Source organism: Mesoplodon densirostris, chromosome 8 (assembly GCF_025265405.1).
Source record: "Mesoplodon densirostris isolate mMesDen1 chromosome 8, mMesDen1 primary haplotype, whole genome shotgun sequence".
Taxonomy (NCBI): Eukaryota; Metazoa; Chordata; class Mammalia; order Artiodactyla; family Ziphiidae; genus Mesoplodon; species Mesoplodon densirostris.
In genome coordinates this window covers 11622461-11744813 of record NC_082668.1, presented here as the reverse complement: position 1 = coordinate 11744813, position 122353 = coordinate 11622461, and the positions used below count along the sequence as shown (strand labels likewise).

Genomic DNA, 122353 nt, shown 5'->3' with positions numbered 1-122353 from the left:
AGGGAAAATATTCACAAACCATATATCTGACAAAGGACTGGTATATAGAATATGTAAAGAGCTCTCAAAACTCAAAAGTAAAACAAACACACAAGCAAAAAGCAATCCAATTAAAGAATAGGCAAAAGACAGGAGGAGACATTTCACAGAAGAGGATATACAGATGGCAAATAAGCATATGAAAAGATGTTCAACATCATTATTCATTAGTGAAATGCAAATCAAAACCACAATGAGAATTAGGAGTTTGGAATTAACATATACCTGCTACTATATATAAAACAGGTAAACAACAAGAACCTACTGTTATAGCAAAGGGAACTGTACTCAGTATCTTGTAATAACTTATAATGGATAAGAATCTGAAAAAGAATATATATACATGTATAACTGTATCACTTTGCCGTACACTTGAAACTAACACATTGTAAATTAACTATACTTCAATGAAAAAAGACACAATGAGATATCACTAAACACCTATTAGAATGGCTAAACTACAAAATAGTGACAACTCAAGGTGCTGGTATGAATGCAAAAAAACTTGATTACTCATCCACTACAGGTGGATATCTAGCATGGTACAGCCTCTCTAGAAAACAATTTGGCAGTTTCTTAAAAAATTAAACATGCAAGTACTATGACCTAGTAATTGCAGTCCTGGGCATTTTTCCCCAAAGAAATGAAGGCATGTTTACACAAAAACCTGTACATGAATATTTGTAGCAATAATAATAAAGTTTATTAGTAATAACCCAAAACTGGGAACAATCCAGATGTCCTTCAGTGGATGAATGGTTAAGCAAACTGTGGCACATCTGTACCATGGAATATGACTCAGCAATGAAAAGAAATAAACTACTAACACCCACAATAGCTTGGATGAATCTCCAGGGAATTATGCTGAGTGAAAATGCAAATCCCAAAGGTTGCATACTGTATGATTCCATCCATATAACATTTACGAAATGATAAAATTGTAGAAATGGAGAACAGACTAGTGGTTTCCAGGATTTAAGGAGAGGGTCCTAATAGGAGAGATATTAGTGTGGCTATAATAGGACACCAGGAGGGATCCTTGGGGGGATGGAAATGTTCTATATCTTGACTGTATCAATGTCAATGTCTTGGTTGTGGTAATGTATTACCTACATCTACAAGATGTTACCTAGACATTTCTCCAAAAAAGACATACAGATGGCCAAGAGGCACATGAAAAGATGCTCAATATCACTAATTATTAGAGAAATACAGATCAAAACTACAATGAGGTATCACCTCATACTGGTCAGAATGGCCATCATCAAAAAATCTGCAAACAATAAATGCTGGAGAGGGTGTGGAGATAAAGGGACCCTCTTGCCATGGGAATGTAAATTGATACAGCCACTACAGAAAACAGTATGGAGGCTCCTTAAAAAACTAAAAATAGAACCACTATATGACACAGCAATCCCACTACTGACGCAGATGTAGAGAATGGACACGTGGACATGGCGGGGTGGGGGTGGGGGTGGGATGAACTGGGTGATTGGGATTGACATACACACACTACCATGTGTAAAATAGATAGCTAGTGGGAACTTGCTGTAAAGCACAGGGAGCTCAGCTCAGTGCTCTGTGACCACCTAGATGGGTGGGATGGGGGGTGGGTGGGAGGGAGACCTAAGAGGGAGGGGATATATGTATACTTATAGCTGATTCACTTCATTGTGCAGCAGAAACTAACACAACATTGTAAAGCAACTATACCTCCCCCCGCCAAAAAAAAGATGTTACCATTGGGGGAGCTGAGGAAAGACTACAGGGGATCTCTTGGTATTATTATTATTTTTTAATTTGAATTTGTTTTATTTCTTATTAAAGGTATCACATAACTTTTAAAACAAGGCATCTTATAATTTCCAACAGTTTCCCTTTACATAGAGACAACCAACTGGGGAATTGGTATTCTTCGCCAATCTCCCTGGTCGTTAATAAAGCTTAACATGTAACTAACCCCATCAATCTCTGTATTATTTCTTACAACTGCATATGAATCTACAATTATCTCAAAATTTAAAAATTAATTTAAAAAACGAATCTAAAGCCAGAACAGCAATGTTAGTATTTATTTAAAAAAAAAATTATTGAGGACACAAGTGCTTAGTACGTAGTTCTCTTTATTTTTTATGTTTGAATTTCTTCTATGTGAAAAAAAAGCTTTAAGGCTCAGGTCAAATGTCACCTCTGCTCAAGGCTATTGTCAGTTAGAATTACATTAACTGCTCTTTCTCCATGATTCTTTGGGGATAGGACTAAAATGAGAACATCTTAAGTCTAGCACAACGTTATTTATCTTTCTTTATACCTCTTTCCATAACCCCTATATTTAGTCCAGTGCTTTAAATGCAATTATTATTCTTACTGATATTAATATATATATACATTTAGCTGTGTCCTATGGTTCTAAATTAGAAAGAAAGAAAGAAAAAAAAATCCACACAATTTGGGTCTTCATTTCATAAAGAAAACAAAACAAAACACAGCAGGCCAAAACAAATACATGTTATAGAAATTCAAAGAAACCATAAGGGTATTAAAAAGTACCCACAGTGTGCTTTTTTCCAAAGCAGTTACTTTGCCCAAGAGGACAAAATATGGTTTGTGGGGTAGAAATTCTGTTTTTTTTCCTTTGATGCTGGCTTCCCTATTTTTGTATCATTTAGAACACTTTTGGTGTCCGGTAACACATACTGAACTAACTGGCTTATACAATGAGAAACTGCCTTGGCTCCCACAACTGGAGCGTTGATAGGACATGGTCAGGGTTGACTGAATCCACAGGCTCTAGTTCCATTCCCTCGGGCTCTGCATTCCCCTGTGGGCTGAACTCATCTGTAGGCGAATATTGAGACGTTCCAGAGGAAGAGAAAGACCAGAACAGCAATGTTAGTATTAGTTTAGTTAGTATTTAGTTCCTCTCCCTTTCTCCTTAGAGCGAGAAGACTTTGCAGGATGCTGCAGGAAACCTCTCCTCTCACAAGCCCATCACTGAACCGACTGCTGGCGGAGGGGATGGGATTCCTGACAGACCAGCCAGGCCCTTCTCCCATCCTGGAGCCTCAGCTGCTCCCAAGGACCTGAGGGTTGTCCTGAGCAAAACTGGGGTTGTTCAGGAGGGGTGATGGGGGCTAATAATAAAATCCATCCTGATCTTCCTGTCAGTCCTCCCTCATGCTATGGCTTTTACTTATGCCTCTCTCTTTCTGCAAATTTATTGTTTGTTTGTTTGTTTTTTCTATTAATGGGCTGGTACCCGGGGTTTAAAATTCTGTGCTGGGACTTCCCTGGTGGCGAAGTGGTTAAGAATCTGCCTGCCAATGCAGGGGACATGTGTTCGATCCCTGGTCTGGGAAGATCCCACATGCTGTGGAGCAACTAAGCCTGTGCGCCACAACTACTGAGCCTGCCTGTGCTCTAGAGCCTGCGAGCCGCAGCTACTGAGCCCGCTGCGTGCTGCAACTACCGAAACCTGCGTGCCTAGAGCCCGTGCTCCTCAACGAAGAGTAGCCCCTGCTCGTTGCAACTAGAGAAAGCCCGTACACAGCAACGACGACCCAATGCAGCCAAAAATAAATAAATAAAATAAATAAATTTATTAAAAAAATATTCTGGGCTGACTTGGATTTAAGAAAAGCAAAGAGAAAAACTTTCTTGCACGTGTCTTCTGTCCACAACTAAAAGTACAGATGAGCCAGATGGGATATGTTACTGACTGAAATGTCACCAGGAGGAATGCGCAGGCCCGTGGGGAGATGACCCAGGGGCAGCTCCAATTCCAAGTGGATGGAAAGCCAGAGAGTGCCTCACAGGTAATAGGAAGACAGGGGCCTATCACCTAGTGGCAGCCCCTTAGTGGCTTGGGGGAAGTTGATGAGTTTCCCTAAAAGTAGTCTGGAGGCCAGAATGACCCCACAAAAAGGCTGGGGTCAAACCTAGATACAGTAGTGGTATGTGTTTTAAAAACATAAAAGTTTCAAGATATGTCCAGGGAGAACAGGAAATCGGCCAGGAAGACAGACCAGGGGCGTGATGCATTCCTGTTTCAGGATTTAATAAAAATAGTGAGAGTACAGCATCTTGAAGCAACAAGATATTCAAGGCTATCAGAGCACCACATTCAGGTCTGTGGGCCTGCTAATGAATACCCTATTTCCACACTGTCTCCATGGGTTTGCAGGATCAAACTAACCCATGTTAGTTTGTCTCCACTTAATTTCACTAAATGAAGCCCTTGGAGTAATGAAAGAAAACAGCTACAAAATTCAAAATGAACTTGGGGACTTGAATTAAAAAGCAGATAGGGGGCTTCCCTGGTGGCACAGTGGTTGAGAGTCTGCCTGCCAATGCAGGGGACATGGGTTCGTGCCCCAGTCCGGGAAGATCCCACATGCCGTGGAGCAGCTGGGCCCGTAAGCCATGGCCGCTGGGCCTGCGCGTCCGGAGCCTGTGCTCCGCGGCAGGAGAGGCCACAGCAGTGAGAGGCCCGTGTACCACAAAAAAAAAAAAAAAAAAAAAAGCAGATAAACAGAGAGAGAAACCATTGAAGGCTGGGGAAAATGTTATTTAATGTCTGCCACTAATATTAAGAAATTATTTTCTTTAATTAGCTCTCTAATTTATTTAGAATTGCCTGAGATATTTATGGGACTGACCTGGTAAAGATTTAGTGGTGATGTAAAGTATTGTGAGCTCTGAAAAAAAAAAAAGTTTAAAAATTAAAAAAAAGGAATTGGGGCACAGAAAAAGTTTTTTTTTCTCTATTCTTGTCTCTGAAAACTTCTAGGAGAACACATGAGGAACTATTAATAGTGCTTACTTCTGAGCAATGGGGCTGGAGGTTGGGCAGGTAGAGAAAGGAAATTTTGTTTTCACTACCATTCTGTATGGTAGACATTTTTTCATTTATCATGAGCTTATATGACTATTGTAATTTGTACAAGTTCAGTAAGATAAAAGGAAAGGAAAAGAGTTTATTAAATGTATTCCTGGTTTATAGAGAAAGTTAGGACTGGATTTATCAGTTCTGCTACGATCAGTGCTATCCCTGTGAAGAATTCGTGTTTGAGTTATCCTGGGCATGACTCATTCAGTAGGAGAGGAGTGTGGGTGACTGATTTTAATAACAAGAAAGAATGAAGATTCTACACTGTATGCTTTGTAAAGATGCTTCACATACTAAAGAGCACCATGAAGTCTCTGCTAAGCCTTAGTTGCACCATTCTCATAAATTCCCTAGGAAATGCAGGAAGATCAGACACGGTTCATTAGGAAATATAACAGAATTGTAACTGAACACAAGTGACAGATTTTAATTCAAGTTATCCTAATAGTGCAGAAAGGTTCAACCTTGATTCTGTTTGGGGAAGGGGAGGAGGATGAATGTCATAGTCAAGGCGCAGTTTCAAAAAAGGAATGACTCCATAATAGGCAAAGAGTAAATGGCTTTCATGTTTCAAATGCACAGGTGTCATTTTGCTATTGAAATCAATGAGCTAAACAAAGCCCATGTATTTAAAAAGGATTTTCAGTGGATCTGGCTTGCTTCTCACACTTTCAAAGCCTCTGAGCTAATCTGGAATTTGTAACAACTCCTTCGGTCTTTGAAAGTATGAACTCAAATTAGATTCTCAAAACTAGAAACTCAAAGCAAGCAAAAATATTACGACATGGGATAACCTTAAGCTGATATATTTGTAATACTGCTTACTTTTTCGATGCTAGCATTTCATTAACAATTCATAACTGTTTTAAATGTTTTATCCATTTCTTCCCTTTACAAACTTCCCTGATGTGCAATATTGAAATCCTCATTACAGGTAAGGCCAAGGCCAGTGCTACATCGCACAGAAAGTTGGGTGTTGATCAAGCCACCAGGAAGTTTCTGTCAGCCAAGGTCCATTTGAACCTGCAGAAACAAAACTTCGGTTTACCTCTCTCCTTTCCTTTCCTTACCTTGCCCTTATTCTATCCCTCCATTCTATCTTATATTCTCTTTCCCTTTCTTTACTTCCTAAAAAAGAATGAATAATGGATATGATTTAGGATAAGGGCAGGAGGGTATCTGTTGAGTACTCTGAGCTGTTTGTTTGTTATCAAAAGTTTTTCATCTAAGGTTTTGAGTTTAAAGATCTACTCTGCCTCTAAACATTTGAAGAATATGTAGAAACAAAAATATAAGCTTCTGATGAACAATAAGGCTCTAATGATTTAGGAAAGTATGATGGTTTCTTTTTCCTAAAGCGTGTAATGGTTCCTTTTCCTCAGCTCTCTAGAATGTTATTTACTGGATCTGGAGCCGTCTGAAATTCAACACAGTCTAACTCTTGAAATAACTAGAAAAGGTGCTTTTATTTTCTCCGTATGATTCTTGATACTTGCTTGCATTCTGAAGAAGAAGGAAGTAGTAGGGATGTTATTTGAAATAGTTTCAGAATAGTGTGTGCTCTTTGGTGCCACATAGTCAAGCAATCTGACTTGCTTGGAGCTGAGTGAATAGTTAAACTTCAGGAAAAAAGAGTTAGAAAAGGACCTAAACCAGGGTTTCTCAACCTGGGTACTATTGACAGTTGAGGCCGGATAATTCTTCATCATAGGGGGGCTGTCTTGTGCAATGTAGGAAGTTTAGCAGCAATCCTGGCCTCAACCCACTGGGTGCCGGTAGCAACCCCCTACCTGAGCTGTGACAACGGAAAAGGTCTCCAAATATCTCCTGCGGGCCACAGTTACCCCCACTTGAGAACCACTGACCTAAATTCAGCTTGAGCTGTTGTTTCAGTCTCTGGGAGTTATTTCAGAAACTTTCAAAAATTAAAAACTGTAGCAGGTAAAATTTTACATGCCTCTACATTCTCCTTGGTCATCTGCCTAAGATGTTATGTCACAGTCTCTCCCAGGAAACCTAGGCCCACTCCAGGAATGGACTTTGATGATCTAATAGATCTCTTTTCTGTCTCAGTATTCTGGCTAATGACAGCACAATGTGCTGATGCTGAGAAAACAGTGGGAACAGGGTCACATTCTCCTGAAGAAAGATTTTGGTTTTTTTAGTAGACTGAGCCAAACACAACATTTCAGTGTACATGTTTCATAAGGTAGAAAATGTTAGAGATTCAGGATGAAATTAAAAGTCATCCTTTTTATTGTAGTGAAGTCCAATACACATTTGTGTATAGATGGAGCTAAGATACAGTCACAAAAGGAGAATTCTTGAAATATGTTACCACGTGGCTTAAAATTCACAGCAAAATCTATATATTCAATTTGGCAGGAAAATACCTTCTTTCTTTTCTGGGAAAGACATCACACTAGGCTTCCTAGATTCAACTGAATTATGAAATGCAGAAATTGAGACTTGGAGATAAAAAGGAAACCAATTTTCTTTTCTCCTCTCTCCCTCTTTATTTCCTTCTTTCCTTCCTTCCCTTTTTTTTCTTATTACAGTGTTCACGCATATCAGAAAAGTTGATTCAACACATCTGGATTATGAAATCAAGCATGAGGCATGGATGTGTCAGTACAAGTATTGCACAGTGTTAATGTTCAATTGAACACTTAAAATTGAACAGCTGCCTTAGCAAGTTCTATAAAGAAGTGTGGATTTTACACGCTTCCTTGTACCTTGCAGGACTTTTCATATTGTACGAACCAAGGACAGGTACTTGGTTGTTAACTCTAAATATTATTCATGAAATGCTTCCTAGTGGGTGCCTGGCCCACTGGCTACTCCATCCATGTAGCTTTAAATGTGTGAAAAAATCTTCTTCTACTAGGATTGCTAAGAGAGGGTCAGACAAGTGACTGGGTAATTGAGAAGACTTTCACTTTATTGAAAGACAGCCTCATAATGCCTTCTAAGCCTTATTAACATTAATTACTGTTAAAAGAAGTTTGACTTTCAAGCATCCTACATCATGGACGAAGTAAATTCTCTGTTCTGGCTCTGCCTCTTATATTTCTTACTTTCAGCCTTAGCCCCAGTTGTTTCCTCTGCCTGGGATGTTTTTTCTTCCCAGGGCCACATGCCCTCCAAATCCTGCCCACCTCAACTGCCAACCCCTCCGTGAAGTCTCCTTTCCCTTCTCCCAGACTGAGGGAATCACACCTTCCTTTGAACTGTGTTACCACAGTAACTCACCGCTCTTGTGACACTTCACTTTCTGTCTTGCTTTGAGGTCATTTATGCTCCCTTCCTATTAACCAGAAAACCCTTTGAGAGGGAGGATCTGCCTCTAGTTCCTTGTTGTATTTCCTGTACCATGTGACTTAGGACTTTGTACACTGCATTCAGATCACACGTTAAGTAAATGACTTTTTAGATACAGAGTCCACGTCTGATATTTGTTCTACCCTGAGGAAGTCTTTCTGGACAGCAAGATAATGCAATCAAGCTCCTCTCCAGCTCCATCAAGTTGAAGAAAGACAAAGTCCAGTGATAGTTCAATTTCCTGGACTAATGTTGCAATCATTCCCTTTGCAAATGTGTGTCAGCATTTTTGCTTCCATTCTTTCTTTCTATGGTGAACAAACTCCCTAATAGATCCTGACTGCTTCTTTTTTATATATATATAAATTTATTTATCTTATTTATTTATTTTTGGCTGCATTGGGTCTTTGTTGCTGCACGTGGGCTTTCTCTAGTTGTGGCAAGTTGGGGCTACTCTTCATTGCGGTGAGCGGGCTTCTCCTTGCGGTGGCTTCTCTTGTTGCGGAGCACGGGCTCTTGGCGCGTGGGCTTCAGTAGTTGTGGCACGCGGGCTCAGTAGTTGTGGCGCACGGGCTTAGTTGCTCCGCGGCATGTGGGATCTTCCCGGACCAGGGCTTGAACCCGTGCCCCCTGCATTGACAGGCGGATTCCTAACCACTTCGCCACCAGGGAAGCCCCCTGGCTGCTTCTTGAAATGGGACACGTTACTAAAGACACAGCCGTTCTTTTTCTTTCACTGTTGTATAACACACCAACCTGTGCTTTCATATTTAGAAATATAAAAACAGTTACATCACCTAGCCCAACCTCTTTGTAAGGCTACCACTGCCAGGGACATGTTGAAATGACATGCCTGACCTTCCTGAAAGAAAAGGAAGAATGCTCCAGAACTGAATTCTTACAAATGAGAATGCTCAACATTCAGAGTTCCTAAAAACCTGCTGTCTTGTTACTTTATATAAATCCATAGTTAGATTAAAGGAGTTATTTGAGCTGACTATTTCTTCCCACAGAATGAGAATTAGATTTCTTGCATTTGGCCTGCCTCTGGGTTTATCTGCCTTCTTCCTTCTAAAGAACTGAACTTTGGCAAAACAGTTTCAGGTTTTCTGCTAATTTATGGTCATTGCCTCTTTTGCAGTATTTGAGATTCATATAAAGGTTCTTTTGCCTCCACGATATTGTGCCATTGGTTGGATTTTAGATGGGACTAGGGGGAAGGTAACGTTGCTCTAGTGGATGGCATATGGACAGACACCTGAATTGGAGTCCTTGCTCTGCCACAGCTGGCAGTTTGGTTTGAGGAAAGCCAATTAGCTTCCCAGTCTTCCACTTGAGAAATGGAGACGATACATAGCTTACAGAATTGTTGAGAGCCCTTAATGAGATAACGTATGTGAAAATGCACTGGAAAGCGTACAATGCTACGTTTGCTGTGTCTTTTTACTACATCACTAGACGCTGGTATCCAAACCATACATTCACTTCAAATCAACAATGCTTGGTGTTTATGAACCCCTTCTCCAAGTGAGGCACAGGATGTGGAAAGTTGAGTAAGAGATGCTGACTTTGCCTTCAGAGAGCATTTAATCTAGAAGTGAAGTTAAGGAGACACATCACGTTTAGTCACATTTGCTTTGTGCATCTGGAAAAGTAGCTTATCTTCTGTGAGGGTGGGTTTCCTCATCTGTAAAATGCAAGTAGTAATACATACTCTTCAAAAGCAAATAAGACAATACACATGAAGTGTTGAGCTCAGTACCTGACATATCTAGTTACCTAATAAGTGGTACCTTTCCAAGGGGATAAGAAAAGTGCCAACCTAGTATTACAAGGGTTCAAATAACTAAACAAGAACCATTACATCTGGTTGAAAAAATCTGGCAATGCTTCACAGAAGATTAAAATCGGGTCTGAGGCTTGAAGGATAAATCGATTTCTGCCTTTGAAGAAAATGGTAGCAAGTGGCTAGTATTGAAACCGAGCAGCATCCTGTGGGGCTCCTGGGCATGGAAGCCTTTCAACAGTTGCTAATCAGGGAAGGGAAGGGATACAGAGAAAAGGGAGGAGCAGTCAAGAAACAACAGTGCAGCCTTGGGGCAGAGTCCTGGTTCTGCCTCAAGGGACACACATAACAATATCTTTAAGCTCTGCTTCGGAACTAAAACCCCCGCCAAATGGAAGATGTTCCAGAGAGAAGGAATAGTTTGATAATTTTTTTTAAAATTTATTTTATTTTATTTTATTTATTTTTGGCTGCATTGGGTCTTCATTGCTGTGCGCGGGCTTTCTCTCGTTGTGGCGAGCGGGGGTACTCTTCGTTGCGGTGTACGGGCTTCTCATTGCAGTGGCTTCTCTTGTTGCGGAGCACGGGCTCTAGGCATGCGGGCTTCAGTAGTTGTGGCTCGAGGGCTCTAGAGCACAGGCTCAGTATTTGTGGCACACGGGCTTAAGTTGCTCCAAGGCATGTGGGATCTTCCCGGACCAGGGCTCGAAACCCTGTCCCCTGCATTGGCAGGCGGATTCTTAACCACTGCGCCACCACGATAATCTTGAGAAGCTCATTAGGAGACCACCTGAGGCCAGATTAAAGGAGTGCAGGCCCTGCACACACCCCGATCCTTATCAGCAGCCCCGAGCTTGAACCAGAGCTAGAAAACTCCTCACCAAATCCTCCCAGGTTGGGACATAGTTTTTCAGGGAATTAGCCCGCTGTGTCCCCCTTTGCTTGGCAAAGCAAAAAAACTCTTCTTTTCTACTTCACCTGTCTCTGAGAATCTGTCTGCGAGAATTGATTCGTCATTGGTCCACAGAGGCTGAGTTTTCGGCATTAGGTTTTCTTAGGAAGTTCTCTTGTCTAAGAAACCAAGGTTAATCCCTTCTCTGCCCACGAAATGCTGGTGACTTTTGACTTCAACCAGAGATTCATCTGAAAATCTTTCATTGGTGTGGCCTCTCATTAGGTGTTAGCGGTTAGGTGTACTTTTTTAAAAGGTTAGCCTTGCAATTTTTCTAAGCTCACACAGTAGAATGTCATTGTGTGCATGTTTAATTAATCATGTCGGCATCTAGATTGTGAAAAGCACTTCTGCAAAGTACATTGAAGGAAACAATAAACACCCTTTAGTCTTTAAAACCCAAATTGCCATAAAAATGCACATTTTCCTTCAGAAGCATACAGACTCAGGGTACATTTACTTTGTCATCTTATTTTGCATGATATTTCCTCTCCTCTCTCAAATTCAGAGTTTTATGGACACGGTTTCATTGGGCCTCAAGTGTCAACTTTCTTTTCAATAGAATCATGCTGTCTTTATCCAGCCCAGTATTGTTAGCATTTAGATTCAAGGTTGCTTCCTCTGTAAAAGTTAATTGGATGGGATGATGGTTATTTGATAATGATGCATTGCATTGCCTTGGTGTTACCCTTCGGCCTGTCATTTCATTAACAGTCCAGAAAGCATGTCTTACTAAGGCTTTTTGGTTCCTAGTGACATGAGCTCACCTCCACATGCAAAAATAGAGTCGCTAAAAGGTAGTTAGCATAAATTATTCCATCATTCAACCACAAAAGCATCTTTCTTTTGGCAAAATATTCATGCCTTTTAAGTAACTTCCTTGCACATGCATTTCTGCTTTCTGTGCAATGAAGGAAAACCTGAAGTGCTATTAGAGTAGTCCAGGCTACCATTTTTTTTTTTTTTTTTTTTTGCCAGAAAGAAAAACCTGAAGTGCTATTAGAGTAGTCCAGGCTACCATTTTTTTTTTTTTTTTTTTTTTTTTTTTTGCCAGAAAGACCCAGAGAACTGCTGCAGCCTTCTTTTATAAAATAAAATCAAATATTAAAATTACCGCTCTATAAAATAATTACTGTTAAAACTACCTGCTGGAAGTTGTGACAGTTTTGCTTCTATAAAAATAGGTCACCACCACCAGTGAGTATGTATTACGCAGAGAAATAAATGCTATCGATCATCAGTGTTCAGACTTTTCTACAATGTTGATTTCACCCCCACCCCTTCCTTACTCTAGAAACGCTGTTAGAGGTGATGTTTCTAGATGCTACTAATCGGCAGTCATCCCAGAACAAAGGCTTTATTCATTCATTTCTTTATTCTTTCAACCATTTATTTATCAACTATTAATTGAGCACCTAAGCTACCTAGCACAATTCAAGGCACCTAGAATACATTAGTGAAAAAGATAATTAGCGTAAAATATTCCTGCCCCCCTGCCCCCCTCCAGCTTACATTCTCATGGGAGATAGTTGATAATAAACAATAAATATGGTAAGTAAGAACAATATAGTATTTAGGAAGTTCATAAGTGCTCTGGAAAAAAATAAAATAAAATAAAATAAAAATAAAGGCGAGCAAGTTTAAGGAGATGGAGAACTGGGGTGTGTATGTGTGAGGCTGGTTGCCATATTAAATAGGGTCATCGAAACACACCCTGATGAGAAAGTGAGATAGAGAGAGATGAGGAGTTAGCCAAACAAACATCTGGCTTAAAGGAGAGGCAACAGCTAGAGGAAACGCCCCAGGCAGGAGCCTGCTGCCTTCCCCATGTGGCAAGGTCAGAACGGCTGGGCAGAGAGAGGAACAAGAGGAGCCTTGTAGAAGGGGAAGCCAGGCGTGGAGGCGGGCATTACAGGATTTTGAGTAGCAACATGACGTGGTAGAACTTATGGTTTTAAAAGGACACACCCCCCCGCCCCCACCACGTACTGGGTGGAGGATGGACAGTAGAGGAACATGAATGTGGAAGCAGGGGGATGAAAGGATTTCTCAAAGTCAACTCAGAAAATATTAAAAGCTTCTTGGTTTACATTAGACTTACAACTAGAAAACCAAACACAACACAACACGACCTCCTGTTCAGTCCCTCTCTTGCACAGAGAACTTGACCACCCTGCCATCACAGGTTGCAACATTCCTGGCACATGGCTTCTTCCAGTTTGGAGATATACGTTAACTTGGTTGTTCCCTTTGGGGGCAGTACTGCTGTGTTGCAGAAGACATCAAGTCAAGGGGCACTGAGGAAAACACAAGGTTGGAAAGTTCCGGAAGTAGTTCTGGAATGCTTGGTGATGCAAGCAAAGCAAAGAGGCAAGAAAGGGGCCCAGCACTGGGCTCTACCCTCTATGTATCTAATCAATGTCATGTATGCAGAGAGCTCCCTTTTAAAGTTCAGGGTGACAAGATGTCAAATCCTACACTGTACCTCACCCTGTCGTCTTTGAACTTCATGAGGCAGCTTAGATTTGTGTCAGTCTACTTGTCTCTTTTTCAAAATCTAACATAAGGGATGTAGTCGAGAGAGAGCAAGAGAGAGAGAGAGAGGGAGGGAGCACTGATACAAAAGAGGGTTCTGCAATCAAGACACAAGCTCTATGGGCAATAATAATATTGAACTTGAAACTTTTTTTTTTTTTTTTTTTTTTGCGGTACGCGGGCCCCTCACTGTTGCGGCCTCTCCCGTTGCGGAGCACAGGCTCCGGATGCGCAGGCTCAGCAGCCATGGCTCACGGGCCCAGCCGCTCCACGGCATGTGGGATCTTCCCAGACCGGGGCACAAACCCATGTCCCCTGCATCGGCAGGCGGACTCTCAACCACTGTGCCACCAGGGAAGCCCGAACTTAAAACTTTTAAAGAGCTGCCTTTGTAGTCTATGTAAACATAAGTTATAAGCAAGGATTCTTAGGGCTCTCTTAATTATTTCACATGACTGAGAATGTAGGAGTACAGCTATTAGAAGAAATCCTAGGGGAGATTACTGCCCTAGAAAGGGAGGTCCCTAGGCCTCTGCTGGACTGAGTAAAGCCATCAGAAAGTTTAAATGGAAATCCCTACAGGGAAATCCCTAACACAAGAGACTAGAAAGGACACTGGAAGGTCATTTAGCTACAGGATGGCATATAGGTTGCAGACCTTATTGCCAACTAGGAGGAAGTGAGTTGTGAAGGATTTCGAGGCCACACCTGGAGTTGGTTTAGAAATAGTACAATGAGGGTGAGTGATGTCTGCTCGGGGCTAAGGAGGTAGGAATGGTGTGCCCAGACAATGTATTTAACATTCCTGACCAGCCTCGTCTCCATACCTATCTACAGTCAAATCATCTTAGATACACGAGATGCTATTCTATTTTTGAGGCCTGCAGAGGACATCATATACATTTCTTTTAGAAATGGAAAGAGTCACTTAAAATAAAATGTCCTTGTGTGAGCTAAGGCCTTGCTGCTTTAATGTAAAGTTCTTTTCTTTTGTCTTGGCCTTGGTGGAAACTGGAAGAATGCCATGTCTGAGGAACCCATCTGTGTGCAGACCTTGAACTCTCTCTCCTGCTTCTGACCATTGGCTCCTTCAGTCAGGGTCTTCCTTCCCACAGTACCCTCTTCCCCACCTTTGTCCTATCTGCTGGCAAATGGGTCTTCTGACTGAAACATAGAGTCACAGGGAGATGGTAGGTCATGCAGAATCTGGGTTCTTATCCTGGTTCTGCCACCAGATCCCTCTGAGACCTTTTTTGCTTTATTTTTTCGGAGTCTGATTTTTCTCAACAGTAAATGAGGGGGACTTTTAACCTGGGCGCAAGGACTGGCCTGAGATTCTAGTTTATATGTTTGGTGCATAGTTCAGGGGAGGGGGTTGGCATCTTTATCAGATTTTTTTTTCTTTTTAAAAGATTTATTTATTTATTTATTTATTTATTTTATGCTTGTTTCGGGTCTTAGTTGCAGCATGCGGGATCTTCGTTGAGGCATGCAGGCTTCTCTCCAGTTGGGGCGCACAGGCTCCAGGGCACGTGGGCTCTGTAGTTTGCGGCCCTCGGGCTCTAGTTGAGACGCGCGAGCTCAGTAGTTGTGGCACGCAGGCTTAGTTGCCCAGCGGCATGTGGGATATTTGTTCCCTGACCAGGGATCCAACCCACGTCCCCTGCACTGGAAGGTGGATTCTTTACCACTGGACCACAGGGAAATCCCTATAGGATTCTTAAGCGTTAGGAGACTTTGAATATTCTTTTAACTTGAAACTTTGTACGTGAAGATCCCTTTTCATGTAATTGATAACTCTGTATCATGCTCACAGCTGAAGATATGGCAAAGCACTCTTCAAACGGCAACTTCCAGTTCTTACAGAGCACGGTCCCATATTAATATTAATGGACCCATATTAATCAGATCTGTAGAAGATGACTAAGGTAGACAAAAATGTAACCTGCATGAGAGGAAGTAGCGTTGTTAAAAATTTCCCTGAGAGCTCATGAGTTATGAAAGAGGAGACATTGTTCTAGAGAATTCCCTTGTCTTTTAATGATTATCAGCAGAGGCAATGCTCAGGGGAGACACAGGAGATGGTCCCTGTGGCCCCCTGGGAGAGGCAGCACGGCAGCAGTCCTCATCCTGAATGTGGTCCAGCCGCTCGGCTGCAATCAATGCTGCAGAATGTACTGAAAACGGTTAGCCACAGTTGCCAAATGTTGTTGCCAATTAGACAAAATATGTTGGCTATGTGTGTAAGGGCATGGGAAAAGGCCTGGAAAGGTAACAAAATGACACTGTGCTGGGAGAAGGGACGTGGATGGGGGCCATGTGCCGTGGACAGGAGAACGCTTGCTGTGCCGGCTGTATTCATTTCCTAGGGCTGCTGTAACAGATGTTCACAAGCTAGGTGGCTGAAAACACCAGGAACTTATTCTCTCACAGCTCTGGAGGCTAAAAGTCCGAAATGGTGGTGTCAGCAGGGCTAAGCTGCCTCCGAAGTCTCTACGGAAGGATCCTTCCTTGCTTCCTGGTGGTCCCAGGTATTCCTTGGCTTGTGCAGCATCACTTCAACCTCTGCCTCTGTTGTTACGTGGCTTTCTTCCCTGTGTGTCTGTGTGTGTCTCCTTGTCTTACAAGGACACCAGTCATTGGATTTAGGGCCCACTCTATTAAACTAGGATGATCCCATCTCGAGATCCTAAACTAATTACATCTTCAAAGACCTTATTTCTAAATAAGGTCACATCCTGAAGTTCTGGGTGAATGGGGGGACATTATTCAACCACTGTACCAGCAATGTTTGAAGTTCCTTTTTTTTAAAAAAAGAGGTTGTATCCATGTATTACTTAGGATATTCAAAATCAAAAGAAGGGTCTTCCCTGGTGGTCCAGTGGGTAAGACTCCGTGCTCCCAATGCAGGGGGCCCGGGTTCAATTCCTGGTCAGGGAACTAGATCCCGCATGCATGCCGCAACTGAGTTCACATTCCGCAAATAAGGAGTTGGCATGCCACAACTAAAAATCCCGCGTGCCGCAATGAAGGTGCCACGATGAAGATCCCGCGTGCTGCAATGAAGACCCAGCGCAGCCAAGATAAATAAACAAATACATAAATAAATAAAATTTAAAAAACAAAAGTAAACAACAACAGCAAAGTGTATTATAAGAAGCCACACACACACACACACACACACACACACACATTTGCTTGCTTACTCTGGCTGGATTGTAGCGGAGGTGTTTGATGGGAAGAGAGGGGAATATTATGATAACAGCTAACACTTATAGAGTGCTTACTATCTGCCAGACACTATTTTAGGTGCTTTTTATATACTAAATCACCTGATCTCATAGCAACCTTATGAAGTAGGTGATACAATCATTTCCATTTTACAGATGAGGAAACTGAGGCACAGAAGACTTAAGTTACTTGCCTAAACTCCCAGGGGAGATCCAGGATTGGAATCAAACAGTCTGACTCAGAAGCTGTGCTTATAACAGCCCTTGCTGTACTGTCTCTTCACTTGCAGACAGACACAGGAGACAGGGGTCTGATGAAAGAAACTTGTCACCTAAACACACACAGACCCACATCCTCCCCTCCTCCCTCCAAATACAAAAATAATAAAGGAACCTGTTTCTTCTATGGTTAGATGTGTTTGGAGCATTGCATCTGCAGAATCCATTGAACTAGACATTGTCAGATATTCACTTAGAACAAATAAAGACTAGTATGAACTGAATGAAACATAGTTGTTCATGAGCATCACTGACTGCCTTGCAGACCACTCGGACCACAGTGATTTCAACCAGTCAGAGTGCAATGTCACTCTGGTCAAAGTAGCCATGTACCCAAGAGGGGTTCACTTAAGGTTTTACAGTAGCTTCTAGCAAACTGCAGCTAAACTGCATTGCTTGTACATCACAAGCAATACTCACTGAGTGAAGGAAAGGGAATTAATAGGCATCTTTAAAATAAGAATGACTGTAGTACTTACATTAAAATGTCAGGTGCTGGGCTGACTATTTTTTCTCATTCAATCCTTACCAAAACCTTCTGAATCATCACTGGCCCCAGGTCTGGGAGGGTGACTGGTAATAAAGCTGTAGGTTTTCTTTATGGTAAAAATGACTATAGCCTTGTTCCTGTAAACCTGCTCCAGGGGCTCTCCCACCTCTGAAGTGGACTTTGCTCTGTGGCTGTCTGCACATTCTGTGAGGACGAATCTGCACTGCAACAACTACCTAAATGAGTATTTGGGACATTTTCACTGGGGGAAGCTTGGTGTGTATAACTTTCAGGTAATTTCCCTCATCTGAATAACTCCTTGAATGAAAATAGGTCCTTCAAGTGCACAGCCTGAAGCTCTGGGGGTGGGGTGGCATCCTCCCAAAGCAGAAACCTTGGGCTAAACCAGCCCGGTTGTATTCCAGGGAGTTTGAACCCCCGGAGGCCAGATCAAGACCAGGAAAGCACACACTCCTGCCTTTTCCTGCTCTCATGTAGGGCCAGGTTTGATTGACAAGAGCATCTAACAGATAGTGAAGTGCTGACTGTAGACATTAAATCCTGGGCTCTGAAGTCACCCCACTGACCTTCAAATCCCAGCTCCATCACTTCCCAGTGGTAGGACCTTGGCAAGGTCCTCCACTCGGCAGCCTTAGTTTCTTCATCTGTAAAATGGGCATAACTAATACAGCCTACTGCTGAAGGCTGGTGTGAGGATAAATGGAGTCACGCTACAGAGCGTACTTCGTATGGTGCCTGGTGCTTAGTCCCAGGAAATGTTCGTCATCGTTACTGGGCATCAACAGGGAATTCTGTGCGATCGCTTCCCTTCTCAGGGGCTGGGGTGTGACGGCAATGCCAGTCAGCTGGGCTCAAGAGAACCGCTCTGCGCTCAGATCACCCCTTGTCATAGGAGCCATCACCTGTCTGCTGGCATTTGGTGGAAAAGGAAAAGGAAAAAGATGAGTGCTTTTAGAGACCCACTTTTACAACATCTCCGTCTGACCCCTTCAAAATGGACGGCCGCTGCTAGGGTCCATTCTCCTCTTGGGAAGCCCTGCAAGCCCTGCTGGCGTTTCTTTTCTGAAGCCAGAGCAGGTTTCTCTCCCCACAGGAGCCCCATTCTTTACCCTGGGCCAGAAGGGAAGGTCCCCTTTCTCTTTTCAGTAATGGGCAAGAACAACGTTCCATTGACGCCGTGAATGGAACGTTTCTTACCCCAGACTCTCTTGCTGCTGCAGACGCAGGGACCTTTTTTCTCTCCCTTGGTTTCCGAAGACTCATATTCTCTATAGGTGACCCCCGGGAGGCCAGGATTCCTGATTCTGGCACAAACTGACAAAGGGAAGGGGGCTGCTCGGTTGCAGGGTCTCCACACCAGGCCCTTTGACTTGTGGTTTCCTTTTTTTTAAAAAATTAATTTTTATTGGAGTATAGTTGATTTACAATGTTGTGTTAGTTTCTGGTGTACAGCAGTGAATCAGGTATACATATACATACAGCTATTCTTTTATAGATTCTTTTCCCATATAGATCATTACAGAGTATTGAGTAGAGTTCCCTGTGCCACAGTAGGTTTTTATTAGTTATCTATTTTATATATAATAGTGTGTATATGTCAATCCCAATCTCCCACTTTATCCCTTCCCCCTCAATCCCCCTTGGTAATCATAAGTTTGTTTTCTATATCTGTGACTCTATTTGTTTTGTAAATAAGCTCATTTGTACCATTTTTTGGATTCCATATATAAGCGATATCATATGATATTTGTCCTGTGATTTCTGACAGGTGCACATCCTAGAATTTTCCCTGATTCACCAACCTTTGGGCCTGCCTGACCACCCGGCAGCATCCTCTCCTTTCACACCCTATTCCTTTCCCTTGCTTCACTTTGGGTTAGAGCACTTAACGTCACCTGGCCCATTTCTATTAACATGGATACTGTCTGGTCTCCGTCTCACAGGCAACACAAGCTCCAGAAGAGTAGCGACTCTGTCTTATTCATTGCTGAGTCCCCAGTGCCTGGCACACAGTAGGTGCTCAAGAAATATTAATTGAATGAATGAATGAATAAGTGAATGATGTCTGAAAACTGCCTCTGGTTTCTCTCTAACATCCAGAAAGTGCCTTTCTGATACATGGATAACTGAAGTCTAGTTGCAATTGTTCTGGGTTTCCAGAATGGCCTGAGATTAGAGCAGTCAACCAACTGGCACAGTCCTTCTGTGGCCCGGCAAACTAGGAACACAGAGCTTAGGACCTGCTGTATGGGCAGATGCCATTCAACTGGTGAGACAAAGCTTACAAAGGACAGAGTAAAATGAACTCAGGCAGAGGAACAGGGCTTTGATGGTGGTGGGGACAGCTGGGGGGCAGATCTGCCGGGAGGAGGAGGCCAGGTGACTGACTGCCTGTCAGCTCCACAGCATCGCCCTTCAGGTGCGTGGTTTCCCGGGGCTCTGTGCAGAGTGTACCCAGAAACCACGCCGATGTTTCCAGGAAGTATGCACCAGCTGCTTGTTCTCTGTAGGTTCTTTCCCTCTTCCCTTTCTATGTTGCTGTTTCTTGCAAGTTAAAAAGCAAGTCAGGAAGCAATGTAAAAATAATCAAACCACAGCTAAGGGAAGGCGGTATCAAAAGAAGAAAAGGGGGAAAAATTGAGTTGAGTATTATTCCACAGTGCTTTATACCCAGGCCCTGTGATTATTCACTCTGTGAAACCTGCTGCGGTCTGGGGGAGTTAATGGGCCGATGTGACTCTCCTTTGCCATTACTTAAATAGGCCATAAAACTTAGCATTGGCTCCTTGGTCACAAGCTGGAAAAAGTCACGCTCTGGAGAGGGAAGAATGTTAATAAAAGGGGAAGACCCAGAGCTCCAGTTTCCTACCTTGGATACGATCACAGCTGTCAGGTAACTCCTCTCCATAAAGAAAATCAGCTTCAGGCATCAAGGGATCCCGAGGGGAAGGAAGATCAGAAGACCCCAGGCATCAGGAAATGGGCCGCCTTGAGGGAGGACTGGGGAGCTTCTGAGGTTTGAGGCTGGGCAGAGCCGACTGAGGGTTTGGGGGCTTTGGAGAGAGAGGGGGCTCGCTTCAGGGAGGGTTCATGTCCGCTTCAAGTTTTTCAAAATTCCCAGTATATCAAAACATGGAAAGCTGTCAAAACAGGACCACAGGGCTTCCCTGGTGGCGCAGTGGTTGAGAGTCTGCCTGGCGATGCAGGGGACATGGGTTCATGCCCCGGTCCGGGAAGATCCCACGTGCCGCGGAGCGGCTGGGCCCGTGAGCCATGGCCGCTGAGCCTGCGCGTCCGGAGCCTGTGCTCCGCAACGGGAGAGGCCACAACAGTGAGAGGCCCGCGTACTGCAAAACAAACAAACAAACAAACAAAAAAAACAGGACCACAAAAACTGCGGCGTATTTTTAAATAATTACACACAACAGATTAGCACTTTTAGTATACAAGCAAACAAAGCAATTGTGTTATTCACAAGGTAAATCCAGGACTTATTAAAAGTATGAATTCAGAGTGCACTGCAGGTTGTAAAGAGGCACACAGGCCATGCGTGTGTCTCTGGCTACAGTTTCTTTCTATTCTGTCAGTGGATCTCCTCGACACTGTGTGTAACTCAGTTAGGTATATTGTCAGTAGTCTACACTTGAGTCCTTCACATAAAAATGGGGGGACTCTTCTCTCCTCACTCAAATACCCAGAGCGACCAAGCCACCGCTGTTCTGATACTTGTTATTGCTTGTCCTGCTTTGCTCCCAAGAAGACACAGAGGGGCCTCCTCTCTGGGCCTCGCCTACAGGCCCTGAGGGTGGGGCGGCCAAGGATGAGTTGGCAGCTCTATCGCTGGCTCCATGGGGCCTCTCCAAACACCAGGGTTTGTTCAGGACATTTTCTCTGAGTCACCCCTGGTGATAAGATAGGCGGGAGCCTCTAAGCAAGTCAGGGTTTAGATTCTTACCCTCAGAGGTTTGATTTCAGAATTTGCAAGTTCCTTAACAAAACTATTGTAGCTTTGGCAGAACTGCAGTCGTTCTGGGAGCCAAAGCAGCGAAGACGGCAATAAACAGAACGTGGAACCCACTGCATAAGACTGAGGGAAGCTTTAGCCTCTGACTCCCATTGCTGCATTTATTTGTTCGTTCAACCAATACGGACTTGAGCCCCTTCTAAGTGCCAGGCCCCATGCTAAGAGCTGGAGAAATAGTGGTGAGCAAACACAGACCGGGTCCGCATCCTGATGAAGCCCACAGTGTACTGGGGAGGGAGGGGGGCTAGGAACCCTACCTGAAAATCCCAAAGCAGTCACAGCAGCAAGCACTTTAAAGGAGAGGTACATGGTACTGAAACCGCACAACTCAGATGGGACTTGAACCCAGCTGAAACTCAGATTGGGACTTGAACCCACTGTCATTTTTTTTTTTTAATAAATTTATTTATTTATTTTTATTTATTTATTTTTGGCTGCACTGGGTCTTCGTTGCTGTGCGCAGGCTTTCTCTAGTTGTGGTGAGTGGGGGCTACTCTTTGTTGCGGTGCACAGGCTTCTCATTGCGGCGGCTTCTCTTGCTGCAGAGCAAGGGCTCTAGGCACATGGGCTTCAGTAGTTGTGGCATGCAGGCTCAGTAGTTGTGGAGCACGGGCTTAGTTGCTCCGTGGCATGTGGGATCTTCCTGGACCAGGGCTCAAACCTGTGTCCCCTGCATTGGCAGGCGGATTCTTAACCACTTCGCCACCAGGGAAGCCCAAACCAACCGTCTTTTAATTAAAATCGCACACCTAGCCTCAGGACTAAATGAAGCTCAGGTTCTTTATGTCTCAGCACAGAAAGAGTTCAGTGAGAGGCATAATGGTAGGTAAGAAGTGGATTTATTTAGAGAGATACACATTCCATAGAGAGAATGTAGTCTGTCTAAAAACGCAAGAGCGGTCCTGGGAGAAACACACTCCACAGACAGAGTGTGGGCCACTCAGAAGGCAAGAGGCCCCGAAATATGGGATGGTTAGTTTTTCTGGGCTGGGTAATTTCATAGGCTAACAAGAGGGAGGATTATTCCAACTGTTTTGGGGAAGGGCCGGAGATTTCCAGGAATTGGGCTACTGCCCACTTTTTGATCTTTTATGGTTAGCCTAGGAACTGTTATGGCACCTGTAGGCATGTAATTTAGATGCTAATGTATAGCAGTGAGCGCATAATGAGGCTCAAGGTCCACTGGAAGTGGAATCTTCTGCCATCTTGGACCTAGTGGGTTCTAAGCAGTTTATGTCGAATCCTCAAGGGCTATGTCATTCTTTTAGATGTTGTGCCCTGCCCCCTTCCCTCCTGTTTCAGTACCATGAGCACATATTATGGGGTCTGACTTGATTAGGCAGGACAGGGAAGGATCTCTGAAAAACAAATATTGAGCTGGATCTGAGAAATGAGAAGGGAAATAGGAGAGGGAAGGCTGTTTGGGGACTCATCAATGGCATTTGCAAAGGCCCTGCAGTGGGAGAGAAGAGAATATAAAAAACTCAGAAGGCAGAGGGGTTGTAGCAGACTGGTGGAGACTTAGGATGGAGCTGGGGCAGGGTCGGGGAGACCAGCATGGGTAGCAGGAAGGAGGCTGCCTGTGCAGGGCTGAAACCGAGCAAGACCTTGTGGGGCCCTACTGGGCACAAAAGCCTTTGCTTGTCCCCTATTCCTTGTTTGTAGGAAAAAGGTTTCAGCCTCCTAGACCTTTCCTGAGTTCCAAAGGGCAATTTCATGCTGTTACTAATTAGAGGCCTGAGGGAATGCAGAAACAAGGGAAAGGCAATCAAGAAAAAATACTGCAATGATAGGGCAGAGTCCTAGCTCCTCCTTAAGGGATATACACAACAATCTGATAGGAATCTCCGAGTTCTTCTACAGGAACTAAGGCTACCACCCACGTGGAGGATGATGGTAACTTCAGGCTGAACACAAGCACATGGACCCCAGACTGGTAGGAACCAGAAGGCTGACCATTGAGAGTTCTGGAACACCAGTGCATTACCTCTCCACCAACCAATCAGAGGTGGAACACCACTGCGTTACCTCTCCACCAACCAATCAGAGGAAGATCATGCACACTGCAGACCTCCCCCCAAATTTTGCCTATGAAAATTTTCCCTGTAAACAATTAGAGTTCAGGTCTTTGGGGCATGACCCACCCATTCTCCTTGCGTGGCCCTTGCAATAAACTTCTCTCTGCTCCAGACTTCAACGTTTCAGTTTGTTTGGCTTCACTGTGCATCGGGCACAGGAACTTGGGTTGGACCACAGGGCCTCTGGGTCTCCTAGGGTCTCTATCTTCCTATCAGCAATGGGAAGTCTCTGAAAGGCAGGGGGAGGAGACTGAGGATGCCTGAATCATATTTGCATTTGGAAAGATCACTCTGGCTACAGAGCTAACATCTCTGAAGGTAACTTCTGCTTTGCAAATACAATATGCAGGATCGGTATTCAGTTACTGGAAGAAGAAGTTGGCGCCTTGCAGCTGGATCTGGGTTTGAATTCCAGCTTCATGCTTCACTTATGGCGAGGCCTTGGGCAAGCCAGCATTTCAGAGCCTCAGCTTCCTCGTATATAAAATGGGGATAATAATACCTTCTTCTGCATTGTTGTGAGGGTTAAGAAAATTAAAGAAAATAAAAAGTTTTGCTTGACACGCTGCAAACTCTCCTTGGGATCTGAGAAAGTAGAAGCCTACTTTGATATTATATGGGGTATAAGAAAGCTAAAATTCAGCAGGTCATAACCACTTTCGGCTTTATTTGGAGAAAACATTTTGGACTTCACCTTCCTATAGAACGACAGTCTGGAAGTACCTTCTCCTGACTCTAAACAACAACACAATAATACAACAACCATGTATTAAACTGTTTGTACCCGGGCTACGGTCACGCCTTCTGATTTTGGCATTTATGACGATAGACCATGCACAGATGAACAAACAGAAAACATACAAATGACAAGTGAGCATTATAAACATAGAAACAAGTAAGCCATTGGCTGCGGGTTGAGTGCATTTGTTGGTGATGAATAACAGGCTGCTGGGTGTCACGTTTAGTCAGAGGGGGACTGAGTAAGCCTTGTTTTGATCAGTCCAGGATTGAACATTTCAGTACTCTCCTCTCCTAAACAGCCAGGGATCCTGCGGCAATGACACTCCAGTTGAACTTAACTCAAGGGTTTTGTCAAAAAGACTCGGGGAGTCAACTTTAAGAGGCTCCCCCTATCCGATGTTGAGACAATGCCAAGGATGTGAAATATATCAAATATGTTTTCAAATTCTTGAGTTTGTAACGACACTGTAAAAATATTGATCACCATTGCAAGGTGTTAGGAAACCAATATATTATTTTGAAAATTTGTGAATAAATGAAAGGAATCAAATATTCACCCTGCCTTTCTGATGTGAACTGTGCCAAAGAGCAGCTGAGGGAGCGTTTTTCTTTATAGGAAAACTTTTCTTTCAGCTGATAAATGAAGAAGGAACAACAGAGTTAGAATATCACCATTTTTGAACCCTTAATGAATTAATGAATCTAGACATTAATCATCAATGGCTGCCAATGTCATAAAAAGATAGAAAGATACCCCCCGCCCCCCGACCCCGTTATGCGACTCCTGATGGAAGAACACAAAGATAAAATTTGGCCAAAAAACAACAGCAAAAAAATCGAACTGGATACAAGTGGACTGGATCCAAGAACATATTCTTAGGAAACAGAAAGGACAGAGAAAAATGTTAAATGACATAGACTGTGGGAAATGACATGATGAAGGGTCCAGTTCCTAAAAAGAAGAATGAATTGCAAGGAAAAAGGAGACGGAGGGGCAACCATAGACTAAAAGAGATTTTAAGAGACATATTACCCATTTGCAAGGTGGGGATTCAAACAAACAGTAAAAACCTTTTTTAGACATTGATAATTGGAAACTTCAACTCTGATGGGATATTTGATGGTTTTAAGGAATTATTGTTCAGTTTTTAGGTGTGTTAATGGTATTGTGGTTAAGTTAAAAATCCACTGGCCAGGGCTTCCCTGGTGGCGCAGTGGTTAAGAATCTGCCTGCCAATGCAGCGAACACGGGTTCGAGCCCTGGTCTGGGAAGAGACCACATGCCGTGGAGCAACGAAGTCCATGTGCCACAACTACTGAGCCTGCATTCTAGAGCCCGTGAGCCACAACTACTGAAGCCCACGCGCCTAGAGCCCATGCTCTGCAACAAGAGAAGCCACCCCAATGAGAAGCCTGCACACCGCAACCAAGAGTAGCCCCCGCTAGCCGCAACTAGAGAAAGCCCGTGCACATCAATGAAGACCCAGTGCAGCCAAAAAAATAAATACATAAAATAATAAGTACAAAAAATAAATAAATGAAAATAAATTTAAAAAAATCCATTGGCCAATCCAAAATCTGTTGATCCCTTTCTTTTAATATTAAAAAGATTACTATTGTGCTTCCCTGGTGGTGCAGTGGTTGGGAGTCCGCCTGCCGATGCAGGGGACGCAGGTTCGTGCCCCGGTCCAGGAAGATCCCACGTGCCGTGGAACGGCTGGGCCCGTGAGCCATGGCCGCTGGGCCTGCGTGTCCGGAGCCTGTGCTCTGCAACGGGAGAGCCCACAACAGTGAGAGGTCCACATATCGCAAAAAAAAAAAAAAAAAAAAAAAAGATTATTATTAATAGTATTGTTGCCTCAAAAAAAAATTCACAACCTAAAAATTGAGAGTTATGTTTTATTCAGCGGGAATTTTTAGGACTTCAAGCCCCGGAGGCAGCATCTCAAGTAACCCTGAGAGAACTGCAAGGAGGTGAGGGGGGAAGCCAGGTTATATAGGAGTTTTGCAACAAAGGGCAGGTAGTCAGAACATCAAAAGATTATTGTTAAAGAAAACCAGGCATCTCAAGTTAAGGAATTTAGCTCTTTTCTATGTATGAGAAGATGCAAGAGTCTGGGCTCACTGAAATCATTCCTTTGACAGGCACCTCAGCTATCTGGGGCCAATATCCCATGTTGTCACATCCTGAGCTTCCTCAGGGCTCACCTTAGGGAGTGGCTGCCCTCTGATGGCTGTTGATGGCAGGTATTCTTTCCTTCTTGAGTTTCCTCAGGGGTCACCAGCCCACCATCGGCTGTCGCTGCAATCACTGATGACAGTGACATCCTTTGTTTACAAGATATGGCAGGGAATATTCCATTTCTCAGTATTATATTAATATGAAGTCTCATTTGGTTGATTTATACAGTCACTTTCATGGGAGATCTGGAGGCTGGCCTTGGCAATTAGGAAACCTGGATTCTAATCTTACTTTCAGTCATTCACCGGCTGAATGACTTTGGACTCACTGGGTCTCCCTGTATTCTTTTGGGAAATGAGCAGCAGGGATGATTTTTAACGTCCTGCTGGTTGTGGATTCTTGGAGTGATTAAGAGATTTGAGTCCGGCAGTCTGACTGTCTGGGCCAACCCACATGTATCCTAGGGTAAATTTACTTAATCCTCCGAGCTTTGGCTTCCAGATTTGTAAAAATGGAAAGAACAATAATGCTTACCTCGAAGAGATCTTGTTAAGATTAAATGAGATACTTAATGCATTCATTCCATAAATACTGAGCACCTAGCCTCCAGCCCTGGGAGGGGCAGAGGGTGGAGTAGTGAAGAAAACACTGGGGTGCAGGCTGTTTTTGGAGCCTAAAGGGAGATCCCAGATAAAACATAGTAAACACTAAAGAAGGAGTAGGATTTTAAACAGCTAGAACTATGAAGACAATACAACACAGCCATTTCATAGAGAGTGACTTTCCAGGAACATGGGAATATTCACATGGAAATATTGCACTTTCCAGGCTGCATGGATGCATGGATGCCGTGGCCTTCCACGTGTAGCAATGGTCCTCAGTCCCGTTGATTTCACTTCCCTCTATCATCGCTCCACATACAGCAATGTCAGGGGATATTTGGTTGCCACAGCTGTGGGAGGGGTGGGGAGGTCGTTCTGGCATCTAGTGGATAAAGGCCAGGGATGATGCTCAATATCCTAACACCGCACAGGATAGCCTCCACACCAAAAAATTAACTAGTCCAAAACGTCAACAGTGGCATGGTTGAGAAACCCCGCTACAGAGAGAACAGCAAGGGCAAGGGTCCTGAGTCAGGAGGGAGCTTGCTGTGTTCGGATACAAATGGAAATCGTGGCTGAATAAACCACGATGAAGTGAGAGAGGCATCCTGGGCTAGATGATGGAGCGCTGTTTAGGGCACACGGTGAGGAACTTGGAATTATCCCCAAAGCAGTGGGCAGCCCTTGGAGAGCTTTAGGCAGAGGGGAAAGGTAACCCAAGTAATGCGCTTAGCCCTGTAAGCGTGGCCGCAGTAACTCCTCCTGGCCAGCAGAGGGCGCCGGCCGACACTTGGCCTCCGGCCGCCCGGGGCGGGCTTCCTCTTGCCGTCCTCCTTCCTCGTCTTTTCCCCTCAGGAGAAGTCGGGAAGGTGGCGGAGGCGGAGGCGGAGGCGGCGGCGGCGGCGGCGGCCGGGGCGGTTGTCCCAGCTGGGTCGGTTGGTGTGGCCCGTCAGCCCGAGCTCTGCAGCGTCCGCGCCGCGCCCAGCCCAGTCGAGTCCCGCCGCGGCGGCCGGGTCCGGCGCGGGCGGCGCGCGCTGACGGAGGGCGGCGGCCGCGGCCAGGGCGGCCGGTGGGACCGCGGGTCCCCGGCGCAGCGCCGCCCGGCTCCCGGCCCTGCCGGCCTCCTCTCTCGGCGCCGCAGCCATGGCGGCCAGCGCGAAGCGGAAGCAGGAGGAGAAGCACCTGAAGATGCTGCGGGACATGACCGGCCTCCCGCACAACCGAAAGTGCTTCGACTGCGACCAGCGTGGCCCCACCTACGTGAACATGACGGTCGGCTCCTTCGTCTGTACCTCCTGTTCCGGCAGCCTGTGAGTGCGGGGCCGCCGGGCGGGCGGGGGGCCCTTCCCCGGGCGTGGGGAGCGGGCGGCTGGGTGGGGGTCCTGCGGCGGTCCGGCCGGCGGCGGCGGTAGGGGGGCGGGCTCGCGGGGCGGGGCGGTCGAGGCCAGGGGCCGGGATGCGCTGGGCCCTTGCCGCCGGGCTGGGGATGCGCTTTCGATTTCGCCGGGCGAGGGTCCAGGCCCGGGGCAGCCTTTATGGGTGGGGCGTGGGCGGGGTTGGGGTCCGGAGGGGGCGTCCGGCGTGAGCATCTCTGGTCCCCGCGGAGCCGGCGCCGCTTCCCTCGGGCCTCGGCTGTCCCGGGCGCTGACCCGACGGGACTGCAGGGGAAAGACGGGAGGAGGCTGGGGAGGGCCGTGCGGGTCCTTTGTGTGCCCCGCCTCTCCGCCGGGGCGCGGCGGTCCCGAGCAATACACCTGCCGGGCGCCGTTAGGGGGTGGGGGAGAACCTGGGGTGGGAGAGAGCAGGGACGCTTAGCTTGGGCTTTTTTTCCTCGGGTCGAGAGTACCTAGGTCTGTGCGAGCAAGCCGGCACTTAGGAATAGTAGCGGGATTAAAATGTCTTGATGGTAGAGATGTGATTCCCAAGGGAAAAGTTAGAGAAGATTAATTGCGGGAGAGGGAGGCAGAGAAAGACGTGAGGTTGCGGGGCTTTAGCTTTATGGTGCAGAGTCTTGAGGAGTTTGGGGGAAGTTTTAGAGGAAATAAGGTATTGACTCGGGGCTGTGTCATTGTAAATATGGTGGTGGTATCTGTAAGATTTCTCTGTTAATAGCTAAGTGTCCTGGCTGTGTACAGAAATGAGGAGAGATGGAAAGACAGCGTTGTTTCAGAAAAAGGGAGACCACCGTCTTGAATTACTGGGATGGTTTGTATTTCTTCCTCTTTGCTCCATTAAGCTGCGTTTTCATAAAACTTTCGTTACTGTGATTGAAGGTTTCTTTTGGAGAGTTTGCAGATGATTTTGGAACTGAATAAGTTGCTTTTATATGCTAAATTAATTTGTATTCAGTAAATTATTGACGAAGTGGTGGTTACTAAATGTTCGTATAACCTTTGGTCTACCAGACATCTACTTAAGTTCTTTCACTTGTACCATTCTTTGAAATAAAGTAATTTGGTACCCCACTTCTCCCCCAAAAAACTTTGTAAGAGTAATACTGAGGCAATGGATATATGAGAAAACTCATTCTTGGAAAATGCAAGGTATGCCCTGGTAGAGTAGGATTTGTTTATGTTTTGTTTCCTTCTTAAGTTGGGCAAAGAAGCATTATTACTCTTCCATGACTATTATTTCTTCAACAAACATTTATTGGGTGCCTATAGGTTCTTTGTAAAGCCTTGGGCTGTGCTGATGATTAGAGCAAAATCCTTGTTCTCTTGGTGCTTACATTCTAGTGGAGGAGATGGGAACACATAAGTAATCAAATGAGAAAAATGTCGGGCAAGTATGCACTAAAATACTATGATAGGAGAGACCTTCTCTGAGAGGTCACTTTTATATATATATTTTAAAAATTTATTTCATTTTATTTTTGACTGCGTTGGGTCTTCGTGGCTGCGCGCGGGCTTTCTTTAGTTGCGGCGAGCGGGGTCTACTCTTGGTTGCAGCTCCTGGGCTTCTCATTGCGGTGGCTTCTCTTGTTGCGGAGCACGGGCTCTAGGCGTGCGGGCTTCAGTAGTTGTGGCTCGAGGGCTCAGTATCTTCCTAGACCAGGGCTTGAACCTGTGTCTCCTGCATTGGCAGGCGGATTCTTAACCACTGCGCCACCAGGGAAGCCGGAGAGGTTACTTTTAGATTGTAGAGTCAAGAAAGCACTCTGAGAAGTTGATAATTAGTGTTGTTACTGAAGTACAACACAATCCCAGAGCTAGGTGGTATTTAGGAGATAGTCTGGTTCATTCTTTTCATTTACAAATAAAGACTTAGTTTGTGGGCAACTTTTGGTTTTAAAATGAAGCCAGTAGTCCAATTTGTTTTGAGTATACTTTTATTATGTGCATAATAAGTATGCCAGTGTTTTTACTAAACACAAGGTCTTTTGATACATGTAAAGTATTTAGTTTGAAAAGTATGTATATATTTACTCTTCTGGATTTCTGACATTTCTGTGTAGCCATTTGCAAGTATAAATTTACTTTATTGCAGGAAATGTGTAATATGAAAAATATTTACAAATTTCTTCCTAGAGGTTACATTTCCGAACAATTATATATGAAAGGATATCTCATTATACATGACAATTGTTTATTTTATTGGAATGTAACCTGTAACAGATAGGACTCCATATCTCTGTTTAGTGGTGATTCTACAAATATTTATTGCTCACTTGGCCTGTGTCATGTACTGTGGGAGGCACTGGTCCTCCTTGGATCCCACTATCCTTAAGGAGCTTGCATTCTAAGTATGTAAACATAGTTATGATACACTGTGATATTTCATATCTTTGAGCTGTCCCTGAAATATGTAAATGAATAGGGAAAGCTTCACAGAAGATTTGATGCCTGAGCAAAGACCTTTAAAGACAAGATCACATGGCAGGTGGCTTCATGTAGTTGAAAGAACAAATACTTATGAGCTAGATAAACCTGGTTTTGCATCCTGGCTCCACTTATTAACTGTGTGGTACTGAGAATGTCAGTCTCTTTGAGTTTGAAGTTTCTCATCTATGAAAAGGTGAGGATAAGGTTTACCTTATACATTTGGGATGTAGATTAGTTTTCAATATTAGAGATATTTTATGTATGACATCTCACATGATGCCTGAGATATGTAATATCAATAGCTCCCCAATATATGAGGGGCATTATTAACAAGGGGGATAGGATATTCCATGAGTAGGGAACAATATGTGAAAGATGCTGAAATGAGAAGCAGCTTTATAAAAAAATCTATCAGTTTGGATTCTTTAGATGTAACTCAAAACCTGACTCAAGTTGGTTTAAAAATATGAGCGGAGGGACTTCCCTGGTGGTCCAGTGGTTAAGACTTCGCCTTTCGGTGTAGGGGGTGCAGGTTCGATCGCTGCTCAGGGAGCTAAGATCCCACATGCCTCCAGGCCAAAAAACCAAAACATAAAGCGGAAGCAATATTGTAACAATTTCAATAAAGACTTTAAAAAGTGGTCCACATCAAAAAATCTTTGAAAATATGAGGGGAATTTATTGTGTGTTTTTAAATAAGACTTTATCCAGTGGTTAATGATGTTACCTCTATTTCCCTCATCCAAAGATGGCTGCTCCCAGCTCCTGGGGCTACATACTGCCTTAATTTATATCATTGTTAACAACTTTTCCAGAAGTTGTGATTCAGTCTGGGTTAGCTTAGGTCATATGGCTAAGTAGAACCAGTGCCCTCATTGGATGCGTTCTATGATGACGTTATTGGAACAACAAGGATCTCCAAAATAGAGTTCCCAAATCAGAAATCTGGGATCCTTGTGAAGGAAAGAATGGATCCTGAATCAAAGGTCTGCTGCAGAAATATTGAAAGGACAGTAATTCCTGAGGATTTATTTCTTTGGAAAGCAATAATATTGGAAAATACTTTAAGAATAATATAACTATTGAGTTTAATAATAATGTCTTTGCTATTTAGATGCCATGGTATAATTGAAAGAATATGAATTTTTTTTTTTTTTTTTTTTTTTGCGGTATGCGGGCCTCTCACTGTTGTGGCCTCCCCCGTTGCGGAGCACAGGCTCCGGACGCGCAGGCTCCGGACGCGCAGGCTCAGCGGCCATGGCTCACGGGCCCAGCCGCTCCGCGGCATATGGGATCCTCCCAGACCGGGGCACGAACCCGTATCCCCTGCATCGGCAGGCGGACTCTCAACCACTTGCGCCACCAGGGAGGCCCAGAATATGAATTTTGAAGTCAGATTTTGACACTGCCACTAGCCTTGTGACTTAGGGCAAAGTATTAAGGCCACTATGTGTAGGTTGGCCTGGACCCATCCCCTCAGCCTCAGTTTCTTTATTTGTGATAAAAGATGATAATATATAGCTTAAGGCTGTTCTGAGGATTAAATGGTACAATTCATTGAATATTTATGAACATATATTATTTTTGAGTATAGGGCCAAGCAGTGGATGTACATATATGAACTGAGTCATGTTAGCTGCTGGTCAGAAACCTTGATGTGCCTAAAAAATGCAGATACACAGTAAAGGGTATCTACTATCATGAATTTAAAAATTTAGGATAGTCACATGCCTTTTATCATATATTTAGCAGTATCTTTGTTTAGATAAATCGAACAAGTATCTTATTGTTAATATTACTAGACTCAGAGCTGATCTTTTATTTCCTGTTTTTTTTCCAGATGACTGCACTCTGTGCTTGTATGATGCTTATTTAGAATATGTAACTGAATTCCGATTGTGAAACTTTCAAATAGACTTGAGATAGATGTATTAAACTGTCACTGAGGTAGAATGGGGTTGTTCTAACAGATTGATTTGTCACTCTTTCTGCTTCTGTCTACAGAAATATGTAGAATTATGAATGGCATTCTATTACAGCCAACATAAAATATTACCTTCATGTTAAAGAACTTAGTTAATTTAAAGACTAGGTTTAGACCAAATTATTTATTTTGTGGAGAGTTTTAGCATTTGTGTAATCAGTAAATAATATGAGAATTGTTCTATCCTTTAAAAATGATTCATAAACTTTTCAGAGAGAATTTAGATAAAAATAAAAAATAACATTTGAGAAACACCGTGCCCCACTTAATACCAGCCCTTTTATGTGAACAGTGCCTTTAAACTCGGAATTTCACAGGAGGATAAATGTAGACAGATAGTAACTTATACTCTATTAATTTTGTGTGCATTTTGAGTCTTTTGGTGAATCTTATAAGAATTTTGACTTTAAAGTTGGACAGATGAAAAGAGGCATTTGTTTTTATACACTCATTAGCATTTGAGTGGCTTGCAATCAAATACCCTTTTGGAACTCTGTTTATAATATTCAGTACCACATGAGCTCACAGTTGGCGGTGATTTATATCCTTAATTCCCTTTTCACTTTTTTAGTACTCTAACATGGCTACATTCAGTGAGATATTTTGACAGTGTAGTACAACTTCAATTTAGTGTGAGTGGGAAAACTGATACTTTTTCAATTGTGAAGTGCAGAGGTTATTTTTCCTTTTTAAACAAATATTCATTAAGTCCAGGCACCAGTACATGTGTTGGGGATACAAAAATTAAAGAAATGAAAAATAAGATAATAATAACTACTAGTTAGAATTACTGAGTGCTCACTCTGTGTCAGGCACTATTCTGGTAACAATCATATAAGGAAAGTACTGTTACTCTCCACAACTTTAAATTGTAAAATGTGGCTTACACTCTTAATGCTTGCTGTAAATTGTTGTGAATTCTGTATCTGAGGGATTTAAATGGTGGATTTTACTTCATTGGATTTTAAAAGGCAGGACAGATAGTTTATGGATGTATCATCCATTTTTGTTTTATAGTTATGTCATGCTTTTCGTTAGACAATTTTAGTTAGCTTCAAATGTCTGTTCATTGACTTATTTAGAAACTGTTGTTGTGTATTGTGAGTGTAATGGGATATGGTGCTGACTGGTTCTGATACTGATTTTTTTGAGTTTGGCACATAGGTACCAAGGCATTTTTAACTTGCTACCAAGGCATTTTTATATCAAGTTCATATCTGTTCTTCTCTCATTTGTCTGTGAATTTGGGTCAGTGTGATTGTAAACACTTTGATCTTTAGTCAGTTTCAAAGTAGTGGTTGTACAATTTATCTAGATTAAATCTATATTAAAATTTTGTGAGTTGGATTACAAATAAGAAGAATTAAAACATTCTTTTAAGGAACTTGCTGATCTCTGGGCCTTAATTTAAAATTTATTGCCTCTTTAGAAACCTCTGTATCTAACTTCAGTACACTCTTTGGAAAATAAGCAAATCCCCAGACTGATAATTTTCAGTCTTCTCTTTGCAACATGCATAATACTTACATTCTTGAGAAGCTTCTGTGGAGATATTCAGGACTAGGTGCCATTACCCTTCCTGTTTTTTCCTCCACTCAGTAATGCGTTTCCCAATCCACATGATCAAATCGATGATTATCTAGGAATATAAACCTTGGGTTCTTCTAATGTATATTAAAAAAGTAAATCATTCATAACTTTGGGTACTTTGTTAATAGGTTCCTTGTGACATCCTTTACAGCCTCACACATTAGAGCTGTTGCCCTAAAGACACCTGATTGGACATGATTAGAATGAAATTTATTAACTTATAGGAGGGATGGGAACCTTATTTGAATTGTTCTATGTATGGGGAATGAGTTTTTGTTTGTTTTTAAGTTAGAACATATATTTCCACAGATTCCTGAGTAAGACATGGTCTCTTTTTGATTGGTACCATAACTGCTTTTTAGAGGGAGGGAAGTCATAGTTACACTTTGCTTTTATTCTAGTTGCTTACTTTAAGAGATGAATTAACAAACTGGAGCATGGTGTAAGGAAGTTGATTAGGATAAGGAGATTTGAAATTCTGTATGAGAGGAATATTTGCAGGGACAGAAGTGTTATTAGCTTAAAGAAGAAAAAACTAGAGAGTGAGGGTGGGGAGCTGTTCATGTAGTCACTGTCTTTGGGTAAATTAAGGCCTTTATGTGGAAGAGGTAATAGGTTTATTCTGTAGGGGGAGATAACAAGACCAGGTATGGAAGTTACAGAGAAACATACATGTTTAGAAAAGGAAGAGGAATTTTCCTTGTAGTGTCAGATTCTAAAAATTCTTTTCTTCCCGCACTTTTTGGTTAAATTTTGCAAGATCTTTGATGGGGGAAGTATGAAAATCAGCAGAACTAATAATGTGGGAAGATGTGAAAACTTCCTCATTTCTCTCTTCTAACCTTTATCTTACTCTGTGAATCTTGGTGGCTCTAACTTGCAACAGTTGTGTTCAGTAGGTGATTCTATAAAAAGATTGCTAGTGTCTAGTAAAGAGACTTGGTATTTTTGAAATAGGAGGGATTTAAAATTTAAAAAATTCCTCATGTTTTCTAGGAATGTTTTTTCATCAAAGAAACCAGCTTACGTATATGTCAGTTAAATTTGATTTTGAAGGGAAAGAACCATTTATTTTCCATTCTTTTTTATGTTTAGTTTTTAATTGAATTTTAATTTTTATCAGAAGAATATATGCACATAGTTTAAAAAGGCCAAGACTTAATAGCGAGCAGCAGCCGTCGTCTCTTCCCTTTCTCTGTTTCTGATTACCATAGACGGTTGGTTCTTTTCCTCTTTGCTTATCTTAGTATTTCTAGCTGGCATGCTTACAGCTATGTTTTTGATTCTTCAATTTTTGCTTTTATCTATTGACTTCTCTCCTGTACAAGAGGGAAGATGAGGCTTTGGCCTCTTAACACTCCTCTCACTCTCCACCTGTACTCTGCAGCTGCTCCTTCAATAGAACATCACAAGTTTTGCTTACATCACTATTTAGTATTTACCTTATTGCATTATGTACCTACTGTTCTCAGCTAAGTCATACAGTATATTACTACTACATTTCCTTTCTTGTACAACCTTTTCCCCCTGAAGTTTGTAATTGTCTAGGTTTCTTCACTTGCATTGTTTTCCATGTGTGTATCGTTAATATATCCCCAGATAAATTATCTCTGGCTGAGGTATATAACTGTTTTCAATATGACCAGGTATGTCAGGTACTTTTTCTTTTTTTCCTGGGTACTTCTGTCATCCTCTGATCTGGAAATGCTGCTCTCTAGGCCTGCTCCGCAGCTGTCATCCTGGGACTTTCTCCTGCCTTCCTTGTGGAAATTCCCTTCGTGCCTAACCTGTGTTGCAACCTCTTTTTCCAGGACCCCCGCATTTCCATTAGCCTCCTGATTCAAGGTTAATGGGAGAGCATTTTTGAGAGCTACATGGCTGAAAGTGTCTTATTCTGCCCTCACATTCACAAAGGTGAAAATACTTTACCCTTGGAATTTTTAAGGCATCGCTTAATTGTCTTTAATTAATTAATTAATTAATGTTTGGCTGCGTTGGGTCTTTGTTGCGGTGCGCAGGCTTCTCACTGCAGTGGCTTCTCTTGTTGTGGAGCACAGGCTGTAGAGCGCAGGCTCAGTAGTTGTGGCTCACGGGCTTAGTTGCTCCGCGGCATGTGGGATCTTCCCGGACCAGGGCTCGAACCTGTGTCCCCTGCACTGGCAGGCGGATTCTTAACCACTGCTCTTACCAGGGAAGTCCTGCTTAATTGTCTTTAATCCTTCAGTACTGCTATTGAGAAGTTTGATTCTATTCTTACTACTCATTCTTAGTGCCCTATTTTCCACTCCCTCTTTGGGAGTATATATGATCTTTTTATCCCTACTATTCTGAACCTATATTGAAGTATTTTGGTATAGGTCTTTTTGTTCAATGTTTTAGGCTTTATTTTGGACTTGTTGGATTGGAAACTTACGCTTGGCTAGTTTATAGATATTTTTTCTCCAGTCTTCTTACTGGGGAATAAAAAAAAACCTGGCTGTCATTCTTCTAGGCACAAGTTGAGGGAGGGAACTGGGGGCATAGAGCTCATTATCATTCAGTGTGTGGAGTCTCAGATAAGCCTCCATTTCTTAGCATAGTACCCAGTAGCGATCCTCAGCTGTGCCTGAGTCCAGAGTCTATTTGGTATAGCCTCTCCAGATCAGATTTTCCTTCAGACTTCTGCCTAGGACTTCTTAGGGGTAGTCTTATGGAAGTAGGGAAACTGGGAATCTATTTTTGACCCTATGTAAATCCCCCAACTTGTGGCTTGATTCCTTTCACGAATCTTCCAGGGGTTCTGTGGTGGGAATCATCTTTAGTTGGCTTCTCCCACCTCTACAGGAGCATCTGTTTTGGCTTTCTTTAGTCTACACAGTCAGTTACTGCTGGTAATTTTCTAGATTTTGGTATGCCTTTGGGTTCCTTCTTTGTTCTCTGTTCTTCTCTTTGTGGGTTAATGCTTTTTTATTCCTTTGCTATCATTTCAGTAGAGTTTAGAGAGGTAGTAAAGACATTCCTGGGTTTTGTCCACTTTTAGCAAGAATACCTTAATTAGGTTTAAATTGTTACTTGGATGTTATTTTTTAGTGCTTGCCCTAAATGTTACAAGGACCTTACAGTGTAGTGTTTCTGGCTTTCAAAAACAAAAACCCAAAATAACAATTATAGTTTGCACCATGAGTGTGTGTGTGTGTGTGTGTGTGTGTGTGTGTGTATGTATTTTCAGTGTTTTAAAGTTGTGTTCTGGATAAACTAATATTCTGGACTATATAATACATACATATCTTGGCATCAAAAGTCTGTAGATTTTTGATAACCTGTTAAAGGCATTTTCCATTTGTTGTAGATTTTAAATGTATAATTTTTATAATATGAAACATTGTATATAATATTTTTACTAAATAACTAAGATTGGAATAGATTTAAATGCCAGATTAGCTTTATTACTTTATGCCAGCATTAACAACCACTTAAATTTCCACAGCCTAGTAAAATATTTTAACCAGCTTTTCCCCCAGCAGGAGGAAAACAATTAATGAAACTAGCTAAATAAGCTTTCTTACTTATTTATCTAGCACACATTGTAATTTGAGTTGACAAATGGCTATTTGGAAGATTGTTTGAGGCGTAGTTAAGAGTAGCATACTGGTGGACATATGGAATGAGTCACACCATCTGGTTGCAGTCATACCTGGGTGGTGGTCGTTAAAACTAAAACTCCTGGGAATCTGCATATGACTTAATTATACTGCAGAAGCATGTTGGGCTCCACCAGTAGATGACTTTGGAACTTCTTGAAACCAATTAAGTGACAAACATGCTTTCAAAATATCAATACTGCTGTTATTAAATGAGTCATTAAAAAAATTTCTTTTGCACTGAAGTGGAGACTTAAAACGTGTATTTTAGGATCCAGAGTGGATGGAACTTCAACAATATTGGCACTGTGAAAATGATGTGGGTTACTTGCCTAATAACACTTTCATCCAATAGTTATGACTAATGTCATTACAGTAAAGTGTTTTATAAACACTGGATTCACATGATAGCTAAACTTGGCTTAGCAAAAAAGGGGAAGTGGCACCAGCTTCCAGGAATATATCTTGAAAATAACTAGATAAATGAATAATTCAGATTTGATTGAGGATTTCATTCATTTAAGTGATCAAATTTGGTAGATGGAGAAGGTAGTCTGCCAATGAAAAAATTTTAGTTTGTGTAAAAATTGTGGTTTCTATAAGATAGTAACATGGACTCTTAAGTTGACATACATTAAAATCAACTTTTTTGTTGTGTAATTTTAGGAGTCTTAACATCTGTATAGATTCATGTAACTACCACCACAATCAGAACATGGAATGGACCTGTTCAGTTACCCCTCAAGACTCTCTAACCCTTGTCTTTCCTTAACGCCTGGCCTCTACTGATCCATTCTCCAACAACTATAGTTTTTCTTTCTGAGAATGTCATTTATACAGTATATAACCTTTTTAGATTACCTTCTTCACTCAGCATAATACCTTTAAGATTAATTCAGGTTAGTTGTTATTGGATGGGCCAAAAGGTTTGTTCTGTTTTTTCCGTAAGATGGCTCTAGTAGAACTTAGTTGTCTTTAACTTCATTTGAAACAATTTTGTTAGATTGTATGTGGCAGCTATCATATCAGCATGCAGTTAAAAAGACTTATCAAAATTGGCCATTTTAATATTGAAAATGGAAGAAAAAAGTCAACATTTTCGGTATATTATGCTTTATTATTTCAAGAATGGTAAAAATGCAACTGAAACACACAAAAAGATTTGTTCAGTGTTGGAGAAGGTGCTGTGACTGATTGAACGTGTCAAAAGTGGTTTGCAAAGTTTTGTGCTGGAGAGTTCTCCATTGGACAATGCTCCATGGCCAGGTAGACCAGTTGAAGTTGATAGTGATCAAATCAAAACAATAATTGAGAACAGTCAACATACCACACAGGAGATGGCTGACATACTCAAAATATCCACATCAAGCGTTGAAAATCATATGCACCAGCTTGGTTACATGAATCACTTTGATGTTTTGGTTGCACATAAGTTAAGTGAAAAAAACCTTCTTGACCATATTTCCACATGCGATTCTCTACTGAAACGTAACGAAAACATTCCGTTTTTAAAACACATTGTGACTGGTGATGAAAATTGGATACTGTACAACAATGTGGAATGGAAGAGATCGTGGGGCAAGCGAAATGAACCACCACCAACCACACCAAAGGCCAGTCTTCATTCCAGAGAAGGTGACGTTGTGTATATGGTGGGATTGGAAAGGAGTCCTCTATTATGAGCTCCTTCTGGAAAACCAAACGGTTAATTCCAACAAGTACTGATCCCAGTTAGACCAACTGAAAGCGGCACTCGACAAAAAGCGTCCAGAATTAGTCAACAGAAAACGCCTAATCTTTCATCAGGATAATACAAGACTGCATGTTTCTTTGATGACCAGGCAAAAACTGTTACAGCTTGGCTGGGAAGTTCTGATTCATCCATCGTATTCAGCAGACATTGCACCTTCGGATTTCCATTTATTTCGGTCTTTACAGAATTCTCTTAATGGAAAAAAATTCAATTCCCTGGAAGACTGTAAAAGGCACTTGGAACAGTTCTTTGCTCAAAAAGATAAAAAGTTTTGGGCAGATGGAATTACAAACTTGCCTGAAAAATGACAGAAGGTAGTGGAACAAAAGGGTGAATACGTTGTTCAATAAAGTTCTTGGTGAAAATGAAAAATGTGTCTTTTATTTTTACTTAAAAAACCGAAGGCACTTTTTGGCACACCCAATACATATTCTAGTAGTCCATTTCTCCTTATTGCTGAGTAGTATTTCATTGCTTGGGAGTATACCCATTCCTCATTTGAGGGACACTTGGATTGTTTCCAGTTTTTGATACATATGAAACAATCCAGTTGTTTCATACAGTTATTTATATACAGATTTTTTGGTGAACACAAGTTTTCATTTCACCTGGGTAAATACCTAGGATTGGAATTGTTAGGTCTTATGGTAAGTGTATGTTTAATTTTTTTTAAAAAAGACAGTGTTTTTGGTTGTTTTGATTTGATTTCCCCCTTATACTGGTTAGGAAGCTGTAAATTCTGTTATTTTATGGTCACTGTTGAAATTTTATTATCCATCGTAACATTCTAGAGTTAATCAGTATTTTAACCTTCCCCTAATAATACAAAGTCTTTAAAAATACAAAGTACTCTCACTTAAGTGCTATTTTTGGTAAAATGTTAAATTTGCCCCCTCCCCTCCACCATACGTAGGATATTTTGAAATCAGATGCTATTTGTTTAGATTTGCCAATGTGTTTCCCAGTTTTTTTGCTCACCCCTTTGCATCGCATGACCTTCTTGGGGTTATTTTTCTTCTTAAAGTGTATACAGTCATCCCTTAGTATCCATGGGGGATTGGTTCCAGGATGCCCCACAGATACCAAAATCTGATGATGCTCAAGTCCCTTATATAAGATGCATATGACCTATACACATGCTCCTGTTTAGTTTAAATCATCTCTAATTACTTACAATACCTAATAAAATGTAAATGCTATGTAAATGATCATAAGTACAATGTAAATGCTATGTAAATAGGTGTGAATACAATGTGAATACTGTGTAAATAGTTGCTGGGCACATGGCAAATTCCAATTTTGCTTTTTGGAACTTTCTGGAATTTTTTTCCCCCAGTGTTTCTGACCGGCAGTTGGTTGAATTCCTGGATGTAGAGCCCAGGGACACAGAGAGCCAACTGGGGAAGATCTCCTGGGGGGTAAACTCTGTTTTTTGTTTATCTGGAAATGTCATTTTGATCTTAGACTTCAAAGATATTTTTGCGGAGTTCGCAACTTTTTTTTTTAACTACTTAAAGATAATATTCCACTATTTTCTGGTTTCCATTGAAAAGTCTTTCAGTCAGATTTTGTTTCCTTTGTCTTTTCTTTCTGAGTGCTTTTAAGATATTCTGTTTATCTTTGAAGTTTCACCCAAATGTTTCTAAGTGTGAATTTTATTTGTCCTGATTCTGATAAGCTGTGCTTCCTATATCTGTAGACGCATGACTTTCATTGGATTTCAAAAAATCTCAGGCGTTAGCTCTTCAAATATTGCCTCTCCTTCATTCTTTCAATTCTGTCTCTCAAAAGCAAGAAGAGCCCCCCACCCCCGTGTTTTTTCCTTTTCTGAAAACACTTGCTTTTTTCTGTCTCCTGAAGTATCTGTGCTGCCTTCTGGGTTATTTCTTATTTCTAATTCACCAAATCTCTCTTTTGGTGTGTCTCATCTGCTCTTTAACTAATTTGTTGAATTTTTAATTTCCACATTTATAATTTTTCATTTCTGAAAGTTCTGACTTTTAAATTTAACTGTTATTCTGATAATTACACATTTCCTGTTCATTTTTATTCCATCTTTTGTTTGTTTTAACATTTCCTACATGCTGTATTTACTTTGTATTTGATAAATCCAATGGCTAAAGTCTTGGGAAGAGGTGGCATAAAGCTTTTGTTTCTGCTGACTCAAGCTCAGTGGTTTGTTTTGTTGTTGTGTGATGATTTTTATTATAATCTCATCTTTTATTGAAATTAATATTTCCAAATGCTGATAGCATAATTTATAAATTAGAAATGATTTCTCTTTTTTTTTTTTCGTGGTATGTGGGCCTCTCACTGTTGTGGCCTCTCCCGTTGTGGAGCACAGGCTCTGGATGCGCAGGCTCAGTGGCCATGGCTCACGGGCCGCGCCGCTCCGCGGCATGTGGGATCTTCCCGGACCGGGGCATGAACCCATGTCCCCTGCATTGGCAGGAGGACTCTCAACCACTGTGCCACCAGGGGAGCCCAGAAATGCATTTCTCTTGAGAGGATTTGTATATTCTTCTCCTGCGATCTAGGGATACTACCATCCTGAAGCTACTTAATTCTCCATCCAGGGTCTTGGGTTTAACAGGGATATTTCAGGTTTACCTCTCATCTTGTCTTAGTTATTGTTGGTATTTGCCTTCTGAGCAACACTGAATTTTTTTGTATGACATGGGCCACTCTTCTGGTTTAGCTCACTCTTTTTTTTGGTCTTTTTTCTTCTTTGGGGAAGGGGGAATTCTTTGAGAGCCCCCTTACTTTCTAGAAATGTTAACAATTAGGGTTTTTTTCTTTTTTTAAATAATTTATGGGGTATCATATTTTAGCAGAGGAACCTTTCAAAATATCTAGTCTGCTATACTATTGTAAGTAGAAATTATTGAGATTAGATATGCAAAGTGCCAATCTAGGTTACTTTAAAAATATTAATTTTCTTCTTATTAAATTATATTTTACCTACCAATTTGTGTAAGTGTGCTTGACATCGTATGGTTACTTTTTGTGGACACTTTCCTTAATCTCTTCTAAGGGTTTCTATTTTCTGTTATTCTGGAAATAGTAAATTTATGGGAAAATTTAAGTTTTTTGTTGTATATGAGGTAAATGTGTATAATGTTCTGTAGAAGATTGAACCTAGGTAGAATTTATATCTCAGTAGTGATCCAAAGGAATTCTGCTTCTTTCTTCACTTGGTAGTTAACATATTTGGTATATTTAGAGCAGTGGTTCTCAAGTAGAAGGACTCTGCTGTCCCATCCCACACCTCTGAGGGACATTTATCAGTATCTTGAAACGTTTTTCATTATTCCTACTGGCTTGGGCATGCTTCTGGCATTTAGTGGGTAGAGGCCAGGGATGCTGCCCTACCTCCTACAGTGCACAGGACAGCCCCCTCACGGTAAAGAATTCTCTTGCCCAATATGTCGGTAGTGCCTGATTTAGAGAAATGAGGTAAAGATAAATTGTTGATGCTGGTGGCTATATTTGGGAGGAAAGTTTTCCAGGTTTTTTAGAAAAACTGAAAGAAAGCCTTAAGAACTGTTCTTTCATTTTCTCTCTGTAATTCTTCAGCACAGACATTCACATCCATAAAGCCAGGACTAAAAGTCCAAATTTTTTGACTACTACTAGTTAATTGAATTGTTTATTATTTCTTGCAATTTTTTTTCCTGTTACAGAATAAGTAACAAGTTTTCATTGTGGAAAACATGGAGAGAATAGAAAATTATAAATAGAAAAAAAATCATTCAGTTCCATAATCTATAAGCAAAGACTGTTAACATTTTGGGGTATTTAGTTTGTTTTCTTTGCAGATATTTTTAATATAGTTTTGAGAATACTATATAATTTTCATCTTTAAAAAAAACCAAGCATAAGTATGCATAGTTGTACAGTTTTATTGTCGCTTAATCACTTCCCCTTTGATAATGAAGTGTTTGTTATTATTATTATTTTTTTTTAGTATGAGTGATGTTTGATGAACATCTTGTACGCAGTTAAGTTTCAGATTCCTTCTTTAGAATAGATTCCTAAAAGTTTGTTACTGGGTCAAAACACATGAATAAGGTTATTCACAGGTTGGTGAATTTATCTTACTGTCGTCAGTGTATGAGACTACATTTTTTACTACAGCCTCATCAGTCTGCATTCTTCAGAAGAAATTGATAGAGTCAGCCTTCTATTTTTATTTATTTATTTATTTATTCATGCATGCATGCATGCATGCATGCATGCCGTACGCGGGCCTCTCACTGTTGTGGCCTCTCCCGTTGCGGAGCACAGGCTCTGGACGTGCAGGCTCAGCAGCCATGGCTCACGGGCCCAGCCACTCCGCGGCATGTGGGATCTTCCCGGACCAGGGCACTAATCCGCGTCCCCTGCATCGGCAGGCAGACTCAACCACTGCGCCACCAGGGAAGCCCAGCCTTCTATTTTTTTACCAAACTATTTTATAGTCATGTTATATCCACATACAAAGCTTTTGGAAGCTAAAAAAGGGAAAATTTTTGCACTGAAAATACAGTTAATCTACCAGAATTAATGAAATATAAAAGAGTAATTAGAGAAACCAATATGAACAAATGTAAAATTTCCTTGGAGTTACTCAATTTATGTAAGTAATCTGGCCTTGCAAAATTGTGTCTACCAGTTTTGTAAATTGAATCTTATTTTAAGTGCACTGAGAGAGTGCATTTAAAGAAGCTCTGTAATAGGTCTTCTTGTTAAGTGGGAAAATGTCCTGTCATATTGTGGTTATGAGTATGTTATGGTTTTGTTTGTTTCATAAGTGAGAAAATTTGTTCACTTATTTAAGTAATATGAATACCTTCTCTATGCAAAAATGAACATTGTGGTATGGTAGGGCCTTGAGATGTATGAGAGAGTAAGCTATACAGTGCAGTGCTTTCATGAGATTACATCTGCATGTAACTTTAAGAGTCAGGTGGTTCCCTCATTTGATGATTTGAGAAGTACAGGGATATAATTCATTGCTCCAAACTTGCTTATTCAAACATACACCCTTGTAGCAGTGTTTGACATTTCCTTGTTAGAAAGTTATTCCTTTGCTTTTTTTATTGAAAGGATAGTATAAGGGAGATGGAAGGGTAGAGGGTTGGCTGGAACGAGGAGGCAGTATGAGGGAATAAGGAGAGACAGAGATGCTAAATGTGAGGGAGGGAGCAGAGGAATCTGAGAGAACAGTAATAAGCTAATTCCTTTTTAAATTGTTTTGGAACAAGGTAGGACTTGTTAGGGTAAATATCATAAATGAATAAGCTGTGAATATGATGAATTTAGTCTTATTCTCATAATACAGATGAATTGGAAAACAAAATGTCCTGCTTTAAAATTTGCTAAATTTTCACTTTTGGAAATTTAGATGATATCGTTAAAGCCTTAATTTGTGATTGCTAGTTGTAAAGGTACTTGAAAGTAATTCATATGGTAGTTGTTTCTTTATAGTTAAGTTTGGAAGTTTTACTAGGATGAAATTGCTGTGTTCAGTTTCTCCTACTGTGCAATCTTCATATCTGTATTTTATGACTTACCAAGAGCTGGAAGGAAAGTAATTTATTAGTTTAAAACTTAAAGCAAAACAACAGAACCTAACTTAACGTTTCTCCACTTCGAAATGTGAAACAGATAACGTCCAAACCTGACATACCATTGTCACTTTCTCAGGAAATATGAAAATATTTAAATAATAACTTTGAATTCTTTACCATTGAGCCCGTCATATATATATTATTCTCCTTCCATCAGACATACACTAAAGCAATATTTGTGTTTCCATGAATCTCATGTGTTACAGGTACTGTTTGCTTCTAACTAGGTGGTTACTTGAATTTATCTTTAAATATATTATTTAGTGTGGGTCTGACTAAATTTACATTGACATATCTATTGTGGGGCTTAATAGTTTAAGATAACTTTTAAATATTTGTAGTTTATGGAATGAAAACACTGTTCCAAGTTTAAATGTGCTAATTAAAAATGTTTTGAGTTATCTGATACATAATTCTTAAAATACTATAGTTTGTAATAGTAAATCTGTAAAATATTTTATCTTTCAGGCGAGGGTTAAATCCACCACACAGGGTGAAATCCATCTCCATGACAACATTCACACAACAGGAAATTGAATTCCTTCAAAAACATGGGAATGAAGTAAGTGTTTTTTACAATTTTCAACTTTTTTGTTGGTAGTCGTTTTAATAAGATTTAATAAGTTGCTTAGAATGGTGAATTTTCACTGTCTAAAAAGTTATTTTTGTATTCTATATTTAGATGTTATAGAAAGTACTCATTAATAATGTGTTTAGAATTAATGTCTACTACATAAATACTTAACCTTAAACCTGAGATGAAACCTGTGTGTAAACTTTGTCAGTATTGAATGTAAAAGGCATTTTTGGAGGACATCTAGTATTGGAGTAACTGTTAGTTTTTGCTTTAAAAGACAAAATAAGAGAGGGAGAAAGGGAATTAACATTATGGTATTGTAGTAAACTTTTGTTAGGCTGTTGTGTGATCAGCTTTCACTTGAGGACCCCTCTTTCCTTTTTACGTTTTTAACTTTAGATGTATGTGTGATGTTTAATATTGAGCAGGTGCTCAGTAAGGAGGAGGTTAGTAGTTCTGAGGGGGCAGCCTTGCGTCATGAGGAACTCAGTAGAGTAAAGATTTCAGGGGAGCCTTTTCTTTCTACTCTGCTTTAATGGGCTTTCAGGAATTCCATTCTGTTTGTTTGCTTTCTTGTTTTAGTTCCATGTTTTTCTATTAGTAAAAGTGGTGGTCTACTGTTTTTTAAAAAAAACCTGTAAAATTAACAGCGAAAGCAAGAATGTTTTATAATTTGGGGGCAAGGATGAGCCAGTCAACCCAATTGATGAGTAATAGCCATTATTATTTAATAGACACTTGAATCACTTCCTAGAAAGGAAATATTACTTTAGTTGTACTACAGTGGTTGCGTGTTTTTGGGGTGGTTTTTTTTTTTTTGCATGTTTTTGATATGACACAGAAAAGAATTTAAGTCTTAAGATTTTATTAATTTCAATCTTCTTTTTCACCCTCAGAAGATACATGCAAGCATTTTGTACTCTGCCTCTTTTTTTTCCCTAACACTTTGATAGTAGCATCTTAAACTTGCTTGTCTACTTGTGATTCATGTGTGTATATGGTTCTAAAGTAGTAAAGAAGTGTAAATTTAAGATTGTGAAATATTTTTAAATACATGATTTAGAGAATTGAGCACACACTTTGAAGTTTCCAGATTTTGCCGATAAAAAATTATCTTGAGTAATCAAGTTCCAGACTGATGTAGGTACATTACAGGAAAATCTAAAGCAAGATGAAAAGGCAGAAGGTGTGTAATGACAGTAAGTGTAGAAATGTATTTTTGGATTAAAAGACAATTTGAACTATTTGTATAAAGTTTGGGATTAGCCTAGCAGTGCATATTTTAAATTACTTTCTTAGAATTTTGGCCTTCTATGCAAAATTTTGGACATCAGAATGGAGTCAGAAATGAAAAAATATCTGTTCTTAGATTAAAAATCAATTGACAGTAGATAAAGTCAGAGTAGTAGAACTGGAAAGGTAACAAACAATGCATTGGAGAAGTAAGTAAAAAACATTCAAACCTGTCAGTAGATAAGATTAGGTGGAGACTGGTTCCAAAATACTACGATTGAAGGACCTTTTTTTTCTGAAATTGTGCTAAGTACACTGGACATGAGACATACTGTCTTAAAAAATTTTTAAGTGTAAAATGTAGTATTAACTATAGGCAAAGTGTTGTAAATGGATCTTTAGAACTTACTCATCTTGCATAACTGAACTTTATACCCATTGAATAGCAACCACCATTCTATTTTCTGCTTCTGTGAGTTTGAGTGTTTTAGATGCCTCATTTAAGTGGAGTCATGTAGTACTGTTCTTCTTTGACCGGCTTATTTCACTTGGCATAATGTTCTCAAGGTTCAGCTGTGCTGTTGCGTATGACAGGATTTCTGAAGGAAGTTATTGACTGTAATATCAAAATAAATTTAGAATATATGAAAAGAAATTTTAGGTAACTCATTATATCAAATAATAGAAACAAAATACAAATAATAGAGATGATGGATGGACTTATGAATCTTAAATCCTAAAAAGAGTCATGCAAATTAATAAGCCATTTAAATTTAAAGCCCTCACCATGGCAGTCACTGTACTAGGTACTTGGATACAGTTATAGAAATGTCACATAGGCTTAGCTGACATAGAGCTCATGGTCCAGTTAGGGAGACAGGTATGTAACAGATAATTACAACAGTGTGTTAGATAATTAATGATAAAGAATAAGAAGTTTCAGAAGTAATGTGGAAGGAGGGACTCAATCTGTTGGTGAAAAGGAGAGGATTGGGAAGATCTCATAGAGGGGGCTGAATATTTGCTGGCTTTTGAGGGTGACTAGGACTTAGGCTGGCAGGAAAAGATATTGCAGGCAGACGAAACACAGTGCACAAAGAAAAGAGAAATTTGCAATGGTTCTTACTGCTGGAAAGTGTACCAACCATTTAATTGCTTGTTAAGGGAGAAAAACATACTTTCTTGTGTCCCTAAGGGCATCTGAGAACCAAAGTATTGGACTAGGTATATTTGATTCTTTACAATATTAGCAATATCTGTGTTCTTAAAATTTCAAGAGATGTATAGAAGGTGAGGATTGATATCATGAAATGCAGGATGATTGGTACAACTTAATAAAAACCTATAGACTTGAAGTGCAAGTACTTTATTATCAGTTTATCTTATTTAAACATTTAAATCTTAAGTATAACATGCATAGAGAAAAAATACAGATCTTTATTTTTTGTTTCAAATTATGTTGCTGTATTTGCACTGTGTGTTATCTCTCAGTAGTCTGGAAAGGACCATACTCAATCATATAAATTTTGGATTAAAAAGAAGGTACTGTCATACATCTTGTGCATGAATGGGTTCATGCCTGAAGTTAAAAGATCGAAAAGTATATTAACTGGCAGAAGTCTTGGATCTTCTACCCTTATGAGGATGTTTTAACGTTCTGAGGGGCATGTTTGGTTGTTACGATTAGGGAATGTTGCTGGCTTAAGCAGGCAAGCACCTTGGTTGCTGGATGATTCACAAGGTGTTGAATAGAGTTAACCTATATTCCACATGCTTTGGATGTTCTTCCAGACCTTTATAAGCGGGAAAAACCTTTTTACAGTCGGTCTGCATGTATAACTTAAATCTGTTTTATATGTTTTCATTAATAGTCGTGAACAACTTATTGCCAGAAGTCATGCTGCCAAGTCCAGAATCAAGTGTGGGAGGGGACTACCAAGTTACAGGGCAGAGGGCTTGGATACAGGAAGCCATGAATTGAGACCGTCGATGCAGTGACTTGACACATTTGTATATCTGGGAAAGATTTCACTTTTCATTGAGAACTTTACTAAGAATTGTTCACTGTTTTTGGCAAGTCACAGAACTGATGGCAGCACTACTCACGCCATTTGAGTCATTAATAAAGTCCATCTGAATTGGTCTGAGTTGGTAGCTGTGGTAATAAGCAGATGATGTTACTAGTATTTATAAATATGTATCACGGACACCCTTGATGTTTATAACATCATTAGTATCTACAGATATAGTTTACAAGTTACTTGAATATTACTTTAGAATGCTTAGGCTCCTACAGTGTGTTCATTGGAGGAGATATGTACATTATCAGGTTATAGAACATACTTGCCAGGTGTTAGTAAAATATTTTATAGCAAAGCACTATGTGTTTATTGGTGTTGACATTTTTTCCAAAAGTCAGATATTTCACAAAAAATTTCCACACATTTATCTTGTAATGCTTTCTTTTGTGTCATGATGTTACTTTAAAAAAATCGTTAGTGGTTTGCTCCATATGCCCTCTTTTATGATGTGGGTCAACCACGGTCCTCTAGTTGAAGGAATTTCACTATTGGGTTAACTTCTGATTATCAAACTTAATGGAAGGAAGGCTGGCTAACAGTGCTATAGATAATTCAGTAAAAGGAAAATGTAGAAGTAATTTTATTTTGAACCGTATAGTTTTTCTTTTCTAGTAATAAATTAATCTTCCTAATTATGTTTCAGGACTGAGAGTAAAAAGATTACTGCTTATGCTCCACAGGCATAAAATCTACATGTAGAAATAAAATCATGCATTGATTGACAGTATTTGATCATCTTTATGCTAGATTAAAAAAAATAACCCCCAACCCAGAAGCTAAAGCTTTAAAAAAATCCTTCTTAAACAGTAGACCCATAAGGTAAGGTGTGCTTTTCCCTGGTTAACATTCATGATTGATTAATTTTTCTTTTTTTTTAAATTAATTTATTTTTTATTTTTTATTTTTGTCTGTGTTGGGTCTTCGTTTCTGTGCGAGGGCTTTCTCTAGTTGCGGCGAGCGGGGGCCACTCTTCATCGCAGTGCGTGGGCCTCTCACTATCGCCGCCTCTCTTGTTGCGGAGCACAGGCTCCAGACGCGCAGACTCAGTAGTTGTGGCTCACTGGCCTAGTTGCTCCGCGGCTTGTGGGATCTTCCCGGACCAGGGTTTGAACCTGTGTACCCTGCATTGGCAGGCAGATTCTCAACCACTGCGCCACCAGGGAAGCCCCATTCTTCATTCTTGAAGCAGAGATTTGTTAATCATCTACCATGTGCCAGGGATTGTCCTTGGGTGCTAGGGATACTGTCCATGATTCGTGCCCTCAGGTAAAGCTTACAGTCTAGTAGGGGAGAGAGACAGTAAAAATCTTTTTTTTTTTCAGTTCCATTTTGGTATAAGAGTGAGAAAGGGCTTCAGTTTAGAGTTGTAAATGCTTGGGATTATGCAGACAGTTTTTTTCAAGAAGTTATACTTATGGCTTAAATAGGCTTTATTTTATGAGACAGCTCTTTAGGCCTTTTGAGTAGTTAAATTGCATCTTTGGGAAGATTGGAGCTATTTTATAATCAGAAACAAGCATTGCCACAAAGAAAAATATTTTGATATCTAAAAAATTTAAAATTCCAAATTCACATGCTGTGACAATTTTGCTGGAATATTCAGGTATCATTTTATGATATGTTATACTCAATCTATTATGCTGTTAAACAGGACACTAGTGGTTATTTCCTAAATCATCTTGTCTTATAAACTTATAATAAGTGATGGTCATTGTCAGTACAGAACAGTGGACTCTGTAAAGTAGAAGGCCAATATGAGAAAGAGCCCGTAGGCCATTATCATAGTAAAGACAATGAGCTTTTGAATTAATCCTGAATCAGGGCATGGAACTGTCAGGTAGTTTCAAAGTGTTGTATTCATTTCTTTTAAGTTTGATTAAAAATTAAACAGTCTAACCCAAACTGCAGCTCTGTAGGGAAATTGATAAAATATGGGCCGGGCCTATTAAAAGAGTACTTGAAGTGGTCTTGTGCAGAAAGGATTGGATTTGGACTTGGAAGGTTGAGAACGATGGACAAGATGCCTCTGAGCCTCAATTTCTACAAGTGTAAAATAATAACAGTATCTTAATATAGAAAGGCTAGAATAATTTGAGCTCAAGCAACCTGTGAAAGTTCCCAGCATATTTCTTATAGAATAATATAGATATTCAGATGTTTGTTGAATCAGAATCTAAGATAGTAGAAGGTATAGAAGGATTATCAATATTTTTTTTTTGACTTTTTGCTCAGAGTGGTTTCATTAGGGGAATTTTTCAGTTTTCTTAGAATACAGTAGCATCATTTACATTAATTTTAGGTTATATATTTAAACTCTTGGAGCATATTAATTTTATGCTGAGCTTAAATAATATTAGTAAAATTTGGGAGTTATTTTAGTAACAGCATATTAAATGTCATTATTGAGTGGCAGAGTTAAGTTACATAGTCATTACTCCAGGGTCTACAATTACCTTGCTGTCTGTACAGAGATTGGCAAAACTGTTTCTGTAAATGGCCAGATGGTAAATATTGAAGGCCACCTACATACAGTCTCTGTTGTATATTCTTGTTAGAAAAAATCTTAAAAAAGTAACCCTTTAAATATGCATAAACCAAATAATCAGGGGCAGTACAAAAATAGGCCAGTAACCCAAATTTGGTCTGCAGGTGGTTGATTATAGACTCCTGGTCTATGGAATTCCAAAGTTTTCAGTTCTCAATATAAATTCTTTTATAACCTTGCTTCTTTTCCTAGTTAATCTTTTTCTTGCTTCATTACCAATAGAAATGTTTGAACGCCAGTGGTTTCTGGTTTGTTTTCTATATATGCTGTCTGTATTCCACTTTTCTTGCCATTTTGCTCAAGCTGAATTATTTATCCTGAATCTGTTTTTCAAGACCTATCAAAGTTTTTACCCTTCCATCAAGTCTTTCAGGAGTATTTTAGCCCACAGGGACAACCCCCCCCCGCCCCCATACTTTAAGCTTTTTTTTTTTTTTAATATAGCACTGACTCTAAGATTTTACACAAATTTTTTTTATTGCTCTCATAGTTTCTTCTGTATTGGTCTTACATTATAGACATTTCCATGACATAATCTTATATACTTCTTCATTATACCTAGAGCAGTGAGAATGTATGAATGTGTGTGTTTGTGTGTGTTTGTACATATATGTAAATGTGTGTGTATTTTATTTTAAATTTTATTTTATTTTATTTTATTATTATTATATTTGTAAAAATTCCTGGGCTTTACTCCTCAGAGATTCTGACCCTGGGTGTGGGGTGAGGCAGAGGAGTGTCTGTCTGCATTTTCAGCCAGAAGCCCCATGTGATTCTGTTGCTGATGGCTACAGACCACCTTTTGAGAGAACCAGTATAGTAACTAAAGGCTCCATCCAGTCTAGACTCAATAATCTGTGGTCTAGTTTCGGCACCACTAATTGATAAGCCTTGTTACCTTGGGGAAACTACTTTTCCCAGAGCTTCATTTTCCCTTGTACACTATGGGAAGTACCTGTCCTGCCTATTTGATGAGGTTGATTTGAAGGTAGTACATGTGAAAACATTTTGAAAACTGATGTATTATGTAGATGTAAGATGTCAGTTTTAAGTGCAAATGTACTTTTTCATTGACTTCTAATTCTAAGCTCAGGGGGAAAAAAAGTATCATATAGGAAAATGGTGTGCTTTGAACTGAATTTAGTTTAGGGAGATTTTTGCAGAATTACAGTCAATATGATGGTATTAATCAGTATGAAAAGTTAATTCAATAATAATAGTAACATTTCAAAAATTTTTAACTAAAAATATGTAATTATTTGAGAGACTAGCTTCCTAGTGAGATATTTGAGGTTTAAAACCATCTAGCTAAAATATCGAAGCATGTTCTGTATTAAAGATGCTATTTGTTTAACTTCTGCATATTTATGAAGAAACACATATTTTAAAGTCTGGCCTCTATTTTGAAAGAAAGGTGAGGTTAAGAGTTTCTAAAAATTCTGCTGAATCAAATCAGTAATGACATAGTAATCTTTAAAATATTCAGAGTGCATTCTTTGATATTAGTTGTTGGCTTTCAGAGAAATATCTAATAATACTAATTAACAAAAAGAATGTTGGAAATGTTATCTTTGTTTTGTGCATATTGTAGCTTGTTGATCTTTCTGAATGATGACTGAAAACTCAAGAGTATTGTAGAAGGAGCTGGATGGTAGTTTGTAACTACTCTGAGCATTTATTTAACATTTTATTGCATTTTTATCCCAGGTCACATTATTTATTTCCTTCTAACTCTTTGCTTCAGCCATTCTAGCTTCCTTTCATCTCTCAGCTTTTGTTTCTTTCTTTCTTGCCATTAAGTATGTTATCTTTAAAAAAAAAATCTTACTTGAATCTAATTAAAAATAAAATTATTCATTCTTTTTGTTCTTTTTTAAGCTTTTTGTTGTGGAGCTGCTCATATATCTACACAGTAGACAGAATAATGTACCAAACTCCTGTCCCTTTTTTATTATGTGAAGCAGATCTGAGACATACAATTTTCCTCTGTAAATTCAGGAACTAGATGTTATCTCTAAAAAAGGACTTTAAAAGAATATATAACACCATATCGTTTTCATATCCATAGAAATTAATAGTAATCTAATTACATAGCCAGTGTTCAAGTTTCCTTTTATTTCATAAATTTCCTTTTTTCTCTTCCCTTAAGCATATGTTTGAATATAGAGATGCAAGTAAGGCTCACATGTTATGAGTGGTTAATATGGGTTTTGAAACTCTGACAAAGGAAAGGATTGGAGGCTAGATGGGTCAGACTTTGGCCTGCCTAGGCCTGGCTGGGACCAGGCAACTGCCTGGGGCCTGTACCACTTGGTCTGTGGGATAGAGTCAGGTTTGTGCTGGGACAGTGGGGGCCTCAGACCAGGTGGTTACTCTGGGGCTGGATACATTGTAACTGGGGGCACTGCCAGCTCAAGTTCCTGGGAAACATAGCAGTTGAGGTGAATTCCAAGCTTTGCAGTCAAACTCATAGTACAAGTTCTCCCGGTACATATCTGAGTTGTAGTCTTTCACATGTGTCTTCCATTGCTCCAGCATCACCTGCTACCAGGCTGCTGAAAATCAATGTTGGGTTCTTACTGTAGAGCAGGAATGCTAGTTGGTTGCTAGGACCAACCAGCAACCAACAACTGGCATTCATCTTGGCAACAGAAGATGCCATCTGGATGCAGGGTGCTTTATGAGCTGGTGAGAAGGAACTTAAGCTCTGGGGCCATAGATTTTTGAGGAATTGTTGATGACATCGAAGGTTTTTTGGTTCTGTTTCATGAAATTCAAGCCATCCTGCACAGGCAAGATCATCTTTGGGTAGTAGTAGCCATAGGCCATGCCCGGCAGGAACTTCTTAGATTTAGATGGTATCTTTTGTCAGTTTTCTCCTAGACCATGGGCTCCACCAGTTCCCCAGGGATGATCTCTTACTGGCCTGTGATGCTAGGATTTTCCCAACGATGGGGTGGCTGTGAGCAGTCATCTTCTGGCACCGGAACCTGTCCTGCTTTGTGCCACCTAACTGCAGTATGGTGCCATAAGTCTTACTGAAGGTGAGCAAGGTCTCCTGGTAGTGTGAGCGCTGTAGCTGCTCTGCTTGAGGGGGGCCTGGTTGGGTTGCCTGCTAAGTTGTCTCTCATACCCCCCTCTCATGGATGGCCATAGCAAGATCTTGTCCCCGGCAGAGGCTGCTCAAAGCCACAGCACAATGGCCATATTTGGCTGTCTTCTGCCCCCCAACTCTCAACATTTTATTATGAGAAATACATAAAACTTTAAAAATTATGCAGGCACATTAAACACGGTGCTGTATTTGCATTAGCAAATATCTGTGTGTGTCTCCATTAGGTCATCCACCTTATATTTTTCTTGCATTTCAAAGTAATTTGCAAACATTAGTTCATATCACCCATAAAATCTTTTGTATATTATTAATTAGAATTCGATATTTGTTAAGATTTTTTTGAGGTATAATTTATGCACAGTGAATGTAAAAGTCTTAAGTGCACCTTTGGAAGAGTTTTGATAAATATATCCAGTTTGGTAACCCAAAGTCCTATAAAGATATAGAACATGACCATCATTCCCCCAGAGTTCCCCTAACATCTCTTCCTGTTCAGTCCCTCCCCTTTCCAGAGGCAACCACTGTTTTGATTTTTATTCATACTCGTATAAAGAAAATAATTAAGAATGTGCTTTTTTTGTTCTACAAATAACAAATACTGGAAAGCGTATGGACAGAAGGGACCCCTCCTACACTCTTGGTAGAAAGGTAAATTGGTGCAGCTACTATGGAAAGCAGTATGGAGGTTCCTCAAAAAACTAAAAATAGAGTTGTCCTATGATCCAGCAATTCCTCTCCTCGACATATATCCAGACAAAACTATAATTCAGAAAGATAGATGCATCCCTATGTTCATAGAAGCACTATTCACAGTAGCCAAGACATGAAAACAACACGTGTCCATCAGCAGATGAATGAATAAAGATGTGGTACATATACACAATGGAATACTACTCAGCCATAAAAACGAATGAAATAATGCCATTTACAGCAAACCTGGGGGACCTAGAGATTATTGTACTACGTGAAGTAAGTCAGAAGACTTATCATATGATATCAAGTATGTGTGGAATCTAAAAACAATGTTACAAATGAACTTACTTACAAAGCAGAAACAGACTTAGAAAACAAATTTATGGTTACCAAAGGGGAAAGGTGAGGGGGAACGATAAATTAGGAGCTTGGGATTAACATATACACACTGCAATATATAAAATAGATAATCAACAAGGACCTACTGATTGCCTTTCTTTCGATTATGGATCACACTCTCTTGTGTATCTAGTGATTTTGGATTATATCTAGAGCATCGGCAAATGGTAGGTTGTAGAGCCTCTGGGTTCTGTCTTGTTTGTCCAGAAAGTATTGGTTTTGTTTGTTTTGTTCACTTTTTACTTTAGCAAACTCTGCCTCTCCTGGTGGGAGCCAGTTGAAATCTCTGTTCAGTTCTTTTAGTCCTTAATTGAACTGCTTTGAATTGTCCCTGTACATGCCTCGATCAAGGGTGAGCCAGAGATTTGTGCAAAGTTGTTATGCAGGTTTTGCAGCTCTCCCTTCTTGGACATACCCTTCACTTTCCAGTTGCTGTGGTTGTGAACTCTGTCTTTAAGCTTTTAGATTTGTGGATTTCTCCTTGAGTTTTGGCAGCTCTGCTTGGCAGAGGTCTGCTTTCAAATGATGATCTTTAAAAACAGAGTAGGTACTTAGTGCTGTTTCTTTCTTACAGGTGTTGACTCTTCTCCAGAATCTGTTTACCTGTGGTTGCTTTCTAGTGCCTTCTGATAATTCTTATAATGTGTGCTGAGTTTATAGTTGTTAATTTCTGGGAGCTGGGTTTTAATTTGAGCTACACTGATGTTACTGGAAGTGGAACCTGCTCTGCTTGTCTTTAAACCTTTTTTTTTATTCTATAAGTTTCCCTTCAGTTATTTACTCCTATTCTCTCTCCCCTCCCTTTTTCCCTTTCTCAGCTCAGTCATTTTTCGGTAGTCCCACTATCACGATTTTGCTGATTCTGTCCATGCAGTGTCAGTGTTCCTCTGTCATCTCAGTTCCCTATAAATTGATAGTCGTATCTAGTAGCTTCCTAAGATTCACATTTAATTGAGGGAAGAGGGAAGACTCAGTGTTACATAGGTTAGATGGTGTGTTCTTTTGTGGAGAAACACATTTTCGTGTTTTTGTCTGTGTTGAGAAGGGGTGGCTAATACTCTGCCTACATCCATTAGTAGGGATTGTCAAATGGTGATAACTTAGTCTGGGAACCTGTAAGGGGATCCTTGAGACCTTTACAGGGGTTCTCTGAGGTCAAACATTTTTTTAATAATAATTTTAAGACTTGATTTGCTGTATTTACTCCCAGTCTCATGAGTATACAATGGAGTTTTCCAGAAGCTACATAACATAACAATGCAGAAGCTAATCAGAAATCAGCTGTCTTCTATTTAAACAGGTATTAATGAAATTTGCAAAAAATGTAAAGCAGTGTCACTCTTCTTGCTAATTTTTGCTTTAGAAAATATAGCTATTTTTACAATTAAAAGTTAGTTACATTAACATACAATAGTTTTATTGCTGTTAAAAGTACATTAATATTGCCTAGGATGTGGGAGTAGGGGTAATGTAGAGCGACTGCTAATGGATATGGGATTTCTTTAGACGATAATAAAAATGTTCTAAAATTGAGCTGTGCTGGTGGCACAACTCTTGAATGTACTAAAAACATTAAATTGTACACTTTAAATAGGTGAATTATATGTTATACAAATTATATCTCAATAAAGCTTCTAAAAAGTAAAAAAAGTACATTAAAACTGTTTCTCATAAATATCACTAGATAGAGTGCACATAAACAAAGCCATTTATGGTCCTCAACATTTAACTGTTTCCAAAATGAGTTAGTTCTGTAGCATCTCCCACAGTGACCAATCAGGGTGTGTGTGTGTGTATACAATAAATTGGTCATATATATATCACTGTGAAATTGTTTATTTGACTTATTTTAGTCAGTAGCAGTTATTCTTGTTGATGTTCAGTTGTCCCCTTTGGACAGTTAGATAATCTGTTTTGGAAAGCTACTATAATTTACCACTTCTGCAAATCTCATTTTTACTTAGAAGAGCTTTCCCTAAATTTTCCTTTTCCTCTTTTTATATTAACCTGTGAGCCATCTGTCTATTTGCAAATATTCAAAGAAAACTAAATGTTTCTTTTTCTCATGATTGATTTATGTAGAATATGGTACGGATCACGTTTACTTCAGAGACTTGTTTTGCATTTGGGCCAGTTAATCTCTCTGTTCCTTTGCCAAGGGCTACATTCCCAACCTTAGTCAACTGCCTGGCAAATGCATGCTTTCAGTCACCAGGACAACCAGACAATAGAATGTCAGTCCAAATCAATCACTATTATTGAGCCTTAGATGAAGCTAAACAGTGGATGAGTAGTGTTCATGCTAGAGGTGTTGCTCTGGTGTTGATGCTATCCCTAAACCATTGATAATCCTTACATTGATAGTTCTTACTTCATATCAAGACAAGTAAATAAAACTTCTTAATATTCAGTTCTAAATGAAGTATCAGACCAACTTGCCCATTCTCCTCCCTTGCTCACCTCTGTGTTTATTCTTGTTATATTCTGAAAAACGTAAAAAAATCTCTCCCTGTAGGGAGAGAAACATAAACCTTTGGTAATTTTTCCTTCTTGGCAAGCTTGCTTATCAGTTTCATACTGTCTTAGGGAATGAGAATGCTTTGCTTTAAGAGACTTCACAAATTAAGTTTAGAACAAATGGAACCAAAACGTTGGTGGGAATTTTTTTTTAATACCATTTTAGAAAATGGTTCTAAAGTTTATCCAAAAGCTCAAAAAAAGTAAAACTAGCTGGAAAGAATTTATAAAGCAAGGAGTAAATAGGATTGGCTCTAGTAGATACTAAATGTGTGCCTGTGTTTATAGGCAGTAATTTGCAATGTAAACTTGAAGTAATTAATTACAGTAATCTGAAGCTAGTGCAGGGCCTAGTAGACTAGATCTGTAGACTAGAACCTGAGATATACTATAATCCTTATGTATATTAAATATGTATATGAAGTTATTATAAAATAAATTAAGTTCAGCAGTCTGCTGTGGAAGGAATTTGTTATTCAGTAAATGGAGAATCAATTAGAATGTTAACTGACATGGTACACCAAAATAAATTTAAGAAAAATTTTAGAGTTAGGAAGCCATAAAAATATAGAAAATAGTCTCAAAGTATTTCCCTACAAGATACTTATTAATCTTAAGGGGAAAAATAGTGACTTTACTGTGGAGAAATCTGGCCTATATTGTTATAACCAAGTGATTAAAGTTAACATCACCAGGAATGGGACAAACTGACATCATGTGCTTCCTGATATGATGCACTGGGAAGGATACAACATCACTTATGTGGTATTCCTTCCCAAAATGCATAACATAACTTTAATTATGAGGAACCTAAATTAAGGAACGTACTATAAAATAACTGACTTGTACTCTTCAGAGATGTCAAGGTCATTAAAGACAAAAACAGAGTAAGGAACGGTTCCCGATTAAAGGAGACAAGAGGGCTTCCCTGGTGGCGCAGTGGTTGAGAGTCCGCCTGCCGATGCAGGGGACACGGGTTCGTGCCCCGATCCCGGAGGATCCCACATGCCGCGGAGCGGCTGGGCCCGCGAGCCATGGCCGCGGAGCCTGTGTGTCCGGAGCCTGTGCTCCGCAACGGGAGAGGCCACAGCAGTGAGAGGCCCGCGTACAGCAAAAAAAAAAAAAAAAAAAAAAAAAGAGACAAGACAGTTATGGATACTGTACCAGGAGAACTTTTTCCATTTGCTGTTAAGGATACTGTTAAGATAATGGTTAGTCTGTGGATTAGATAGTAATAGTATAAAGTGTTAATTTCCTGATTTTGATAATTGTGTTACGGTTATAGGAAAATGTCCTCATTTTTAGGAGATACACATTTAGAGGTAAAAGGTTCATGTCTGTAATTTAAATGGTTCCAAAACTTTTTTTGGAGACAGAATGATAAAGCAAATGTTAATCTTAGAGACTCTAGGTAAAAGTTTCATGTCTGTAATTTAAATGGTTCCAAAACTTTTTTTGGAGAGAGAATGATAAAGCAAATGTTAATCTTAGAGACTCTAGGTAAACAATACATGGGACTTCTTTCCACTACAATTGCAACTTTTCTGTAAAACAGATTATTTCATAACTAAAAGGCAGGCAAAACTAAATGGTAATGTTTAAGGTTAGCTGACTACATATTTAACATTTAAACGTGTGGAGACTTTATAGACTAAAAGCAATGGAAGAAATCACAAAAGTAAAAATTGGCAAATTTAGCTAAAACATGGAAACTTACTAAAGACATAGAATACAAAATTGAAAGAGCAGTACAGGGTAATTTACATATGTCATCTTAGTTTGATAAAATAGGGCAGTTGATAATCTTTCTCCAAATTACTTGTCCCTTTGCTAATATACTAAATCTTACATTTATAAAGCTGTTTATAATTTATAAAGCACATTCATGAATAGATGTGTTTAGGAGGTGGGGGGCAGCTTAGCAAGCTCATACTCCTTACTGAAGAAAGGGGGGGGAAGACTCCCTCTCCTGGGAAAACCACAAAACACACACACAACACACAAAACACACAGCTGTTTGGACTAAGAATGGATGCCTAACCCTAGGGGCCAGGGACTAATCAGATCCTCTCTTACGAAATTGAATTAAGGTTCACAGAGGCTGGATTGAAAAGATGAATCACTTAACCAAAAAGGCAGTATGTAGTTGGGCCATGTGAAGTCTTAACAAGAAAACAGGGAAAAAGAAATTGTACTAAGATAAGCAAGAGCAGGGATTAGACATAGTATGAGAAGCAAAAGTGATAAACTATGTGTTTGCAGGGGGCGGGGTGTGGAGAAGGACTTTGGAAACAGGTAATCAGACTGCCTAGGTCCCAGATGGCTTCCTGTTTGCAGCGCAGGTTCCCATGTTTTAAGTGTTACTGTTCACTTTGCATAAACTTGTTTTATCTGATCAAATGTGGCTGAGTTTTGGTTCTTTGCAACCTACATGGAATGCAATTCTGACGTTAGAGACATTAAATAAAACAAGGCATGAGAGTGTGCTGTGAGTTGTATATACTGACTTTTACCATAGGTGTCTGAATTAGATCTGCTGGTCTCCTTCACAACTCACAAACACTTGCAGTTAAGGTTTATTGCTATTTCCACTTCATTTAATTTCTCTCTAGTATCCTAAATATTTTCTTCTTTTATCTTTTCTATTTCTTTGTAATTATCAGTTATTTTGAAAAGTGTTACTCTCTCCCTGAAACTTGAACTATGGTACTTTTCTCCTTCATTCTCAAGTGAATGGGTATGTATAATAAATTGGCCCTTAGGTAGTCCTCACTCTTGGAAAGTTCTTCCTGCAGGGAAAGGCTTCTTTCATTTTATGTTCATCTCTCTGTTGTTATTCCCCATGCACATTATAACACAGACTTCAAAAACAGGCTTTTATTTATTATACTATTTAAATCATTATTATTCTTGGATGCTGGGATGGTATCATAGTAAGTCCACGTTGCACGTAATTCAGGCATCGGCAAGCTTTTTCTATAAAGAGCCAGGTAGTAAATATTAGGCTTTTGTATCATACAGTCTCTGTTGCAACTACCTAGCAAAGCAGCCCTAGACAATAGATAAACAAGCAGACATCGCTGTGTTCCAGTGAAACTTCAGCTGTAAACACAGGCTGTAGGCCAGATTTAGCCTGGGAGGTGTAATTTGCTAACCTTTGGCCTAAATTTGATTTGAGAATTTGGATCAGTGAATTTATTACTTCTGCGTAAGTTGGTAAGCTGAATGTTCTAGGTCAGCATGTATATTTTAGATGGAACGAAGGGGAAAAAAAGATAATTTCTACTGTATATATATTTCAGGGCTGTTAGGAAGTTGCTTCCACCCATGCACCAGATATTTATTTAGTGTCTGCTCTATGTTTGGCAGGCACTGAGAATACAGATAGTGGGGAATCGGAGAGAAGGTTCCTGCCACGTGAAATTTACATTTAGAAGTTGTGAGATAAAGGTCTGTGAAAATAAATAATACATTGTGATAACATGTATATGAGTTTTGGTGTGGGGAATGTTACCCCTTTGGAATGGGTGGTCAGGAAAGACTTTATGAGGGGGCCTTTGTGGCTGGAAAGAGCGATGATGTAAGATGAGTTTGCAGAGTTAATCAGGCGTGAGATCCTATGGGGCCCAAACAGGTGGTGATGAAGGATTTGATTCTTAGGCTAAGGAAGCCATTATAAGGTAGTTCATGCTTAAATTAAAAAACAACAACAACAAACTAGGATTAAATAAATTGGATTTGATGTCTCATAAATCTGATATTCCCTCACATACCCAAATTATCTGTCTGGTTCACAAAGGCTCTGGTGTCTCGGTGACATACACATACAGCTTGTGCATGCCTGTTTTCAATGACTCAGTTGCATATGTTCTAATTCTTGCTAAAACATTTTTTAAAACCAAATTTTAAGATGGAATATACCATACAGTCTTCAAAAGATGTAAATAATTGCAGGACTATCTGTTTCTTTGCAAAAGGCATATGGATAGTGTTATTTCTTTAAGCACTATTAATGAGAATAAATCCTTTATAGATAGGTCATCACTGAGAAATACCTGTCAGCTGTTGACCTAGAAATACTAGCATAGTCGTGCTCATGTAGACTTGGGTGAGTGTAGAAAATTTTAATCATGTACTTGTTTTTTCAGTATTTAACTTAAATCATGACATATATATGAGATATTGTTTCTGATTGTTAATTTTTAGGACAAAATAAGGCAAAAACCCCCCCAAAAACCCTTGTTTTCCCTTTTAGGGAAAAATGTTATGTTGCTGATAGAATTTGTGTAGGTCTATCATAACTCTCCAGAGAGCTTCTAATGTTAATATTTATTTCTGCTAAATTTTTCTTTCTGCTTCCAAAAAGTGGATGTTAGTTACTTGCTCATGAATTTTTCAGTTCTTTAAGTTTCCTTCTTTTTTTTTTTTTCAGTACGTGGGCCTCTCACTGTTGTGGCCTCTCCTGTTGCGGAGCACAGGCTCCGGACGTGCAGGCTCAGCAGCCATGGCTCACGGGCCCAGCCGCTCCGCGGCATGTGGGATCTTCCCGGACGGGGACACGAACCCGTGTCCCCTGCATCGGCAGGCAGACTCTCAACCACTGTGCCACCAGGGAAGCCCTAAGTCTCCTATTTGTTCCTATATTTTATGGGCAGTACTGTTAACTGCTATAATTATATCTAACAGAAGAAGGCACTCCATCTCTCTACTAAGGAGAGAAAGGACAGAAAGGAGTCTGAACTCTAGTTGATGTGTATAGGTTGGCTTAATGAAAAAAGTTTCTCTACTTCCAGAGAATCTTTCTGTCCTTTCCTTATTTTTATATCTTTGGACCTAGAGGTTGCAAGCAGGGTCATGTCATATTGTTTATTCTTTGTATCTCTTTTGTGAAAATAAGGGGTTGTCTGAATCTTAAAGGTAAGTATCCATTCCAGCAAGTTTCCACTCTATTTTGTTGTCCCTGAGAGGATTATAAAAGTGTAACATGTTATCTCTATTCATATCTATTTGTCTGATGCAACACTGTTTTCTTACTCTTCTTTTTATATGTGAGTAATTGAGAATTAGTATGGATGTTCCCTATTCTGGTGTTCATAATTGAGTTTGTGAAACTGCCTGCACTGCATGTATTTACTATCATGATTTAGGTTCGGTGCTGCATAGCTTTCAGCTGCCCTTCTAGCTCTGTCTCCAAGCACCTGGTTTGTCTGGATACACAAATGGGTTTTCTTGCTTCCTGGCTTCTGGGGTGGTGGTGGGGGGCGTTCAGCTGATGGAGAACATTGTCAGCAGACCAAAGAAAGGAAGGAGGGAAAGGTTAAGATAAATTTACTTCCTTAACTTCTTTCATGTGGGATTTCTGTAGCCTGGCTGCCTCCTTTCATTGAAGGTCAAAACTCCCATCAAATAGCCCTCTTAGTTTTAAGGTTGCCAACCACTTCCTCTCCTCCTACCTTCACTGCCAGTGGGTGGTGGTAGGTCCTCCTGTTGCTAACCCTGGGACACTATACTCTCACTTGTGATTTCCTTACAGCCTACCTACACTTTAAACAGTCTCTATTAAACTTCTCAAATTACCCAAATTGAGTGTGCCATCTCTTTCCTAAGGCAACCCTGACTGATAAATATACTTTAAAGTATTTTAGATTCTGTCAGTGGTTATTGTGATTGCAATCCTAAGTGGATTAGCACTAGAATAAGGGAAAAAATTATTCTGACAGTTTCATGAACTTATTCTGTTGGTTGATGTGTGATTTTATTTTTAATTCCTCCATAAGATCTGGTTTTGGGTAGTATCGGCCTGGTTACTGAGCACTTAATATGGCACAACCCATTGTTTTAAGCATTGTGGGGAATTCAGAAGTAGGTGAGACACATGCTCAGTAATTCTAATAAAAAGGAGTTTGTGGTAAGTTTCATGTGAGAATTACAAGTGCTATAGTAGTTCAGAGAGGTTGATTGTTCCATTAAGACCACTTTGATTCCATCTGCAGCAGGACTGAAGAGAGACCTACAGTTTCCTGTGTTTCTGGTAAGGCCTGTATTTCCCAGTCCTTGCTTACTTCATCACCCCATAACACACCAATGCAAACCACATAAGATACCAGGCCCCAAAGTAAGAATAACTAATACTATTTAAAATTCACTTATATATACCTGTTCTGAGTAGACAACATATTAACTCATTTAACCCTTCCAACATCTCAGTGAAGCAGGTTCTCTTACCTGAGTTGGAATTCACATTAAGGCAGTCTGATTTCCTAGTCTAGGCTCATAACTACCATACCTACAATATTATTCTCTAATTAAAACTATCCACCTCTCCAGAGAGATCATCAAAACGAATCCATCATATATGCAGCCCTTTCAAATGATGACTTTTAGGTATCCTCGTTGCTCCTCAGTGATGTTTCAAGGCCTGCAGCCCTGTGTTCCTCTTGCCAGTAGCATTTATCACTTGCTCTGTCATCCTGTTGCAGTCATACCAGTTAGCCCCCCTCATTCAGTATAGATTTCAGCACTTCACGTAGTGAGTGTCTTTCTTCCACTAGTGTTAGTCATTTCTGCCAATCCCAGTGTCTACACAGATAACTCAGCCTCTGGAATTCTTTGACTTATTATGTCCAGTAATCCTTCCTTCTGTTTTAGACTTTATTTATCAGTAACTGTATTACTTCTCAGATTTCAAGTGTAAGCATCCTGTTCTCTGACCATCACTGCTTCTCTCTTCCCAGCTCATTTCCTCTAATTTCTTACTCCAGCAGTTCTGGGACAACCTTAAGAGACCTCCAGTCCACTGACGCTAAATTTCTTTGTTGTGTATCATCCTTACTGTGTTTTCATTTTTCTTAACCTAGCTTTTATTCTGTGGTCTGTTGTTAAAACCACTCACTTTAACTCCTGTTGTATTTTAAACAGGATTAAAGCCAATACTCTACCTACTTTGTACCTAAACAACCAGATGAGACTGGTGGAAAACACACCACTGTCTAGTTTCTGACTGACTAGTTTCACTTTAAATACTTATGACCTCAAAACCTTAGTGCTGCCTGCAGTTTTAGTTGGTTCACTCTCCCATTTTTCTTCAGCTCTGAAGAACCCTCCCTTTTCAGTTGATGGTGTTTATTATTTTACTTTAAAAGAAAAAAAAAAAACAAAACAAACATGGAGAAAGGAGAACTTTATACTTTCCTATCAGCAGATCTACAAACCTGAAAGAGCAGTTTCAGGAGAATGGTAGGAGCAGAAGCCAACTTTTCAGGGACTAAAATGTGAATGGATCCAAAGAGATAGAGGCTGTGACATTTTCCCAGATGTATCTCTGGAACACTGTCTTTATTTAATGACTCTTGCTCAAGAAAAGGTTTAGTGGCTAAGTAAACTTGAGAAGTGCTGAAAACTATATATAGTATTTATATGGAAAGGAAGTTTCCATTTGCTGGCCTAGATTTTACTAAAGCATTGGTTTTCAAACTTTGGCCTATTTCACAGTCACCTGAAGGGCTTGATTGATGGGTAGCACCTCCAGAGGTTCTGATTTCACAGGTCTTGGGTGGCTTCTAAAAAATTGCATTTACAACAAGGTTTTAGGTGACACTGATGCTGCCAGTCCAGGAAATTGGGGAATCCCATTTTGAGAGTCACTTCACTTGAGTAAGAATTCAGCTGCCAAGAGTGGCAGGTATAGTTAGGATTTTGAGCAATATAGCAAATAGCTATTGTGGGATAGCATAGTCAGAAGAAATAAGAGCTGACTAACAACATGATGGAACTTTGATAGTAAGATAGCAGGAATTTGTAGTGGACCCAAGCAGTGAGTTTTAATTATTTTCTCTAGCAGTTTGACCTGTCAGAGCGAAGGATCAGAACCACCAGTAGTTGGTACAGAATTTTGAGTGACTCCTACAGGCTGCTAATGGCAAATATCTATGAAATTTATCATCAAGCACTCCATCTTTGCTTTGTATTCCCATGTTGAGTGCCAAGACAATAACTTTATGATCTGTCTTTAACCCATCTCCTTTTTATGTTTGTATCAATACGTTTATTATTTACTATTCATTCATTGTTTTTAGTTAAAAAAATTGTATATGTTAGTTAATAGGGGTTTTGGAATACAAAGACTAAATGTCATGAAGTGAACTAAACTAATTCTGTCAATTACAGTTAGTAAGTCTTTGAGCAAATTTCTCTTGTTTTCTCACTTGGGAATTTTTAAAATAAAAGAATTAGAAACTACCAGTTCTCGCTTTACGAATGTAATTGTAAAGCCACAGAATCTTTTCCTGAGGAGAGTCTCATGTGGGTTTTTTTTTTAATATTTTAATTTTATTGGAGTATAATTGATTTACAACGTTGTGTTAGTTTCAGGTGTACAGCAAAGTGATTCAGTTATACATATGCGTATATTCATTCTTTTTTAGATTCTTTTCTCATATAGGTTATCATACAATATTGAGTAGAGTTCCCTGTGCCATACAGTAGGTCCTTGTTGGTTATCTATCTTATATATAGTAATGTGTGTCTGTTTATCCCAAGCTCCTGATTTATCCTCCCCCCTTAACCATTAGTTTGTTTTCAATATTTGTAAGTCTGTTTCTGTTTTGTAAATAACTTCATTTGCATATTTAAAAATTAGATTCCACATATGAGTGATATCACATATTTGTCTTTCTCCGTCTGACTTCACTTAGTATGATAATCTCTAGGTCCACCCATGTTGCTGCAAATGGCATTATTTCATTCTTTTTTATGGCTGAATAGTATTCCATTGTATATATATACCACATGTTCTTGATCCATTCCTCTGTTGATGGACATTTAGGTTGCTTCCATGTCTTGGCTGTTGTAAATAGTGCTGCAGTGAACATTGGGGTGCATGTTTCCTTTTGGATCATGTGGTTTTTTAAAAGTAGCTAAAAATCTATTGGAGAAGCTGGCCCTCTACAGGGTTTATATAGTATTTCTAGCGTAAGTTGCATTGCCATTCCTGGGTATCTGAACTTCTTGGGCTTTGCCACTGAAATGTTTTTATAATGAGATTGTGCCTTCACCTAGGCCTCACTTGTGTCAGTTGTACTGCCTTAATGACTTTGTAGTATCTGTACTGAGCCTAGAGTAGGAAGGAACCACAAGAAATTCTATTTTGAACATGCTTGGGGTACATAATAAAAGAGGAAAAGGGTGAATCCTTTTTTCCTGTCTTTATTTCTCTCTTACCCACTTCAGTGAGGAGGTAAGCTTGAGAAGGGCGCTACCTTTCTGTCTGATTTCTCAAATCTTTGTCAGGCTTTTGAAGTTAGATACTGCCTTCTTTTCAGTGTTACAACTGGTTATTCTTTAAAGTAATATAATTTTGGAAACTTGTGGATGTGTTTTTATAGCATTACTGAGGAATAATTAATTATAATAAATTGTGTATATTTAAAGTGTACAATTTGAGTTTTGACATATGTTAAACCATCATTACAGTAACAAGATAACATACATTTTCATCACCCCCAAGAGTTTTTTGTGCCCCTTTGTAATGCTTCTCCTGATCTGCTTTCCATCACCATAGATAAGTTTACATTTTCTAAGATTTTAAATGAATGGAATTACATAGTATGTACTTTGTAGGGGATGGTTCTGAGGTCTGTCAATCAGCATAATTGTCTTGAGGTTTATGCACGCAGTTTCTTGTGTCAATAATTTGTTCATTTTTATTGCTGGATAGTATCTTACTTGGATATTCCACAATTAATCCATTTACCTGTTGATAGACATTTGGGTTGTTTTCCATTTGGAGTTACTAGCAGTAAAGCTGCTGTGAACATTTGTGTACAAATCTCAGTATGGACACGTGCCTTTATATTTCTTGAATAAATACTTAGAAGTAGGATGGCTGGGTCATATCATAGGTATATGTTTAACTTTTAAGAAACTACCAACTGTCTTCCAAACTGGTTGTACCACTTTTACATTCTTGAGAGTTCTAGTTGTTCCACATTCTCACCAGCACATGATATGGTCAGTCTTTTTTTCTTTTCCTGGCTAGAACCGTTATTATTTCAGAAATAACCATCCAGTGTAACTTGAGGTGGTTAGAATAGTTATTTCTGGATGGCTGTAATAAATATTTGTCAAAACACCAAGTATCTCAATAATCATACACTTACTTCATAAGAACTTCCAAAAGTTCTTATGTATCAAAAAAAATTACAAATGGCACAAGAGAGTTAATGGTCTATAGAGGAGAGAAGGAAAATTATTCTAGGGGAAATTCTGATGAAGCATTTTCTCCAGTGCATTTTTGATTAACATAGTTCGTGAAAAAAGCCTTGCTTTGCCTTCCTTTAGTCTTTTTTGTTTTTGGCCATTCTAGTGGTATGTATGGGTGTCTGTGTAGTGGGGTCTCAAGTGTTTTTTAAATTTGCATTTTCTATATGACTAATGATGTTGGGATGCTTATTTGCCATTTGTATATCTTCTTTGGTGAAGTGGCCAACTTTTCTGCCCACTCTTAAAAAAATACTGATTTGGGGTCTGTTTTATCACTGAGTTTTAAGAATTCAAGGTTTTATACATTTTGTAACTACCTTTTTTCAGTTGGTGGCTTGCCTTTTCATTTAATTTTTTTGAAAAGCAACAGTTGTAAATTTTGATGAAGCCCACCTTATAAATTTTTTCTTTATAGTTCTCTTTATGCTTTGTGTCTTATTTGAGTTCTGCATCATTTCATTTCTTTGATTTTACTGAAAACTTAAATAATCTCAGATTCTCATTTTTTAGTCATTAGGGGAAAAAAGCATAGGAGGTAATTATAAAGCTAGAGTTGTATCTGCCTTGTATTTGTGTTATGTTTTACTTTAATAGCATATTACTTATGATTCTAGTACTTTTTATTTGTTCTTTTTGGTTGATTTTTAAACTTGTCAAGGATTCAGGAAATTGCCACTCACTGGTCTAATTCCTTTGTTTTACGGGGTGAAGGAACTGAGGTTCATAAAGATTACATGACTTTGCTAATTGTTTACAGTGTATGATTATTTTAAGACCAAACAATCTGAGGTCCTCTTAAATGCCATTTCACTGTTTGTTTCCCTGTGAGGAGCTGTTCTTTGTGACACTGTTGATAAGATTTTACTGCATGCTGTAACATTAAAATAAATTTAGTTCCTTCATTTGTTGCTTCTTCATTGATCATTGTGATAAATATCCTCATTGAAAGCAATATTATTAAAATTAAGTAGGTTATCTTTCTGAGAGAATCTTAATTATCTTAAAATTTCGTTAAGTTAAGATGTCGAATTTAACACTTTTGTTTTTTTAATTCTTTCCAAAGGTCTGTAAACAGATTTGGCTAGGATTATTTGATGATAGATCTTCAGCAATTCCAGACTTCAGGGATCCACAAAAAGTGAAAGAGTTCCTACAAGAAAAATATGAAAAGAAAAGATGGTGAGTGAATAGTTTGTGTTTAGAGCAAAGCCTCCCCAAATCACATTAATTATGGGTAAGATTAGTATAACAGGAAGGAAGGAAGGAAATAAGAAGGTAGGTAGGTAGGTAGGGAATAAGGAAATAGGTAGAACTCATTATACTTTAGCTTTTTATTGAATTTGATTTCCACAGACCTTTACGTCTGCTTTATCTTAACTCATCTGTGCCTAGCAGTAGCCTGTTTCTTATCACCAGGCCTCCTACCCTTTTTGGGGAAGTTAGGGATTCTTCCTTCTAAACCTTCTCTATCCCTGTTAGCTTCTCTAGACATTTTAGTCTTATAAAGCCTCCTTTCTTAAAATCTTCCTTCATTTAGCAAGTGTTTATTTACTATCTTTTATATACTAGGCACTATGCTAAAGCACTCATGAAGCAATCTATTCATTCACTTAATTGCATGTTGTAGTAATTCTTTGCTCAAAATATCACTCACTGCCCAACCAAGAAGTCATTTTACTCTACCTGTTTAAGAAGGAAGATTTTATACCTTTTTAACTAAATCTGTCAGATGTTAATTTTTAAAAAGGAATTAAAACAGGTATGTATTGGCTAGTAAGCCTTTTAAAGCAGAGGAGGGGGTATATTCGTAGAACTAGTAGTGTTCAATTACTTTGAGCTCTTCATTTTTACCTGTATGAGTACAATTTAAGTCAGTTTACTGAGACTCAATGATGAATTCTTGGTTGTTTCTTTATCAATATTCAGTAGTGTATATTTTCCTTCTTGGGACATTAAGAAGATGAGAGAGAGAGTCACAAATAGAAGGAATAGGTAATGAGGAAGTACATGGCCTCTTGTTTCCCTGAGGAGCTGTATTTGAACCCAGAGAATACCTTCAAGAGCTTGTTTTGGTTGAGGGAATACTTACCATGGTTATGAGTGAGATATCTCTACCTTCATTAGGTGAGCATAGTAGAAAGAAGTGGCTCTGATTTGTATGTTCTGTGAACTTTGTATTCTTACTGTTCCCTAGAGGAGACTAATTTTTGCCAGGGCTATATATTCAGCGTTACTAGAAACATTAAGTATGAATATAGAAGAAAACATATCAGTAAGATTTTAGTTCAGGAAAGAAAAAACTTAGAAGATGCGGTGATAGTAAAAACATGGTGCCATAAATGATTCTCTTAAAATGAAGTGTATAATTATCTTTTTATCATTTTAGTTCTTAATTTCTTAGACCTTTTCCTAGACCCTTTTCTGTAGTTAAGACATTTCTACTTGATAGCCTTGGCCTAATTTTTGATTTTCCCAACAGTTTTACTTTTATCAGCTCAGAGTTAGTTTGAATAGGACTTATCTGGGATTTCAGATAGTTTAGCTTCAACTAGTAAGAGAAAAGTGTGTGTGAATAAGGTTTATAGAATTAAAACCAGGAACCCCCCCACATTAATAATAACAACAACAAAATAAAAATAATTCATTCAAACAGTAAGCAAATAATTGTAAACCTCCAATAATTGTAAACCTTCAATAATTATAATTTGTGTTATCTTTTCTGTCCTGAGAAACAGGATAGTTAATAAGAGTAATACAAATACAAACTTCAGTTGGTGGGTAGGGGAGAGGGAGTGACCAACATTCAGCTAGGCTGGGACCTGTGCATTTTAAACTCACACTCCTGCATACCTGCATACCTGTGATGTGTAACTAGAGTGGTGCAGTGGTTTTTTGTTTTTTTTTTTTCCGGTATGCGGGCCTCCCACCACCGCGGCCTCTCCCGTAGCGGAGCACAGGCTCCGGATGCGCAGGCCCAGCAGCCATGGCCCAAGGGGCCAGCTGTGCCGCGGCATGTGGGATCCTCCCAAACCGGGGCACGAACCCGCGCCCCCTGCATCGGCAGGCGGACCCCCAACCACTGCGCCACCAGGGAAGCCCCTGGTGCAGTGGGTTTTTAACAGGACATAAGCACTATCCAACTGCAGTCTCCCTAAAAAGCCTCACTGGGCAACTATACTTAAAACATTGAGACTGTTGCTGTCATCTAAAGGGATTTTTTTTTTTTTTTTTTGGCGGTACGCGGGCCTCTCACTGTTGTGGCCTCTCCCGTTGCGAAGCACAGGCTCCGGACGCGCAGGCTCAGCGGCCATGGCTCACGGGCCCAGCCGCTCCGCGGCATGTGGGATCCTCCCGGACCGGGGCACGAACCCGTGTCCCCTGCACCCCTGCATTGGCAGGCGGACTCTCAACCACTGCGCCACCAGGGAAGCCCCCTAAAGGGATTTTGAAATTGTTCTTTTAACCAGTTTTCAGACTCAATTCCTGTGCTATACGTGCTTAGCTGTTCTACTTTTAGTTAAGCAAGCCTTTGAGCCAAAGACTATTATCTGATTTTATCCTTTAATAAGACTTGGCTATACTCAGAAATTGGCATTATCACTGATAGGCCAAATTATGGGAAAGTGTGACTTCCTGTTTTCTCCCATACGCTGGAAAAAACAAAGCAGTTTTATTGTTCGTGATTATTATATAATTTGATAATAGCCAACACTTGTGTAGCTAACACCTGTACCAGAAAACTGTTCTAAGTACTTCATAAATGTTAACTTGTTTATACCTCATAACAACCATATGTCAGTGTTTTAGAAGAAAATTTGGATGCACAGAGAGTTGAAGTAGTTTGCCCTATGTTTCATAGCTATCGAGTGATGGAGTTGGGATTTGAACTCAGATTCTAGAACAGAGTAGAAAAGCTCTGTTTTTCTACTTCTCCCACCTGTGTGATACGGGGAAGGAGGGTAGGTAGAACAAACCCCAGAAATACAGAGAGCAAAAGCTCGCACATAATCCCAGCTCTGGAGATTAGCGTTGCCAATATTTGGGCATTATATTCTTACTACCTCTCTTTCCTTCCTTTACTCCCTTGATCCCGTGAATTCTTACATGTCTGAGATCAAACGTGAAAGACCTGTAAAGTCTTACGGACATCTTTGCATGTCAAGACAGAGTAGCTATGTATTATTCTATTATATAGATGTTAGTATAATCCTTTTAAGCATTTTTCTCCTGGTGGATTTTGGTTTATTGTCCAATTTTTTGAAATTTTAAAGAGTGTTGTGATAACCTACGTATACATTTATGTGTATACAGTTAGTCAATTATTTCCTAAGGATAAGTTACTAGAAATGGTACTTCTGGGGCACAGTATACCTATTTATGTATTTTAATAGAGAGTAACACAGTTTGTAAAGTTTATACTCAGATCAAATGCGAATGTCATTTTAATTTACAGTTTTATTTGGTTACAAGTATTTTCATTTCTTTGTCTCCCTTGGTGAATTGCTTCTGTCCATTTAAAAGTTGGGTTGTTAATCTTATAGATTTGTAATAGACCTTTATATTTTGGGCTACTAACTGTAATATAATAAATGTTTCTCCTTCCTTCTGCTCTGTTTTCAAACGTTATTTATGAGCGTATGATACTTTGGTTTTTATTAACTATCATCATGATGAACTACGAGTCCTCTTTTTTTAAAAAAGCATTTATTTAATATATTGTATTTATTAGGAAAACTGTAAGTAAATAATCGAAACAAGTTTTGTGGTTAGTCTTTATTACCCTTTCTCTGAACATTTTAATTAAGTGTAGTCTTAAGCTATCAGTTCTAAGACAGTTTTGAAATAAGATTAATATCAAAACAGTCTTGTACAAAATTAGAATTAAGCTTATAATTTTGAGCTTAGTGTTCCCTACATCTTCCTTAGTTAACTGGCCGTTTAACTTTTCATATGTTTTAGGTATGTCCCACCAGAACAAGCCAAAGTGGTGGCATCAGTTCATGCATCTATTTCAGGGTCCTCTGCCAGTAGCACAAGCAGCACACCTGAGGTCAAACCACTGAAATCTCTTTTAGGAGATTCAGCACCAGCACTGCATTTAAATAAGGGCACACCTAGTCAGGTGAGTAGTTTTTAAGTCTTTGTAGAGGCTTCTACTTAAGGAGGATTGAGTACCATGAATTTGGGAATTCATTAAGACAGTTGCATAACCTTGTATACCAGTAACATTATGTCCTAATGGTTTATAATACATTAAAAGATACTTGGTTAAGTGGTTGGAATGTGTCTATGTTTGTTCTTTTTGCTATTGCGAATGCTATTGTGAATACGAGTTTGTAAAGCTGTACAGGAACATTGTTATAACTATCAACATATATGTATCATACATATCATATAACATACAGTGGTAAAACATGAATCTGTGGTGACCATCAGAGTTAGAACAGTATGGCCTCTGTGTTATTCTTTTACAGGAAAGGATTTCTCAAGCATAGAATTTTTTCTCCATCCTGATTGTGAAGCATGTTTATCATTGAAACGCAGGTGGCTTTGCATTACATAGCGTATTCAAAAAACTGAAGTCTTTTCAGCAGTTGGTGTCTAGAGTTTATGCTTCTGTACTTCATGATAGCGAGCTGTGACAGATCTGTTACTGTGTGGCATTATAATGTCTGTCCTACACAAGAATGATTCTGAAGCATGGTACTATTTGAATTAAATTCCACCTTTTTAAATAATGCATATACTAGGGCATCTAGATAAGTTGCTCCACTTTCATCAAAGGTTTGAGTAGAAAATGAGAGAAGGGTAAAGTCAGTATATTGTAACTCTTCCCATGGATAAAAGATTTGTTCTATGAAAGCCTTATCATCATACTATCTTAGCAGTAAGTCTGTCTCGTGTCATGAGGTGTAACAACTGTTGAAATTTCCACTTTCATCAAAGGTTTGAGTAGAAAATGAAGAGAAGGATAAAGTCAGTATATTGTAACTCTTCCCATGGATAAAAAATTTGTTCTATGAAAGCCTTGTCATCATACTGTCTTAGCAGTAAGTCTGTCTCGTGTCATGAGGTGTAACAACTGTTGTAATAATATTTCATTGCTTTTGATTCTGTACTTAACATTGAAAGATAATATGGGAATAGATGTTGAAAATTTGTGCTTTTGAAAAAACATCAAAGAACTCAAAACTCTACAAATAGAAGATTATGTAATCTTTAAACTGTGTTTTAAGCTTGGTGAATTGGAAGTAGTGGTATAAAAATTCAGCAAGTCTGACTGGAAGCTCTTTATAGTTAATATGTGGTTTATAGTCTCCTGTTGTAGGTCGCTCTCAAGGGCAGCAGCAGGAAAAGAAGCAGTTTGACCTTTTAAGTGATCTTGGCTCAGACATCTTTGCTGCTCCAGCACCTCAGTCAACAGCTACAGCCAATTTTGCAAACTTTGCACATTTCAACAGTCATGCAGGTAAGTTTTTTTTCCAGCAGCTTTTGCCAGAGTGATTGAATAATCATCAAATTAAATGTACACTAATTTAAGAATTGATTTGGTCATTTTGAAGCAGTTTTATTTGATAATTTGAAACTTTGCTTTATGTTTTTTGCGTGTATGTATTTCACTGTTTTTTAAGCATAACAGAAGCCACTGCTTACTGAATTGATTTCCTATTTGTACTTCGGGATTTATTTTACCTTCTTTTATTCACCTATGAAATTGTGATGCTATCCCACTTATTTTTTTTCCTTTCAATTTCATGTCCTGGCTTATAGTTGGATAATAATGGTACAAAGTGTGTCATGTATATATGCATCCAGAAATGTGCCTTTTGAGATAGTTTGGAAAATTATAGAAAACCTGCTCTTCAGCCATATTTCTTTCTATCAAGCATTGAAGGAATTTTTTGTTTTAAATACCAGTGGAAACATTTTCTAAGAATATGCTACAGAAGAAGTTGTGGTGCGATTTATGTATGTTTGTGTGTGTGTGTGTGTTTGCTTTTCAAAAGGGATTCTAGGATGAGAATTTCTTTCAGGAGGGATTGTACTGAGAAGGGTAAGAAATCGGGAGGCTCACGCTGTTAGGGCTGTGGTAGGTTTCCATCTGCTTTACATTGACTGAGCCCAGAAGTCCAGAAGGAGGCTGAGGAGACTCTTCCCTTCATACTATAGGTGGGAAACTAGTTCCCTCTCTGAGCAGACAGGAGCCCTAGCTTCTGTCCCCCCTCTTGCTTTCGAATGGTGGCCAAAAGAGTTGGTGGAAGAGTCAGTGAATAGAGAGTGACCCTTCTGTAATTTATGAGTATTCTGCATTTATCTCAGTTTTAGGTTTATGGAAATGTAATTTGAAATGATGGAAAAGTAACTGCCAAACTCTTTTGTAAATTTTCAGCTTATTTCATGACTTATTTCATGTTTCCCTTGTGTGTGTGTTTTTGTTTTGTGTTTTTGTCTCTAAACACAATTTGTGAATATTTGCAAGTCAGGGAATTGATGTTACACTTTTCTGTGTAATCATATTAGCCAAAAATAGACAAGACAGTGCAGCTCCACAGACTAATTTATACCGTGATTACCCTCATACTTTTAATAACTCCCTTAAAATGGTTTTTGAAAATAATTGTCATTATTTAATCGTAGAAAATGTTAAAAGAGAGAGAAATGTATGATTTTATCAGATTGATAGAAGGTAGTAAATCTTAACTATTTTGTCTCTTTTCCACATATGGCAAAAATGGTAGGACGGATGTGTCTGTGAGGAAGTAGTTGAATAACCATGTAGATTAGGTCAGGTTGCCTGAGAGTAATAGTTTTTTAGCCTGAAGTTCTTTTGTATTTACAGATGACTACTCAGATCACTTTTATTACTTCATTTGATTGATCCCAGGAGCATAAAATATATATGGATATTGCAAGAACAAGCTAATAAAATTACTCATTTATTTTCCCTTCTAGTATAGTTGATGCCATCTTTCACATTTTACCTTAAGTAAGTTTTAAATCGGTGTCACGATTCAATCTGAAATGTCTTTTTCCAGAGCCTTTGCAAGCACTCTGAATTTTACTTTTCCATACATGGTTCATAGATAACAAAGTCATTGATAGCTGAGTTTTTGCCCTGAAATTATCATTAAAAAAAAAAATACATTAGGTGAAAATTTTCTCCTGAACACATTGATGTGACAAATGGAACTTTTACTAGCAAACAGTAATTATTCAGATACGCCAATCTGGCCAGCATTGTTTTAAAGAGAAAACTGTGCTTTTGCAGATGGTTCAATGGGTTAAAAGCCAGAAGTCTTTACCCTTCTTTATTTGAACATTCTGGCTGAGTTGGCGTGTGTGTGGATATGTGTCAGTGGTGGGGTCAGTATTATGTTCAGGAAAAGTCATCTTCTACAGAAATAGGCATGCAGTTAGAAACATAATTTACTACAGCATGTAATAGTTATTTTGCCTGGTAATAAATGTATCACAAAACCTGTGAACTGTAAACTGTAATTGATTCTGGCCACACCTTATATGAGGGATGTCAAACTCAGTTGCCTTGCCACCCAGTTAACACAAATGAATAATATAATGCAGTGCCCCTTTAAAGGGGGGATGGTCTATAATCTCCTGTTGCCACATGAAAATACAGGCTTAGGATTACTAAATACGCTGAAAACTTGTTATGTAATGTGAAATGCTCTCTTTTTAAATGTTAGGAATTAATGAAAATAAACTATCATATAGGTGAAACAAAGTCTGTTGGTTAGCTGAATTTGATGAGGGTTGCCTGTTTCCATCCTTTGGTCTCTACATTTTTTTCCCCTTTCTCATGAGTATCTGTTGCTCACCGAAGAGTAAAGACAACTCTTGGCAAGATTCAGGCTCATTAACTTGGTGCCTTAAATTCTAAATTCTGAGTTGACTCCTTTGTACTTTTTGAATAAGACTGTGTAAAAAACATCTTTATTATTTTGTCACATTCTTTTTAGTTTGGATTTCTTTGTGTAGAGATTGTTTGAGGTTCCAGATAGTAATTTTTGTTTATTGAATTTATTAGTGTTTAATTTCCGAAGTTGTGCTTATCAGTTTCATTCTGCAACACTTTACAAATTTAAAAAGTTACTATAATCAGTTATTGAAGACAGTAGATTCAGTGTCTACAAATAAAAACGGATAGAAGTATTACAAAACCCTGTCTTGCTATAGTGAATAGGTATTTGATGAGTGTGTTTGGTGCTCTGGTTGGAAAACATTGGGAAAATATAAATGTGATAAAATAGGCTTGCCCAACAAAATGGATTGCATTGAACTGATTTTTTTTCCCCTGATGATGTTTGAAACATGTTAAATGTAAAATTTTCCCATATGATGTTCTCTAAATATAAGTTAAATGTAGAATATGTATTATTACAGGCTACAGATATGTTCGAGGTTATAAGCCACAAACTAGCTTAGGGACCCAGTTCTTGTTTCTACAAGGGACAGATGTTTCATTTTTTGTTCCCAGCTGTACAGCTAAGTGTTCAAAAAACTTGGAAACTTGCATTTTGGAATATAATCCACTCTAAATTTGAGAATTTCCTATATCGTGTTCTCTATTCATTTGGTTTATAGTTACATTATCTATTTATTATCTATTTTGGCCTTAATAAACTTATTTTGTCTTTTAGTAGAATTTTCTTCTCTTTGGCTTAGTATTTCAAAGCTCTTAAGAAATTTATTTCTGTTGTTTCATAAGTTGTAGAATCATAGTGTTTGTTGGTTTTGCTAGTAGAGACCATCTAGCAAATCTTCTCATTTTGTTAATGAGAATACTGGTAGAGCCAGAACAATTGAGGGACTTGTCCAGTGGTTTACAGTTACTTATGTTAGGATGGAGTTCCCTGATTCTTATCTTAGATTCCCTTTTCACTAAACTGTACTTGCTTACTGGTGTTCTCAGCAATGCTAAATGGTAACTGTGTTTAAACTTATATTTAAACTGGTATAGTTATTCCTTTCAAAATATTTTTTAGGAAATTAATTTTTTAAATTTATTATTTATCTATTAGCATTTCTTCCATTATATTTCTTTTGGGGAAAGTAAAATTTCAGCCTGTAAAGAAGTTGAATTTTATCATATTAAGTAAAAACAGACAAAATATTGTAGGGAGTCCAGAATACAGAATTTATATTGTTAAGCAGTAAGCAGCCTTTTAATTTAGATTCTAGTGTATAGTGCTTAAGGGCCAGGTCAAATGTGTTTCAAAAAGGTTTTCAAGAACGCAGTGTGAGCAGTGACATGTGGGGATAGCACTCCACTCGTCAGAAGTGGTAGGTGCGAAGACACTAGAAGGGAAGAGGCACAGGTGTGTAGGAAAGGGGGGTTACTCTAGGTACATTCCTCCCCCGCCCCCGTCATATCCATTTAGATAGATAAAACAGCAATTACATGAAATACTGTTAAGTTTTCCTGATTTTCTTCCTAGAATAATGTTTTACTTTGTTAATGGAAAATTTTTTTGCTTAGTGACTTCTTTTGGTTTGTTTACAAGTAGAGTACATATTCTTTGAAAAAGCTTGGCGAACTCAGGCAAACAAAGAAGGAAATGATACCTACCTGAAATCTCACTACTTTGATTTAACTAAAATGCAGATTTTCTATGCACATGATGCCATGTTTAACGAAATTAGCAGATGAAAATGTATCTGGAATTTATAACCTATTTATCTTATTTACTTTGCTGTAAGTATTTTTGTATAGGGCTAAATATTCTTTTACATGCATTTTTTAAATGGCTGCATTATATTCCATTGTATGATGTTCCATAATATATTTAAGTGATCTCTCGTCGGCCATTTGAGTTTCTCAGTTTTTCATTATTATAAAAAACACATTGTTTAGCTGTTAGATTCAGCCATGCTCATTTGCAGTATTCTCTCTTTACCAAAACTACCTAGAATTGCCTGCAAAGGGTTTAAGTGGTTCACTCACTTTGTTGGTGACATATAATCTTTCTCCATCTTTTGGACATGATTTTCGTTCTTACCACTTAGCATTCCCTTTCCTGCATACCAACCACTTCTTATTCTTATCTTATCCTCTATAAAAAATCTTATCCAGCATCTGTTTTGGCCTTAAAAAAAGTCTTTTGAGTTATTTCGTTTTACTTACATATTTTAACTTCAGGGAAGCCTAGAATTTTGCTCTTAGGTTGGTGACCAGTTGGGAAATACCAGTTGGTCTTTTTCACTGGGTATGAGGTGCATTTATGCTATGATTTTTACGTTTTTATCCTTTCTTAAGTTTTAATATTTTTTTAAATGGCAGCCTCCTAATAAAATATGAGTATCTTCAATGTATTTGGTGATCATGTCCTTCTTTTTATACACTCGAGTTTTCTTTTTATACACTCGAGTTTTCTTTTTTTAAATATGCTATGGTGTGACATCATTGTAAACTCAAAAAGCAACCAAAAGATTTAATGTAATTAAGCCATCTTTGTATCATTATTTTAGATTCACATAACTGATGAATTACTTATCACTATTTTAAATCTGAATTTTCCAAATGTATCCTGTATCCTGCATCTCTATCTGCTTTAACTAAATATTTAGTGCTCTTACTTCAGAGTTTCCTTTAATAGAGGCACTTTACAGTACTATTCCTGAGGTCACTCAAAGGCCATTGTGTACAAATTTATCATTGTACAAAGCGTTTTTGGAAATTCCTGGATACCCTTTAATTAATTGCTTGAAGTTCGGTGAAATAAACACTGGTAGAATTTAAAATCAGATTTCTAAATGAATTTTCTTTAAAGTAAGTTGTGAGACATAGAAAGTTTCATAAAATTCTTAAATTCATTTATCATATTTTTCATTTATAATTTTCATATTCATTAACATATATTGTTCCTTACCATTTACAGCTCAGAATTCTGCAAATGCAGATTTTGCAAACTTTGATGCATTTGGACAGTCTAGTGGTTCGAGTAATTTTGGAGGTTTCCCCACAGCAAGCCACTCTTCTTTTCAGCCCCAATCTACAGGTAGAGCTCTCCAGCATTATGCTTAAATGTTTACTTCAAAAAATAAAAAACTCTCTAGAGGTAGTTTTGGAAAATTACCCTAAACTTAAATTCTGTGATTATCTGGTTCTAAAATAGTTCTGTCTTACAAAGCTCTGGGGAAACCTGAAATCTTTATATTTTTATTTGTTCGTTTGTTTTTCTGAATGCTAGTATTTTGTCTAATTCACATCTATTCTCCTTTTCCTGCACATGAATCTTCCTTAAATTTCTTAAGCACAGAAGTATTAAAGTACTTAGTATTAGGTTCACAAAACACATTACGATTTAGGCTCTGAATAAAGGAAGCTAGTTGATTGCTTCCATAGAACTAAAAACGTTAAGTAATTTTCAGGGCAACAAGCTTCAGAAAATAAATATTAGTAGTTGAGTAGATTATTTAACAATCACTTTAATAAACTTTAAATAGTTTTCTGTGCAGGAATTGGTCTTTAAACATTCAGTACTCTCCCATAAACTGTATTGTTTTCAGAAACTTATTGAACCTTTGTTTAGATCTTTGGCTGATTATTTTTTGTTCAACTTTTAACTCTATTGTCTTAAAGCCTTTTCTTTCAATTTTCTTTCTTCTTTTTTTTTTTTCTTTAAATTTCATCATTTACATAATATCTGGCTGTCCAGCATTTAGAATGCTTTCATCTAGCTGCAGTTTTGGTGAATTTACTTCAGCTTTTCCTCTCCAGGCTTCCAACAGTAAGTTCTGTTGTCAAGTAGGCATCTTTTACTAATTTGTATGTTTTGTGCTATATTTTTTAGGTTTTTCAATTATAGAATGTTAATCATCTTTTAACGATAATCCTTCAGAAATTCTCACTTTTACTCTCTCCACTATTGCTAAACTCAGAGAACACAGTAGTATACCATAACAGAGTTAGTTGATTTAATAATTCAGTTTTTATTAATTTGAAATAACTTTCTTCATACAGATTTTGAAAGCTCAGTATGTACTTTGTTCATCAGCTCCTTGTAACAGATCACAGTCTTTTAAACACAAACATTACTTAGTTTTAATCGAAAACAACTAGAGTTTAATTCCTGAAAGAAATATATTTGTTTTAGAATGCATAAAAAACTGATTGATGGAAAGTGTTCGTGGTTTTTTAAAAAATAGGGTGTAACCTTTCTGTTTCTGAAATACCTATAAGTGTGCTTTGCTCTCACTTTAATATATAAATATCTATATCTATATCTACTATCTTGATTGCTGAGACTAATGTTTAGGCATAAAGAACCAACATCAAAAGTGTAGCACCAAAAGTGTAGAATGAATATATACTGGTTTTAGTATTTTAGTAGTACCTTAGGGAGTACTCTAGAATACAGAACAGTCTTTAAAATCTTAGCAGGATAAAGTTGATGTAATAATTTTTTCCTTGAACTATATATTAGGGCATACTTTTGCTGAAGACATTGTGGTGTCATGTGTACATTAAATTATTATGTGGAATTAAGTAATAGCTCTTCAAGTAAAATAAGTCTAAAGCTCAAAAACCACCTTTTAAGAAATTTGGATCAAAATAGTACATTGTAAACATTTTAAATTTCTACCCTGGGATTTGTTTCAGCCAGGTCTCCCTTGGAACTACAAAAACTTCTGTAGTGTAAGATATTTTACATCTTGCCTACAGAGTTTGTTTAGGGAGAATTGGTAAAAGGTCATAGTATACATAGCTGAATGTTCTATGAAGTAACTGAGTTTCAAATTAGGTAGCCTGGAGATACTCTCCTGTGAATTATTCTCTTCATTCCAGGGTAGAAAATTACACACAGAAACTTGTTGTCCTATATGTTGCCAGGGCCTTTGAAAATCTAGTTTTGTAAATTATGGAAAGTCACGTGTAGATAATTACAGTTGAATGCCATTTGCCAGTTTTTAATTTTAAGAATTTAGGATTGCTTATAGAACACTTAGTTTAGGAAGAAATGATCATATAATCTTTATCAAAGGATATTGAGAAAAGTCTAGCAATTTCAAGTTTTCTGTCTATTCTGTTACAGGTGGAAGTGCTGGATCAGTAAATGCTAATTTTGCTCATTTTGATAACTTCCCCAAATCCTCCAGTGCTGATTTTGGAAGCTTCAATACTTCCCAGAGTCATCAAACAGCATCAACTGTTAGTAAAGTTTCAGCGAACAAAGCTGGTCTACAGACTACAGACAAATATGCGGCACTTGCTAATTTAGACAATATCTTTAGTGCCGGGCAAGGTATCAAGCTTTAAACAAATGAATATAAATTTGTATATTAAACAGTCCTCTAAATTTGGTTGTATTTATTAAAATCTGAGGATGTGCTTTTCTTAGTTGTATAGACGTTTAGTTTACACTGAATGTTCATGGCTATTTGGCACATTTTGGATCTGAAATAACTACACAATGGAAGGCCTAGAAACTAATTTGTAAACGTCTAGATTTAAAAGAAAATAATTGACAAAAATTTAATTTTGTCTTAGAAAGCATGCTTTATTGTTCTAAGGCCATAAAGGGCCAAGAAATCCTATTAATAGAGATGACTAGAGGATTATTTGGTAGTTTCTGTGATATATTTGTTTTGAACTATGTTCTATTAATATTTTTGTATTTATTTAAAAAAACAAGATATTTACAGTGTATTTTATACCTAGTTTTGGTCTTAAGGCTAGTATTTTTGCCTCTCTTAAGTGCGTAGTGTAGTGGGGGAACAGCAGGGGTCTACTTTCAGACTGGATTCTGCATCCTGATCTCTGAGCCTGATTTCTCATCTACCCTCCGAAACGAGGGCAATAGTAATAGCATTGAACTTAACAAGTTGTATTATATGTGTTATTGCATGGGAGGCATTTAGAACAGTGCCTGGCACATCATGAGTGCTCTGTGAATGTTTTCTTTTACTACTATCTCTAATTTTTTCATGAACAACCCTGGGAAAATGATATTATTAATAGACTCTTCATATAGTTCAAGCATTTTATGAGTGTATATGTTCACTTGAATGAGATGTCTCCGTCTTGCAGATTTAATGTAGCACTTTGAGAATTTCTTCTTTATGTGTAATCTAGACATGTTATTGGTACTGGGTCTTAGTTTTTGTTACAGAAACAGTATGTTGTCTTTATCAGAGTGGTATGTATAGCACTAATCTTGTCCAATATTTTCTGTATTATTTATCGGATAAGACTCTAGAATCATGTCCATTTATTTGCTAAGCTCCAAATCGGTTTTGAATTTACATATGTTTCATGGCAAATGTGGTTGTAAGTTGAAAGTGTAAGTTAAGCATCAGTTAAAATTTTTGATGTAATATGTTTTTGTTTGTTCACAGGTGGTGATCAGGGTAGTGGGTTTGGGACCACAGGTAAAGCTCCTGTTGGTTCTGTGGTTTCAGTTCCCAGTCAGTCAAGTGCATCTTCAGACAAGTATGCAGCCCTAGCAGAACTGGACAGCGTTTTCAGCTCCGCGGCCACCTCCAGTAACGCATATTCTTCCACAAGTAATGCTAGCAGGTAGCTTGTCTTAGTCTGTGTTCCTGCTTTGTGTTTTATCTTTTAAACTTATTTTCACCTCTGAATAATAATGCTGTTAAGTAATGACCATTTGGGGCTTAAAGATTTCTGAATATTTTTGTAAGTTTGAGGAAACTGTGTTTAAATTTTCTAATTAAATTAGGATTAAATTAAATTAAATTAAATTAAAGGATTAAATTATAATCCTTGAGTTAAATGCCATAGTTTTATTTTTTTATTTAATTGAAGGCTTTGTTACTTTTTTCCCTTGAACACTAAAATGTAATTTAGAGTATATACACATCTTGAAATAGATAGTCATATACAAATTTAATTGTACTCAGCAGAGAATCCATTTACAGAATTATTTGCTTTTAATGTACAGTTCTCAGTCATGAAGATTAAACACTGAAAGTAGCATGTTATAGCCTTCGTTGTAAATAAGCAGTTTTAGAAATGTTTGCACCAGAACCCAAGACCAATTCTGTATCTCTTTTGTCATACTGGTATTTATAAATAGACATACGTGTTACTGTGTTCAGATATATCTGGTGTAAGAAATTCTTGGCAGCAGAAAGTCTACTGCATTTTAACAGTGTTCGGTCTTTAAAAACTCTTCTAGTTTTGACTTTTTCATCTTTGGGTCAAGGAAGCAGACCTAGAAGTACAGGTGACTTACCTGTACAGTGTCTTACCCATCTCTTAGTTTTCCATTCCTGCAGATTGTCTCTTCTTTTTTGTTACTCGAGTAGCTTTTTATTTCCCTTTAGCACCTTTTCCAGAGAGAAATGGTAGGATTGTAACATTAACTAGTTTGGCTCACTCTTCAGTAACGAATTTTCTGTATGGCAGATGGAAAAAATTGAATCCAAAGAATAAAATTCAGAGTATTTATATATTTTTTGCTTTATTAATGTTGTCTACATTACACGTATGTAGTAGTGGACTATAGCAAGGTGGTCGTAAAGTCTGGAAACATAGACAGGTATATGTAATGAAATGGTTTATTGGTATTACATTATAATCATAAGTGGTCCCCAGAGTGTAACCCATGGAATGTTTGAGGTACCTGAGACCCATTCAAAAGGTCTGTGAGGTTAAAACCTAAATTCATAATAATTCTGAGGGGTTATTTGTGTTTTCAGTAATTGACATTTGTATTGATGGTGCAAAAACTATGACAGGTAAAACTTCCTGGTGCCTTAGCATTGATTTACAGCTTTGGCACCAAGCCGTACAAATAGTCATCTAATAGTCATTATATTCCTTACCACCACACATTCAGTTTTACTTAGGAATATTTTTGATGCAGTTTTTATTATGAATATGCTGTATGAAGCAGTAAAGGAATTTAAGTCTTGACCTTTAAATATGTCTTCTTAATTTTCTGTGTGTTGAAGTAAGGTATGCATCAGGTAGTTCTGCTATATAGTGAAGTATAAAGCTGTCTTGAGTAAAATCAATTTGTGTGGTTGTTTGAGTTGTGGAATGAACCGGCCACTTGTTTTATGGAACACCATTTTTCCTTGAAAGTATGATTGATAGGTAAACCATGGTTATTCAGATTTCGATATTTGGTAGATATTTTCTCAAAAATGAAATTTTAAGTCTGTCACTTTAAGGAAAATAACTACTTAAAATACATACTCTCAAGCAAATAGTAGAATTTTGGAAAATTTAGGGGCCACCGTGGGCTTAAAATTAAGCTTCCCATTACTTTTCTGATGAGATGGATGGTGACATTAATGATTGTAATTTTTTTTTATTTTGCATAGGGAAATATGTTGACATTTTGAAGATTGGCATCAAGTATTTTCCAAATGATATAAAGTTAGTAAAATATTCATTTAAAGTGTAAGATAGACTAGTGGATGTTACTTTACATAAAAGTCCATTGATATGGTTTTAAATTCCATATTGCAACTAACCTTTAGGAAACTATCCCTGGCGTTTTTTGTATGATGTCAAGGAAAATATCCACAGTTATCTGGAAAAGGTGTTAAAATTCTCTTGTTTTGTTCAACTATGTTACCATGTGAGGCCAGTTTTTCTTCATATGCATCAGCCTAAACAACATATCACAACAGATTGATCATATATTAAGCCAGCCATTAAAGAGATTTGTAAAAATATGAAACAGTGTTACTCTTCTCATTAGGTTCCTTTTGTTTTAGAAAATATAGTCACTTATGAAAATGCTACTTAGCTTAGCATGTAAGGGCTTTATTGTTATTTTTAAATGAATAAAATTATTTAAATTTGTTTTAATTGATGTACAATATATATTGGTAAATATAGCAACTTAAAGTTCTTTGGGGTTCTCAATAATTTTTTAGAATGTGAATGAGTTCTGAGACTTAAAGTTTGAGAACTGATGTGATACATGATATGTTCAATATTATTTGTTCCATATTTTATGGCAACCTTGTAGAGAGATTACCGTTGCTTTTTTTTCCCCTCAAAACATGAACTCTTTCAATACTTGTTTTCAGTAATGTTTTTGGAACAGTGCCAGTGGGTGCTTCTGCACAGACACAGCCTGCTTCTTCAAGTGTGCCTGCTCCATTTGGAGGTACGTGTTTCTGGTATATATATACTGGTTTTTATAAAGAACCCTAATATATATTGTATCGCATTTTCTTAGGGATACCAGAAGACAGTCAAAGCACCAGTTTATTATCAGAAAGCTCTAGTTTTCTGTCTTCATAAATATATGAACAAATACTTTAAATAATTGAATACAAATGCATTAGGATTTTATAGTGTATTTTATAATTTTTTAAAGCTACACCTTCCACAAATCCATTTGTTGCTGCTGCTGGTCCTTCTGTGGCATCTTCTACAAACCCATTTCAGACCAATGCCAGAGGAGCAACAGGTAAGAAATAAATATAAATTATAGAACAGTAAGTTTTGGAAAAGGTATATATTGCAAAGACACCATGTGAAGAACATCAGAAAATAAGGTTCCTTTCTTACTGAAGTGACTGTAAAGTGGATTAGTTTTGTCCGTAAAGACATATAGTAGCTGAAAGTTTATAAAATCCTTGAATTTAATATTTGAAAATGGACCAGAGAAGTTATCTAGCACCCACCACTCAAAGCTTTCGTTTTTCAGGTGTGGAAGCCCAAGCGTGGAGATGAGAGTTAAAGCCTTAAAGTGCACAGCCAATATATGACAGAGATGGTACTTGAACGTTGTAATTCTGACTTATTTGTTGGTCTGGTTTCACAATTATTGGTTATAACTCAATCTTAATAGAAAAAATGTGTAAGTTTTTTTGCTTTTTTCCTTTTCATGGGATTGCAAGGAATAGATGGGTATTATTACATGAGATCTTAAAAATGAGGTCTTTTTCTAGTACATATTTCTTTTATGTGTTCACATTTTTTTAGGTTGTGGGAAACTGGTTTAATTTGTGGTATAACATTTAAATATTTTCCGGTAATTTTTAAAAAATCCTCTTTATCGCTCCCCCTTTATTTGGTACATATTTCTTGTATTGTACCTCTTTGATTTTTGTCTTATTACCCTGAACACCAGAGTTATTTGCCAGTACCTTGGAATATTAGCAAGTGCATGTGGTATGGCCCAATACCCATTAAACTGAATTTGTCAGTTCTGTTTTTAGATTTAGATAGTTTTAGAACTAAACTTTGAACTTCAGTTATAGCCTTTGTTGATGTGATATTTTGAGGGATTAAGGTGTTTGTTACATCACAGTAAATTTGCACCATTAAGAATTGGCAATTACTAGCATATCTTTTTGTCATTGGCAAGGTTGAGAATATGTGATATTGGGAGTTTGAACCATAACTTTCCTTTTCATATAAATGTCTTCAGTCATAATCTGTTGATATCTCACATAGTAGATGTTTAATAACTATTTGAATTTTGTACATAATTTGATTTTTAAAAATGGTTTATTTTAATTCAAATATACATAATCAGTGATTGTTTCAAATTTCTGTTGTGTTTTGGACAAAATATTTATACATCACTTGTGATATATGTAATATTTCTGTTTCTAAGCATATTTTTTTGACTTCGTGGAATGAATTTATAACATGTCTCATGACACAGGGTTTTCTACATTTTCTCATTTAGTCCTCTTAACTCTCATCAAATAAATGTTTTAATCACTCTTTGACAGCTGAGGTAACTGAGGCTCAGAAAAGTTAAGTGCGTATATTTTGGGTACAGCCAGATTTGTGTTCAAATCCTGATTTAGATTTACTTGCTAGGTAATCCTAAAAATGCTTTCTGTATATTATTTTTTTAATGAATGGAGGAAAAGTGATAGGAAGGTATATTATTTGCAAGATACCGTTGAGATGTTTATAGCTATTATAACCCCATTTGACAACTGAAGGATGGAAACTCAAGTTATACCTTGACCAAGGTTATGTTGATGTAACTCCTCAGAACCTTATTGTTGTCCTTTTCTGTAAAATGTGAACACTATTCTCTGGCAGGGATGTTGTGAGAATTAGGTTATGTAAATCACCATGCATGGTCATTGCATTATTGTGTATACTTGGTAAATCATTCCTATTATTTTCCTTTCATGACTGTACCTCCAGACTGGTTCTGTTATTAGAGCTAAGGGCCCACCCCCCCACCCCAATTATTTGGAGTATGAAAGTCCTTTAAAGTTAAGGTTCTACATGGGATGTGAAATAATATAAAGTGTACAAAGTATGTTCAGATGATATAAAGTAATTTTAATATTAGCCTAAGCAAAATTTATTGAAAGGTAAACTACTATGTCCACAAATTTTTATTTCAAGGTAAAAAATTTTTTCCCCTTATAAACCATTTTGATTTATCACATTGATCATCTTTACTAGGTTATTATTGAATTGACTAAGTCAAAGTAAATGTTAACTATATAACATGTTTCTGCTGAAGCTGAAATATAAACAACACTTTGACAAATACACTGTGCTTAGGTATTTCCAGTGTTTTTATTACCATCAAAATTAATATTAGTTCTTTAGGAAATATTTTGTGTTCTTCTCAAATATATTAGTATTGTTAAATTCCATTTGAGGTAGCTTTTGAAAGAGGGTATTGATAATAGTTCAGTGTGAACCGTTTAAAAAGTTTTACTGACGTATTTCATTCTTAAAATGCACATTTTAATAATAACTTTTTTCCTGCATTTACAAAGCTTTTGGGCTTTCTTTTACCATGTTATATAGAAACCTTCAGTAGACTAGCCAATGTGGCCTAAGACCTTCTTTATTTTAGGATTCTATAATATTTAGCATTCTTTTTCCAGAGCACTTGAGCCCTTAAATCTAATTAATAAAGTTAATATAATTTTCAGTTATTAGAAAATTCTCTTATAACTCTTAAATCTCTCCTTTGTCCCTGAATAAGTACCTTTATTTTCTAACATTCATTTAATGAAAAAATGATTTTAAAAGATTCCCCCCCCCCAACCTTAAGGGTCCAAAATTAATCAATGACTAATCTAGTGTTAGTACCCAGAGTGCTTCTAAACCAGCACTGTTTCCACTGGTTCTGCTCATTCCACTCATAGGAAAGTAAATGAAACATATATCTGTACAAAAACTTGTATACAGATGTTCACAGCAGCATTATTCCTAATCGCCAAAAAGTAGAAACAACCCAGGTGTCCATCCACTGATGAATAAATAAACCAAACGTGGTATAGCCGTACAGTGGAATTTGTTTGATAATAAAAAGTAATGACGTGTACTGATACATGGTACAACATGGATGAACCTAGAAAACATTAGGTTAAACAAAGGAAGTTAGTCACAGAGTGACATATAATGTATGATTCAATTTATAATCTCTCCAGAATGGGCAAATCCATAGAAAGTAGGTGGGGCAAAATGGAGAGCTGATAGGTATGGAATTTCTTTTAGTGAGGAGGGTATGAAATGTTCTAAAATTAGATTGTGATGATGGTTGTACACCTGGTGAATATGTTAAAAAAGAACACTGAATTCTACTCTTTAAGTGGACAAATTGTATGATATGTGAATTATATATCAAAAAGCTTGTTAAAACAAGTCTAAAATATTTTTATAGCAGCCCAGGACTAGGCATCATTGTTGCAGATAGAGGTACAGAAATTAATACTGGTTAACAATCACTGTTGACTAAAAGTCAGTTTTTGCCAAAGCCTATTTTGTAGAACATGTGTCCTGAGATGGTGTTATCAGTGCTTCATGGAAAGGGATTCTATGCCCAGATATATATGGGAAATGCTGAGTTAAACAAAATTTAACCAGTATTATTAATGCGGGATTTCTCAGAGCTTATAAAGTACTCTAAGAAAGGAGATAAACATAAAGTGACCAAACTTGTTTCAGAACCCTTCCCCCTCAAGCAACCTTTTGTTGAATTTAGAACATGCTGTGAACATCTTTTTAAGTTAGCAAGAAAAAATAACACTCCTTGGATATTTACCCTGTAGCACTTTTAATCACAGCAGCTTTGTAAAGTAGATACGTATTATGTTATGTCCCTCCACCCCCTGTTTGCAAATGAGGAAACTGAGGCTTAAAGAAGTTGTGGTATCCTGTAATTAGAAAACTACAGAACCAAGACAGAACCACTCTAATCTCTCAATCGCCTTGTTTCCCCAAATTTAGTTGATGTTAAGTATGTTAATTTAAAATGCATGGCCATATATTTTAGAAACAACCCCACTCCAGATGGTTATAACAGCGGTTCTGGTACTTAACAACCTAAATTTGTTTTTTGTTAATTACATTTATTTATACGTAACCTGTCTGACCTCAGTCATGCCAGGTAAGATCTGCACAAGGTGTATTTTTCTTTTCTCTCTCTTTTTAGCCGTCATATTTTAAACTGAAAGTGCTGCTCACCTTTCTAATGAACTACATTGAATAATTTTCCCTGAGTAATATGTAATTAGTTCACTTGAGTTATCATTAGGCTTTCTAGTTAATGTATGGAATCATAAATAAAACAATCAAACATTATTCAAGTGCTTTCTCCAAGATTTGAGTTTTTATTTTATTATTTTTATTTTTTTAGATTTAGTCGACTTTTTAGATGCTAAAGGTAGATGCTAGATCATTTTAGATGATCCTATGAATAGCATTTTTGGGTGTAAGTGGTGAGGCCTAGAAAGTCTTTTTATGGATATTATTGTATCTTCACATGAAAAAAATGTTATTTGTTTAAAAGATGGATTCTGTAAATGCTTCTTCATTTGATATTTGTTTTTCTGGTATTATTCTAATCTCCCCTTTATTTCAAACAGTGTGAATACTACTGTCATGAATATAGTTAAAATAAAAAGACTCCATTGGCTGTGTCTTTATTATGTATGCTTATGCTACCTACTTTGTAACAGTATATTCTAATTTTAGAACATTTTAATGAAACAAATTTACTTTTATTTTGCCAGTAGTTATTCATAAGTTAATTGACATTGGTCTCTTTATGGCTTTCCATAAGGCCTTTCTGGAGCAATGCATTCTCAAGTGTTTCCTCACGCTCATTTTGGTAGGTGGCCACAACTAATATCTAGATTTGTGTGGCAATTTGTCTACCTGCTTGTGGAAGCTTCTGCTGGTGTTCTGGATCCCTGCATGTGGAATTAAGTTTTTTCCATGTTTTAAAATGGAGTGGTCATGGATGTGTGGCATTGGGAATACATTATATTTAAAGTTACATGAAAATCTTCTGTGGCGTTCTAATACTGAAAAACATATTGCTTACCTCCATGGTCACATTAGAATGTTAATAGTTTTCTCAATTATTTTTCTTAAGTTTGAATTCATAGTACTTTGAGTGACACACCTTTTCGATGTACCAAACCATTTTACCACATTATTCCATGGAGTTTGGTTTTGCTTAACTGTATCCAACTTTTGCTTTATACTGCTTTCTTAAAAAGTGATTTGTCAAAGTTATGTCAGTGCATTGTTGTCTGTTCTGAAACCCTCCTGTTTCCCTTGCAGTGTGCTTATTATTCTTTAATTCACTTGCTTCCCAGTGGCTTAGTTCCCCTTTTTTCTTATCAATAATAAAAAGTAATATTTAAAATTGGAAAATCTAATTAGGTTCATTGTGGAGAATTGCACTGTTGTAAAAATTAGGATTATGAGAATTACTTTGGGCAACATCCGTAACATGATTTTTAGTTTTTTTTTTTAATAAAAGATAATTCTGTGTAGCACTTTAGTATTAATTTCTTGTGCCTTAAATCAGCAATCAAGTTGGTAATTTTTTCTTAAAATCAGGAAATTCAGTGAATTATGTTTTTTGATAGCATCATGCTGAAAATATTTCACTATGTAATTACTAGTGTTCTGTATTAAAAGCACCATTATTAGCTCTTATTTCACTTAGGCTTTTCCTACAACGTATAGTTGGAAGATTCTATTTTGAATCTTTACTAGCAAAAAGTAATATACTGTTCTGCTACTATGTGTGTTTATATAAATAATATAATAATATGATAATGTAATAATGTGAATTAGTTCATAAGTAATTCGTAAATGGGGGGAGTGATGGCAGCATACCATGTATATATATAGCTGTAGTTCACACACGAATTTCCCCAACTTGTGAATGAATGCTTTATTCCATCAAGTTATAGTGGCTAGACATGGCAAGCCATGGAGAAGTTATTGGACACAGTGTCATTCACCTTACATTCTTTGTCTCTTGTAAGAATGCTTATTATTTCACTTTCTGTTCAAGTTTTATGTACTCTGCCCCAGTTTCTATAACTTATCAGTCCTAACCTAACCTTCCTTATACCCCTTATCCAAAGCAGTGTTCATTTACTTTCCAAAAAAGGAATGGGAGTCCATAAGTTTTCAGTTTAATTGTGTTAGTGTTTTTATTAGGACCGCCCCCGCCCCACCCCTTGTTTTGCCTTGGGTTAGAAAGCTGCATAGGTTTTGAGTGGCCTGCCTGTGACCCCATTTCTCCTGTAAGTTTTATTTATAGTGAACTATTTTGCAGAGGTTTTAAATGTTTTTCCAGGAACACATATATTACATTATAGCAGACGATTCACTGGATACAATTAAATGTTTGACTATTTTACTGCATATAGCAAAACAGAACTTTAAAATGTATATAGTAATATACATGTGAATTGCACGATGATGGACTTTAAAAAGTAGACTGCTGTTTAGACTCAAACTGTATATAATTACTCTGAGAAGTCTTTATTAGTTTCATTCTGGTCATTGGTTTCAGGAGAACAAATATAGATTATGTTAAACTGGAGCTAAAACTTACTATTAAGTTTGTTGGGAGTTTTGGAATTTAAAATACATCATACTGTTTTTAAGGTAAATGATGTCTGATTCATAACGTTGAGTATGCGTATACGAAAACCTACCCTTCGTAAGTGACCAGCCTTTCTTTTCTCCTGCTAGCAGCGACCTTCGGCACGGCATCCATGAGCATGCCTGCGGGGTTTGGGACTCCCACGCCCTACAGTCTTCCCACCAGCTTTAGTGGCAGCTTCCAGCAGCCGGCCTTCCCAGCCCAAGCAGCTTTCCCTCAGCAGACAGCCTTTTCTCAACAGCCCAATGGTAAGATCTAACATTTGGCTAGCTGTAGGTCCACTGCCGGTGTCCTTTATGTATCATAATATGAATGTTTGGACAAAAAGACTTATCTAGAGAATGCTGTAGCATTATCTGCTGAATGTTTACTACACAAATATAGAAAATTGAGTGATTTGGTAGTTTTTGTGACCAGATTATAGGTTTAGGAGAAATCAGGGACTAAAGAGTACCTCTTCTTTCTCAGAATCTCCAGTGTCTTTCTTATATCTTCTGTGTTCTGATATGCCTCTTGATTTTAAAAGGAAACTTTATAGACCTAGAGTGTTTTTGTTTGTTTTGCGTTGGAGAACTGTTTCTGTTCCATTTTGTGTACGTTTTTTGTTGTTGTTGTTTTGGGGGTTTTTTGGTGACATAAACTCATTTTCTAAATAGGTGACTGTGTCGTGGTTGGAGTTTGTTACTTGTTTTCAGGAAGATTCACTAGAGACCAGTTTTTGTTTCTGGGGTTTTTTTTTGTTTGTTTGTTTGGTTGGTGGGGGGGAGCCCATTTCACTCATTTGCTAAAGTTTGAAATACCTGGATCACAGCCCCTCTCAAATAGTCACAAGCTTATCTCTTCATTAAATCCTTTGTCAGCAATTCACAGTAGCTGAGACAAACTGGAATTAACTATTTCTGGAGAGTCAATGTAAGCTCTTTAAGACATGCCAGTGGAAGTTTAACTGCTATTTAAAAGAGCATGAGACTCAACAGTTTAACATTGATTTTTTTAATTATTTTTGCTCTGGTAGGAGTTTTTCTGAAACTCATTATGAAGCTTTATAAGCATCAGATTGTCTCAAAGGTATGGTTATAATTGGTGGGTTTTTTTAAACAAGGTGCAGGTTTTGCAGCATTTGGACAAACAAAGCCAGTGGTAACCCCTTTTGGTCAAGTTGCAGCTGCTGGAGTATCTAGTAATCCTTTTATGGTAAGTGAGATGCAATTTTAAGCACTTTATAAGTTGTTGCATTGTTTTCAAATTAGGAAAAGCAGGATGTGATTCCTCCTAGATGCTCTTTGGTATTCTGCAAGATTATACAAATCGAGAAATTCCTTTTTAAGAAAACACATTAAAGGGGGGGAGTGGCGGGCTGGGGGTGTGGTGTGATGAATTGGTTGGGAGATTGGGATTGACATGTACACACTAATATGTATAAAATGGATAACTAATAAGAACCTGCTGTATAAAAAAATAAAATTCAAAAAAATACCCCAGAAAACACATTAATCAGTTGCAAATCAAAGCACTGACAGTAAATAAGCTATTTTAGACATGAAACTTGTCTGCTTTCTTGTCAAAATAATGCTTTATGAGAAGCTGTAGATTTAGTGAACAATGTGAAAAAGGAATCCTGGAGTCAGGTTTGGTTTGAATCATAAATGCATTTTTTTAGGGCCAGGTCCCTTCTTAGAATCTATTATGAGAATTATATGAAATAATGGATATAAGAGGCACAACACAGTGCCTGATAACCTATCGCTTTATTACAGTATATTGCTAATAACAATAATGAATAAATATGATTGCCAATAATTATGAAATAATTCCTAATCTAAATACTATTTAATTAAATCTAGTTTAATTAAATAACATTAAATATTTTCATATTTTCTCCACACACTCTTTATTTGTTTATTTATTTTGTCTTATGTTTTCCTTTAGACCGGTGCACCGGCAGGACAATTTCCAACAGGAAGCTCATCAACCAATCCTTTCTTATAGCCTTATATAGACACTTTACTGGAACGAACTTTTACATGGTCACATTACATCTCTCCGCCTCTTGCACTGTTGTCTTGTTTCACTGATCCTAGCTTTAAACACAAGAGAAGTCTTTAAAAAGCCTGCATTGTGTATTAAACACCAGGAAATATGTGCAAAACAGAGGGCTCCAGTAACAACTTTTAACCTGTGAATTGGCAAAAAAAGTAGCGGTATCATGTATATTAAAAATTGGCTAATATTAAGTTATTGCAGATACCACATTCATTATGCTGCAGTACTGTACATATTTTTCTTAGAAATTAGCTATTTGTGCATATCAGTATTTGTAACTTTAACACATTGTTATGTGAGAAATGTTACTGGGGAAATAGATCAGCCACTTTTAAGGTGCTGTCATATATCTTGGAATGAATGACCTAAAATCATTTTAACCATTGCTTCTGGAAAGTTACAGAGTCAGAATTGGAAGGTTTTATTCATTCTTGAATTTTTCCTTTCTAAAGAGCTCTTCTATTTATACATGCCTAAATTCTTTAAAAATGTAGAGGGATACCTGTCTGCATAATAAAGCTGGTCATGTTTTGCTACAGTTTGCAGGTGAAAAAAAATAAATACTAGAAAATATGCTATTGTTTTTGTGTTCTTGCTGCAATGCCTTTACCAAAGTGGCCTTACATATCAGTAGTGAATTGAGAACATCTTGAATTCTTAAATTAGAATTTCAGAAGACTTCTAGTGACTAACTTTTATGTCTAAAAGAGAAAATTTTATAAAAAGGCCATGTAGAAAATTTATTAAAACTGCTATGTTCAGGAATATGTCAGTGGTAAAGCATTTAAATGTAGCTTGTTAGATTCACCGTAATCCTTCTGATTTCTTTGCAACTTCTTAATTTTGTGAAAATCTGTATATATGAAGAATTTGCATGTATGTGTATTTACAAATTTTTTAAAGTATCTTGAATTCTCAGACTGCAAAAGGCTTATTTTAACTATTGATTTTTTTTGTTTTTTTTTTTTTAAATACTGTCTTTGAATGTATTGGAGGCAGACATGCATTAACTGTGACATGATTGCACCTCAGTTTTCTTTTCGTTGTTTGGACAAACTGATATTAATAGGACATTTGTTTATGTTCATTTCTAGGGGGAAAGAAACTGGAACCCAGTGTTACCTTAAAGTTATAGAATACTTTGTTTAAAAAGGCAACAATACTAATGTTTAGTTATAGCTTTATGTTAATATTCAAATGAACTTGTTTAAATATTTATATAATGCCTCATTCATCCAGTGATAATCTGGCAATCTCATCAAAACGGAACACAACTGAGAAACTTGTAATAGTTTTTTTTAAAAATGCCTTTGAGCAGCCCATATAAGTCACACTGTCTATACGTTAGAGCTCATGCATTTGTCTTTATGTGAAGTTTTGATTAATAGATTTCCCAGACCAAAAGAGCATATATTGTCAAAGACCAGTTAGTGTAGGGACAGCCAGCCCAGTTTAGAGGGCATCAGTATATTACATCTTCTTCTGATAATTATCTATTACTGTGACTCTGTGTCATCAAGAAAAGGTGAGGTTACGTTTATAAATACGTGATACATGTTTGAAAAGTTTTCTTATAATGATTTAAATTGTTTTTAAAGCTTGGTATTAAAAGAGGTGAACATCAGTTTCCTCAAACATTATTTATTCATGTTGAATACCTTTTCGAATGGTGACTACAGGAGTTGTTTTCATACTATATTAAAATCTGTGTAGAGTTCCAGACTTCTTGACACATTGTTGTCCAGTGCATATCTAGCTGAATGTATGGTTATCTGAACTATTTTGATAAGCAAGAAAATTGGGAAATCTCTGCCCCTTTTCTGAGCAGTATGCCTCTTAGAATTAAACGAATGCTGCAAAGGTCTGGGTGTGTCTTGGTGTATACTTGAAATGTCTGCATTTTTGGGGTGTCCTTCCAGACCCCTTCTCATGGAGGAAATTCTTAAGAAATGTCTTTGAATTTCTATGTTTTAGATTGTATTGGGTCCCAATCAACTCATGTACAAAGTTATGCTATAAAATTGTAGGCCATTATTCAATTAACCTACCAGGCTTTCCATCTAAGAAACAAGTAAATTAAACAGTTGTTAATAAAATAATTTTAAAGACTATTTTTTTTCTGGGTAAATCTTGAGGTTTGTAATTAAGTGGGAACTCTTGTTGACTTTAAATGAAAACTTGCGAAATTGAAATGCTTAGTGTAAGAAGTGATCCAGATTTGATGTGGATTAAAATCTTCAGTTAGACTTTCATATTCAGATTTGCTTCTGGTTTTGCACAGGCCATCAGAATTGTGTTGAGCACTGAAGAGGAGAAAATACTCAGAGGTGGCAAGGATGAAGACTCGAGTTTCCTGATTTACTAGTTGAATCAGGTCTTCTCTCCTGTGTTTGCTGAGAAAAGAAAATTTTCTTTTCTTTTAGGGTGACAAACTTCATTGATAAGTTTAAAGGCATATTTTACTCTCATTTTTGTGAAAATAGAGATTAGGTAATCACTTTCTTCTGTAGAATAATTATTTCTGTAAATTTGAAGAAGCATATCGGTGCTTTCTTTACTTGTGACTTGCCCTGCTCCCAGTACACGTCCTCATTGGTACAGTTCCTGTAAATTGGTAAAATGGAAGCAGTAACTAACTGGCTGCTTTCCTGTCACAGTACCAGGACTTCTGAAACAGTTTGGTCTCAGGACTATTATTAACTCTTAAGTTATTGAAGATCCCCAAAGAGCTTTTGTTTATGTAACTTATATCGCTCAGAATTTGTTGTATTAGAAACTAATACTGAGATATTTTTAAAACATGTTTATTCATTTAAATATAACGATAATAACCCCATTACATGTTAACATAAATACCCTTTTTGATGACAAATTACTGTTTTCCACAAATGTTATTTAGACCATTGTTTTACATTTTGCACACCTCTTTGCCTAATAGAAGCAGTGGGATTCTCATACTACTTCTGCTTGACAGTTCTTTTTATGTGACATGGCATGTGGGCACTGGAAAACTCCACTGTGCGCTTGTGAAACCATGAGTGAAACAGACATATAACATTTTAGTATTATGAAAATAGTTTTGACCTTGCGTTTTGGGGGGACCCTCAAGGGTCCTGAGACCACACTACACTTTACGTTTGTATTTTCTGGAACAACAGTGTTTAGTTTCAGGGTAAATATACTACTCCCTGAACTTTTAAGTGTTTTTGTTGGCTTGGTGGGAAGAATTGATATTTCATTTGAAACTGTAAACTTTTAAAACACTGTTTTCTGGGTTTTTTATTTTTATTTGACTGTATTTCAATAATGATGAAAAGAGTGAATAGCTCCTTTTTAAAAGGGATATTACAAGTTCTAACTCCTGGTTATGAGTGTTTATTTAGGAATTATTTACTATTCTGACCACTTGGAAATTGTTTTGGGGGAGTATCAAATAGCTATTTAAAAATTAAAACACCTTGCTAAAGAAAGTTCAAGACGAAGAATAATTTCTTCTCTCTCCTATGCTTATAGTTAACAAAGAATTTTAGCTTTGTTTATGTCTGCGTGTGTGTATATATATATTAAATGAAAATTGGATTTCTCTAACAGAAATCACTACCCTCCAGGAAGTCGGCTACAATTAAAGGAATGTGTTTACTTCTTAAGAAGGAGGTTTGCTATGGTTTTCTCCCCCAGTGTTTTTTTTATACCTTGTCCATTTTTAGAGAGAGCACTTGTTGCTTCTCATTTAAACAGAATGTTTTAAAATTCTTCTGAAGACAGAGTAACTTTGTAGAAGGTAACTTACGGTACATAGTCACCACAGAAAGCTCTGGCTCTGTTGCTGCTGGCACACCACAGAACACGCTGCCATCCCCAGGCCGGCCTGTGCCTTCCTTCTGGGGCCTCCTTGTCCATACATTTGTGCTCCTCTGCTGAACTCATGTTCAGAATGACTCACCTCATGTTTGGCCTCCACTTGTAGTCTCAGACTACATCAGAAAATTAATCTCTAGGGGAGTTTATAAAGATATATATATTTCTTCAAAAATAATGACTTGAACCTGGTGGTGGTATTACAGAGTGTGGCTTATTAAGCTCTTTCAATGTATCAGAAACTTGCTAAATGCTTTTCGTGTATTATCTCATACAGTCCTTAAAGTGGACTCATACTTTAAGGATGAAAGAAGCAAGGCACAGGCTGATGACAGAGCTTTTGCTCTGGGGAGCAAATATTTTATTGTTGGATTAAAATGCTGTCTACATTTATGTGTAAGTAGATTTTTTACAGAATCTTAGGAAATTCTGATAGAATTGCTTTCTATATCCTATATACCTAATTAAACTTAATCATTTTTAATTTGGGTTCTCTTCATAATTTGCTGAAATCAGTACGGTTTATTCTCTAGGGTTTTATTTAAACTTTACAAGTAAATTAATGGGATAATTAGTGGATCAGGTTTTAAACTAAAGAGACATCTGAAGTATCACAGGGACTCCTATTTTGTGAAACATTTCAACTTTATTGATAAAGTCTGTGCCCTAGACAGTAGTAAAATTTACTTTTGAAAGGATGCTGTTACTAACATTTGTGTTACATTAGCCTGTTGTATTGAATTTATCTTCATTAGTTAAAATTTTTTCTTTGTATATTTTAAAACATGTCATTCATTAAGATTTTTATGTGGTATATTTGAACAAATGAAAATATGACCAAGATGTACTGGTCATATATTGTGCTGGTGAATGCTTTTCTCTTGTGAAAAAGTGCCCTGTTTTGTAGTGTTTACTGACATTTGTGATTATAAATACTCTGACCATGGCTGATTTCACCTACCAATCTGATATCATTAAATTTGGCGTTAGAAAGAGACACACACCAGTCTTTCTTTGCAGGCCAGCTCCAGCACACAGCACTGATGTGTAATCCCACAACCCAGTTCATTAAATATACTGGGTATTTGGTCATTGTATCCAATATTTGAAGAACCTTTTGTTTTATGTTGTTAATCCAGAAAACATTTGAACACTCATTTACTTCTAGAAGTGTACTGGGCACTGAAGTATTTAATCTGGAAAGACCCAAGTATTGTGAATTCTGTTGTTAAAAAGTCCAGTTACTGTGCTAACGTAGAGGTTGCACATTCATGGCATATACTCTGAATTCTGTCTGCAGTTGTGTTTTGTTTGACCATCACAGTGTTTTAAAAACTCCTATTTTATATAGTTTGAAGGGTATTCACACTCTCAAGGTGGGCACTAGCCTACCACTCACAGTGTTCTGAGCCTCAGACGTTCAGACATGTTCTAAGGCCTTTGAATTGGCAAATCCTGAGTAGACATAAAAGGGCTCTTCTTATGCCACCTCTTAACTGTTCTAATTTTGGAGTCAGTCCTGTAGGATTTGAATTTATGATGATACTTTCTGGTGAAGACTCTTTCCAAAAATGTATTTCCTTTCAAACTTGATAACCTCTATGTATTTTGCTTATTTTATGCCAATGGATAAAAATTCAATATATATTTAACTATATTTTTGAAATCTGTGCTTGTCCAACTCATAGGGCTGTAGAATTTAACGAAAACAGAGTGCAGTGATTCAGGCTTTTGTAACAAGGAAAAGTGATCCTAGATAAAATATTTTAATTGGTGATTCAGATGTCCATTGATTAATTTTTTAATTACAGTTTAGGCAATGAGAGTTAAAACTTAAACTAAATTCTCAACATTTCCCTCAATCTTGAGTGGAGGGACAGAGAAAGCAAACACCCCAAGGAGCCTTCTAATTTTGACTAAATGACTGTTAAGTCAAAGGCAGCAGAGGATTGCGAATTGATGTTATACAGTGTTTCATAGAATGCTGTGGGTACAATCAGGTTTTTTTATATGTTACCATAGAATAATACATATTTATGATGTTTAAAAAGTATGCAATATACAAAGTGAAAAAGTATGTCTCCTTCCTGGGACTTGATTCCCACATCCCAGGGAAATACAGTTTCTTGTGTTTTTGTATAGTCTTTCAGAAATGTTAACATTTATTTTATATACCTCTTTCTCTAAATGCCTCTCACTGGCCTCCCTTGTTTTAAATGTATGGTTTTATAACTTGGTTCTCTTTGTTTAACTTGGTTATTTTTCTGTATATTTCGATGTTCTCGAAATCCATGTTGGTCTAGCTTGGTTTTAAGACAGTATTTTTTGTAATTGGATTTCAGTTACTCTACTACCTATTGAAATTTAAAAGGTAAATAGTGAACTATTTTTAGTTTTTCACACCCCTAATCTTATTTCCTGGTAGTAGTCACCATTATGTTTTTGTATATCCCTCTCAGTTATTCTGTCATTTTTGTTGTTTAAATTATTTTCATTAATCATCACCAGAACCCAGAAGAAAATTTACTTTCCTTAGAATCAGTAATTCCACCACCACTACCACCACTCTTCCCTCCCCTCCCCCTAGGGGGAAACTAGTATTTATTTTAGTCTCACTTATTTAATGAGGAAAGATTCAAATTCTTACTTTTTTCTTAGGTAGTATGCTAATTTTTTTTTTTTTTTTTTAACTGAACTTTAGGATTGGGACTCTGGAAAGTACTAACCCAGAGTCAAGTTTCCTGTGTTTCAGTCTTAAATTCTGCCATTAACTGGCATTCAAGCAGGTAAGTTAGATTCCAGTTCCCTAGCTTTAAAGTGAGATCTCTTCCAAATGGTAAAACGTGGTAGAACGTCAGTCATTTGGTATACATGTTTAGAGAACAGTTAAGCTTTGGAAATTGGAATGAGACATTTCAGAATAACAGCTGTTCGGTTGAGCATAAGAAACTTGTGTTTTTGTAGGTTGAAAGTACCAGGTGTCAACAACATCATATAGTTTAATGTTATGGCCAGTGTTAATTACCAACTTTGTGAGGTGCACCTCATATAATTGATATCACTTAATAGCCACAACAACTTCTAGGCAGTATTTGTCACAAAATTGGCATTTAGGTGTCTACTTTGCCGAGATTATACAGCTGTTCAGTAAGTGGCAGGACTAGAAGTCTACCTGACTTTAACATTCATCCTCTCATATCGTATTCCCCCCTTGAAGCTCTTAGTTCCAGCAGTTTTAATAAGAGTGTGAGTTAAAAACAACTTTCACAAACATTTAATGGAACTCAAACTCAGCGTTCTTATCCCCAATGATCTAATTTTGGTTTTTTTCTCTCCGTATTTGCTTTTTGCCCATATGAAATTTTGCATTGTGATCATAGCTGGTTAATTTTTAATATTGTACTTTTCCCAGATAATTTTCTTCCAAACTGGAATTACATTTATTATTTTTCCTGATTGTAAAAATAATATATGCTCACTGTAAAGAATCTGAAAATACAGAAAATTATTTTTTTAAAAACTATAATCCTGTGAAGGTATATTGTAAGTACTTCTGGATTTTGTTCCATGTATAAGTGAATATAAAGACTTCTTCCAGAATGGAATCATGCTATGCTTACTACTTTGTAACATTTTCCTCAGTATATCATGGGTTTCTTTCAATTTCAAATATAGATCTGTATTCTCTTACAGTGATGTTTCATCCCTATGATGAACATTTAGATTGTTTCCAATTTTTCAACATCAGAAATTTTACCTATACTTCTGCACACTTGGGGTTTGGCGTCGTGCTTCTTAGGAATGGAATTGCTGAGGGAAGAATGTATATCTTAAGGACTTGGGTACGTCTCAGATATTTTCTGTATTGCTATGTAGTCTTCATGGTCATTTAACATTTTTCATAGTTTAATGTTAAGTGAGTACCTCGCTGTATATAACCTTTCATTTGTGTTATTTCTTGGAATAAATTCTGAAAAAAAAATTCACACTGATGGCTTATAAGGATTAACATTTTATCCTCTCAACTAAATTACTGTTTAAAGGGATTATTTTAATATTTATAAATATGAAAAAGACACATGGGCCATTCTTTCTTCAGTTTCCAGTTGTCAGAGGGAATTCCTTTTAATGATTGCTAATTTAAGGCATATGAAATAATGCCTTATCTTTATTTATTGGTGGGGTTGATTTTACCATAGTTTACTAGTTGCATTTTCTCATTTATGAATTGTTCTGAAAGTTAACTTGAAAATATTAATTGGATCACCTGAATCTGTATTTTTATTTATTACATTCTATATTGTTATGAATTTACAGAGGCACAATCAAGGACTTCTCTATTGTTACTAATGTCATTTAACTTTCAGGCTGAATAACGTCATCTGTAATGGAATTTCAAATCTAGAAATTTCCTTTTAGTTCCATAATTTTTTTCCCCTTTAAACCAGTTAGAGAAGGATGAATGTATTTAGATACTCTAGTTGAACTGATTATTATTTAGATTCAGAAGCTCATCTTTTCTCCCTACCCTGTATTTGCGACACATAGCAACCTAGAAATGGCTATTGGCAGGGGTGGGGGAGGGGGCAGGGTATTAGTTTCACTACGATGTGTCTGGATGTGGGTGTTTATTTTTATTTTGTGCTTGGAATTTGATGTGCTTCTTGAATCTGGATTGCTCTTTTTACCAGTTCTGCAAGTTTCTTGACTGTTCTATCTTCAAACGTTATCTCTGCAGTATGGTCTTCTTAAAAACCTTTAAGGTTTTTAAGAGAGAGAATTTTTGATGAGGGAACTGAATAAAATTTTGTGGAATCATAGAATTTTAAACATTTAAATGCTTATGGTTATAAATAACAACTCAGACTAAATTTCCATAAGGTTATCACCGAAGAATACTGTAAACTTACAGAATACAGTAGTTAACGATTTTAGAACCGTACAGTTCCTTTCAAGCCTTATTGTTCTTTTCAGTTACTAAATATATTTGGGTAGCTCCCTCAGGGAAGAGAGGAATTACCAGGCTTTCCAGATAAGATGTCCAGCATCCTAAACTGTGGGAATATTAGATTAGAGGACCTTGCAAATCCTAGTGCGCCATGCAGAGACTTGCAATATTTTCAGTTTCCCCTATTCAGAAATAATACCTTTTAAAATGCAGAAAAATTTTGACTTTTTAAGTAACGTTTGAGAATTTTTCATGTGAAAGATTATACTGAATGCTGTATGTCATTGTCATAGTAGCTTCTATTTAGTCGCTGTTAATTTGGTGCCACTTTGCTAAATGTTTTTTAAACATTATTTCCTATAATTCACAACCTTATATGACTTATATTTTACCAGACAAAACAGGCTAATATGGCGGTTTACTTGCTCAGGGAAAGTAAGTGGCAGAACTCTCCAAGCAGACGTTCAGAACCTCTTCCACCACAGTGCCCCGGAAGAACTGATCTTCTAGATGGGGGAAGGCTGATGATGTATGCAAACACTAAACCAAGGGCAGGGAAAAGGGCTGTGGAGAGGAGAGTAGGAGGGATCTCAGTCCGGCCTAAGGCAGACATAAAGGAGTAGCCGCCTTGAAAGAATAGTAGAATGTAAGACTGAGGGCTAAGGCTGAGCAGAAGCTGAAGGAAGCAGGAAAGAGAGGAGTTTATGTTGTGGGAACTCCGTATCGATGGAGAAGCTGCTATTTGCAGCACTTTGGACAGGTGTGTCCTCCCAGCATTTATAAAGGATGGGGTATGTGTGTATAGGAGTATTTGTTGCAAACACTTCCAGGTTCCTAGGGCATGAAGAACATGGAAAGCAGTGTAAGAGTCTATAATAATTGTATTTAAAGTTAGTGTAAAATAGTATTAGTTTGGAATTCTCTAAAGCAGGGGTCCCCAACCCCCAGGCCGTGGACCAGAACCAGGCCACACAGCAGGAGGTGAGCGGCGGACAAGCTAGCGAATCTTCACCTGCGGCTCCCCACCGCTCCCCATCGCTCACATTACCGCCTGAACCATCCCCAGCCATTTCCGTGGAAAAATTGTCTTCCAGGAAACCCGTGTCTGGTGCCAAAAAGGTTGGGGACCGCTGCTCTAAAGCATATATATTGCACCTATTGCATTAAAGATGATTATGGCCACTTGGTACTCAATGTGTGATCTGAGGACCTACAGCCTGGACGTTGCCTGGGAGCTTGTTAGCCATGTAAATTCCCATCCCAGGATAGTAATCAGAATCTGTGTTTTATGCAAGCTAGTCTGTATAGAATGGATAGACAACAAGGTCCTACTATATAACAGGGAACTATATTCACTATCCGTGATAAACCATAATGGAAAAAGAATATAAAAAATATGTATAACAATCATTCTGCTGTACAGCAGAAATTAACAGAACATTGGAAATCAACTCTACATCAGTTTAAAAAAACACCTTATTTAAAAAAAAATCTGCATTTTAATAAATCTTAGGTGACTTGTATGCATATTCAAGATCAAGAAGCACTGATTTAGGTACTATCTGTATTAGATAAATCATTTTTGTATTTAGCTTTTTAAATTTTTATGTTTATTATGCAGAAATTGCTCTAGAGAATTTTAAAAGGTAGTTTTAAGAAAAACTCATCAAAAGATATTATGTAGAAGCACATTTGAGTTAAGTTCCCTTTTAAGAATGTTCAGTTTAAGTGTTTCTAGGAATTAGGAGTCAGTGCAGAGGCCATTTTATTTATTAAAAAGGATTAGTAAAGAAACATACCAGTATTGACCTCATAGCACATAAAGGCATTAGAAGGTTTGTGTGAAGAGGTGAATTCAAAGAGCACAGGTTTCACTGTCAGCATGAAACCAGTCACTGGAAAAGGGGAGGAGACTCTGCAGACAGAACAGAAGCACCCAGGGACACCCGAAGTATCTCTTGGTGGCAGTAGTTGAACCATGCCGGTCCACCTTGGAGTGGTTGGCTCAGAAGAGTGGTGGCTCAGAGGACGAAGATACATGCATGTCACATCCCCTGCTGGCCAAGGTATGGCCCAGGCGCAGGAAGCTGACCAGAGAGGGCCAGTGTGTGGTGACTTTAAAGAACTGGTGTTTAAAATTGTTTTTCTTACACCCTAACCATTTTGAAAGCAGTTACTTCACAGCTCGTTCTCGCATTTTTACAAAAGATTTGTTTACTGAAGAAAACTTGTTTTTCCACTGAAGAAAACTTTTAAAGACAGCCCCCCCCTTCCCAAATTATCTGATCACCAATATCAAAATTTTGGTGTAGAATTTTTCCTAGCTATAATTCTTTTTGTATAAAATTTATGCAAATAGTATATTGTCTGCTTTTAAATTTTAACAATTGACAAGTACCTTTTAAATTGCGTGCAAAGTCATTTTTAATGGCTGTAACTGATACGTATCTCTTTTTGGACAGATCGTATATTTCTTCGCTAGTTCTATAGATTAGGAGTTTGTAAGCTTTTTCTTTAAATGGCAGATAGTATTTATTTAAGACCTTGCAGGCCATGTGGTCTCTGTCCCAACTACTGGACACCACCTTGGTAGAACCGAAGCAGCCCTAAGGGATATGTAAATGAGCAGGCTCTGTTCTGTCCCAGTGAAACTGAAAAACCAGGCTTGCAGGCTGTAGGTTGTTTGCATTCTCTGTAATCATGAACCGTACTTTGAGCATCTTTGCACAATTGTAGTTCCATCAATTAATCCCTGGAATGGTTATTTCTGAGCCAAAGGGTATGCAAAACTTTAACTTGTCATGTTATGGTTCTCCAGTTTAGAGTTCCCACAAGTTTTCTAGTGTTTATTCCTCCGAAACATTGATAACACTGGTTATCTTTAAAAACCTGTCAACTTGATAAATCAAAGATGTTATCTAATATTTCATTTTTTGCTTGGATTGCTAGTGAGGTTGATCATCTTCATGCTTTGTAAATTACTGTTTCATGAGATTTATCCCTCTATTCTAGTAGGCGCATCTTTTAAAAATTGTTTTGTTAGACCTTTTTGCATAATGATATTAAGTAAAGTCACTTAGGTATTTTGCAAATATTTCTCCCAAGTTTTATGTTTCTGTAAAGTCAAATCTCGATATTTTCTGTAATTTCTAATTCTGAATTCTTACTCAAATCCTTAACCAAACCAATGTTATATAATCACGTCTTTAAATACTGTGAAAATGAGATTTTTAATATCTATGTAGTATTATGTAACATAGATATGCAGTAATTTATTAAACATTACCTCATTTAGTTTGGTTCCTATTTGCATTACTACAAATAATTTTTTTAAAAATTCTTATACATAAATCTGTGTGTACATATAATGTTACTCTTTGAAAGATACATTTCCAGGAGTAGGTTTTTGGGGATTGATCTTTTCACAGTATTTCATATTGCCAAATTGCCTTCCACAGAGATTTTACTCCCACCGACCCTTACTGATGTGGGACTTTTAGGAACTAAGCATTATTATAAGCAAAAGACCGTATCTCATTTTCTAAATTGTAGTTAAATTGCCAGAGAAGCTGACTATTTCCCCAAGTGTTATTTGCTTGTTCTGCTTCCTTTTTTTTTTTTTTTTTTGATTGCCTGTTCATGTCCTTAGCCTGTTTCTTAATTGCTTAGTAAATGCAACATTTTTCCTGCTTGGAAACCATTCATCCTCCAAAGCTCATTCCAAATGTCACTTTATTACTGTCAGCAGTGTTTCTAATGCACCTTATGAATACTTCTACTTTAGCATGATATTTATAATTCACTTATTCACTTGCTTCCCCACTAGGCAGTGAACTCTTCCCTAGCAGTAGCTCTGTCTCAGTTACCTCTGGACAACTATAACCACCACTGGGCTGGGCACATGCTAAACATTCAATAAATGTTGCTTGGATAAATGAGGGTTTCTTGGATCAACTTCTGGGAAAATAAGAGTTGGCACTGGTTAAGATAACAATCCTTTAGAAAGATACCTCTCCATACCTTTTGAAAATTTTGTTATCTTCATCAACACATGTATCAAGTATGGAGTAGAAGCCAGGAACCAAGTTAGCTACTGGGAATTAACAGTAAATAACATATAGTGCCTGTCCTGAAAATTAGGGGGAAACTTGGAATTACAGTGTGATATAAATTACAGTGTAGTGGGGGATATAGACACAAGTGCTCAATGAAATAAGAACTAGGATAAAGTCTAAGGTGCAATGGGTACAGGTAGGAGATACACCTAACTCAAATTAGAGCCTTGAGAAAGGCTTTCTATAAAAGTAAACGTCCAGCTGAGACTTGAATAGTGAGGAAGAGTTATCTAGTTTAGTGCCTAGAGAAATGCAGGCACTGATATCACTGAGTGCAAAAATCTGGGGCTACGGGAAACTCGAGAATCTCAAAGTATAAGGAGTACAGAGACTGGGGGCAAAATGGTGAGAGATCAGATTGAATAGAAGCCAGGTCTTGAAGGGCTTCTTATGCCATTTGAGGGGCTTTGACTTGTTTTAGGGTAGAAGTTGGCGACAAGAGTGATTAAGCATTAAGAGATTTAAGGAGATGAATGATACGATCGGACTTGCTTAGAAATATGGCTTAGTAAAAGTGACTTCCCCATGCTAAAGAAATATGGCTTAGGCGGCAGCATGGAGAATGATTTACTGAAGAGACAAAAGTGGAAGTAGGGAGACGAGGTTTTTAGTAATTTATGTGACAAATGATGGTGACTTGAGCCAGCATAATAGGGAGATGGAGTACGTTTTAGGGGTTAAGAGAGAACAACCACACGTGACTCCCCGACTTCTGGCTGAGGTAGTTGGATGAATGGGAGTGACATCTTGGTTTAGAGACAGTTGGATGAAAAGATGTTGAGTTCAGTTTTCGATTTGTTCCTGAGGGTCCTATATGCAGACATAACCAATAGGTTGTTACAGAGATTCAAGTGAAAGGTCTCACCTGGAGATACGCACTTGAGTCTGGACACTCATAGCATTTAGAAGTAAATTAAATGTATGAGAGAACTTCCATCTTTCAGTAATAACTGTAACCAACCCTCTCACAGATAACTATGAATCCTGGAAAAATGCTGAAAACCGTTATCTGAAGGCACTGGAGAGCAACCAGTAGCAGGTAGAAACTGCTGCCTACTGAGAGGAGCTGACAGTTGGAAGAAGGGAACATTGAACTTCCTGCTTTTATAGCTCTTGGCCTGAGCACAGGCTCTAGTTGACTTCATGTGAAGCAGCTCAAACTTATTTTTTAAAGTACTTAAATACTCTCTGATTGAATTATGTACACACAAGGCTGACAACAAGCAGCCCAACTCTGCCCTGTAGCATAAAAGCAGCCATAGATAATATGTTAAAAAATGCACATAGCTATATTCCTATACAACTTTATTTATTAAAACAGGCTACATCCCAGATTTGACCAGCAGCTCATAGCTTGCCAACCCCTGAAATATATAAAGAAGTAGGGAAATTTGATCCATACTCAATGCTGACGACATGTTGACAGCAGAACTGGCGGTTCTTTCAATTGTAGACTTGTGTTCAGTGATGAACTGTTGATGCCCCACTCATGGAGTTTCTACTTCCACAGATGTCAGCACACGCGGACTGGGCTCTTGGCCACTTCTCCCCTGGACCCTCAGTGCACACAGGGAAGAAATGTCTGTTCTTTCAGCCCACCCTCCGCCCCCAAACTCCAGACTCCTAACTTGACGTTCATTCATTCATTTAGCAAATATTGATGATCCACAATGTGCCTACATTGTGCTACACACGGAAGTAGACGAAAAGTAAGACCCCGGTCTTCCTGGAGCTTATTCTAGTGAGAGAGGGGCTTTCTGTCCACTCTCCATCTTCACCTGGCCCTTTTAGTTGGTCACACGATGCATTCTTTCTTGGCTTTGATCTTGGCTTCCATCCAGATGTGTTGTCCTTGGTTTAATGCATCTTTAAGAAATCTTGGGGCCACCCATCTCCCATCTGACTGGACCCTGAAAAGAATCTATCTCCCTGTTCACCCCAGTGGGCAGCCCCTGCCTTATATCTTATCTGGACTCACTTGGGAACCAGGAGGTGGGTAGCAGATATGATGCAGAAAAACTCAACCATTTGGGGTAATTAAGAATTATCTATAGACTACAGGTATCAAAAAACCCTATTTGAGATGATTGAGAAAAAAGTACCATCTTAAAACTTTGAAATTATTTCTGCTAAGATTCGAAGATAGGACAATATCTCAAGTATTAGAAGGTTGAAAATTATACGGGAGGAAGATGTTCTATCTTCTTAGGAAGGAATTGTCACATCCCTGATGAGGCATTTTAATGGTATGAAATATAATAGATACATGACGTTTGTCTTGGAATCTTGAGATAAGAAAGTGTTAACTGAATTTGACTTTGAACAACAGTTTGTGGTTTAAATTAGATGAAGACAGTAATCAATTATCGATGGACATCTTGCAACCACTGATAATTTTTCTTACCACTGGAAAAAGTCATGTGGCCAGTCTACAAATGAAGAGATTAATAGTGACTTAATAGTATATAAAATAGAGAAATTATTTTTGTATAATTAAATTTATTTGGCACATTTTTTTCTTTTTTTTAACATCTTTATTGGAGTATAATTGCTTTACAATGTTGTGTTAGTTTCTGTTGTATAACAAAGTGAATCAGCTATACGTATACATATATCCCCATGTTCCCTCCCTCTTGCACTTCCCTCCCACCCTATTTGGCCCATTTTTATTGCTGTCTGTTTTACGAGTTGGTAGAGCTTTTAGCACTTCTTATATTTTCCTTTTTTATTATAACCGGATAGAACTTAATTTTCTAAATATTCATAAAAATTATTTAAATTGCAAGACAAAATATTATGCCCATATAATAATGAGTTTTAAACATGTATTTCAAACTCGGTGTAACATAAGTGTAATACATTCCTTTCTGTACTTTTAACTGTTTGGAGCAACTCTTAACAAAAAGACAAATGACCCAACTGAAAAATGCACAAAGGATCTGAATAGACATTTTTCTATTCAAAAAAATATATACAAATGGCCAATAAGCACATTAAAAAAAGTTCAACATCATTAGTCATTAGCAATATACAAATCAAAACCACAGTGAGGGGCTTCCCTGGTGGCGCAGTGGTTGAGAGTCCGCCTGCCGGTGCAGGGGACACGGGTTCGTGCCCCGGTCCGGGAATATCCCATATGCCGCGGAGCGGCTGGGCCCGTGAGCCGTGGCCGCTGAGCCTGCGCGTCCGGAGCCTGTGCTCTGCAATGGGAGAGGCCACAACAGTGAGAGGCCCGCGTACCGCAAAAAAGAAAAAGCAAACAAAAAAAAAAACAAACCACAGTGAGATATCACTTTATACTTACTGGGATGGCTATAATAAAAAAGATAGACAATAACGAGAGTTAACAAGGATGTAGTTGGAACCCTCATACATTGCTGGTGTGAATTTAAAATGACGCAGTTGCTTTGGAAAACAGTTTGGCAGTTCCTCAAGAAGTTCAGCATAGAGTTACCATATTCAGCAATTCCACTTCTAGGTATATACCCAAGAGAAAAACATATGTCTATACAAAAACTTGTACACGAATGTCCATTGCAGCATTATTCATAATAGACAAAAAGTGGAAACAACCCAAATGTCCATCAACTGGTAAATGGATAAATATGGTATGACCATACAATGGAACAATTTTCAGCCATAGAAAGGAATGAAGTACTGATTCATTCTGTAACATGGGTGAACCTTGAAAACATGCTAAGTGAAATAAGCCAGATACAAAAGACCACATATGTGTGATTCCATTTATATGGAATGTTCAAAACAGGCAAATCCATTGAGACAGAAAGTAGAAGAGTGGCTTCCAGGGCTTGTGGGGATGGAGGAATAGCAAATGACTGATAATGGGCACAGTGTTTCTCTCAGGGGTGATAAAAATGTTCTAAAATAGTGAATTTTGTGAATGTCCTGAAAAACATTGATTTGTACACTTTTTGAAATTTTTTTTTTTTTTTTTTTTTTTTTTTTTTTTGCGGTACGCGGGCCTCACTGTTGTGGCCTCTCCCGTTGCGGAGCGCAGGCTCAGCGGCCGTGGCTCACGGGCCCAGCTGCTCCGCGGCACGTGGGATCTTCCCGGACCGGGGCACGAACCCGTGTCCCCTGCATCAGCAGGTGGACTCTCAACCACTGCGCCACCAGGGAAGCCCCCTTAAAAGTTTTTTAAATTAATTTTTTTGGCTGCATCAGGTCTTTGTTGCTGCATATGGGCTTTCTCTAGTTGTGGCGAGCGGGGGCTGCTCTTCGTTGCGGTGCGCGGGCTTCTCATTGCGGTGGCTTCTCTTGTGGAGCACGGGCTCTAGGCGCGCGGGCTTCAGTCGTTGTGGTGCATAGGCTCAGTAGTTGTGGCTCGCGGGCTCTAGAGCACAGGCTCAGTAGTTGTGGCACACGGACTTCGTTGCTCTGTGGCGTGTGGGATCTTCACAGACCAGGGCTCAAACCCGTGTCCCCTGTATTGGCAGGTGGATTCTTAACCACTGCGCCACTAAGGAAGTCCTGAATTGTACACTTTAAAAAGGAAAAATGTATGGTATGTGAATGATATCACAATTAAGCATGCAAAAATAAAATAAAATAACAATGCACGGGTAAGTCATTCAAATGTTTAATCTCCCCTAACTGGACTATAGGGACTTTCTCTATATCCCTAGCACCAAACCAGTGCTAGCAAGTAGTAGGCACTCATTCCTTTTTTTTTTTTTTGGAGCAGTTCAACAAGTGAACTAAATACATATGTCATCCTAAATTGAATTCCTTTGATTCATTTCCCAGGGGTGATGAAATGGGTCCCTGTGACTCATTTCCCAATGATGATGTGGCTGGCGGTTCCACTGCTTCCCTTCCTGGAATGGCTTTTGCCATCAGCCACTTACCAAATATCCACTTGCTCAAGTGATGTTATGAGCAGTCTGGTCATAATTGATTGTTTCAGCACTTTATTGACGAGTATTCTCAGACTTCATATAAGATGCTCTGATAACATGGTTGAAGACACCAGGTGGGTTGTGTCTGTGATGAAAGAATCTCACGACTTTTACCGTGTCACGTTTGGGTTGAGATGGCATGGGATGCGAAAGAAGCTACAAGTGACAGTGAGAAAAGCAAGGGATGGATTAGCTAAGGTACAAAGGGAAAATCGTCCTGTCCTCGGCTTGGAAAGAACCTGATATCTGTATGTTTCTTTGCTGCTTTTAATGTGATAGAGCACTGACACAGCTCAAATCAAGAAAGAATTTAGCTGGCCTCAAATATTTCCTGATAAATTGATTGTCCTTATCCAGAGAGAATGAATAGTGCTGGTAGTTACTGCTAAAATATATGGAGGCATCTGGTCACCCCTACCCCACCATTTGCCCTAGTTTATCCAGCAACCCACTGTTTCTGTGACCCTGCTGGTGTTGGCAGTGCAGTAACTGAGAACATGGGCTATAAAAACTCTCAAATCTGGATCGAAATTCCAGCTCCACACCTCAGAAAGCCTTGCACCTTTGGCAGCTTATTTAATTTCCCTGAACGTTAGTTTTTCCCTTTGTAAAATGTAGATCATGATATTGATCTGTCAGAATTATCATCGGAATTAAGTTAGATTGATGTATGTATGTATGCCCTCTGTAAGTGGTGACTATTATACCTTCATTATTATCATCGTGGCTTTTGTTTTCAAGTTTTTACTTATTCAGAGTCTAAATTTCTTTTAGGTCTGGTCTAACTTTTAAGAATAAAATTTGACTCTATATGCTTACATTAAATTACAATTCTATCATCATCTGCTTAACCTCTCATCATGTAAGTAAACTTGACTGAAATCATTTCACAATTACATAGTTGTATACATTAAGTTAAAAAAATGAAACCATCAATCCAGATCAAATAAAAGTAACTTCTGCCCTCTTTAGATAAACCAGTAATTCCCTTTATGAGCATATATCTAGAGAATAATTTTTAGTTAAAATGGATCATTCTGTATTATCATTAAACTCATGGAAGAATTAAGAGCTGGACGGATCCTTGGGAGAGCCTAAGCCCAATGTTTACAAGGGGAGAAATGGCTGTTTAGAGAAGTTTAGTGACAATATTATTGACAGGCAGACAGCTGCACTGTGACATGGACAAAACCAGATGGCTCTGCCTGCCGTGCCCACTCAACGCTTGTTCCAAGGCACCAATTCCTGTATTAAGAAAAGGACAAATAGTGATACTGGTCACTTGCCCTTAAGGTCTTACTTTATGTTATCCCTTCAATTACCTGTTTGAACTCCCCAATCAATGTACATCTTCCATCTCTCACAGTCTCCTGACCCATCCTAGCCCATCAGTCTTAAAACACTCAGGTTCTTTTCTGACCTCAAGTTTAAAAGGCACCGTAGAGCTACCACTGGTAATTATAGCCTCCCACCCTCTATTCCCAGAGCCTTATGAACAATTACAGAGCTGGTGATTTCCGGGTAAAAATACTCAGCCCCATATCCTATGGTCTCGTTGAGAAGTGTTTGATGAGGATTTTGGTCCTGCCTGCTGGCTCCTGGTGGGTTAGTGATGGGTCCCAGACACCCCTTTTTTGTTCCTTTCAGTGGCTCTTAGTTTCTAATTCTTTATTCTGTCCTGTGTCAGAATAGCTCAAAGGGAAAAGAATATCCACGAATACTCGCCTTGAAAAATAGTCAAAAGTCATTTTGAAGATCTTGGGTCCCAGGGAATTAGGCATATCTCTTTGGTCTTGCCTTGGTTCCACTGGTAAGTCTTTTTACCCCAGGATGAAGAGGCTGGTGATGGAACTGAGCGGCGGCCCTGCCCCTGGGGCTAGGTGGGGCTGGGTGAAGCTCGGTCTGCAAGTGTGGAGCTGGTGGGAAGCACCGGGGGTAAGTCTTCTCTTTGGAAGCTGAGTTTCTGGCCTGTTGAGACACTTTGATGGAGGATGTTAAGAAGTATCCACATAGATTAGACATTTTAGGTACCTCATTCCAAAGGTTTTCTTTTTATTGTCCAACTATGGGGCATATATATATATATATATATATATATATATATATATATATTGGTAGCTCAGTTTTGCTTGTATCTAATTACTACACTTTTTGTAACAAGCAACAAAAACCACAATAAAAACAAAAACTCTAGATGAATTGGGAGATCATCTTAATGTCTTTAAAAGGGCATTAGCATGATCTTATGTTAGCATGGGTTTAAAAAACCCACTTGCTTTTTTTTTTTTTTTTTTTTTTTTTGCGGTATGCGGGCCTCTCACTGCTGTGGCCTCCCCCGTTGCGGAGCACAGGCTCCGGACGCGCAGGCTCCGGACGCGCAGGCTCAGCGTCCATGGCTCACGGGCCCAGCCGCTCCGTGGCATATGGGATCCTCCCAGACCGGGGCACGAACCCGTATCCCCTGCATCGGCAGGCGGACTCTCAACCACTTGCGCCACCAGGGAGGCCCCCCACTTGCTTTTAAGATGGCTTTATTCTCTGAGTTTCCATCATCTGCTCTGGTGACCTCCCAGAAGCAAGGTCACTTGGGCATCCCGTATGAAAATCACTGATTTAATTTTGAATGAAATTTGTTGTATGACTATTATGGGGCTTTCCTTTCCCTACTGTTTCAGATGAGGTACCTTTTTAAAAAGCATTCCAGTTTAAAATCTTTCTAGAAGATGCAATTGTGCGTTTGGTTTTCAGCTTTGCTCCTTTATTTTGTGAGTTTTCTGTGAAGAATGTCCTTGGCCAGAAGCTTAAGGACACGGCTGAATTGCGTACTTTAATGAGAAGGGAAGTGTCAGGTCGTCGGTGTCTGCCCCTTATACCTCACGGGAGACACTGTTCAATACCCATCCTCGCTGGCCTTGTAAATGGCTTTAAATGGATTCCTGGGGACGTGACCACCTGGTGTCATCCCCTGGAAAGAGGATGGTCCTTCATTCATCAAATATTAATTGATGCCTCATACTGTGAAAGGACCTGGGAATTCAAAACAAAAACATGTGGCTCCCGCCCTCTAGAACTGCAAGGTCTTGTAAACAAGCATGTGCATGATTGTGTTGATGTACCAGTGAGATCATGTAAAAGGCAGCTGCTCGCACAGGTAAGGGAGTAATTGACTCTGTGAATGATGGGGAGGAAGACAGCTGGTCAGAGTCAGCCTCCAGAGCTCCCTTTCTTTCTTTGAGTGGGTGTTTACTGAGGCTGTGCCTGGCACTGTCGTGGGCACCAGGCACACAGCACTGATAGGCAGGTAGGACTCAACTCTCAAGGAGGGAGAGAGAAAAACAATAAATAAGGGCCAACGGAGAAGCAAAATTCTGGTGTTTACAAACACCATACCCTAAGGGCTACTTCAGAGTGAGTGATCAGAAAAGATCACTCTACAGAGGTGAGATTTAATTTTCAACCTGAAAGTTAAGCAGGAATCAATTGTGCAAAGATTTGGAAAACTTTTTTCCAGGCATAGAAATCAGCTAGGGCAAAAGTGTGCAAGTTGGAATATGCTTTATGTATTTGAGAAATGGAGAGAAGGCAAGTGTGGCTGGTGGGTGGAGCTGATGAAGGGAAGGGGAGGGGTCAATCATGTAGAGCCTTGTGGGCTGGGGTAAGGGATTAAGACAAACCCAGAGCATGAAGGGAAGCCATTGGTGGGTTGTCAGCTCGGGCATGATGTGGTCCAAACTCTAGCTGCTGTGTGGAAAAGGGAATTTATCGGGGATAAGGGTGAAGCGTGGAGAGTAATTTGGGAGATTACACATGTAGTTCAGAAAAGAGACAGTGGCTAGAAGTGGGGTTGATGGTACTGGAGAAAGAATTGGATGTTGTTGGAAGAGGAATTCACCCAGTATACATGGTGAAGGTAGGACAATCCAGACACAGGAGGAATTGTGGGAAGATCATAATCTTCACAGTCTAGACTGAAAATGAGCAAATGGAGTCGCCAGAGAAGAGCTGGAAAGGAGGGCTTTAGGGATCTCAGTCAGCCTAGGTGCCATTTTGATCTAGAAGTGTTCTTTGCAGCTTATTATTATTTTTTAAGCTTTTTATTTGGTGATAGTTGTAGATTTGCACGCACTTGTAAGAAAGAATGCAGAGAGGTCCTGCACACCCTTCACTCAGTTTCCCCCAATAGTAACATCCTGCATAGCTGTAGTAGAGAATCACAGCTGAGAAACTGACATTACATTGTGTTCAGATTTCACCAGTTTTTCAGGCACTCATTTGCGTGTACTTAACCTCTATGCAATTTTATTGCATGTGTAGACGTGTGTGACCACCGCAGTGAAGACACAACTGTTCTGTCACCAGGGCCCCTCCTGTCACCCTTTTCCAGTCACATTCACTCCCTTCCCTCTCTTCATCTCTAACTCCTAGTAACCTCTAACCTGTTCTCCATCTCAGTACTTTTGTTATGGCAAGAATGTTATACATGTGAAATTATACACTATGTATCCTGTTGAGCTGGGCTTTTCCCTCAGCCTCATTCCGTTGAGGTCATCCACGTTCTGCATGTAGCAGTAGTTGGTTTCTTTTTTGTGACTGAGCGGTATTCCTGGGATGGATATACCATAGCTTGTTTAACCCTTCACCTGTTGAAAGACTTCTGAGCTGTTTCCAGTTTGGGGCTATTATGAATGAAGCTGCCATAAGCATTTATGTATAGGTTTTTTGTGAACATTAAGTTTTCATTTCTCTGGGGTAAATGCCTGAGAGTACAATTGCTAAATTGTATTCTAAACACATATTTGGTTTTGTAAGAAATTGCCATATACTTTTCCAAAATGCCTATACCATTTTTTATTCTTGCTAACAGTATATGAGCGACTCAGTTTCTCTGCATCCTTGCCAGCTTTTGGGTTGTCACTATTTTTTATTTTGGTCATTCTGGTAGGTATATAGTGATATCTCATTGTGGTTTTAATTTGCATTCTTTAATGACTAATGATGTAGTACACCTTTCCATGTGCTTATTTGCCATCGGTATATCGTCTTCAGTGAATTGTCTGTTCACGTCTTTCGCCTATTTCCTAATTGGTTGCTTGCTTTCTAACTGTGGAGTTTTGAGAATTATTCATGTATTCTAGATATAAGTCCTTTGCGGGATATGTGGTTTATAAATATTTTCTCCAAGTCTATAGCTTGTCTTCTCATCCTCTCAACAAGGTCTTTAAAGAGCAAACATTTTTAATTTTGTTGCAGTCCAATTTGTCAATTTTTTATTTTACTGTTCGTGTTATTGGTGTCAAATCTAAGAACTCTTCATCTAGCCTTAGTTTCCAAAGATCATCTTCTCTATTAAAAAAAATTCACTGGAAAAATGAGACAGAAAGAGTTAACTAGATGCCTATTATAATCAGATGGTTCTCTAAATCTAAATGGAAAAAAGCTGATACAGTCCAAAGGTCTCAAATTCAAGCATGCATCAGAATCATCTGGAGGACTTGTTAGAACACAGATTACTGGCTTCACCTCCAGACTCTCTGAGAATTTGCATTTCTAACAAGTTCCCAGGTGATGCCAATGCTGCTGGCTCCAGGGGCTACACTTTGAGATAGACTAATATATTCTAAGTCTACTGAAGGTTAAAAATTTGAGGTTGTTGCTTATTGGGGAAAAAAAAAAAAAGACTGAAGACTGTCCTCAGGTCTATAAAGAGATTTGATGAGCAGACTCTCATCTAGGTCTACAGTGGACCAGGGGAAACATGAAAGAAGGGAGGATTCCAGTTGTACATCTGGAAGATGTGAAGTACAGGGGTGAGGGTGCATTGGGATAGGCCAACAGTGGAGGACACGGATTTTCTATACCTGGAGTCCTTCTAAAGAAAATAGGCCAGAGGCCATCCTTTGCTCTGAATTGTTGAGAAAGTCTCTTGTTTAAAGGTAAATGATTAAGTTTCTAAAAATATAGGAGATGACACAAGTCAGTAGATGAATTCTTCTTCCCAGTTTCTAAAACAACTAAGTAAGTAATTGAATCCTTCAATTTTGTAGACGTTTTCTCTCTATGTTAGACTTGCATTCACTTAGTTACACACAAGGAGAATTTTCCTGGGTCCTGACAGTCAGGTACTCATGGTATATTCCTGGCATTGCTTGGCTAAGTGTCATTGTAACCCTTATCCCCATATCACACAGAAATGTCAAAAATCTTCATCCTCTTGCACATTAATGTGCATAAATAGAGTGGGGGGGGCCTTGATCAACATCTTAGATCTGTCTTGCTCATTTATTCTTCTCATAAGAATGGGGTGGAGAACCACTCTCAGAAACTGGCAAATGCAGAATTAAAACATTTTCACCATTTCTAAGAGTAGTACCAGAGTAAAAACAAAGAAATTAGGACCTAAATCTTCAGGTGCTGACCTAACCTTGGGTCAGTGAACTTTGGTAGCACCTGCATACACCTGTTCCCAATCCCCATCCCAACACATCCTGGCACCGAGTCATTGCTAGGTAGGAGCCAGAGGCCATCCATGGTCATGGCCTCTTACAAAAATCACTCTCTGTGATAAGCATTTTGTGTCAGAGGCCATATACTTCCAACTGAGGTTTGAAAAGAAAAGATTTAAGGCAGATTTGGAAATGTATTACATTTGTCTTAAGAATATCCTTTTCAGGGATGGGGTAGGCTGATTTGGGGTGAAACGCCAGCTGTTATTCTGGAGTGGCAACAACTCCAGCTGGGTTCATGTTCTTTCAAACCAAGGTGAGATGTAGGAATTTTTGGAAAGAATAATAACATTCCCATTGACTTCAAAGAAATGAGTGTCACAATGAGATAAGGAGACGGAATGTGGGTAAATCCGGCTGCTCTGAGACCTGATTGTGATTGTTCCATAACGCATCAGTGCAACTGATGATCGTAAAAGAAAAGAATCTTACAACTGGGGAAATCCTTCCCAACAAGGGTTTCTTTATTTAGCTTTCTTGAATTTAGAGACCACAGAAGGTCTTTTCATAGCAAGACAATTAATAAAAGTAAATAAAATAAAAGAGATCTTTAGCCATCAGTGTATGGTGCATTATTCTATTTAAGATTTCATTTTTATCAGTACAGCACTGCTGGGCAGAATACAGAAGAAATGGCATGTAATGTACGGGCACAGTGAAAACAAGCGTGGGCATTGAAGTTGTGTAAAAGAATTTCAGGAAAGCAAAAAAGTAAATATGATTCGATTTTCAAGTTTGTTCAATATGTGAATTGTCTCCAGCGGCTGGGCTGTCTTGTTTGCACAGTTCTTATTGTTCACCTCAATAGCAGGGTCTTTTGAAATTATCAATTTGTGATGTGGCAGAGATTACAACCCTTGAGTGCACAGGAGTGACTTCCAGGTCTCGGAAGGAGGGCTGCAGGAAAGACTTGCCAACAGGCAAACCCAATCTCAGCAAACACTGCCAGCAGCTGAGCTGGCCCACCCGGCAGCAGCGTTGCTTCTGGCAGCAGCTCTCGTGCTGGCAGCAGCCCTTCCGCAGCCTCAGCCACACGGGCTGCAGCTCCAGGTGCGGCGATGGCGGCAGACCGCGGGGACGCTGCAGCAGCCCCCAGGGCAGCCGTAGCAGCAGGGGCAGCAGCTGGGGCAGCAGCCGACCCGGGAGCATCTTCACGGGGCGCAGCTGCCGCCACCCCAGCCGAGGCAGCCACCACAGCTTCCACAGCCACAGCTGCCCATGGTATCAAGTAGGGAGGACACGAGAGAGATGAGGAAGGAGACACAGGAGGGGAGGGAGGTCTGATGCCCCTTCTGCTGGGAGAGGCCCTTATATACCGACTCTGGGGACAGGAGAGGGAAGACACATGACCATTTCCCTGTTGCTCTTTGGCTTGGTTTACATGGAAGAATCCATCATCTCTTATTACTTCCCTTTTAGATATCTTTGTCTTCATCACATTTTCGGTTTTGTTAATTTTTTCATAAAACTATATTCCAATACAATTTGAAAAGGCCTAAAAGTTCTAGGGAAGCATACTGGGAACCAGGCTGTCAACAGGGATGGGCAGACTTCTCTGTCATCCCTCACTGCCCAGGGAACATTACTGTGTGTGTGGGTTGTCAGGGGGTCTGCAGACCATACCCATCATTGGACAGCCCCTAGGCCAGGTGGTCTGTGAGCTTCCAAGGGGGTCAGTACAGTGAAGTTTAAGGTATAATCTCTGACCTCAAAGAGTTTGCAATAAAGTGACATTGGGAGATGGGGATGTGAAAATGGTAACAGAATCAAAGTCCACCGCCAAGGCCAGATGCCATGATTATGTTCTGTGACCAGTAGGAACTGCTGAGGCTAGAAGATTTTGTTCTTTACCTCTTCACCTGAAGCATACCATTGTGATTTGTCTTCTCACACCCAGGCTGTAATGATTATTTTAAAAACAGAAATACATCCTCCAACGAGTCTGGATTTTGATGATGTAGTTCTTGGTATGTTTAGCTTTGGATGAGGAACTAATTTTGTCTTTGATGATACGACATCAGTTGATGTCTGAGAGAAACACTATGCTAAGTAGCCTGACTTAGGTGATTCTGAGAGCAGGGCAGGTACCCTGAGGAGTGCAAGGGCAGAGGCCAGAGATGTAGGGGAAGTTGAGGAAAAAAA

General features: G+C 38.3%; 1 protein-coding gene across 7 annotated transcripts; it reads left to right on the top strand.

The window, feature by feature from the left end:
- Positions 1-28217: 28217 nt before the first annotated feature.
- AGFG1 (ArfGAP with FG repeats 1) lies at positions 28218-96441 on the top strand. 7 transcript variants are annotated; one of them, XM_060106578.1, is made up of 14 exons: positions 28218-28478; positions 46017-46110; positions 70032-70147; positions 73928-74090; positions 75284-75437; positions 80866-80985; positions 81646-81717; positions 83023-83232; positions 84326-84506; positions 86999-87078; positions 87292-87384; positions 93918-94073; positions 94928-95019; positions 95755-96441. In XM_060106578.1, exons 1-14 carry the CDS (start codon positions 28312-28314, stop codon positions 95812-95814), a joined length of 1758 nt encoding a protein of 585 aa, XP_059962561.1. In that variant the 5' UTR covers positions 28218-28311; the 3' UTR covers positions 95815-96441. The 7 variants fall into 7 exon arrangements, with proteins under 7 accessions (XP_059962561.1, XP_059962562.1, XP_059962560.1 ...); XM_060106579.1 differs by having other exon boundaries at positions 93915-94073; positions 94934-95019; XM_060106577.1 differs by having other exon boundaries at positions 93915-94073.
- The last annotated feature ends 25912 nt before the right edge of the window (positions 96442-122353 follow it).

Excerpts from the sequence above, each read along its gene's own strand:
- AGFG1 (XM_060106577.1), top strand. The coding sequence starts at position 28,312 with ATGGCGGCCAGCGCGAAGCGGAAGCAGGAGGAGAAGCACCTGAAGATG. Across the intron at positions 28,479-46,016 it reads ACCTCCTGTTCCGGCAGCCT|GCGAGGGTTAAATCCACCAC; the intron begins GTGAGTGCGGGG and ends TTTATCTTTCAG. Across the intron at positions 74,091-75,283 it reads ATAAGGGCACACCTAGTCAG|TCTCCTGTTGTAGGTCGCTC; the intron begins GTGAGTAGTTTT and ends TGTGGTTTATAG.